The sequence below is a fragment of the Muntiacus reevesi genome, chromosome 8, assembly GCF_963930625.1.
Source record: "Muntiacus reevesi chromosome 8, mMunRee1.1, whole genome shotgun sequence".
Lineage (NCBI taxonomy): Eukaryota > Metazoa > Chordata > Mammalia > Artiodactyla > Cervidae > Muntiacus > Muntiacus reevesi.
Genome location: NC_089256.1, coordinates 77,964,304 through 78,108,482, shown reverse-complemented (window position 1 = coordinate 78,108,482; position 144,179 = coordinate 77,964,304). Strand labels below are relative to the sequence as shown.

The 144,179-nt window shown below is 35.7% G+C and overlaps 1 protein-coding gene and 1 pseudogene across 1 annotated transcript; one reads left to right on the top strand and one right to left on the bottom strand.

Moving 5' to 3' along the window:
* Positions 1-5,706: 5,706 nt before the first annotated feature.
* LOC136172969 (phosphomannomutase 2-like) lies at positions 5,707-6,373 on the top strand (annotated as a pseudogene).
* Positions 6,374-27,365: 20,992 nt separating this feature from the next.
* On the bottom strand, positions 27,366-97,435 carry BCHE (butyrylcholinesterase). Its single transcript, XM_065942699.1, has 4 exons — positions 97,323-97,435; positions 89,456-90,980; positions 38,168-38,334; positions 27,366-27,963 (listed from the first exon to the last, which is right to left on the bottom strand). The coding sequence occupies exons 1-4, from the start codon at positions 97,369-97,371 to the stop codon at positions 27,839-27,841; spliced, it is 1,866 nt and encodes a 621-aa protein (XP_065798771.1). The 5' UTR covers positions 97,372-97,435; the 3' UTR covers positions 27,366-27,838.
* Between the last annotated feature and the right edge of the window lie 46,744 nt (positions 97,436-144,179).

The following is a 144,179-nucleotide window of genomic DNA, read 5'->3' as shown; positions in this document are numbered from 1 at the left end:
TCTCTTCAAATGAGTCAGTTGTTCACATCAGGTGGCCAAAGTATTGGAGTTTCAGCTTCAACATCAGTCCTTCCAATGAATATTCAGGACTGATTTTCTTTAGGATGGACTGGTTGGAACTCCTTGCAGTCCAAGGGACTTTCAAAACTCTTCGCCAACATCACAGTTAAAAATGACCAATTTTTCGGCACTCAGCTTTCTTTACAGTCCAACTCTCATATCCATACATGACTACCGGAAAAACCATAGTTTGACAAGATGGACTTTGGTGGTAAAGTAATGTCTCTGCTATTTAACATGTTGTCTAGGTTTAACATGCTGTCATAAATTTTCTTCCAAGGAGCAAGTGTCTTAATTTCATGGCTACAGTCACCATCTGCAGTGGTTTTGGAGCCCCCAGAAATAAAGTCTGTCATTGTTTCCCTATCTATTTGCCATGACGTGATGTGACCAGATGCCGTGATCTTAATTTTCTGAATGTTGAGTTTTAAGCCAACTTTTTCACTCTCCTCTTTCACTTTCATCAAGAGGCTCTTTAGTTTTTCTTCACTTTCTGCATAAGAGTGGTGTCATCAGCATATCCGAGATTATTGATTTCTCCCATCAATCTTGATTACAGTTTGTGGTTCATCCAGCCTGGCATTTCACATGATGTACTCTGCATATGAGTTAAATAAGTTGGTGACAATATACAGCCTTGACTTACCCCTTTCCTTATTTGGAACCAGTCTGTTGTTCCATGTCCAGTTCTAACTGTTGCTTCTTGCCCTGCATACAGATTTCTCAGGAGTCAGGTCAGGTGGTCTGGTATTTCCACCTATTTAAGAATTTTCCACAGTTTATTGTGATCCACACTGTCAAAGGATTTGGCATAGCCATTAAAATAGAAATAGATCTTTTTCCGTAACTCTCTTGCTTTTTCAATGATCCAGTGGATATTGGCAATTTGATCTCTGGCTCCTCTACTTTTTCTAAATCCAACTTGAATGTCTGCAAGTTCACGGTTCACGGGCTGTTGAAGCCTCACTTAGAGAATTTTGAGCATTTCTTTACTAGCGTGTGAGATGAGTGCAATTGTGGGGTAGTGTGAACATTATTTGGCTTTGCCTTTCTTTGGGACTGGAATGAAAACTGACATTTTCCAATCCTGTGGCCACTGCTGATTTTTCCAAATTTGCTGGCATATTGAGTGCAACATTTTCACAACATCATCTTTTAGGATTTGATATAGTTCAACTGGAATTCCATCACCTCCACTAGCTTTGTTCACAGTGATGCTTCTTAAGGCCCACTTGGCATTGCGTTCCAGGATGTCTGGCTCTAGGTGAGTGATCACACCATCCTGATTATCTGGGTCCTAGAGACCATTTTCGTATAGTTCTTCTGTGTATTATTGCGACCTCTTCTTAATATCTTCTGTTTCTGTTAGGTCCGTACCATTTCTGTTCTTTATAATGCCTATCTTTGCATAAAATGTTCCCTTGGTATCTCTAATTTTCGAGATCTGTAGTCTTTCCCATTCTATTGTTTTCCTCTACTTTTTTGCATTTATCACTGTGGAAGGCTAAATGACTTGCTAAATGACATGTTAAAAAGAGTACATCATTAAATCGTAGATGTACATGGAATTTTCTCAGTTCTAGCTCCTCACAAATCTAAACTCGCAAAGAAAATATGAAGGCATTAAAGATACATTAATTTAAATAATAGAGTGAAGAAAGCAGCTATTGCCTTAGGGTGGACAAATATTGGTCAGTAACTCCTTATTAACTGTCTACATTATCATTTCTTTATTTTAGCACTTACTTCTTATCCTTTGGTCTGGTAATTACTTTCTACACTCTGGACCCTCATGTTATTTTCTGGCAAGCAAACTGATCTAGTAAAGATTCAACATAGTTCATTCACACTTAAAGCTTTTCACTAAATCTTTATTAATACTGAATTTTAAAGGTTATAAAACAATTATTCAGTGGTTTTCAAAATATGACTCTGATGTGCTTTTCCTTTATATTTATGCTGATTGAGTTTGTTGAACTCCTTTTATCTTTAGATTCACATAATTCAAATTAGAATATTTCATGATCATTATTTCTTCAAATATTTTTTCTTCCACCTTCAGGTCTGATTCCCTTTGTCCTTCATTCTATTACTATGTCTTCAAGTGCACTGATCTTTCTTTTGTGGCATCTAATCTGTTGTTCATATCATCCAGTGTACTGTTTATTTCAAATATGGTTTAGCACCTCTAAAAGTTTTACAGTCTTCTTTTTAAAAGTTTTTCTCTTTTTTGTTGTCTTCTAGTTCTCTCCTACTTATGTTCATAGTTTTGTTTTTATTCTGAGCATTTGGGATATATACATTAGCTATTTTAATACAATGTCATCTTTTCATTTCTACATCTCTTTCATTTGATTCATTTTCCTGCTGGTTATACATCATATTTTTCCTGCTTATTTGCATACCTAGTAATTTTGTATTGAATCTTAGAAATTATGATTTTTATGTTGGGTGAATAGATTTTATTTCTTTAGTGAGCTTGGAGTTTTCTCTAGCATGTAGGTAAGCTGCTTAAAGGAGATTTGATCCTTTGGGGATGGCTATTAATCCTTGTGAAGACAAGTTCAGAGAAATCTTTAGTCTATAGTTGATTTGACTCAACTTCTAAAGTTGTGAAATATCCCTAAGGTTTCATAAAGTATTTAACTTTGTATTTCTGCTTTTGATATTTTTGAGCTCTAGGATTTATTTAGACTGGTGTTACCCCAAGCACTTCATGGAATGCTTCCCTATTCATGTATAGAGAATTAATAAGGTAAGTATTCAAGAAGACCTCACTATAGTTCTCTGAACCTCTGTCTCTGTGCTGTCTTCTTCCCAGTATTTTTTCTGACACATTGATCCTTCTCTACGTCCTTCCACCTGACTTCTGGCTCTTCAGCCGGTTCAGCTTCCTCAGCTTTGTTTGGTTTCTCTTTGCCTGCACCGTAGCCCAGAAAGCTGACTTCAGAGAGTAACGTACAACAAGCATAAGTCTGACTTATTTGTCTTCTTTCTCTCAAGAATCACAGTCCGATTCTGGCTGTTTTCTAATGTCTGACACCTGTCGAGGTATATATAGTATTTTAGTTGTTTATAGCAGCAGAGTCATTCTAAGAGCAGTGCTCTATGGCCAGAAGTAGAAATACTCTTGAAGTCATTAATTTTTTTTTCTATTTCTTTCCCTGAAAGGGCCCAGAAAGAACAATGCATCATCAATACAAGTATATCCAGATCTTTGTTTTAAAATATTATTAGTAACTGAGATGAAACAAAACTCCTTATGGCTGATTTCCAATTTCCCATTGACTGATTCTAGAAGTGGTACAGGGAAAGGAAGAGATGAGCCTGGAAATTCTTGTTACACTAGAAAGTAAAAGCAAACTAAAAAAAAAAAAAAGAGAGAGAGAGAAAAAAAAAAGATGAATGTATATCAAAATTTTAAAAGTGTCTGAACAGCTCATATATCAAGCAATTCAAGAATTTCAGTGAAACACAGATGGGCCAATGTTTTAGGAGTAAAAGTCTTTTTCAAAATACGGAGCTATGTTTGTATAGGAAAAATTGAGTAAATGTAGATCCACCCTGCATATGTGCATGCTATGTCACTTCTCACATCCAACTCTTTGCAACCCTATGGACTGTAGCCTGCCAGGCTCCTCTCTTCATGGGGTTCTCCCGACAAGAATGCTGGAGGAGGTTATCATGCCCTCTTCCAGGGAATCTTCCAGACCCAGGGATCAAACACGTATCTCTTATTCTATTGCATTTGCTGGTGGGTTGTTTACCATTAGTGCTACCTGGGAAGCCCATAGATTCACCCTAATAAAGCCTAAAACAAGAACCTTCACAAGATAAAGAGATTCACCAAAAATGTAGCTGCCAGGTAGAAAAAATTCAATACTCTTCTGATGAAGGTAACAAAATCAAGATTTTCTTCAATATACCACAAATAGTGTTTTACATAGAGTTAAAACTTTTTTGACATATGAAGAGGCAGGAAAATTAAATTTATAATCAAAGTAGAAAGCAAGTGGATAGAAAAAGACACTCAGATGGTACATTTGTTTGAATTAGCAGCCAAATACATCAAAATTACTGTTGGAAATATGTTAAATAATTTATAGCCAAAAATGAATAGAATGTTAAAGAGGTAAGGAGTTTCAGAACAGATTGAAATCTCTCTTAAAAGTACCAGATATGAATCTTAGAACTAAAAATGCACAATATTTGAAATAAAATTATTGGAGAGAAATAATGACAATATAGAGAAAGAATATGTACTTGAAGGCCAGTAAATAGAAACTAATCTAATCTGAAGCACAGATATAAAAAGGAAAGCTTGAAAAAATAAACAGAGCCACAGAGACCTAGGTGGTGATAATAGCAAACAGTCTAAATACAAACCTCAACCTATGAACCTTCTTGAAGTTGTGAACATGGATCTTGTCCCAGCAAGGAACCAGAACCTGTGCTATCAGTGTCAGGCATAAGTGAAATCGCAGATTGCCCTCCATTCCCTATTGCTAGCAATCCTTCAGTTCCACCTTAGCACACCACCTCCCCCTCTTGCAGTCAGTAACTCTTCTTGCCCATTCACTGGATGCCAGCTCTTGCACTATACTACTGTGCTTTTCAAGGTACCATAGTGTAAGATTGAAAATGCTTTCTTAAAAAAAAAAAAAGCTTTCTTTATTTTTTTATGTTTATTTTTATGTGCATTATTTGTGTGAAAGGTATTATAAACCCTATTACAGTGCAATATTATAGCCAATAGTTGGGTACCTAGATTAATTTTGTTGGACTTAACCAACAAATTGGACTTAACAAATGTCCTCTTGGAACAGAACTGCTTGTATGCAGGGAACCTACTATACATGTAATTGGTGTCCCAAGAGGAGAAGCAAAATGGGAAAGAAAAAATATTAACCTCAAATAAAATTTTTAAGCTTTTAAAAACATCAGTCTACAGAGCCAAGAATAAAGAAATTCCAAGCAGGATAAATACAATAAAAACTGCACAAGGCCTCAGCCTGGTGAAACTACTACTAATGACATATAAAGAAAATATCTCAAAAGCATCCAGTAAGAAAGAAAGGAGGGAGGTAGAAAAAAGGGAGAAAGGGAGAGAACAGCAATGTATACAGTAGAAAATGAACAGGACAGCTAGTGGAAGAGAGACAGTAATGAAATGATATCTTTAATGTGCTTTAAAAAATAAAATTACATTTGCCAGGAATGCTATATACAGTGAAGATATTCTTCAAAAAAGAAGGTAAAATAAAGAAACTTTCAGGAAAACAAAACTCAAGAGATTCGGGAACTAACAGAGCAGAGTTGCAAGGGTCATCACAGGAAGTGGATCTAACTAAAGAAAATGAGATGAAAATAATTCTTGCCTTGTGTGCATTAATTAGATGTTCATTCCAGGGAGAAGAAAAGTTAAGGAAGCATACTGTAATCTCTAAAATAGCCACTAGAAAACTAATTGAAACAGTGAATAGCAAAATTCTGCATAGGAGGTAGAGTGAAATAGTAAAAACAATCCATTACTATATTTTCATTATTTTAAAAGAAAGTAAGGGAGAGAGATGGAAACTAGGGGCTTGAGGATTCCTGGCCCCATCTTCTTCCTCCTTGACCCTGCTGGCCTCTTGCCAGGAAACTATGAAAGAAATAAATGGCATTCTAAGCAAATTGAGGCAGAAGATCAAAATCTGAGTAATAGGTGGGTTGACTTTTGATAAAGTGCAGAAGCTGGAAAATGATGTGGTTAAAAAGATATGATTATGTGTTTCCAGGAAATAGCTTGGTGGCATACAAAGATAGGTAATTCTTGTACAAACAGAATATTCAAGGTCACCTGGGTGAGGCCCTAATCCAAGATTTAATCGATTGTCTGAGCTACATTGCAGAAATGAAACTCCTGAAGAAAAGGGATATTTTTTAATGAAATTCTAAATGAGATATGAATGTGTCCTCTATTGAAAGAAGCTGCAGCCCCAAAGAACACACAGAATTCTATACATACTACTAACAAAGAAAAGTTAAGACAAAAAACGTGTAGCAGATCTGGACAAAGAGTTTGCAAACAAAAACCTCATGTTTTCTGTTAGGAGGCCAGGTCAGCTTTCATGTCGTTCCTGACAGCTGGAACAAGAGATATTTCCTGGGACATGTGGAAAATCATGATTATAAGATTGTTTCTCTCTTTGGAGACATAACCATGGCAAGTAGGAAAGACCATGAGATACTCACAGATCTGAGAACCACAGGCCACACCAAGTCTGTGCCTGAGGACACATGCAAGGTCCTTAAAGAGTTCTTGTCCTGATGCTCCTTTTCCCCATGGGAAGAAAAGGGAGCTGACAGGGTCATTCAGTGGCTACACCTGAGGTTTCCTCATGCTTATGTGCCCCAGTCCAGGCCAGGCTCTCCACAGGGTCAGTCATCTCAAGAGTCCTGACAGTGGTATCCCCACTTAGCCAGGAGAACACTCTCTACCCGGAAACACATGATGCCCTCCATCTCCAAGGAGAGACAAGAGAAAAAAAGACTTGTCAAGAATGGAGCAAAGGAATAACCCCACCCATAGACTTTATCCCCCAATTCCATATTTTCAATCACAGTATACAAGGGTTTGGGAGAAACTTCCTATCCTTCTAGAGGGAGAAAGAAGTAATGTGCCTGAACCCTCCCTCTTCACAGGCCATACGACATACATAACAGATGTTTATGTTTGGACATTGTACATCAATAACAGAAAGGGGGCCTTCAGATGAGAAAGAAAGGACAGGACACGTAAAACAATCCAAGCCTTGGACAAAAGTGTAAAAACACTTTTTAAAATGGAACATCCTCCTGAGTGTCAGCTAGATGAGGCTTTGAAACTGAGACCACTCTCATCACAGGGGTAGTATTAAGCTCAAGACTGCCTGCAGTCTTTGTTTTTTGATCCTGCGCCCTGCCTGTGAGATATAGACCTCAGCATGGACTGCGGACAGAGGACCCAGGTGACCACTGACTGCAACTAGTCTGCACTCAGGTCTCCTAGAAGGTGGATCAGTTCTATATTCACCACACTTTGAATGGCCTGTCTGGTTCTCGGTAACCATGGAGATGGGAGGAAATCCAAACCAACAACCTCTGCTAGAGAACTGGCACCAGCAGAATGGTCCTTCCCTTGGATGTACATTCTGATCCCAGGTCTGGAGAAACTACCTTCGGGTGTTAAATTTCACCAAAAGTATCTTCTTATTGGACCTGGCTGGCTCCCCAAAATCATTATTCACCTCTGGTTTCTCAGATAGGAGTCTGGATAATCCACAGCAATAGGAACTGCAGTTTACCTCGCTGCAGATTTTTTAATGAAAGGTGTTCATCCAGGCCCTTGCTGTTGTTGTTGTTCAGTTACTAAGCCGTGTCTGACTCTTTGCAACTCTCTGAATTGCAACACACCAGGCATCCCTGTCCTTCGCTATCTCCTGGAGTTCATTGAGTTCACTGATGGTATCCAACCATCTCATCCTCTGTTGCCCCCTTCTCCTCTTGCCCTCAACCTTTCCCAGCATCGGGGTCTTTTCCAGTGAGTTGATTCTTCACATCAGGTGGCCAAAATGTTGGAACTTCAGCTTCAGCAGGCCCTCACTAGATCTTGCCTTAAGGGTTTAGAGCTGCTGTGATTGGGACCCTCTCTCTTCCCTTCCACATTCTACAAGTTTTTGTGAAACTGGAAGGCAGTACAAGGTCCCAGTCTAGAACACAGCTGAAGAGAACTGCCAAGGTCATTGTTCATAATCACTTTTCAGTATTTGGAACTCCTGAGACCCCCGACCATCTACTGAGGGCAGCCTCAGTCCTCAGAGCGGGCTCTCCTGGGGGTGACCTACCTGAATCCTGGTCTGGGGAAGCCTGTGCCCTGCAACTTCTGCCTCCCAGGCCCCAGCCAATCGCTTTATCATGGATTAAACTGGTTCCCTCCAAACCTTCTGGCCACTCAGTCTTCACTTAGCTTGGATTGGGTTGGGGAAAGAAAGAAGACACAGTGGCCTGTGAAGTCTGCCTGGCTCAACCACACTGTTAACTCTACATAGGATTGTTGTTTCTCAGTGATTCCTAGGCACAACCATCCAGGGGCAACTTTCCTTACAGAATTTGGTAAATGATACTGCGATGGCCCTTCAAAATGAAAAAAAAAGAAATGAAAAGCAGCAAACTAAAGGGATTTTTATTATTTCCTACAAACCAAAACAAACAAACAAAAAAAGGCAGTGATGGCTAAACAGTGGACAAAGGACAGATGACCAAAAATAGGACAAATAGTAAAAAGGTACAACTGAACCCCAAAATATCACTAATTATACTAAATATAAGTGGACTTAGTGCTCTTATTAAGAGTCAACGATTGTCAAATTGAACAAATAAGTAAAATTCTCTCTATATACAGTATGTGTGCCTATGTACTCAGTCACGTCTGACTGTTTATGGACTGTAGCCCGCCAGGTTCTTCTATCTGTGGAATTTTCCAGGCAAGAATACTGGAGTGGATTGCCATTTTCTTCTCCAGGGGGATCTTCCCAAACCAGGGATTGAAAGCAGGTCTCCTGCATTGGCAGGCAGATTTTTTACCACTGAGCCACCTGGGAAGACTTCATATGCAGTATACATGAGATGAATTTTTAACATAGGAAAGTTGAAAGTGAAAATATCAGAAAAGATATACTATGTAAGCACAGTAAAATAAAACTGACATGACCGTACTTATATCAGATAAAATAGATGTCAGGACACAGGGTATTTCCAGGTATAATGAATACTTATAATTGTAAGAGAATCAATTTGACAAAAGGATCTAAAAATTTTAAATTGCTTGCACCTAATAACAGAGCTCAACAAATCATAAGTAATAAATTTTGGAACTAAAGAGAGAAGTAGACAAATCCATCATTATTGTTGGGCATACAGTAGGATTTTATTTACATACACTAAACACTAATTTAATTTGAGGCAAATCTCAGTAATGGTTGATCTTGGTGAACGTTTGATTGTAAAGGGGCAAATTATATTTTCTCAGGGTGATGAGATACCTTTCTATCCTTGACTGGGATGGTGGTTTCACAGCAGTACACATTTGTCAAACTTCTCAAACTGTACACCTGTGCTTTTTACTGCATGCAAATTCTTTTTCAAAAAACCTCAAATCAGTGCCCAGTATTTTCCATAATACCCCTTTTCACTTACCACACTTAATATTGGATTTTCTACACATTTAAATGTATTATTTATCCTTTTGGAAATAATACATATATAGAGTCCTGCTTGGGTTATTTTGAGGGCTTCCCTGGTAGCTAAGCTGGTGAAGAATCCACCTGCAATGCAGGGGACCCTGGTTTGATTACTGGGTTGGGAAGATCCCCTGGAGAAGGGAATGGTTACCCAATTCAGTATTCTGGCCTGGAGAATTCCATGGACAGAGAAGCCTGGCAGGCTATAGTCCATGGGGTCACAAAGAGTTGGACACAACTGAGCTTTCACTCTCATTGGTGTTATTTATTTATATTTACAACTTTGCAGCACTTTTCCCAATTTGAATAATCAATAAATACAAAATGAGCAAATAAAAATGAACTCTGAATACTGAATCCAACATTGTAGACAGCTTTAAGCTTATTCTCTATTGTAGAGCAAGGGATGCCAAGTGATGCTAAATTTGGCACACTGCTTATTTTTGTATGGCCCTCAAGCTAGGAATGGGTTTTCCATTGTAACTGGATCAAAAGAAGAAAATATAAGTGAAAAAATGATATGAGATTCAAATGTCAGGAAGCAGAAATGAAGCTCTATTATAACAGGGAAAGGTAAAAAGATGAGAAAAGACAAACCATGTAAACCCTGAGTGTGATAAAGCTGATATGGTTTTACTAGCATCATGTAAAGGAGCCTGTGAGGGTACAGGGGTTTCCAAATATAACTGAGGCAAATTCATGAAGATGAAATAGAAATTTTTAACTGGGCTGATCTAGAACTCAGGAATCTGAATTGTCTTCCCTGATGGCTCAGCTGTAAAGAATCCGCCTGCTAATGCTGTGTGATCTCTGGGTTGGGACGATCCCCTGGAGAAGGGGATGGCAACTTGCTCCAGTATTCTTGCCTGGAAAATCCCATGGACAGAGGAGCCTGGAAGGCTACAGTCCTTGAGGTCACAAAGAGTTGTCCACAATATAGCGACTAAATATCAACAATGACAACAACAAGTCTGAAATTGTACCATACCCTCTGTAAAAAAAAAAACCTGCTGTAGAGTAATTGGAATGACAAAACAATTCTTAGTCATAAGCCATGCAAATAATAAGCTGTTTCACAAGATACAAAAAAACAGATGGGGGTCACACAGATTTAGTGAGAGGAGAGCAAGTGATTATGTAGGCTACAGAAGATACAATTTGGAAGGCTATGAGATAAGGAGATAACTGGTTTCTGCCTACACAGTTTCAGCAGCTTTGCAAAGATGAGATTTATAAATACTTTATAAATTAAAGAAATTAACTACAGCACCACTAAACTGAAAGTACCACCTACACTACTTGCACAGTTTTCTATTAATAGTGACTGAAGCATTAGCTGCCAAGGCCTTGGAATAAATTATTATGAAATTAAAGCTTGCAGAGATGAGTTATCGCCTCTCATATGCACATTACTTGTAGCAAGAAAATACCATATTTGGAGTCAATCTCGTGGAGTGTCCAAAAGCTACACTTAGTTACAATGACATAAGAGCTCAGACATACAGCCTTATTAATGTTTTATAGAAATGGGGTGGAGAAGATAAAACGGATAGCAATTTAAATGAAGATGAGATGGTTCTTTAATACTTCTCAATTCTTTTGCTCTCTCAGCTACTTCTAAAGGTACAAGAAGGAATTTCTTGTTTTAAAAGAAACTCATCATTCTACGGAGTCATTTATTAAGGAGGCAATAAATTCAGTATTAATTACATGTAAGTTTATAGTTAGAAACGTTGAGTTCCACATTTCATATAACTGCATGTGGGTGTAAAGGAGTTTCCTGATCAAAATTGTCTACCTATAGTTAATATGATAATTATAACTCTTACTGGCAAATAACAGCTTGTTGGGAACTGTTTAATCAAAAAGAAAAAATTATTTACAGAATAGAATATAAGGGTAACTTACAGGTCACAAGGGCCTCGTGTGTCCAAACCTCAGAAAAAGAACTGGAACCGTGAAAATGACTGTCATTAGAGCTTTCTCGTCATTAGTCACTTGGACGGTTTCCTGGTTCAGTCTTGCTCTCATTGCTGAAAACGGCTGCTACTAGCTTCCATTTTAGAATTCTTGTGGTGGAGAGGTGCCATCATGAAGACTAAACGTTTGTGTGCCTCATTAAAGAGCTGTTTGCTGTTAGCTGGTGTCAGTAAGTACTTCTCCTAGTCTAACCACAATGGGTCCTGCTACTGCATCCAGAGGAAGTGATCTCACTGTTCCAATATGACAAGTACTCACTAATCAAATCAGAAAATATGGTAATAGGGCTAAGGTGACAAAATATCATTTATCTAAAAAATTCCCTCTTCCATAAAAACAATGATTTTCATTTATTGCCCTCAACCCACCAATTTGGGAAGATATTGAGAAAATAACAAGAAGAAGAGCTTATTATGAGCCCACATCCTTTTAAAATTAGTAATTAGATGCATTTGTCAAAATTGAAAGTATACTAAGGGTTTATGAATTCAACTGTATATAAATATATACCTCAACAACAATAACAAAAAGCATTGTAAATAAATATTGAACTCTGGTTAATAATGTGCATGTTAAGGTTTTTGTGAGGCTGTACTGTGTCTGTAACTTTGCTTGAAATGCATCAAAAAATAATATATATGAATCGATGTTTACAGGGATGTGTTGATGAATATAGACAAACAGATATGTGATAAAGCAAATAGAGTGAAATGTTAATTTCTGCACTGATATAGTACATATATGCATTTTTACAGAAAAATTCTTTCAACTTTTTGTGTGTTTGAAAATTACCCCAATGAAACATTGGGAAAAAACTAAAAACCAAATGAAAGAGAATTTCCTCACATAAAGAATGCATTCTTAGTACTTCTATGCACTTTGAGAGTCTAGAAGAATCTCTATTCCTAGTATACTTCAGATAGTATTTTACATTGCTTTAAATTCATTTATCTTTCAATTCTAAGTTCACTGTGTACCTTTCTCACTGATTAAGATGGGTCACCTCAAACATTTCTTTAGAGTTTTTAATTTCATAATGAATAGCTATCCATGTTTAAATACAAAACAGCAAAATCTGAAAACATAAATTATCTATATCCTGACTACTCAGAGATATTTGATGTGTGTTCTTTAGAATTCACTTTAATAAATGCCCTTTGAAAAGTGAGAGTGAGTAAAGCAAATAGATGGGAAGCACATATTATCTTTGTCATCTAACAGATTTGGCCAAAAAACCCTGCTTCTTAAAATTCAAATTTATCATTTCCCACCTAAACCTTATCATGACAAATATTGTTTTTATCCTTCGGATTTCTCATTGACCTATCCCATGGGTATTTTATGTTCTATTGATTTTCTCAGCTAGTACAGTCTTCTACATGTACTTCATAATACAGTATTATCGGATTGTACTGTCTCAGTAGCTTAGGGACTGAGATGTTTATCAAGTACTGCGTAATAGGCACCACTATGAATTGTGCCACAAAATAATATAAAGGAAGTAAAACTTATTTTAGAGAATATTAAACAGGTTATTTTGTTGAATGGTTAAGACAGGTAACTACTCTGAGCCCCGGTTATAGAACTTTAACAGCTTCAAGAGAAGCAAAATTAGATGCTTGTAGCACTTCATCTAGTGCATATCACAAGCTCAGTGTATATAAGTGTGAATTGATATTAGTATGTAACTTTAAATTTGCATATTAGTTGCATATTCACAGACTAAAATATGCTAAAAATGTCTGTACTTAAAAGAGGTTTCAATATTTTTCCATAGATATTTTTTGCATTATTGATATTTTTATTAAGACTGTTTCCATAATGCAGCCCAACTTCAGCTTAGACAAGACCTACTGTCACAAGTCTGAATTTTTTGCGTCTCGGCCATTGTCATTTAAGATTTTGTCATTTAAGAATCTAAGATAATGAATCTAAAAGTTTTAGATTCTTTGGGAAGACATCCTTCTTTTATCTCTATACTGGACTGTGACTGTGATACTTCATCTGTGTGTTGTTGTTGTTCTCACTAAGTCGTGTCCCGCTGTTTGAGACCCCATGGACTATAGCGTGCCAGGCTCCTCTGTCCATGAGAATTCCCAGGCACGAATACTGGAGTGAGTTGCCATTTCCTCCCCTAGGAGATCTTCCTGATCCAGGGACGGAACACCCATCTCCTGCATTGGCAGGCTGATTCTTTGCCACGGAGCCACCCGCGAAGTCCTCATTTGTGTGTCTGCATTAGTCACTCAGTTGTATTTGACTGTTTTGTGACCCCGTGGACTGGGGCCTGCCAGGCTCCTCTGTCCATGGAACTCTCCAGGCAAGAATACTGGAGTGGGCTGCCATTCCCTTCCCCAGGGGCTCCTCCTGACCCAGGGAGTGAACACGGTCCCCTGCATTGCAGGTGGATTCGCCACCGTCTGCGCCAGCAGGTGTGCGATGTGAGGTACCTAACACATAAAGTAAAAGCTTTGTTCCTCAAATGATACAATATTATTTATTTTTGCCTTTTAAATTGAAGTTTTTCCATTTGCCACGAAATAGTCATTACTAATTGGAGAAGGAAATGGCAACCCACTCCAGTGTTCTTGCCTGGAGAATCCCAGGGACGGGGGAGCCTGGTGGGCTGCCGTCTATGGGGTCACAGAGCCGGACACGACTGATGCAACTTAGCAGCAGCAGCAGTAGCAGCCATTACCAATCTCTTCCAACCATTTGTATAATTCTCACTTTCCATCAGTGTTCACTATATTTTTTCAATCAAGAAGAATAAATGATGTATTAATTTTGCTGTCCTCCATATCTAATGGAATTTCCCTTCCAACTCGCCTCATATGAGTCAACTGACATGTGGCAAGTGACCATCCTCACAGATGGATTGGTAATGGCAATCACACAATTGCTGAGTTTTGCAACACAGGTGCTTGGATTGGCTCTGCTTGCCCGCCAGCAATCTACAGACTTTTGGCACTGCCCCCACAGTTGTAAAAAGCAGCAGAGGGAGAGCACATACTCATTCAGCTGGCACTCATCCTTTTCTGCACTGGGGCCCAAAGTTGAGCCAGACTCACTGCTTTCATTGTCTCTCAGCCCCTGAATCACTGTCAGATTCTTGACCCGAATCTGTGACTTGCAAGGAAACCATTTTGGGTTAATTACAAATGCACAAATTTAATATGAAAATAATGTGTTCTTTCATGTAATATTTACTATCAACGAAGGAGTGGGAACTGAGAAACTTGAAAATAGTATTTTTCTTCCTAGTACAGAATAGGATGTTTCTGCAATAAAAATAAAACTGTTTAAGATGAGGTTTTCTTTAATTAAAAAAAAAAGATTTTATATCTACTATTGGTTTCTAAGTTAAACCTTTGATGTTCCAAACATACGTACACATTTGAAGATGTATGTAGAGAGGCGGATTGCTATTTAGATAAGTGCTGTGCTTCGTTGGTCAGTCGTGTCTGACTATTTGAGATCTCATGGACTGTAGCCCACCGGGCCCCTCTGTCCATGGGGATTCTCCAGGCAAGAATACTGGAGTGGGGTTGCCATGCCCTCCTCCAGGGGATCTTCCCAACCCAGGGATTGAACTCAAGTCTCCCACATTGCGGGCAGGTGCTTTACAGTCTGAGCCACCACAGAAGTCCAAGAAGACTAAAGTTAGATATGTGGGTGGGTCTAAAATATTGTGAGCTATTTTTCAGCATAAAGTGGGTAAGAAAATTTGTCTGGAGTAAGAATTTATGCACTAGGCAAGTTTCCAGGAATCTCAATATGAATTAGAGATAGACTTACCATTGAGGAACTCATAGTAGAGTTAATGGAAATATCAATGTGATCCCTTCTCTTAAAAGGTACAAATAAAATGAAGTGATAGTGTTGGGGGGGAGGCAGTGTGCCTGATGAGGATCAATGAAAACAATAGAAAGAAATTGACATACACTTGAGATTTATAGGATGTGTAATACTTCATTAGAAAAGTATCTGGACATAGGTAGTTTGGACAAAGAAATACGGAAGAGTAGGTTTGTTTTGGAAAGTGGAATTTACATATGTTTGCTAGGGTCAACTAGAGGTGTGGTTGGAGAGATCGTTTTGGATCAGAAATGAAGCTCTGCTACAAGTATTTTCTCCTTTTCCTGTTATGGCTTCTTATATCCACCCATCATTTAAAAGTGGACATTTAATTTTCAAATACATGGAGTTTTTAAAATATGTTTGATGTTGATCTCTCATTTTGACATAAATTTTTCATTTAAATGCTTTCTTCTCTACAATCACCCTTTGTGTTTTTTCAGTCTTTTAATTTTATTGAGGCTTTAAAAAGCTAAATCAAGGATCTCTCTTGGTAAATGTCACATTGAGTTTGAAAATATGTGGGTTATTTTCAAATATCTTTGGATATTGATTTCTAATGTAATTCCACGGTGATAAGAGAACAGACTCTGCATGATTTTGGTACTTTTAAATCATGAAAAATTTGCACTTTGTCTTATATCCCTGGATATGTTTCAGGGTCTCCTAGTTTAAGGTCTATGGGAACTTAAATAGAATTTATATTCTACTGTTGTGTGAAAATTGTATAAAGCTTAATTATGTTGAATTGGTTCATAGTGCTTTTCAGGTCTACCATATCCTTCTACTTTTCTATTTATGTTATTAATTTTTGAGAGTTTGATATTGAAACTCCAATGAAAAATCTTAATTTATATACTTAAAAAAATATGTAATGTATAATGTAACTATATGTAAGTTTGTTCTGTAGTTTTCAAGTCTCCTGTAAATATGTTACCATACCTTCCCCTAATTTAAAAAATGAAAAAAAAATTTTTTAATGAAGATATAATAATTTTTCCTAAGGAGTATTGGATTTACTAAGCATAGGCAATGTGAATTTTGTGTCTTATTTGAAGGAACACTTGATTTACACCTTCAGCTAATGAACTTGTTCCACTTCCTGAGTTTCCTGATCTCAGCTGCCCCACCTCACTGCCCCACAACACACTGAGTTAATCAAAACAAAAATTTTGGAGTCACTCTCAAGTCTTTCTTTCCTTCACACCCCTTACTCAATCCATTAAAAAGCTCTGATGATTTCACCTTCAAAGCATATTCCACCTCCCCATATTCCAAATTCAAACCTTTCAAACCTTTATCTGCACTATTTTAATAGCTTCCTTATTGGTCTCCCTGCTTTTGCTTGGACCACCTATCCTAAGAATCTTTGCCACAGAGATGTCAGAGTGACCTTCCAATGTCTAAATTGGATCATGTCATTCCTTTGCATATTAACCTTCTAATAACTCTCCATTGAATTTATAATAAAATGCAAAATCCTAGAGCTCTTATGATTCAACTTTATTTCCTATGGCTCGTGCTATTTTTTTCTAAATTCTAGTCTTTTCCTCAAACACACAAAGCTTATTTTCAAGTTGGGGTCTTTGCACTAATACAGAATGCTTTTCCTCAGAAATCTATGTAATGTTCTCATTCTTGTTATTTTCACCTCAGATTTACAACATGGACTTGGGGGACCATTTGCGACCATATCCCAGGCATATGCTATCACTGTTCTTAAGTAAGATCTTCTGAGTTGTTGGAAATGTAAATAAAGAACTTGGAACAGAATGTAAATTAATGCACTGCTTTCTTTACTTGAGAAACTTTTGCTATGTAGCAAAAAAGAAGTCAACTATAGTATTTTACGTGTAAGCATCATAATTGCTTTTTTCAGAAACTACAAAAACCAGTATGGTGAACAGTCTAAGGAAAATTGCCTTTATCTTGATCAGAAAACAGACATGATATATGACAAAGAACCTAGCTGGGCATGGAATTATGACTTTCTGCCCTTTCTTAACCTCCTCTTCTATCTTAACAACAGACAAAGAGACAAAGGGAATGTGTATGGGTAACATGGAGATCCAAAGAAATTCTGTGTGGATGTAGTTGATACTCAAATCTAAGGGCTTATTCCCCTTTATCGTATAAGAATACAAAATGGCCTGGGTTTGGGGCAAGTCCTCATATCCATTTCATCTGTTCAAAAAACCCAGGCTATATTAATAGATATATTTTATACTGATTGAAGCAAACAGTAAGTACTCATTTTAATAGTTAATTGTGGAAATTAAGGATTGTAAATTGTATTTTCGTTTAAAGAGTTCCATTGACTTTTTTTTTCCTGTAAAAGAATCAATGCCTTGGTTGAGATCCCAGAGTTCCACACCACGGAGGGTGGGAGAGCCATTTTGGCCTGGAAATGTTAAGGGCAGGTGTTCCCAGTTATCGACAGACATTGAAGGACTTTAGGAAATCTCCTGCCAAATGTATAATTTTGAATAGCACTGCCTTCATGGATCTTCCAGGATGAACTGGCAGCAAAATACCACTCTCAGTAGTTGAAAGTATTCACGTTGGATGAAATTATTTAGCATCATCTATTGTATTGTAGAACAATGCTTGTCAAAAACAATAGTATGAGCATTCAGTTCTTATTGTTGTTGTTATATAATTTTTTCTTGCAAATAATTAAACAGGTTTGCCTGCCTTTTTACATGTTATTATTTGTTTTGAAAAGGTAATATATGTCCATGCTACAGAGTATAAAAGACACTCAAAGACAGAACATGAGCAATAACTTTTAGTCTGTCATTTCTATCACAGGCCATCTAGTTCCTTACCCAGAAGCATTCACTGCTATAGTTTTAAAACCTGTTTTCAGAGAGCATCTACATACATTAAAGCATAGGTACCAAACATAATCTTTTTAAGTAGAAATCATAGCACATCTTTAATACTACTCACATTATTTTCTTTCAAATTTGGTGGAAAAAAAAAATCATGGTGATCTTTCCATATCAGCTCATAATGAGTTAGTGACCTCACGCAGTAGCTACAGGGTATTCCCTCTTCTGAATAAACCAAATTAGTTTTGACACCTTCCTATTAGTGGACACTTATGTGTCTTTCTAGCAAAGAATTTTTTAAAAGTCTTGGAGAAGTCCTAAGATTTTGTACTACTCTAACATATTTTCCACCCTGAGAAATAGTGCCGTTTTTCAATTTACAGAAGAAAAGTTGTGTCTAACATGCTTTTTTCCCTGAGTTAAACCATCAATTCTTTTTTGATCTCCTACTTCAGTTTTCACTCTTAGCAAGCTGATTGTATTGTATTTCCTTTTACAATCTCTTCTATTCTCCTTTTACTCTTGCTTTTATTTTATCTTATTTTATTTATTTTTCAATCCTGTCATATCATCAATGTCTTCTCAAACAGGATCATTCTCTTTTATGATATTCTTAGTGTAAGCATCATACCTGAGAGTTTATTTTTTTTCTTCCTTCTGTTTTGTCCTTTGCTGACTCATGTATTGTATCTCTGTTACCTACCATTTCCTTCCTGAATTCTTTTATCTCTGCTTTGAATTATTGATTATATGTTTTTTTTATTTAATAGCAATATATTTGCTTGCAATTTTTATCTGCTCCACGAATTTCTTTCCTAATTAGATCATTATTTTCTTAGTACATTATTGACAAATATTATTATATTTAAAATACATTTGATATTTAATTATGGCATCTACAATCTCTTAGCTTAGTGATCCCCACTTGTGGGGAATTTACTATACCTGAGTCCTGAGTTGATTTATTCCAACTCTGAATTAGCAACACCATGCCTCTTGACTCTTAATTGAAAATATCTCAGTGAAAAATGAAACAAGACTTCAAATGCCGCTGCATATAATTATAGAGGGTATATCTGACCGTTTTTGAGCTTCTATTACAAGCAAATAAAATTATTGGTGGAAGTGCTACTCAAAAAAAACTGTAGCACTCTAATCCAGTAAAAATAATTTTATAGTTCTTGTGACTATTATTTGATACATTTTCAGTTGTCATTTATACAGAACAATTAATACCGAATATTGTGATCATCAGTTGATACCACTATAGCAGAGCTACTTGTTCTTGGGTAATATATCTCTTTGAGTTTCTAATGAAAGATTTCTTATATACCGATTTAGTTACAGATTTCAAGGATATAGCTTTTTTTTTTTCCTTCTTTTTCTAGCATATGAATTTCTGCACAGATGTCACTCATAATTCCAGCCTATACCCTTTTACGGGCTTCCCTGGTGGCTCAAATGGTAAAGAATCTCTGCCAGCAATTAGGGAGATCTAGGTTCATTCCCTGCTTTGAGAAGATCCCCTGGAGAAGGGAATGGCTGTCCTCTCCAGTATTCTTAGCTGGAGAATCCCATGCATAGAGGAGCCTGGTGAGCTACAGTTCATGGGGTCACAAAGAGTTGGACATGACTGAGCATGACTAACACACACTATACACCTTTACACTTTTAGGATCTTAAAAAACTTTAAAAATACAGGTCAGTAGGATTTAGACTCTTAACATTTTAATTAATCACATTTCTCATACTGACGACTAAGCCAAAGACCAAACGGACCTCTGAAGGTGAACTTTGGTGTTTCCCATTACCAAGCAAAGCTGAAAAAATGTGAAATAAAGCCAACAAGAAAAATGAAAAAATAGGACACTGCTAAGTTGCTGCCACATTTATCTTGGAGTAGAACCCAAGAAATATCCCTTCTGAGGCACGGCCCTCCACTAGAATTACCTCTTAGATGGTGTCAGATATTGGACTTCCTCACTGATAAATGAAAATAATATTAACTATAATGTCTCCTTTTCCGTGGCCTGTATCTGAAGGACTAGACCAGGAATCCCCACCTACTTCTGTCAAAATTCATTTCAATATTTATAGCACATAGTACTATATTAGACCTAAGGAAAGATGACTCATTTGAAAGGAATAACTTTATCTAAGTCTATTGTGCTTTTGAAATTCTACTAATGCAAACATAAAGGAAAATTTTAGAATATTTATGAATATATAAAATTATTTTTGAAAGATTAAAGGAATTTTTACACTTCTGAAATCATAACAATGAATGACGAGAGAATAAGTTTAAATAAGTAAAAATATATGAGATGCAAAAAATTATAACATTTAATAATAATAATTGTGGTAATAAAAATAATGGATCAGTTATAGAAGACAAACCTGGGAGGAGGAGCAAACACTTGGAAATTTTCCCAAATTATAGTATTTCTAAGGAAAAGAATAAAGTAAAAGTAAAATGAAGCTAAAGTGAGACAGATTCAGGTAATATGACTTGTGTATGGTAAGACTACAGGTGGTGAGAAGCAGCAGACAGAGGAGAAATAACAGATACACATGAGAACTTTCACCAAATTAAGATACATATTAACTTGCAGCTTGAAAATATCTTTGAAAATCTAGAGAAAGTTATGTTAGATAAATAATACTTAGGTTCATCTTGGTGAAATTTTATCTGATGTATTAGGTTCTTATGGCTACCATAATACACTAACACAAACTTGATGGTTTAAACTACGGAAATTAATTTTTTCACCGTTCTGGATGTTAGAAATTTGATATTGGTTTCATTGTGTCAAAACCAAGTAGTTGGCAGAGCCACACTTCCCTCCATAGGTATGAAGGAAGAATTTGTTCTTTCTCTTCTACTTCCGGTGGCGGCTGGCATTCATTCATTGGCTTGTGGCTGTGTCACTCAGGACTCTGCCTCTGCGGTCACATTGCCTTCTCTTCTGCGTGTCAAGTCTCCCTCGGCATCTCTCTTGTAAGAATACATGTGATTGCATTTATTGCTCACCTAGATAACACAATATCTGCCTCTCTCAAGGTCTTCAACTTAATCACTTCTACAAAATTATTTTATGAAATATAAGGCAACCTTTACAAATGCCAGGAATTAGGAAGTGGCTGTCATTTGGGGATGTCCATTATTTAGCCTATGAATTAGGTGTATGTTTGCATGCACATGCAAGTCTTGCAAAATATACAAACAGAAGATACAGATTATAAGCATTAAAATAAGAATCTAGTTGCTCATAGACTTTCATTTTGTAGAGAATTCTATGCAGTTGAGGAAAATATATTTAAGTGGTGATATTATAAATTCAACCAAATATTCATTTATTTTTGAGGACACCAAAAGCTTTTCTTATCTATAAAAAGGCTTGATTTACTTCTCCTGAAGAAAAAAATTTGTTGAACTACAGATGAATGGGAGATGAATCAAGGTTAGAAACTTAAGGATAGGGAAAGGTCTGATAATAAGCAGAGAACTTTATAAAATTGACAGGTTTGAACATCAAATTAAGTCTCAGTGCTGGAGTGCTGACTTGGCTCAGTTCATATTTGCACTCAATTTCTAGGTAATCTTGAGTTCCATTGCTTTATATACCATCTTTATGCTGGAAAGAACTTTATTCACATCTCTAACCTAGACATCTCCCCTCTACTATCCTTCAACAAAGTATTTTCTCTCTTTCTTTCTTAGATACCTCATAAGCATCTGAAAGCCAGCATGCCCTGAAATGAACTGTTGTTTCTCTATTTAGACCTGCAGGACCTACAGCTTTCCCTGTCTCAGAATATGATAAATTCATTCTACCAGTTAGTTAAGCAGAAAATCTTATATTTATTGTTTACTCCTCTCTGTCTTTTAGTGAATCCTGTTGGCTACTGCTTACAAATATTATAAATATAATACCTCTTACTTTTCAGTGGCTACTAACTAACTACACACCATTCTTTTCTCTTACCTGGATAATTAAACAGCTTCCTTTATGCCCACTCTAGCCTTTTTATAGTTTAGCCTGCAAAGAATTAGAGTGCTCCTTCTAAAAAAAAAAAAAAAAAAAAACCATGATCATGATTGTGTTAATCTGCTCAGTGCCCTGTGATGACTTGCCATCTGCCTTTCTCATCAGTTTCCACCTCATTTCCTATCACCCTCCCTTATTTATTTCTTCCAGCAGCTTAGACCTCTTGCTGCTGCTGCTGCTAAGTCACTTCAGTCGTGTCCGACTCTGTGCAACCCCAGAGACCACAGCCCACCAGGCTCCCCCGTCCCTGGGATTCTCCAGGCAAGGACACTGGAGTAGGTTGCCATTTCCTTCTCTAATGCATGAAAGTGAAAAGGGAAAGTGAAGGCGCTCAGTCATATCCGACTCGTAGCGACCTCATGGACTGTAGGCTACCTGGCTCCTCCATCCATGGGATTTTCCAGGCAAGAGTACTGGAGTGGGGTGCCATTGCCTTCTCCTGTTCCCTAAACACAGTAAGTGAGGAAATCTCCATAGGACCTTCTCATTTGTTCCCTCTGCCTGAACTTCAATGGGACAGTGTCCCCAAATATTCTATTTCTCCATTTCTTTAGATGTGATCCAAGACAGACTTACTTTACTGAAATTGACATGCATTAGAGAGATAATGTAATATGATAAATAAAATATTTTTCATTAAGACATTAGCATGTAATAGTTGGAATATTTCTTCTTCCAAGGGATAGTGACAGTCAAAAAGAGGTTGAAAAGATGATTGAAAGACATCCTAGAAAAAGTTTTTTCAGGCATTGAAAAATATGCATTAAAGAGTAGAATTCTGTACAGCAGTGTCAACCATTGATCAAGAACCATAGGTGCTCTGGAATTTAAGGCATTTTTTGTAGACTTCAATCTACTCTAAGTAAATTGCTGCCTCTCAGAACTGACTGTAACTCCAGGTGAGCTGAGAGGAAGGACATGGTATTCACTCTCTATCTTTGAAAGCTTCAATAATCTTATAAGAAAGAACTAGTGTTCTGTTCTTCTTCTCACTTAATATTTTGCACATGACTTCAAAGGAAAAACTCTGAGGGAGATTATTAAAATTTTATCTTTCATGGTTATGTGAAAATGTTAATTCACTTACCAAAGAGAATATTATACACACATTTGGTTTAAAATTGAAATGCCACAGCAGATGTTAGCATTTGAGTTTTTACTCACTTATTACCTTGCACAAAGATAGTAACTTCAAAATTAGCATATTACAATGTTGTAAAACAATGATAGCACATTTCAACTAAAGAAAATTGGTGGAATGTCTTTAAAGGCAGTGGAGGGAGGCAGAGTCCTCTTGGACTAAAAATGTTTTGTGCCTGAGGCTACAGACTAAAGATGCATTTCCATTGATGCACTGAAAAACAGAAACTAAACTAATTTTGCTCTTCCTGAAACTCCTGCCCTTCTGGAAAGTCTTTAGCAAAAACAAAATTATACACAGTGCCTTCAAAGGGGTCCTTGCAGTATGATTCTTGAAGTTTTTTATTCTTTATGATACCTTTTTTCTTAGAAAATATTATTTTCTCATCCCAAAGGCCTAACAGTATAATAATGAAATTTTGCATTAAAAATATATACACAGTCCTTTATATTACCTGTGATTCCTAGACCACAACACAAGAATCTGTATCTATTTTCTGCATTCATGGAAAAGAGGAAAAAAGATGAGAGGAAAGAAGAAAAAAGAAAGCCCACATGCAAAATGAGTGAATCCATTTGTCCTCAGCCATTCTATGAGAAGAATATAACCAAGAAAACTTAAATTTGATGTCAAGTAGAAAAAAGAATCTATCATGAAATATTATGAAATGCTAAAAACAAAAAATGCCAAAATATCAAGATTAACATGAGAATGAAAATTATCATATGTGACTAAGGTCTAAAAGATATCAGAAAAAATTTACTAAAAAATAGATAGTCAAAACCTCATAAATTCAAATTTTACTCCCTTCTTCATTAGGGAATCACCCTTTCTGAAGAATATCTGCTGCAAGAAAATACTTGTATTATCTGATATGGTCCAGTCCAGTTCCAGTTCAGTTGCTCAGTCATGTCCGACTCTTTGCGACCCCATGAATCGCAGCACGCCAGGTCTCCCTGTCCATCCCCAACTCCCGGAGTTTACTCAAACTCATGTCCATCGAGTTGGTGATCCCATCCAGCCATCTCATCCTCTGTTATCCCCTATATGGTAGTAGAATATTAATATAGATGTGCATGTGCCCTAGGCACTTTAAGAAGTGTTGAATTTTGGTTTAGGCTGTGAAAGTAAACTGCACTGAACAAAGTTTAACAGCCAACAAAGACTTCATTCAAAGTTATTGCAATTGGGGAATTAAGATTACTGGGAGAAATATCAATAACCTCAGATATGTAGATGGCTCCACCCTTATGGCTTAAAGTGAAGAAGAACTAAAGAGCCTCTTGATGAAGGTGAAAGAAGAGAGTGGAAAAGCTGGTTTAAAACTCAACGTTCAAAAAACAAAGATCATGACATCTTGTCCCATCACATCAGACAAACAGATGGGGAAAGAATGGATACAGTGACAGATTTTATTTTCTTGGACTTCAAAATCACTGTGGACAATGACTGCAGCCTTGAAATTAAAAGATGATAGTTCCTTGGAAGAAAAGCTATAACTAACCTAGACAGCATATTAAAAAGCAGAGACATCATTTTGTCAACAAAGGTCTATATAAGCAAAGTTATGGTTTTTCCAGTATTCATGTATGGATGTGAGAGTTGGACTATACAGAAAGCTGAGCACTGAAGAATTGATGCTTTTGAACTGTGGTGTTGGAGAAGACTCTTGAGAGTCCCTTGAACTGCAAGGAGATCCAACCTGTCCATCCTAAAGGAAATCAGTCCTGAATGTTCATTGGAAGGACTGGTGCTGAAGCTGAAGCTTCAACATTTTGGCTACCTGATGCGAAGAGATGAACCACTGGAAAAGACCCTGATGCTGGGAATGATTTAAGGTAAGAAAATGGGGCAACAGAGGATGAGATGGTTGGATGGCATCATCAATTCAAAGGATGTGAGCTTGAGCAAACTTCAGGAGATGGTAATGGACAAGGAAGTCTGGCATGCTGCAGTCCATGGTGTTGCAAAGACTCAGACATGACTGAGCAACTGAACAACAATAACAACAGTTGCAAATGGGGAGAGAGACTGAACTCAACTTCTCTGAAATAAAAGATGTGAAGGTTTTTACGTGTTGAGGTGAGCTAGTAGAAAAGTACTGGCAGACTTTGGGGGAGGGCTGACCAATGGGATATGTTGAGCACATAGAGTTATTCTTGAGTTTGCAATGTTTTCTTCTGGGATTAAGCCATCAGTGTTTGGTAATTGGCTCCCAAAGAAGTTAGGCTCCTATCTTCCCATCGAGACTGAGTGATGGAGGCACTATCTCTTTTAATGTTTAATTTCAAAGTAATAGTTCCCAGGTCCTTGAGAAAGACATTTCATGGGTAGTAAAACTGACAAGAGGCTGAGAGATTTATACACATTTCAAAGGGGCAGAGAAAGAATTTACAATGGCAACATTTCTGAAGCAAATTCTCTAAGAAACTGGAAGTCAGAGGCTCACAGCCAGGAGGAAATCTGTCTAAAACTTAGTCAAGTTGAGGGGAACAGTAAGGCTATCTTGGTCAAGGCAATGAATTTGAATTTATATTCCAGGTTGTATTAAGTATAATAGTAGCATTCCTCTGGCTTTTATCCCTCCCTTTGACTAAAATTGGGAGCAGTTATCGTTAATAGATGATAGATAGATAAAAGGTAGATTGATAGATCATTCTATCTCTCTTATTTTTAGATCATTCTCTTGATATAGTTACTTCAAGGATTTAAAAATGGTGTTTAACACTGTTAAATACATTTTTATAGTTTATTATCCAGAGGCTTCTTTGATAAATCCTCTCTGCTCCTGTTTTTTCTCCCCTAACCATTGAAGGAAATAAAAAATAATTAGAACAGAATGCCTAACTCAGAAAAACAAGGTAATATAGTAACTGCCTCAAGCAAAAGACTTCTGCAAATGCTTCTGAGGAGAAAAGCAAGTTGGTGTATTCACCTAGCTAGTTTAATAATCATTATGTAATTAATCCTAGTAGCATCTCTTTCTGAGGCTGGCAAGAATGATTGCTTGTCCATATTTTTGAGAGTTCACAAAATAGTCAATACTTTTAAGATGAAAAGTGCGATGGGAAACAGAAATTAAAAGTCTGATTAGTCATCTTGCATCTGAATTACTATTATTACTTAGTGTCAAATAAGCACATTCTGTTGGCGGTGTTAGTCACTCAGTCATGTCTTTAATCTATACTGAGTACTAGTTTTCAGTGCTTAGTTAGCATAATCAACAATACTGCCCTGGGCTTCCCTGGTAGATCCGTGGTAAAGAATCCACCTGCCAAGGCAGGAGACACGGGTCTGATTCGGGAATGTCTCTCGTGCCTAAGAGCAACTCAGCCTTTGCACGCTGACCTCTGAGCCCGTGCTCCGGAGCCTGGGAACCGCAACCACGGAGGCCATGTGCCAATTGCGAAGGGGTGCCCTGGGGCCTGCTTCCTCAGGAGCAGCCACCGCAGTGAGAAGCCTGTGCACTGCAAAGAACAGTAGCTCTCATTTGCCACACTAGAGGAAAGCCCACACTGCAACGAAGACCCAGCACAGCCTGAAAAATCCATAAAACTGTTTAAAAAAAGAAAAAAGAGGTGATGGCCATTTAAGACAAAGCAAAACAGCAAAACAAAACAAAAACAGTGCTGCTCTTTCCTGGGATTTAAAATCTCCTGACATCGTCCCTTTAATGGGAGACAGTGAATTTATTCATGGGATGTGTTCCCTTGTCATGAAAGTTAGTAAATGCAGATTTGTAACTTTTAAAATTATTAAAACAATGGAATTTTTCTGAAGAAAATATAATCATTTCTTTTTTGAAACTGAACAATTTCTTTACTAAAATCCTGATATATGTGGGTCCAGTCAAGGGATATTTCAAATAGTACATACTTTTTGCATTACAGGAAGAGTAATTTACATGTGGACATGTTTGGGGAGAGTTGAGGAGTGAGCATGTGAGAAAGAAAAAAGTTGAAAGATCAGGAATATAATTTGAGGACTATAAGCATACACATCTTTAAAAAATTCAAAATATAAGTAATTATATTCTTTTACATTTTGCCTTTTGGTTGCGACATTTTGTTTCTATCATTAGATGATTCCAAGTGATCAAGCCTCTTATTTTAAGATTCTCTTAAATAAATTTTCTTGCCTTCATATAAAAGAAAAACCAAAGCAGCCAATTACTTTGTTTGTTTTAATGTATCTTGTTGTTAACATTAAATGCATAAATTAGTTAAAAGGAAATAATATTGTAAATCACAGTATGTAATGTTTCAAGACCTCCCATCCATTTTTTAAAAATATATTTTATCAGTGGTAATAAAAATAAATTGGAGTTTGGAAACAGAACTCAGATACATTTGAGGGAAAAATTTTCTTAAAGTTATTCAGTAAAGAGAGAGTTTGAAGCTGCAGATTGTTTTAATATGCATATAATTAATTGTCATACTTTATAATGTGAAATTTAATTAAACTAGTTCTAGCCATTTGGGTTTTGAAATGCTAGGTACGATACTAAGTGAAAGAAGAGAGGAATTGATTTTATCCTTTTGGCATTTTTGTTTTATACATAATAGCTTTCTTACCAGGAGTGTAAGAGAGCCAATGATAGTTTTGCCTTGATCTACAGGAAAATGAACATCCTATAAAAGGTAAATCTATTAATTAGAGACCTGCACAGCTTTCTTTCTTGCTAGTGTAATCGTTAAATTGATTTTTCCAATCCATCATGTAATTGTTCCAGCGATGGAATCCTGCTTTCCATTCTCGTTCTGCTTCATCAATATTTCCTGTAAAACACGGAATGAGTTGTATTAATCTACATTTCAATCTCTGTTTATGTTAATTAAAAATAATTTTGATTTCAGATGTCATTTTCTCCTAGCACACTGCACAGTGATCTTTTAATTTATTATTTATTATAAACTTCTTTCACTACATGAAAAAACTGTAATAAATTTTTAAATATACTATATGAAAATGAAAATAATATATACATACAAGATGTATTCAACATAAAATGTTACACACATGAGCTTGTATATTATGTCAAATTATATTACATATTTTTGCTTTAGTTTCTGAGAAGATATATAAATATTATTTTCTAGAATCCCCTAAGCGTAGTAAAAATCTCATTTAATGCATCTATTTTGCATATATAATTATATAGCAGAGTATTATCATTTCTGATGAAAATGCTCATATATAAATATTTATTATTAATGCATTAGGAGAACTTTGTAATTGGCATTCTACATAGATTTTACATTCATTCTATATCAATATATTTTCATTACACACAAAGTCTGGTCATTGAAAAGAGTTTATTAAAAATAGTGTAAGATAGAAGTTTATTAACTGCTTTGAAAATTAGAATGATGACCAAGGAGTTTTTCAGCAGTTTGCAAAGTGTATGCATGTGTCAGGGGAGAGGACTGTTTCTGCCAGAAATAATATGAGACAATGAACCAAAAATGGTTTTGTAATACAAAAAACTTGAAACTTGATCTATTTGAAAAGTGTATTATATTAAAGAATAAAGATTGTAAACAATAGAAGCTCTTAAATTATAAGCTTTTAAAATCATATATTTAAGTTCCTAATATAAATAGATGTAATAAAGCAAGAAGATGATTTATTCAAATCTATAGGTATTTAATGTATTTGAGGTACTCTTATGTTTTACGTTTTTAGGAGATTTTGCCAAGAGATAGCACTGGTTACAGCAAACAACCTCTTCCAACAACAAATGGACTACAAATGGACATGTCTACAAATGGACATCACCAGACGGTCAATACCAAAATCAGATTCATTATTTTCTTTGCAGCCATAAATGGAGAGGCTCCACACAATCAACAAAAACAAGACTGTGAGCTGACTGGGGCTTAGACCATGAACTCCTTATTACCAAATTCAGACATAAATTGAAGAAAGTAGGGGAAACCACTAAACCATTCAGGTATGACTTAAATCAAATACCTTACGATTATACAGTGGAAGTGACAAATAGATTCAAGGGATTAGATCTGATAGACAGAGTGCCTGAAAAACTATGGATGGAGGTTCGTGACACTGTATAGGAGGCAGGGATCAAGACTACCCCCAAGAAAAAGAAATGCAAAAGGCAAAATGGTTGTCTGAGGAGGGTTTATAAATAGGTGAGAAAAGAAGAGAAGTGAAAAGCAAAAGAGAAAAGGAAAGGTATACCCGTTTGAATGCAGAGTTCCAAAGAATAGCAAGGAGAGACAAGGAAGCCTTCCTCAGTGATCAATGCAAAGAAACAGGAACACAACAGAATGGGAAAGACTAGAGATCTTTTCAAGAAAATGAGAGATACCAATAGAATATTTCATGCAAAGATGGGCACAAAAAAAAAGGACAGAAATTGTAGTTACCTAACAGAAGCAGAACATATTAAGAAAGGGTGGCAAGAATACACAGAAGAACTATGTAAAACAGATCTTCATAACTCAGATAACCATGATGGTATGATCACTAACCTAGAGCCAGACATCCTGGAATGTGAAGTCAAGTGGGCTTTAGGAAGCATCATTACAAGCAAAGCTAGTGAAGGTGATGGAATTCCAGTTGAACTATTTCAAATCCTAAAAGATGATGCTGTGCAAGGGCTACACTAAATATGTCAGCAAATTGGAAAACTCAGCAGTAGTCACAGGACTAGAAAGGTCAGGTTTCATTCCAATCCCAAAGTAGGCAATGCAAAAGAATGCTCTAACTACTGCACAATTGCACTCATCTCACACACTAGCAAAGTGATGCTCAAAGTTCTCCAAGTCAGGCTACAACTGTAAGTGAACTGAGATATTCCAGATTTTCTTGCTGAATATAGCAAAGGCAGAGAAACCAATATCAAATTGCCAACATCTGTCAGATCATTGAAAAAGCAAGAGAGTTCCAGAAAAAGATCAAATTGTGTTTTACTGACTACAATAAAGCCTTTGACTGTGTGGATCACAACAAACTGTGGAAAATTCTTAGAGATGGGAATATCAGAACACCTGACCTGCCTCCTGAGATATCTGTATGCATGCCAAGAAGCAACAGTTAGAACTGGACATGGAACAGCAGACTGGTTCCAAATAGGGAAAGGAGTACGTCAAGGCTGTATATTGTCACCCTGCTTATTTAACTTATATGCACATCATGAGAAATGCCAGGCTGGATGAAGCACTATCTGGAATCAAGACTGCCAGGAGAAATATCAATAATTTCAGATATGCAGATGACACTACCCTTATAGCAGAAAATGAACAGTGACTAAAGAGCCTCTTGATGAAAGTGAAAGAGGAGAATGAAGAAGTTGGCTTAAAATGCAACATTCAGAAAACTAAGATCATGGCATCTGGATCTATGGCAAATAGATGGAGAAACAATGCAAACAGTGACAGACTTTATTTTCTTGGGCTCCAAAATCACTGCAGATTGTGACTGTAGCCATGAAAGTAAAAGACACTTACTCCTTAGAAGAAAAACTGTGACCAACCTAGACAGCATGTTAAAAAGAGGAGACATTACTTTGCTGACAAAGGTCCATCCAGTCAAAGCTATGGTTTTTCCAGTAGTCATGTATGGATGTGAGAATTGGACTATACAGAAAGCTGAGCACAGAAGAATTGATGCATTTGAACTGTGGTGTTGGAGAAGACTCTTGAGAGTCCCTTGGAGAGCAAGGAGATCCAACCAGTCCATCCTAAAGGAGATTAGTCCTGGGTGTTCATTGCTGAAGCTTAAACTCCAATACTTTGGCCACTTGATACAAAGAATTGACTCACTGGAAAAGACCCTGATGCTGGGAAAGATTGAAGGCAGGAGGAGAAGGGGATGACAGAGGATGAGATGACTGGATGGCATCACCGACTCGATGGACATGAGTTTGAGCAAGCTCTAGCAGTTGGTGATTGACAGAGAAGCCTGGAGTGCTGCAGTTCATGGGTTCGCAAAGAGTCAGACATGACTGAGCGACTGAACTGAACTGAACTTAATAAAGCTAGAAGTTGGTTTATTTAAATCTATAAGTATTTTATATATTTGTAGTTCTCTCATTTTTAAGTCTTTAGAATGCTAAGCTACAGTCATTAAATTAAAAACAAGTTTAAGTTATTTCAACTATTGTGAAAATAGAAACTGACAATTTTTTTATATACTTTTCAGTTAGGAATTTTGAAATTAATTATAACTTTGAGAGGTGTTAGTTAGGAGAATGTTCATGTGATCTCATACTACAATATAATGTATATATAAAAATGTCTTCATATTATTAACAACGGAGCACATTCAGTGATTTGTTTTTTGTTAAATGACAGTGAAAACACTTAATGCCATTAAGAGATCCCCTGTAATTTAAGATATATTTAGGTTTGAAATGTTCACAGTGCTTGGACATTGGACAAATATTTGTGAGTTTATATTTGAGTTTATAGGAAAAAATTTCCTATTTCTATGTAAAATGCCTTTGTAAAGGTCAATGGCTATACTTTTTTTGTGAATAGAAGAACTTTTCTAAAGAGTCAAAAAACAGTAGATGTGGAAGAAAGATATTAAATATCCTATCAAATGATACACTCTTCTGTTCTTTTTTATGATAATTAAATGCTGTTTTAAATTTATTTACACAAAATAAGAACTCTAAAGTTTAGAAACAACAAAACTTTTGGTATAACAAATAAGTGACTGGTAATTTAGCATTTAGATGATGAATTTTAATATTTAGAGAAAAGGTCTTATATCTGATTTTCTTTTCTTTGGAATTATATAAAATCCACTGATTCATGTAAACATAAATTTATTTCTTTTTGGGTCATAATCAAATATCTATACGATTTACTTACTAAAAGTTTACTTTCTAATGTCAAAATGCTCTGTAAATCTGATTACATTTTCCCTTTAGAATTACTGAATATTGATTGAGACAATGCAGTACAAAACATTTAATTATTTTCTAACAGAATCTAAAGGAACTGGATACACTGTAATGAAGACAATTAAAAAAAAAAAAAAAAACCTTAGTCCTATGTCATAAATCATAACCAAAATTACAATTTTTTTCTCCTCCCCTACTTCTTTTTTCCTCCCAAACTAGAATACTGTTATACCTAAGTGGGATTTATCATCATCAGTGAGATGTAGTTCTATTTGTTTTGTAGTTAACAGGGTGCTGCACTGTGAAATAAAGAAAAGAACATCAACATAAACTTTGGAGTGACATGGGTTGAAATTCCAGCTTGACCAATTATGATATTAGTATAAAAATAATTAACTTTTCAAATTAATTTTCCAATTGTAAATGGAGTTGGTAATCCCTATTTTGCAGTGTTGCCATGAGGGATAATTGAGATGGTGTGTACATTTTGGAATTAAACTATATGCATCTATGGGGAGCTCTGGAAATGAACTTACTGCCTTTGTTACAAAAATTCATTCCTAACTTTGTTCTTTATTGAATCAGTGTAGACCTAGATTAATATCAGTAATTTAAAAACACACTGATACAACTTTTTCAGGACTTGCATGATCTTTGTTTTGCCCACATTGTGTTTCATTTGGGGGAAAGTCAGCAGTCTTTGCTACACAAAGAAGGATATAATTAAACTATTTTTTTTTTTTTTGTCTGGTCAGTGAAAAAAGGGTGAGCAATATTTTACCAGAACTAAGTCTAACTAGCCAAGTCTGAGGAGTTAGGACAGAACATACGAGAAGTTATTGTTATTGTCAATAAAGATGAAGGTAGAAGACATTAATTACATTGATACTGAATGGTACTAAACATTACAATAAAAAGTAACATTTCCTGTGCTTTGAGAGATCATAAAAATATCATCTGTCCCCTTTACTTGCTTATTTTCCTATTTTTCAACCAGTTATTAAAATTGCAAAGGGATTCATAATTTTTTATAAAGCAAATCATAAACTTACTAATTGCCCTGTTATAATTTGAGGTGTGTGATGAGATGGCGTGAACTACGATAAACTTGTCAGGAACATCTGCTGGAGAAGTGATAGGTTACCCACTCCAGTATTTTTGGACATCCCTTGTGGCTCAGCTGATAAAGAATCTGTCTGCAATGGGGGAGACCTGGGTTCGATCCGTGGGTTGGAAAGTCTATTCTGGCCTGGAGAGTTCCATGTGGATTGTATAGTCCGTGGAGTCGCTAAGAGTCAGACATACTGAGCAACTTTCACTTTCATGATAACTCAAACTGGGTTTTGTGAAGACTTCGTATGCTTTTACAGTGAAATAAATAAATCAGTTACTCTGATCCAAATAGCTCAAAGTCTTTTGTTTATTTGTTTGCTTTGTTTTGCTTTTAACAATGCATGGAAAAATCAAATATGAAAAACTGCTTGATATTTTTCCTTCAAACTACCTTTTCACTATACCATTTTTGTTTGCATTCTTGCTACCTAATTAGCAAATAGCAGAATATGAGATTCCAAAGTGACCAATCAGAATAATATGTCAGCTCTTAAATTTGCATTTGCCTTCTTTAGTTGTATCAAGCAGTATTTCATGATTTATTCAAAGGCCAAAGGAGGAACAATTGGATCTGATTTTTTTTTTTTTTTAATCTGAGAAGATGCATAGGTCAATTTTTTCCCTTTATATGAATTTACTTCCTCAATTTTAATGAAAAATATTGATATTTCGTCAACATTGAATGGGTCATTTCTCTACTTCCATTTCTTGTGATTATGAAACATTGTAGTTATATTCTTAGCAAAAAATCTGAATTTGTTAACAGTTGAAACAGTGTATTTTATTTCTTTCAAGTGCTTGCAATAAGAGCACAGGTGTGTGCTGAAATATAGTCTGAAGTTAAGAGTTAGAATTTGAGTGTTAAACAAATCTTAAGGATCATTTTTTTGAGCATATTTACTACTCAGATGGAAATAACTGCTCAGAAGGTACTTATGCTTATTGTACTTCCATTGTGAGTGAAATAAACATTTCTCCTTTTAAGAAGTCCTGTTCAGTATTTATTTTTTGAAATTTTCCTTTGTGAAGTTACCTTGCTTTTAAAAAAACCAAAATGTATTTCCATAAAATCTTCAACCCAGGTCATCTGAACCAAATTTTCAGAATATTGAAGAGTAAAATGTTGAAAGTTTTATGACTTGATAAATATAAGGTATGTTAATAACATATCTTCTTAATATTTAAATCCCTCTACATTATTTGTTTATAAAACCTAAAGACATGACATTTCAAACTAATTGTTTATTTAAGTGTAAATATTATTATTACTAATGAATACATTGTTGATATTATAACAATTATGTCATACATTTACTTTAAAATTTACTAAATATATTCCATAAAACTACTTTGGGGTAATTACCTGAAAAAATAGTGATAAATATAAAATATGTTTTCAAGACACATTGGGAGTATCCCAGAGTGAGATACGTGTTTCCATACAGCACAGTGTTCTCTACATTAGGAAGCTGTTCAGCCCTGGGTAGGAGAGAGCAGCATCTAGCCAAAAATAGAGGAGTTGGTTTATTCAACTGCTTTATAGAAGTTGGATATTTAGAGATAGAGATTTTGAAGTACATCTTCAAAAACTGTTGATATGGAAATTTTATTTTATCCACAAATACACTACAGTAGGGGCTTCCCAGGTGGTGCTAGTGGTAAAAAGCCCACCAGCCAACGGATGCTGGAGATTTAAGAGACACAGGTCTCATACGTATGTTGGGAAGATCCCCTGGAGGAGGACATGGTAACCCACTCCAGTATTCTTGCCTGGAGAATCCCATGGACAGAGGAGCTTGGCAAGATACAGTCCATAGGGTTGCAAAGAGTTAGACACAACTGAGACGACTTAGCATGCACACACACACACACACACACTGCAATAGACCACATGTGCTTCAACCAGAATGACTAAGTTGATTTTATAATAAATTAGTCATTTAAACATTTCCCATACTCTCAGCTTATTTTGCTTCAAATTATGATCCTCCCATTTCAAAATCTGAGGTTATTGATATTTCTCCTGTCAATCTTGACTCCAGCTTGTGCTTCTTCTAGCCCAGCATTTCTCATGATGTACTCTGCATATAAGTTAAATAGGCAAGGTGACAATATACAGCCTTGATGTACTCCTTTTCCTATTTGGAACCAGTCTGTTGTTCCATGCCCAGTTCTAACTGTTGCTTCCTGACCTGTATACAGGTTTCTCAAGAGGCAGGTCAGGTGGTCTGGTATTCCCATCTCTTTCAGAATTTTCCACAGTTTACTGTGATCCACACAGTCAAAGGCTTTGGCATAGTCAATAAAGCAGAAATAGATGTTTTTCTGGACTCTCTTGCTTTTTTGATGATCTAGCAGGTGCTGGCAATTTGATCTCTGGTTCCTCTGCCTTTTCTAAAACCATCTTGAACATCTGGGAGTTCACGGTTCACATATTGCTGAAGCCTGGCTTGGAGAATTTTGAGCATTACTTTACTAGCATGTGAGATGAGTGCAATTGTGCGATAGTTTGAGCATTCTTTGGCATTACCTTTCTTTGGGATTGGAATGAAAACTGACCTTTTCCAGTCCTGTGGCCACTGCTGAGTTTTCCAATTTGCTGACATATTGAGTGCAGCACTTTCACAGCATCATCTTTTAGAATTTGATATAGCTCAACTAGAATGCCATCGCCTCCACTAGCTTTGTTCATAGTGATGCTTCCTAAGGCCCACTTGACTTCATATTCCAGGATGTCTGGTTCTAGGTGAGTGGGAGTGACCACACCTTCATGATTATATGGGTTGTGAAGATCTTTTTTGTATAGTTCTGTTTATTCTTGCTACTTCTTAATATCTTCTGCTTCTGATAGGTCCATACCATTTCTGTCCTTTATTGAACCCATCTTTTCATGAAATGTTCCCTTGGTATCTCTAACTTTCTTGAACTAAAGAGCCTCTTGAAAGTGAAAGAAGAGAGTGAAAAAGTTGGCTTAAACCTCAACATTCAGAAAACTAAGATCATGGCATCTGGTCCCATTACTTCATGGGAAATAGATGGGGAAACAGTGGAAACCATGAATGACTTTATTTTTCTTGGCTCCAAAATCACTGCAGATGGTGATTGCAGCCATGAAATTAAAAGACACTTGCTCCTTGGAAGGAAAGCTATGACCAATCTAGACAGCATATTAAAAAACAGAGACATTACTTTGCCAACAAAGGTCTGTCTAGTTAAGGCTATGGTTTTTCCAGTAGTCATGTATGGATGTGAGAGTTTGACTATAAAGAAAGCTGAGCGCAGAAGAATTGATGCTTTTGAACTGTGGTGTTGGAGAAGACTCTTGAGAGTCCCTTGGACAGCAAGGAGATCCAACCAGTCCATCCTAAAGGAGATCAGTCCTGAGTGTTCATTGGAAGGACTGATGTTGAAGCTGAAACTCCAATACTCTGGCCACCTGATGTGGAGAGCTGACTCATCTGAAAAGACCCTGATGTTGAGAAAGACTGAGGGCAGGAGGAGAAGGGAACGACAGGGGATGAGATGGCTGGATGGCATCACTGACACAATGGATATATATTTGTGTGGACTCTGGGAGTTAGTGATGGACAGGGAGGCCTGGCATGCTACGGTTCATGGGGTCGCAAAGAGTTGGACACGACTGAGCAACTGAACTGAGCTGAACTGAACTGAGCTGAACATTTCAAAATACTGATATTTTAAGTAAAGATTGAGAATATATAGTCTGTTATATGTTAAATGGTACCTCTTCTAGTTTCATGGCATATTATGCATGTTACCTCATTGCTATTCACACTCAGAGGATACAAGGGCAGCACTGTAGCTCTGCCAAGGGATGCAGAAGCCCATCTCTGCTGTATATCATGTCCCAGAACATTTAGGAGTACACAGAGCTCTGGTCTATAAGTAATGTTTCCCAAACAGGTGGAGTCCATAATTATAATTTTGGTGGGTAAAGTAAATAAAAAAGCATATCAAAAAGTAAATCAAAAAGCATATTAAACAATCAAGTACAACTCTGAAGTGTCCTTATTTGCCTGAAACTAACCCTTAACCTCTCTAAAGAAGAAACTAAAACAACTACTATATAGTGATATCTAAAATATAGCTTGAAAATTGTGGAATATTATGAGAAACAGAAGGGTAAAGTCTAAAGGAACTGGTTAGCAGTATGCCCAGTGATTGAAAGTAAATTACTTTTATTTGAAAAATATAGCAAATAGACTTGAGGAGCTACATCAGTTATAAAGAGCTGGGCATTTAAAAAAAAGACAAAACAAAACAAACAAACAAAAAAACAGGCAATGAATCATATATGTATGTCATTTTTGTCAGAGAATATGCAATCACTCAAGTTGATTGTTCAAGTTTAGTTAAATATTTTCATACTAGTGAATTTTGAAATAATACAATGATCTGAACCATTTTCCTAATATTTCCTTATATAAATCTAAGTAATCACTTTCTGAAGCATAGCTAACTAAACTACTACTTGTTTATTATGTTATATAATGTATGTCTCTGGCCTTAAATATTTCCAAGCTCAGAATATTTAGAAATATTTGGATAATGTTTTTAAATATATAAATTTTAGAGATTTTTTCCCCCTTAAAAATCAATCAATTTATCACTAAATTTGTTTTTGCCTCTTTTGGATTATCAATTGTATTTAAATTTATATCAGTTCAATTTTTTAGTTCTATAAATTGTTTATTTTATATCTTTAATTTTTCAATTTGTATTAAATAATTCCATAAAAATTTGCTGAATAGCAAGATCACCCTATCTTAGTTCCACTATTAGGTTTCCTTTTCTTCTAGAGAAAATGTCTGGTTTTACTTTCCTTAAATAATGTACACAGTGGAATCAATTAATTGTAAAGTTGCAGATGAACATTATCATCCTGCCCTGGATAGTGTAACATTTTCCTCTTTTACATAGCCCACAACCAATTATTTGACCAAATATTAACAGAACACAAAAGTAACACATACCTGTAATTTCCAAAACTTTGGGAAAAAATAGTGTCCAGAATCGGCATTGTTGAGCACGTAGTTTGGTATTTACTTTTGGTGACTCGGTATTTAAGGTGAAATATTTTTGTTCATTGCTTTTGAAAACAGGCCATCTTGTACTATTGTTCTGGGTCCCATTCGGATTTCTAAAAAAATTGAGAGGCATTATAGTTCTATTGAAGTCACTGATAGATTTATATATAAATATATATATACATATATATATGTTCTCAGAAATCAATAAGAGCTTACAAAAAGTCAGAAAAATGTTGATTTGTTTGATAATCAAGCATAAAAGAACTAGTTGAATGTTTTCAGTACCTTGAAGCACTATGTTAGTTAAAATCGTAGGAATTAAAATTTAAAGAAGAAATTTTTACACATATTTTTGCTTAACATATAGGAAAAAAATATAGTCTATTTTAAAATACTAATATTTTCTTTACACTTGAACATAGATCTAAGTTTGGGGCTGATTGCTTATCTCCTTAGTGTGTAATAACTGTATTACTCTAGGTCTAACTTTTAAATTGTTCTTTCATTCATATAAATTTGTTCACTGCTTAAAAATCCTTCAATAATTCCCCTGTGAGATCAAATAAAGATTAGTGAACATGCCACCCACATTTCCAAGCTTACTTTCAGGTATTGTCTTTGCAGGCCAGCCAACAGGAATTGGGGATACTTTCTTAGTCATTTCTTTCTCTATTTCACCTCCTGTCTTTGCCTAGCTATTACTTCTGCCTGGAATTGCTTCATTTCATAACATCAGGTGTCAAAATCAATTCAGAACCTTCAGTTACTGTTTTCATGCTGATGCTTCCCATACCTTCAATTGTGATTTTTATATCAAGAGTGCTTGACTCAATTTTTCAGAAATTTATAATTTTTGGTTCACTTACACCTTATAGGATTCAATAATATATTATTGCCTAGGTCACACAAACAGAAACTCAAAGAATAAACATTCTGGAAGTGACTATCTGGATAGTTACTGGTGATTCTAAAGATTTACCTTTAATATATTTGTATGCTGCTTTTATGAGTCTGACACTGCTCTAGGCTTTAGAAATACAAATACATATGGGAACATAGTTTTCCTCAGAGAATTACAAGAAAGGACATCCATGAAAACAAAAATACAATAATATATGGTAACCTAAATCAAGCATAAACACGAATTTTCAGAAGAGGGAATTAGCTAAAGAAATGCAATTTTACCTGAAGTAAGGAGAAAAAAGTAAGAAATTGAACCAGAAAAAAAATTTTGGAAAACTAAAGAAAGGGAACAAAATTAAAATAGGTACAAAATTGTGTTCCTCCTAGTTCAAACAGCAATGGGAAAAAAAAAAAAAAGTAGTTTTCTTGGGCTGTAAGAGGAGATTATATTAGAATTATAGCTTTAGTATCTTAGTGGTATAGCAATAAGATCTGAAAATCTAGTAAAATGGTTTAGACTTGAGTTTGTAGACTTTTACGATTCTTGAGGGATTCTTGACCTGATGGCTTACTGTAAACATAATAGTTTAGAACTATTAACCTAGAGGTGGTATCTAGAATAACCAAGAAACCTAGAAAGTAGTCACTGAGACTTGTATAAAAAAAAAAAAAAATTAAAGTGATAGGCAAATGCAATTTATCCCTTTCTAACTTAAGCAAAACCATATAAGAAAATCTCCAGTTGAACTTTTCTAAAGTATACCTCACAAAATTATTCATCATTAATAACATACCTTCTATATATTATTGACAGAAACTTGGGAGAACTGATGGAACACACACTTTATTTTTCTTGCCAAAAGCCTGTGAACCCCTAGGATTTGGAAAGAGAAGCAGGCATTCATCAACATGGTTATCTGAGGCAGATTTTGCCATCAAGAACTTGTATTGAATAAGTACCATAAGTTCCTATTTTATCACAGATGCAGACATATTCAACCATGATTCAAGAGCTATAGAGATAAATAGCTTCGTGATGAACGGGTTGATTTTATGTAGGAAGTGGATGATTTAATAAGAATTATTAAAAACCAGAGCTATTCAAGCTAAACCAATATCATAACAGGATTGAACCCTCTTGCTTTAGGGTATTATTTGAAAGAGGTCAGGAAGAAAATTTCTCCAGATCACAGATGGCACTCTTGTCTAGGTGAATTATGTAGTCTTTTTCTTTTATTTTAGAGCTTTAGAAACTAACAAGTACAGCTGCTGGAGGCTGGATATTAAACCAGGAGAACCATTGGTCTGATTCGGTACAGCAATTCTTATGTTCCTAAATTGCCCACTTTCCTTCTAATTCCATTCTAATTAACTTATGGCACCATTTTAACTGCACATTCATTTCTGGCTTCTGCAAATGGTGACTTAAACAGAGTTGACTTGTACTTGAGTTCAAGAGCGAAGCACTAATGGCACTGCCAGTGTTCATTTAACAAACTTTGTCCTATGAAATAACTCATGACATTCCAAATTGTAGTTCCGAGATAATAAAACTCCTTTGCCTATGGATGCAGATATTGTTTTCAAAAAGTGATTGAAATAGCTATTGAAGTGATGAAGCATTTTATTTTATAATTTGAAAAAGCCTCCAAAGACTAAAACTTAACCAGAGACATAATTCTCTTCTTATTTGTATCAGTTAAAAACTTTGTAAAATGCAATATATTTTCCAGATACAAAATTCTGAAACACTGTGTTATGCATATTCAGTCCCTCAGCTGTGTCTGACCAGGTGACCCCGTGACCCATAGCACACCAGACTCCTCTGTCCAAGGAATTTTCCCAGCAAGAATAATGGAGTGGGTTGCCATTTCCTCCTCCATCTTCCCGACCCAGGGACTGAATCCACATCTCTTGCATCTCCTGCATTGTCAGGCAGATGTTTTTACTACTGAGTCACCTGGAAACCCTTTGAAACACTATATAATTTTAATTTCAAAATTATAGATTTAAACATCCTGACTTTGCTATTTAAAAAAAAAAATAATTTATATTCTGATTATAAAATAAATACCTCAAAGTGAAAATATGCAATACTTTCCATGAAATAAAGAAATCTCTTCTCTTTTTGTTATCAGGGTTTTTTCTTTTTTTCTAATTTGTGTTATACAAAAGTAGTCTAAAGATCATTCATTGCACTCTTCCTCTAATGTAGGATTGAAAAGTTTTAAGACATGGTTTATTTAGCCAAAAATGCAGAATATCATTTGAACAATTGTATTACAGAAAATTGTTTGCTTGTCATTGGTATTTGAACATTTTCTATTCATTTTATGAATAGAATCTTTAAAAAGAAATTAATTGACTCAGGGTGCCTGGTATGAAGGACTAGGAAATACTCAACTTCATGTATCGAATTTTCTTAGAAATACAAATTCCATTATTGCTTGACTAATCCTAACACAGGAATTAAGATTCCTTTAAAAATTCAGAGATGGTTATTTCTAACTAAGATATATGGTTACTTTTTAAGCGTTTTATTTTATACTGGAGTGTAGCCAATTAGCAATGTTGTGACAGTTTCGGGTGAACACTGAATGGACTCAGCCATACCTATCCACGTCTCCATTCTCCCTCAAACCCATCCAGGCTGCCACATAACACTGAGCAGAATTCCATGTGCTATACAGTTATTTTAAAGTGAATATATTTTAGTGTGCTTTACAATCTAGTAAAATGAAGTCATGATTAGTAGTTGTAAACTGAAAGGCCACCTGAAATACCCCACAATCATAAGCAGGCCACGAGGATATAGTATATAGTGGATAATTTCTTATATGCAAATATTCATGGATTTATACTCTGTCATGTCATGCTTAAATAAAACTGTATTTTAATTTAAAGAATAGAAGGGTTATAAAAGAGATTAAACCTATTCTTTCATTAAACAAATATCAATTGAGAGCATACTTTATCAAACTTGTTTGAATCACAGAAGATTCAACAACAAAAACAGAAAAAAATTCCTACCTCATACAATTTTCACTCTATGAGAAAGATAGACAATAATGACAATAATACAAGAAAATTATATAGTATGTTGAATAGTAATAGCTCCTAGAAATAATACAACTGAAAGTGGGGATGATAGGAAATGATGAGTATGTAAGTATGTGTGTGGGCAGAGGATAGGGAGTGTATAATAATGAATTTGATTGACTTTTGTCCAAATTTCCTTATGAGATAACCTCTAAGTCTTGGAACTTTGCACCATACCTGATAGTTTATACTAACAGGGTGATTCGTGTTGTGCATATGATGGCTTTTTGCTAATGCCATGACTCAGGGTGGGGCAGCACACACTGATAATCCTAGGGAAGGAACTGACTTCCCCTGAAAAAACTAACCAGTGATTAGAGGGTTGGGACTTTGAGCCAACTGATATCAGCCTGAGCTCCAGGAAGAGGAGAGGCCTAAAGATTGAATTGAACCACTTGGTCAATAATTGATTGTACCATTCCTATCTAACGCAACCCAAATAAAACTAAACCTCAAGGTCAGGTGAGCTTTTTGGGTTGGCAGTTCTCCATATGCCCCCGCCTTACCACAATTGATGCCATGAAGACAAAGCGTCTGTGAGGATGTTGAAGATTTCTGTTTGGAAGCTTGTTAGTTGTAGATTTTGCTCTCTGTATCTTTTCCTTTGGTTCTGAACTATATGCACTTGCTATATCGTGTGTGTGTTAGTCACTCAGCTGTGTCTAACTCTTTGTGACCCTGTGGATTGTAGCTCACCAGCCTCCTCTGTCCATGGAATTCTCCAGACAAGAATACTAGAGTGAGTTGCCATGCCTGCCCTTCTCTAGGGGATCTTCATAACCCATAACCCAGATCTTCATACCTTCATTGTGGTATTCCACAATGCAAGCAGATTTTCTTTACCATTTGAGCCACCAGGGAAGATCTTTGCTATATTAAAACTGTTCATTGTAATTTATGGAATTTTTCTAAGTCCTGTGAGTCATTCTAGTGAATTATCAAATCTGAGGGAATTCACGTGGACTCTGAACTCGCAAGTTAGATCTGAAATCTTGAGAGATGACAGTTTGAAGGGTTGTGCCTTAACCTAGATTTTGGAAGACTCTGGGTAGGGAAACTCTGCAATATTTGAAAAGAAAGAAACTTTCAAGTGAAGAGCTGACAGAGGATAAGAGTGAGCCATGCAATTTATTTGAGAGAAGAGTATTTTAACAAAAGCAGAAAGCAAAGGCCAGTGAGAAAGGTGTGTACCTGGAGTTTTCCAAGAATCCAAGTAGGAGGGTGTGACCCTAACGAAGCCAGTCAGGGAAGAAGGAGTAGAAGGTGATATTCTTTACTTACTTGTAGGACTTTATAATATTTTTACATCTGCTCTGAGCAAGAAAAGAAGCAATTGGAAGGTTTGCACAAATAAAGGACAGATCTCACATATTCTTTTTTTAAAAGATTATCTCTGAGAATTGACTGCAGAGAATACAAAGGTAAAAGCAGGGAGATCAGTTAGGAGACCACAGGAATAATGTGCATGAGAGATGGTGGTTGTGTGAACCACAGAAGTAGTGTCAGAAATTGAGAGAAGTGCTCAGAGCTTGCAAATATTTTGAAGGGAGAGTCCTTATAACTGGTCAATGAATTAGAAGTGGAGAGAAATGAGAACAGTCAAAGTTGAGTCCAAGAATTCTGGCCTGAGGAATTGGGAGGATTAACAGAGCTGCCATCATTCAGATAGGAAATGCCGTAAGAAGAGCATGTTGATGCCATTGCTCTTCAGTCGCCCAGCTGTGTCGGACTCTTTGTGACCCCTTGGACACCTGGCCTCCCTGTCCTTCACCAACTCCTGAAGCTTTCCCAAGTTCATGTTCATTGCATTGGTGATGCCGTCCAGCCATCTCATCCTCTGACACCCTCTTCTCCTTCTGCTCTGTCTTTCCCAGAACCAGGGACTTTTCCAGTGAGTCATCTGTTTGCATCAGATGGTCAGAATAACTGAGCTTAAGCTTCAGCCTCAGCATCAGCAGCAGTCCTTCCAGGGAATAGTCAGGGTTGATCTCCCTTAAGGTAGACTGGTTTGATCTCCTTGCTGACCAAGGGACTTCTAAGAGTCTTCTCCAGCACCACAGTCCAAAGGCATAAATTCCTTGGCATTATGCCTTCTTTATAGTCCAGCTCTCACAACCGTACATGACCAATGGGAAGACCATAGCCTTGACAATAGACCTTTGTCAGAAGATAATGTCTCTGCTTCTAAACAGGTTTGTCATCGCTTTCTGCCTAGAAGGAATCGTTTTCTGATTTCATGGCAGCAGTCACCGTCCACAGTGATTTTGGAGCCCGAGAAGAAATCTGTCACTACTTCCACCTTTTCCCCTTCTATTTACCATGCAGTAACGGGACTGGGATGTCATGATCTTGGTTTTTTAATATTTAGTCTTATGCCGGCTCTTTCACTCTTCTCCTTCGCCCTTATCAAGAGGGTCTTTAGTTCCTTTTCGCTTTCTGCCATTCGAGTGGTATCATCTACATATCTGAGATTGTTGATGTTTCTCATGCCTATCTTGATTCCAGCTTATAACTCATCCTGAAGAGCAAACTTGGAGATATAGCATGAGTTCAACTCTTCCCAGGTCTTTAGGAAGGATGTCAGATTTTTTCCCTTCCAATGCAGGGGGGAAAATGCAGCTTTTCCTTACTGTATATTTCTTTCCTGTGTGTCTCCTTTTCTATCACATAGAACACTTCACTACTGACCCTTTTCGACATTAACTGTGTGAACACTATTCTCACGACAATAAGCTAGTCTTTGACACCAGCTGAGGGTCCTACAATTCAATTCTGACACTACCTGGACAGAGCATTAGATCCAACAGAAAAGGACTCAGTCCCACAAGACTGCCCCACCCTTTCACAACAATAAGTAAGTCTTTGACACCAGCAGAGTGTCCTACATGTTGAGCTAAATAATGTGAAACTTTGCATCAAATAAATTTTCACTGTGGCTATAAGACACCATGCAACAGTTTTTATGTGTCCCTTACATGTACACTATTCTTTTTTTTTAACCATAGTTATTTAGCATTTAATAAAAACAATTGATAATATAGCATATAGCCTGTGCCTAAAGGATCCACATTTTAAAAGTGAGATGTTCAGATTTAGTACCTTTAGAAAAAAATCAGGAAGCAACTGAGCAAAATAGAACTCAAAAAATGAGACATTCATTGAGTATCATGATTAGTAGTGGGAGCAGTACTTCAAACATTTCACATGTTGCTTCTATTATACTGACAAATTTATATAAAGAACAGACAGAGTGATTTTCATATAGTAAACAAATTTACTCTTCATATTTAAGCATATAAAGAGGAATGTTTATTTCTACAGAATCAATTTTTTTTAAGTAAATATGGAGAAAAAGATAATAAACAGAAAAGGGTAAATACCATTTGTTTCTTGCAAAGTCATATTCTCCATATCACCTTGCATATAGTAAACTTCTTAGGATAAAAATAAAAATTAAATATATTTTGAAGTAGTTTTTGATTCCTTCCAGAAGAATTTCTGTGACTGTGCATTTGTAAAATTGATCAGGTTCCACTACTAATTGTGTTTAGTTAAGTGTTTGAAAATATGAACAATTTAAAAACTGATCCAAAGATAGTTCTCTTAAATTAAATAAATCAAAACACTTATTCTTAATTATATAACCAAATAAAATTAGTTTAATAACCTCTGAATTCTATTAAAACTGAGTATTAATTCATAAATGCATTTCAGTAATTCAATGATACTGATTCCATTTTAATTTATAAGGTTATAGCCTAGGCTAATTAGTTTTATAAAACTTCTTATCCTTAATCTCATGATTTTCTACAAGTATCCATGATGAAGCTTCAATGATTAATGAAATCATTTAAACAAAATTTCTTCAAAAATATACATGCAAATGTATACATCCTCATTAATCTGGCTCCTGATTACTGTATATTACATATGTGTCTGTGTGTGTGTGTGTGTGTGTATTACACAACTTAAATATTTAGGATGTGCATGTATGTATGCAAAGTTGCTTCAGTCATGTCCAACTCTTTGTGACCCTATGGACTGTAGCCAATCAGGTTCCTCTGTTCGTGGGATTCTCCAGGCAAGTTGCCATGTCCTTCTCCAGCGGATCTTCCTGACCCATGGACGGAACCCAGGTCTCGTGTCCTGCAGGCAGATTTTTTACTGCTGAGCCACTTGGAAAGCCCAAATATTAAGGAAACCAAAAACAATTGAGCAAATATCATTTACATAAAGATTAAAATATATTATAGTAGCATATTATTGCAATTCACTGCACCAGTGCCAAATTACATAATAACAACTATACATTGAGTTCTGAAATAAATCATATCTTATTTAGTTTTGTATGCTCTGTACCTAAAATAATCCTGAGCAAAATGCATATGCTCAATAAATGCTTGTTGAAATGAGAACTAAGTGAATAACCTTCATTACTTTGGATATAATTTGAATTAATTCAATATGAGCTATAAAGTATTTTTCACAGTACTACATGAAGAGAGAAATTCACTTTACTCTTTTGGGTTAAGATGAATAAAAATGTCTGGTAAACATTATTCTTTTAAGATTAAAAACCTAAAAACGCACATTGATTCTTCAAGTGCCTAAAGCAATAATACATTTCACTTCAAAGTCCTACATGAGCTCATGGAAGGTCTCAATGTGTATGAGTTATTCTTATGCCTGTTCACAGACTGAGTCTCAACTCTTTTCCAAGTCTTATTTCTTCCATCCAGATGCACTGTACATTATCAGAAAGGTTTTTATGACTGTACTGTTTTCTCCCTGGAGGTAATAAGTGCCAAAAAAAAAAAAAAAAAAAAAATGTTACTAAAGCAATATGGAGTTTAAAACAATTTACTTGTGCATAGAGAATTTTTTATAAGTGGATCATTTGCAATTTAGATTATATTTTAATGCAAATGCTTTAATTTAGTTCACTTTTGGTACTTGTTTCCCCCATCTCCTGACATTTTCATTGAAAACTGTGGAAATGAGATAAGTAATTATTGAAGAACCATTCCCTAGCTTCATGAGTTTAAGTTTCCTCCTTACTTTGACAGGTTTGTTTTTCATGGCAGGAATATGGGTACCCAGGGTGGCAGAATTGTACTAGCACGCTGTAAAAGGTTGCAATAATTCAGCAATTCTCTAAAAATTGTTTCTTCCATCTAAATATACTATGTAAGCAGGAACCATGATCAAGTTGGTTATTAAATTTTTATCTCATTATTCTTAACTAGTGGATTGGGATATATTCTCAGCTTCACAGAGAAACAGGAATACAGAATTTTGATGGAGAGAAAGAGAAGAGAAAAGAGAAGGCAAGAGAAAAGAAGGAACTACAGAGAAGAGTCCCATATAAATATATAAACTAAATAATCCTGTTACCAAATATGAGCAAAAGGCAAAACACACCAATGATCTAAACTTTCTGAGGAACGAAAAAAAGAGGAAGATTTATTTTCACTAAGCACTAATAAAAAGGAGCAAATTACATTTCAGTTAAATAAATGCCATTAAGAAGATGAGATATATTTAGCTGCACATCATCTTCTAACTTTAAAAATAATTAGTAACTGTAGTAACTGGAGGCATTCAGAATATGGGATGAGGTTTCAGCTCTAGCAATAAACAGAGGCCAATTATTATATAATATAGATAGATTGGTGTTATGAAAATGGATGCCTGGGAAGTAAGAAAAAACATTCAGTCTAAAAGATGAACATTTCATAAAAGGTGAGACTTCTTGACTGTCAGAACCTTGCCTGATCTTTTCATTTTTATTTTTTAGTAGCACTTAATAAAGAAATTGCCACAGGTTTTCAATCAGTGTTGTTGAACTCAGTCATATTTAAGGGGAGAATAAAGAGTTCAAAATATCTTAAAAACACACAAAGCATGCTTCTCCTCTTAATCCAAATCTGTGTGTTCCAACACATTGTCATCTTTGCTGAGACATCGTTTCTTTTTTTAATTTTTCCTCTAAATATATAACTAAAAGTCAGGTGCCCATTTTAAAGCACATTTTCTATTATTTTATAGGAACATTTAGATTGTAATTAGTATTTAAGAGAGGTTTTTATAGTTAACCCAGTCTCTTAAATCCTTGACTAAAAGTACTTGGATAGAATCATGCAAACAAATTGATTCCCAGAACACAGTTTGCATTTAGCAATTAGGTTGCACAGCACAGCTTCAGTTGTTCATCAGTTGAAAGGGCAAAAGGCTGCCAGACAAAAGATCTCTAAGATCCTCACTAGACGGTTGATATGATGGATGAACAAAGCTTTCATGGTTTGGAAGATTATTCTTTCTTCTTTCCTCTGCATTGTTTGGACAGAAGGGTTGGCTTAATTAGCTAGAGAGTTACAGAGAAACACCAGGCAATGTTTAACCTCCTCCAGTTCTCTGGAAAAATGAACTGCACTGAATACTAGATTGATTTAAAGAGAAGCAGAAATGTTTCCTCTCTCCCTTCCTCCTGCTTTCTTTCTTTTCTTTATTAGCTTTGCAAGTGCATCCGCATAATCTGCCTAATTTCTAATGTATTTGTACCTATATCTGTCTTCCAGTGACATCAGAGCAATGCTATCATTTGGATGCAATCAATCAACCCCAGAAGGGCTACAAGGCAATAGTCTGTATTAAGTTCAAATGCACCTTTACATAGTGGCAACAACAGAGCATTTCTTTTACTGAGTTCAGACTTAGTATTAATTATGGATAAGAAAAAAAACCCAGATTTGAAACACATTGGCTTCTCTTTTGAGTCTTCCAAATTTTGCCAGTTTTGTTCTTCATGTCGGTTTGCTCTAATCTGTGCCATAAAGTTCATGGCAGCAAGCCCACACTTTCAAGATTAAGCCTAGGAAATGCCAAGAAAAAGTCCTGGAAACTTAGTTTTGTAGTAGCATATGTGATTCTTAAAATAGGTTGATTTTAAGGGAACACTTGAACATTAGAAGGGACTTGGGAAATCAAATGCTCTAAGAAAATTACATAAAAACTTAATTGCAATTTTTTTTAATTTATGGGAGAGTTTGGGTATATAAAATACTTCTTGAATTCAAACATTTTTCATTGTATCACCATTCACTTGAGGTTCCTTTGTTTGAATAATCAACTTCATTAGGCTGGAAAACTCCATGAGAGTAGATAAACATGCCTGTTTTTTTCATTCCTATAGCCTAGCACAGTCTGTACTCAATAAAACTGCTTGCTGAAGATTTTTCCTACCAGAAGGCTTGCTTAAGTAAGTAAACCATTAGATTGACTGTACCAGAACCCAGTGTAATTTTGAATACAAAGCACAGAAGCACACACACACACACACAAAGATTCAGGCAATATGAATGATACATTGCAAACTAAAACTATACAAATATCCATGTATATTTGATTTTATTTATAGGACATTGATTCTAAGAAAAGTAGGATGAAGGAAAAAATTTGCCAAGTTAAGCTGCAGAGATAGCAATGACATTATTTTTAGAGAAATAAATATTTTAAGTAAGTTTACTGCAATACAAATATGTACAGAATAGACCCAAATCATGATTAATGAATTTTTCAAAGTGAACACCAAAGCATACTGAATTTCTAATTATTAATATGATTATATAAATAAAATGATCTTATTTAAGATCAATTTTGTATAATTCAACTAATTGGTAAAGTCCTTTGATCCAATTGATATTAAATCTATATGTTTGCTATTTATCATATAAAAAACAATGCTGTTGTTTTAATATTTCTTCTATCATATTAATTATTTGACTAATAGTAAATTAAAATAATCATTTTCATAATTTTCAGTTATTTTAAATTATTTTCAATTATTTATGATGTCCCATTCAAGCATGCATCCTAAAGTCACTTCAGTTGTATCTGACTCTTTGCAACACCATGAACTATAACCCAACAGCCTCCTCTGTCTATGGAATTCTCCAGGCAAGAATACTGGAGTGGGTAGCCATTCCCTTCTCCAGGGTATCTTCCTGACCCAGGGATCGAACCTGGGTCTCCCACATTGAAGGCAGATTCTTTACTTTCTGAGCCATAAGGAAAGCTCTTTATGATATCTTTATCTCAATTATTTCTCTTGAAAGTCTTGTATTTTATTGGCATGAAGTTGGACATATTTTATAATCAAAGATTTTCTATTCTTAAATTGTTTTGGCTCTCTTCTGGATACTTGTCCTAGCTTTTCTATTAATTAAGTAATTTTAACTTTTTTTACTCAGAGATAAATATTATAATCTTTAACTAAAGTTGAAATTTCCTTGAGGTAATGTTGTCTCATCTCCTATTCAGTGTTTCATTCTTCTAGCTTATTTGTTCATTTTACATCATGGGGTGTGTGTCAGATTCTGGACAAGTTCATTCCAAACCCTGACAACTTTATTCATTATTAACTCTAGCTGATAAAATATATTTCTATTAAAGCCCTCCCAGAATTCCAGGCACTGCAGCTATTTTTCACTTTTTCTCAAAGAGAAATAGTTTGCTGCTTTTTTTTCTATTTTTTTAAATACTAAGCTAAATTGATGTATCTATGAATTTTACCCAAAGGTTCCTTGCTTTATGTCTACAAAGAATATATCCAAACTCTTTTTATGACACATTTGACACATTTTTGTTTTACTTGAAGCCAGATGCATTCATCTCTTCACCAAACACCTCTTTTTGTCCTCCAGACTAAAGATAATCTCTCCCTTCATGAGACAAGGAGGTTTTCTTATCTGGAGATGTGTCACATGATAGCCAGTATTCTGTTGAATTTTCCTTAATCCACAATAAAATATCAAACTTATTTTTTTCGGGAAGTTGTTTGTCATTCAAATTGCCCAGTGTGCAGCAGGAACTCCATGGGCGATGGATATAGCAGTGACAGGACTGATAAAGTCCCTGATCACAGAGATTGATCAATTTAACGAGTGAAGATGGACTAGAAGTAAAGTAACATTATTAAAAAATTCAGATACTAAAATAAAATAAAAATTCAGGTACTTATATTTACTATGAAGAAAAGAAGAGCAGTATGGCCAAATGTCTTTAAAGAGCATGCAATAATTCAGAACTGGTTACTGAGCCATGGGAGGGAAAAGTGAGACGAACTGAGGAAGAGTAACGAAAGTGAACCTTCGTTTCAACACTGGTTCTTGACTACAGCCTTCTGGCTTATACCTAGAAAGAGAAACATGAGAAGCAGTGGACTGTGCAATTCTCATAATGCTAACTATAGCCCAGGCAATACCTTCTAGACTCTTCTTCAGTGACAGTGATGCATATGACTTCTCAATGACTTGAGAATTACAGTTAAGTTAGTCACAAGATGCTACTTCTTATGTACGAGACAGACGGACAATAACAAAAACTACAAAGATAATTATTTTACTAAGAAAGTATGATGTAATAATTTGCTAATTTAAGATAGGTTTCCTTGGACACTATTTCATGAGTTTTATGCAAAAATATTAAGATGATGAAAGATTAAAAATACCTTTCTTGTTAAATTGTATTCTATATTATGATTAGAGCTACAGATGTCTTTATCTTGTTATGATGAGATATACTGTCAACAATTTACAACTATAGAACTATGAAGCCTGAAATATAAATTATGAAATATTAAATATTATATAAATATGATTTTTGAAATTAGTTATTAAAATATCCTTAACCTGAAAGGTGAGATAAATGTTTATTCTCTTCAAAGAAAATAGTAGATTTTTAAGAAAATAAATATTTCTGCCAACAATATAATCTTATGTTTCAAAGGTGTTTTTTGTTTTTGTTTTGATACTAGTATTAAAGTGTTATTGCAGGTGTCATAATTTAGACAATTTTAATATCATAAAATGAGGCGGAAAAGTATTTGTTTAAAATGTTACTGGTTGTGTGATCATGAGCATGTGCGAATCATAAGTGGCTTCATTGTCTGACTCTTTGCAACCCTATGGACTGTAGCGCACCAGGCTCCTCTGTCCATGGGATTCTCCAGGCAAGAATGCTAGAATGGATGCCCATCCCCTCTTCTGGGGGGCTTCAGGACCCAGGGATCTAACCTGGGTCTCTTATGTCCCCTGCTTTGGCAGGCAGATTCTTTAGTAGTAGCGCCATCTGGGAAGCCCATGATCTTGAGCAATTTGCCTAAACTCTCCAATTGTTAGTTGATTCGTAATATAGGGATATTAATGCATTTTATGTAGAGTAGTTATAAATTAAATATGAAATATTTATACAGAATTTCACAGAAATGCTTGAAGCTGAATAAAATATTTAACAAATTGAATCTCAGATGATGAAGAGGAAGATGGCAGCCGTGGCGAAGGCAAATCCCACATTATCCTGTAACCACCGGAGCCATTCTGGCTGCTGTTTGCAACTTCTCACGGTAGGATCCACAAGTTATTGGACAAGATTTGCCAATAAAGATGTGAGATAGGTTTTATTCAAGAAACAGAGACAGAATTAATTACCTTGGCAACTCTGTGGTAAACATGGTTTTCAAAATTCAACTATGTGTTTGTCTAAAGGGCATGCTATTTCTGATGCATCATTGTTTGTTAGAGGCCTTAAAAAAAAAGGCCTTTAGAAAAACTTTTTGTGGAGGTAAAATAAGTTCATACTAAAGTATGTGTTTAGATTTTCAGCACCATTTATTTCAATATGTTCAGGATTGAAAGTAATTAAAATAAAAGTATTGCATCATTTAAACATATTTGTACTTTTAGATATTATCATCACAACTCTTTTTTGGAAAGTACATTCTTTCAGTCACTCACATACCAGTAATTTACATTATCTGTACAATGATGACTATTATCCATGAAATAGGTTTTAATTTAAATATATATTTATTTTTACTCTGTGTCTCTTTAGCTACTACCATCATTTTCTGTTATATTTTAATTTTTCCTTATTGATGGAGTTTGAAAAATAATTTAAGGTATTTCTGCTTCTTATACCATAAATCAGCGATTCTCAATGGAAAGGGAAATAAGAGTGGAAGGAAATGGTGGTAATTAGGAGACACATCCATCTGGGATCATGCAGACTTATTCGCAGGACTTTTTAAAATTGCATGTGCCTATCTAGAAGCTTTGATGAAAATGGACGTTCTATTCTATCTCGTTAAAAGCACTATCATTGTGACTCAATATTCTAAAGGCAAATAAGACCTTGCTACTCAAAGATTTGTAATAAGTAAAAAATCAAATTGCCATTCAGATTCTGGCTTTCCCAGGTATAGCCTTTTATAAGGTTCATAGTCCCAAGCTTAAATTTCCTTTCTGCCTCTAATCACTCCTTTAACAAATTTACCCACTCTCAGTTTGAATTGTTCTTGTATGTAGTGAACTCACCTGCCTCTCTCCACATTCTTCATCCACAGCACTTTGCTTGACCCTAATGATGAAATCTCAGCCACTGTGTATAAACCTATATTTAACATTCTACCTCTCCCTTCAACTCAGTGAGGTCACACTATGTTTAACCTCCACAAAAGTGCACACTTTTTGTTTTATCTAATTCAGTGGATGTCCTCAACCTGATCCTGTCACATTATAATCCAAGGGAACACATAATATTTGATTTGTAACTACAGGTTTTGTGACCAGAATCTACTACTAAAATGGGTTAAACTTACATGGAATTCTTCAACTTCTCAGAGACTAGTTATCTGTACATTTTCAATAAATTTTATCAAGGAGACTGCATTGATGAGTATAGACAGCAGGGAGGGAATTTTAACCAAGGTAGTCAAAGAACATGTCATATAGGCTCTTTTAGACAATGATAAGAAATTTGGATCTTATTCTATATAAAGTAAGAAGTCACTGGAGAGTTATCATCTAGGCAGTGATAAAATCTAGCTTACATCTTGGAAAGATAATTGAAACCACATTGAGGAGAATAAACTACAGAGAGACAGTGGTGGAACCAGGGAGGCTGGCTATTGTAGGAAACCCAGTCATACTCCTGACATAGATTAGGTTTTTAACTGAGTATTATCTGAGTTAGCTTTTGATATATTTTGAAGGTTGAGCTTGTAGAATTTGCTGATATGGAATGGAAAATGTAAGGATTCCTAGTGAGCAAAGGTTTTGGTTTTGAGTAATTTTTGTAAATATAGGAGATATTTACAGAGATATAAGCAAAATTCACAAGAGTGTATATATGATGTTTAGCATCATAGAAATAAGATAATCTTACTTAGGGAAACACATAGGGAAAGAAGAGGGAAGAGATTTAAAGCTCTGGAAAGCTATAAATATAGGGAAGATAAGAATCCACTTAATTATTCAATTATTCACTTATTGAGCAATTATTTATTGCTTATTATGTGCATAAGTATGTTCCACGTACTGGATTATATGGCTCTGAACAAAATAAATAAAACTCCTTTTTCTTCTGGAGCTTGTATTTTGGTGAGAGAAAGAAAGAGAGGGTATATAAGATCAACCAGTTAAATAATACAAACTCAGGGGACAAAAAAACTAAGAAGGAGATATTTAGTATGCAGAAAGTTGAAAATGTGGTAAGGCAACCAGGAAAGTCTCGATTGAGAAGGTGATTTTGGATTGAACTGAAGAAAATGAAAGCTATATTCACATGCTTCTCTAGAGAAGAAGACAAAGAGACACTGAAGGAAACTCCATGCAAATGTTCTGACAATAGCTAGCATGGGAGTTTGCCCAGGAGTTCAAAACAGAAGGGAAACCAGTGTGGCTGGTGCAGAATGGAGGTGGTAAAGGTAGAGGAGATGAAGTCGGAGAAGAGATTATTCAAGGGGCATATAAATCATTGTAAAAGACTTCATTTTACTCTGAGTAAGATGAACATAAATGAAGGACTTTGAACAAAAGACTTAACATGTCCTGACAAATTTAATAGCTTCTTTTGGCTGCTACGTTGAGAACAGATAGGAGTTAATAAACAAAAAATAGATACCAGACAGGAGGCTAGTGCAAAAATACATGTGGGAGATGATGTTGGTTTGAACCTAAGTAGTAGCAGTGGAAGTAGCCAAGACTGGTTAAACTCTGCCTATTTTCTAACTCATTCTATTTATTTGTTTGTTTTATGCTATAGTACAGACATGACATCCTTCACCTAATAAATTCAGGATGCATCTTCCTCTGCTCAAAAAAGACATTGTTTCTATTTATCAAAAACAATGTCATACCGAATAAATTTAACAATGATTTTTTAATCAACTAATGGCCAGACTGCTATTCCTCATAGCTCAGACATTAGAGCATCTGCCTGCAAAGAAGTGGATCTGGGTTCCATCCCTGGGTTGGGAAGATCCCCAGGAGAAGGAAATGACAACCCACTCCAGTGTTCTTGCCTGGGAAATCCCATAGACAGAAGAGACTGGTGGGCCACAGTCCAGGGGGTCACAAAGAGTTGGACACGACTGAGCGACTAACACACACAATGGCCAGACTATATTTAAGACTGTCTTAGATTAAAAGATACGTAATGGACATTAGCAATTGTAAACAGTGTGTACTCTTGATGAGAATTTGATTGGCTACATTTTTTTTTAAAAGATTTATTTATTTTTATTTTTTGACTGTGGTGGGTCCTTGTTGCTGTGCATAGGCTTTCTCTAGTTGGAGTGAGTGAGGGCTACTCTTCTTGAGGTGCGAGGTTTTCCCATTGCTGTGAATTCTCTTGTTGCATGGGCTCTAGAGTGAGGGTTCCGTAGTTGGGGCACACAGGTTTAGTTGCTCCACAGCATGTGGAATTTTCCCAGACCAGGGATCGAACTGGTGTCCTTTGCATTGCAAGGTGGATTCTTAATCCCTGGGCTACCAGGGAAATGCGTGATTGGTTAATTTTTTAAAGGTCAAGTTAACAGAATTTACTGAACTGGATGTGGGGAACGATGAGGGAGACAGCAACATAGTTCTTGAAGTTTGGGGCATAGGCAAGTAGAATGGAGTGGCTTTTAACTGAAATGGGAAAGCCTGGGAGGAAAATATTAAAAGAAAACTATGCCTATACCAAGTTTGTGATACTAGATATTTAAGTGGATATACACATTATGTCCAGGGGTTCAGGCAAAGATCTGGGCTGCAGATATAGCTTTGGAAGCCATCCACATGTAGATGGTGAGTATGAAACTGGGGTGGTATCATCTATGGGATAAATACATAGAGAAAAGACAACATGTCCAAGAGCTGAGTTTTGAAACACTAACATTTAGAGATGAGAGGAAAGCGAAAGTGTTAGTTGCTTGGCCGTGTTCTACTCTTTGAGACCCCATGAACGGTAGCCCACAAGGCTCCTCTGTCTATGGTATTTCCCAGGCAAGAATATTGGAGTGGGTTGTCATTCCCTTCTCCAAGGGATCTTCCCGACCCAAGGATTCAACACGGGTCTCTCTCATTGCAGGCAGACTCTTTAACTGTCTGAGCCACCAAGGAAGCCCCTACAGATGGGAGGATGGAATACCAAAGGAGACTAAAATAGCAGGTTTGGAAAGGTATGCCAAAAATCAGGCGACTGCTGGATTCCCAAGACCTAACTGAAGAAGGTGTTTCAAGGAAGAGAGAATTCAAAAGGAATCGAATATTGATGACAGGTTAAATAAGGAAATGGAGAAATGACTATATGATTTGACAGTGCGGAAGTAACTGCAAATTATCATAAGAGAAATTAAAATGAAGTAAATGGAATAGTGAAATAGTGTAAATATAGAATAAAAGGAGAAAAGTAAGCAATTGGTAGTGATCATTCCATTTAGAGGGTTTTGTGGTCAAAGAGAATAGGAAAGTGAGGAAATAGTTATTGAACAATACAAGTCCTTTCTTCCCCCCATCTTTTGACTGAGCTGCCTGGCATATGGGATCTTAGTTCCCCAAACAGAGATCAAAACCGCCTCCCCTACACTGAAAGGGCAGTCTTAACCACTGGATCACTAGGAAAGTTCCAGTGTGAGGTCTTTTTTAAAGCTTATACTATTACTTACTAGTAAACTGATGTGAATGATTCTGTAGAAAGGAAAAGATGATGATGAAGGAGAAAGAAAAAATAAATTTAAGAGCTAAGTTCTTTCACAGTCAAGCGTGGACTCTGCAGAATCCCACTCACACATAGAGAGGAGAGACAGAATATCCACTATGGAAGGAGGAAGGTGAAATACTTTGGTATGGATTTTGATAGGTTGATTGGTGAGCTGATTGAGTCTGGGTTTTTTATACTTCAATGTAAAATGAAAGTTTATAACTGAAAGTGTGTCTGAAGGAGGCATTTTTAAACTTTGAAGAGAAAGAAGATATAAATGTTATCTGGTAACACTTAACAGTGGGCAATATTAAAAACTTTGAGGTTAATTTATTAGCAAGGTGTGTGTGTGTGTACACATTTCCAGGCACTTTAAGATGTTTGATTACAACTATATGTGTGTCTTTGTGCATTTAGACTCTCAGTCAAGTCTGGCTCTTTGCGACCACATGGACTACAGCCCTCTAGATCCATCTGTCCATGAGATTTTCCCTGGCAAGAATACTGGAGTAGGTTGTCATTTCCTCCTCCAGGGGATCTTCCTGACCAAGGGATCAAACCGTGTCTCCTGCATTGCAGGCAGATTCTTTACCACTGAGCCAGCAGAGAAGCCCACAGTTATATATTTATACATAAAGTTTTGATTCTTGATAACGAGAAACATTGAGATAAAGGAGTCAAAACGTTGGATAGTTCATTAGTATGAACACTAAAATAATTTAAAGTGCTTATCTGATTTACGGTAGACAGAAGGAAAGTAAGTTAAATCCTAACAATCTCCAATGAATGAATAGGATTCACCAGAATTTAAGAGGATGATACAGTAAAAACGGGCAGTGGATAGCATAGTTCAATATAGTCTGACAGAATCTGCTTCAAGTAAATTGAAATATTGTGAGAGAGGAGGCAGAAGTAATGTTTTAAAAACTGGTAACCACTACTCAGGTGGATATAAATACAACTCTGTGGTACAAGAATAGTGAAATAAAAACAACCATCAGTTGAACAGACTGAAGGTGAAATAAAATCTTTAGAATCAGCCAGACATGACTCAAAGCTGGAGTTAAGGAAATATTCAAGAAGTTGAAACGGTAGTGAATTTTGAAATCCCAGAAAGAACAGTTGATGGGGTTTGAAGGTTTGGGAAAAGTAGTGATATGATTAGTATATTCGTCAGTATAGATTATTAAAGGAACAAAAATATATTTTCAAAGAGATTATTAAGCACAAGGTCACATTCCTTAGTGACATAATATGCTTTGTCATGTATTTTGAATATTTAACTTGATGCTTGCACAGTCCTATGTATATAGGCAGATGGGAGGGAGATATTTTTCTATCTTCATATGATTCTGGAAGATCTAAGATACAGCACAGATGACCCCAATGACCTAAATTATTAACTATAAAGGTCATATTTTTAGCCCCTGCTCAATAATTGTTCACATTTCTCTTTGAAAACTAATTTTCATTGCTTTTATAAACACCACAAATTTCTTATTTTTTCCTTCTAATTTTCTAGTCATTCCTCCTTACTCTGAATTGTAGGCATCTTTACCTTTTCTGGTGGTTCAGAGTTTAAAGCGTCTGCCTCCAATGCAGGAGATGTGGATTTGATCCCTGGGTTGGGAAGATTCCCTGGAGAAGGAAATGGCAACCCACACCAGTATTCTTGCCTGGAGAATCTCATGGTCGGAGGAGCCTGGTAGGCTACAGTCCACAGGGTCGCAAAGAGTCGGACATGACTGAATGACTTCACTTTCACTTTCCCTTTACCTTTTCTTCCTCCCTAACATTGGCGATTGTCAAGTATTTTTTTGGGCTCCAAAATCACTGCAGATGGTGATTGCAGCCATGAAATTAAAAGACACTTACTCCTTGGAAGGAAAGTTATGACCAACCCAGACAACATATTAAAAAGCAGAGACATTACTTTGCCAACAAAGGTCCATCTAGTCAAGGCTATGGTTTTTCCCGTGGTCATGTATGGATGTGAGAGTTGGACTAGGAAGAAAGCTGAGCACCAAAAAATTGATGCTTTTGAACTGTGATGTTGGAGAAGACTCTTGAGAGTCCCTTGGACTGCAAGGAGATCCAACCAGTCCATCCTGAAGGAGATCAGTCCTGGGTGTTCATTGGAAGAACTGATGCTGAAGCTGAATCTCCAGTACTTTGGCCACCTCATGCGAAGAGTTGACTCATTGGAAAAGACCCTGATGCTGGGAGGGATTGGGGGCAGGAGGAGGAGGTGATGACAAAGGATGAGATGGCTGGATGGCATCACCGACTCGATGGGCATGAGTTTGAGTCAACTCCAGGAGTTGCTGATGGACAGGGAGGCCTGGCATGCTGCAATTCACGGGGTCGCAAAGAGTCGGACACGACTGAGCGACTGAACTGAACTGAACTGAACACCTAATAGGCTTCTCATCCTACATAAAATATCTTAGTGATCACATCCAGTTTGATTAATTAAATTATCATTTATATCCAAGTGCCTACTTAACATATCCCCATAGATGTGTCCTGAGCACTACGAATGACTGAACTTACCAATCTAACCCTGTCCTCCACTTGCAAAAAATTCAGTAAAAGACCCTAGCTAGTCAAGTCAGAAAACCAGGTGGCAGTCCTTGGTTTCCTTTACTTCTGTCTCCATACCTAAGGAGTCACCAGACAATTTGACTGATGTCCACTGAAGCCCTCAAAGCCATCTTCTACCTAGTCTTTTCATTTCCAATGAAACCCTGCTAATTGAGACCATTAATATGCTGCCTCTGCTCTGAGTGATTGTGACATGTTTCCAAATTATTCTCCCTTTCACCTTTCTGGCTCATTAGGTCATTCTCTCCTCTGCAGACAAAATGATCTTACTAAAATTCAAAGTTGATAAGTGTTATTCCCGACTTAAACAAGCAAAATGTTTCTACATGGTAACCTTAGAATATAAACCATAACTGGTAGAATTTGCAAAAGTATAGCCTGATTCCTCCATACCTCTCTAGAGTCATATCTTTCTGCACCTCCTTTTGATAGCTTACTGTGAATGATGTCGGATTCGTGATCTCTGAAGAAGATTTAGCTTCGGGATCACGGACCAGGCTTGATCACTCAAGAGCTTTTGTGTAGCAGAGTTTTATTTAAGTAAGAAAACTGACAGAGAAGTTTCTGACAGAGACACCAGAAGGGGGACAGAGAGTGCCCTGCTTTTGCTAGTTATAGCAAGCTGTTTTGTGTCTGTTGGAAAGCTATTAATCAGATAAAAGAGACACCTCAAGGCTGAAGGAGTTTCACCAGGCCCCTCTCCCACAATATGCATTTTTGAGATAGGATGGCATGAGGTGTGTCATCCCCCAGCCATAAAACAATTGATATGAATACTGTTTTGTTGAGTTACTATCAGCCCAAGGTTTGAGAAAAAAAAAAGTTAGTCTTAGGTGGAACCATTCCGAAGAAAGGCAAATTCCAAAGCAAATACATGGTTTCATGACATAGCTTAAGAAAAACATTTCCATAGAGATTTTGTTTCCTCCTGCCACTTAAGGGAGAGACAAAAAACTGTCTGACACTTGCAGTCTATTTCCTCCATTTGGAGATGCCTGGCCTTCCTGCCTGTTACCCTCCCACTTTCTTACTTTATCTCACCCTATCACTTGTTTAGTCGCTCAGTCGTGTCTGACTCCTTGCGAGCCCATGGACTCGGTCGCCCACTAGACTCCTCTGTCCATGTGATTGCCCAGACAAGAGCACTGGAGTGGGCTGCCATGTCCTTCTCCAGGGTATCTTCCTCACCCAGGATCAAACCTGTGTCTCCTGCATGGCAGGTGATCCTTTACCACTGAACCACTAGGCAAGCCCTCTGCCACCTCTGGGTCTTTGCAAATACAAACTAACATTTCCAGGGATTTCCCTGGAAGCCCAGTGGTTAAGGGTCTGTGCTCCTAGTGCAAGGGGCACAAGTTCAATCCCTGGTTGGTGATAGTCCATACATCATACAGCGCAGCCTTAAAGGGAAAACAACAAACAAACAAAAACCACTAACCTTCCCAAAGGCTTGTCTGTCTCCTTCGGGACAGTTTCTAGGATTGGTCTGAGAAGTCTGTAGCTAAGCATGGTACAGTCCTTATGGTACGTTACTTATTTGCAGCTGTCTTCCAGCAGAAGGTGGTAATCTTCTGCTAGTAGGTCTCCTTTTTTTCTACACTATATTCCTACTGACTCCACAGTCTTTAGCCTATTGCCTGGTGTGTAACTGTTACTCAATAAATATTTGTTCAGTGTATGAGAGTATAGAATATTAAAAGAGACGTGAGATAAAATTTAACATAAAACATTTGATTTTTTTTTATAATCATCACCTAAGTTCATAACATTGGATACAACAAAATGGTATAATCATATCTTTAGCATAATGAGTATGTAATTTATTTTAATCTGCCTAAATAGTAGTCAAAGTGCAAGAAATATTGTTCTGATTATTTTAATGACCAAATTGGGTGCTTTCCATGGTTGTGTTGGTTGACTGTGAAAAATTCAGTTGTTAGGAAAAATAGCTTGATAGAATACTGTAATCTTTGGGGAACAACTATAAATAAAGAATGATCCTATGTCTCTGAATAGATATTATCAAAACTTTAAGCAACTATCATCTATAATATTTTCCTGAAGAAATCATTACTATTTTTTGGCTGGTGTTATGGATATAGAAACTCAAATAGCATATAATTTTCATTTTTACTTATTTTTTGAGGTAAATACTACAGTGGAACTAAAATGTTTCATTAGTTTCCTCACAGTAATTTATTAAAAATTTCCAGCAATTGTTTTTTTTACAAATAAAATCAGAACAAAAATCCTATGGATTAAAGTAAATTATAGTTGAATTACAGTGTTTGTCTACTTTTCTGACATCATATAAGACCTTAAAAAATTTTTTTTTGTTCTAATTTCTCATGATAAAGGCCACCTTTAAAGCAAAGTAATATTTTTTAGAAGCTTATTTGCCCAATAAGCTTCCTTAGGAAATAGAGTTAAAATTCTCCCTGAATGGAACATTATAATATTTTCATAAAATAGCTACAATTGTTTTCAATAACCAATTATCACTGCAGAAGACACTGAGATATTCATTTTAAAAATGACTTTGATCAAAATGAAATTTGATTAGATTTTAAAAAATATGTTACTACAGAAAATGTTTTATGATTTAAGGTTTTTTTTGAGTCATATTTCATTAAGAAAAACTGACTACCAAGTAGTATAGTCCTGCCTATTTTAAACAACATTAAGTATTCTGACACCAACAATTGGAAAAGGAATGATAGATATGTCAGGTGCCCTTTAAGAATTCATAAACACTGATGAAAAATCGATATCAAGAAAATTTTTGGACTGTCAAATATATACCTAATCTTTCTATTCTAGTTACATACAGTATAAGGAAACAATGAAAGACATTTGTAATTTTTAAAGTAATTTTTGGTATGTTGAATTTCTAATATACCAGTGATATTTTGTGAACAAATGCTATGTAATCAATCCATTATGGCAAGATTGTCATTAGGAAATATTTTCTATTTTAAACAAATACCATTCTTTCTTATTTTATAAACATAATAAATATTTAATTTTAAAGACTATGACTATATTGTAGTTTATTTCTGCTACAACTCAAGAAGGTCATTTTCAAATCACTGGAGTGGGTTGCATTTCCTTCTCCATGAAAATACGCTACTCTTAGATTATAAAAATATAGTTATATAAGTGAAATTAGTTAGAGGGGAATTTATTTAATACATAATTATCTTAAGGTATCACTGATAAACTTATGCTAAATATGAGCAATGGATTTAAACAGTTATTCATTTGCAATTGTATAGATACATACAAAATGGCAAGTGACATATTTTAATACACCTTGAATGTTAAAAAAATCTTTAAAATCTACTCATTCATCCTGATTTATTATTGAAGAAGTGAAAGTGTTAATCACTCAGTCCAACTCTTTGCAACTCCATGGAGTTTAGCCCACCAGGCTCCTCTTGTCCATGGAAGCAAGAATACTGGAGCGGGTTACTATTCCCTTCTGGAAGGAATCTTCCCAACCCAGGGGTCAAAACTGGGTCTCCTGCATTGCAGATAGATTTATTACTGCCTAAGCCACCAGAGAAGACCAAATTCTTATTATATAACAATAAAATAAAAGTACCATATATTTAAGTTGTTATGCCACACAAGAGACCTACAAACATTCAAATTTGATGATAGTTTGATGTCTTGACATAAAAGTTGAAAACTTCTCATAAAATTTTTAAATTGAAACCACATGGAAATTGGGTTAAGGAATTTTTAACCTGAACTTCAATATTTTAATTGATTGACAGTTTTATCCATCCAACCTCCAAAATAGTACACATATATATAAAGGATAAACATTTTTATAATACAGAAAAATGAAATTTCATAACAGTTTTGTCTTCTAAAAGCTAAATACTAAATAATATTATGGACACCCATTTATCATAATAACAGATGATTTCACATCAACTTGAGAAATACTTGTGAATTATCTATTCTTTAAATATTAAAGGTAAAAGTAGTCTTTAGCTTTCTTAGTGATGAAATAATAAATAATACATGTAAAGTCAAGAGGAATAAATAACTGTAATTCACTTCTCCATAATTGATGATAATTTTCATTTTTTCCTACATTTTACTTTCTTAATTTAACCACAGATAAGATTATAGTCAAGATTTTTCTGCAGTATACATGTATGTTTTGTAGATATAAATGGCATTTTGGAAGAATATTCATAGCAGTCTAAGTGCTTTTACACTAATTGTAGAAATTGAGATTTATTTTGGAGACAAAAATAATGAGTTTTAGGTAGGCTGTATTCTTGCTAACTAAATTTTTAAAAACATATATCCATTAATGGATGTATGGATAAAGAAGTATATATACATATGTGTGTGTATACATACACACACACACACACACACACACACACACACACACACACATGGGCTCCACTGGTGACTCAGTAGGTAGAAGAATCTGCCTGCAATGCAGGAGACGCAGGTTCGATCCCTGGGTCAGCAAGATCCCCTGGAGAAGGAAATAGCAACCCACTCCAGTATTCTTGCCTGGGAAATCTCATTGACAGAGGAGTCTGGTAGGCTACTTTGCTATGGGGTTATGAGTCAAGCATGGTTTAGCAATTAAACCACCACCATCACATATATGCATACACACACACACACACACACACACACACACACACCCCTACACACACACATATATATACACAATAGGATTTCAGTCAGTCATAACATAAGAGAAAATCTTACCATATGCAATGATATGGATGGACCTTAAAGGCATTATACAAAATAAAATAAGTTAGAGAAAGAAAAATACTGTAACAGGTCACTTATACTTGGAATCCAAAAACAAAAACATACCAAACTCAGATACAAAGAGATCAGATTTGTGGTTATCAGAGACAGAGAATGGGGAGGAAGAATTGGAACAATGTGGTTAAAAGGAACAAATTTCTAGTTATAAGATATATTAGTAAAACATTATGACTGCTGTATATTATAGATAGGAAAGTTAACAGAATAGATCCCAAGAGTCCTCATTACAATGAGATATTTTCTTTTCTTTTTATTGTATCTATATGAGATGATGGAAGTTGACTAAACCTATTGTGGTAAAAATTTCACAAAATATATAAATAACACCATCACGCTGTACACCTTAAACTTATACAGCAATATATGCCAATTTTCCTCAATAAAACTGGGGAAAAAGAATTAAGATTTTTATCTACTGTTATACTCAATATGAGCTACAGATAACATTTTTTTATGTTCAATTTGTGATTTTCTAGGAGCAAGTTCAAATTCATAGGCAAAATGTTTATGAAATTTTTCCATATTGTTTCTACTAGGAGGATTATGTTCTTGCCAAATATCTTTGCAGTTCTTTGTTCAGTCACTAAGTCATATCCAACTCTTTGCAACCCCATAGACTGCAATATGCCAGGCTTCCAAGTCCTTCACTATCTCCCAGAGTTTGTGCAAACTCATGCCTATTGAGTTGGTGATGCTATCAAACAATCTTATCCTCTATCACCCACTTCTAATCCTGCCCTCAATCTTTCCCAGTATCAGAGTCTTTTCCAATAAGTCAACTCTTCACATCAGGTGTCCAAAGTACTGGAGATTCAGCTTCATAATCAATCCTTTCAATGAATATTCAGGGTTAATTTCCTTTAGGATAGACTGATTTGATCTCCTTGAAGTCCAAGAGATTCTCAAGAGTCTTCTCTAGCCCCACAATTCAAAAGCATCAATTCTTCAGTGCTCAGCCTTCTTTATGGTCCAACTGTCACATCTGTACCTGACTACTGGAAAAGTCATATCCAAATATCTTGATATACATTATACAGTTATTCCTGGAAGAGTGTGGATTTTCCAGGATATATACTTCTTCACGTGTGTGCTAATGTTGTATTTTAAGGGATTCGCTGAATATTTGCATAGCTTTATCACTTCATAACGTTTGTTTCCATCTTGTCCTTGGGGTATTATTTTGTTACCAGTTTACGGCTTAGAAGCTAGGCCATGATAGTGGGACAAACAGGACTAGTCACAACGCCATTGGGAATAAGGATGCATTATGTTCATCAGCTCTGCTTTGGTGGCCATTTGGAGAATCAAGTTTCTCCACTTGAAATTAATAGCAAATTATTAGACATTGGCTTTCTTAGCAGATTTTGATGTAAGCTGTTATCTCTTTCAAGTGTTTTGTTCTTCATTACAACATTAAATGAAGAACTTCTCTTATGCTTTCATCTCAAAGGGCAACCTGTGGCAAGATCAACAAATAAGACTGAGGGAAACGTTTGGACAAGCAGAAACATCTGGTTCATGATTAATATTAAACCTCTGACTAAAACACCAGTTGAATTAACTGCATTTTTTGTTTTACATTTTACTTGAGAGTTATAAGTCAAATTGACTGAAATTTATTTCACAGCATTGATAAAAATAAGCTGTAGTACTGGAAAAGGTCAGTTTTCATCCCAATCCCAAAGAAAGGCAATGTCAAAGAATGTTCAAACTACTGCACAATTGTACTCATCTCACGTGCTAGTAAAGTACTTGTGTGCTAATGCACACTCAAAATTCTCCAAGCCAGGCTTCAACAGTATGTGAACCATGGATTTCCAGATGATCAAGTTGGATTTAGAAAAGGCAGAGGAACCAGAGATCAAACTGCCAACATCTGCTGGATCATCGAAAAAACAAGAGAGTTCCAGAAAAATATCTACTTCTGCTTTATGACTATGCCAAAGACTTTGACTGTGTGAATCACAACAAACTGTGGGAAATTCTTCAAGAGATGGGAATACCAGGCCACCTGACCTGCCTCTTGAGAAACCTGTATGCAGGTCAGGAAGAAACAGTTAGAACTGGACATGGAACAACAGACTGGTTCCAAATAGGGAAAGGAGTATGTCAAGGCTGTATGTTGTCATGCTACTTATTTAACTTATATGCAGAGTACATCATGAGAAACACTGGGCTGGATGAAGCACAAGCTGGAATCAAGATTTCTGGGAGAAATATAAATAACCTCAGATATGCAGATGACACCACCCTTATGGCAGAAAGGAAAGAAGAACTAGACAACCTCTTGATGAAAGTGAAAGAGGAGAGTGAAAAAGGTGGCTTAACACTCAACATTCAGAAAACTAAGATCATGGCATCTGGTCCCATCACTTCAGAGCAAATAAATGGAGAAACAATGGGAACAGTGACAGACTTTATTTTGGAGGTCTCCAAAATCACTGCAGATGGTGACTGCAGCCATGAAATTAAAAGACACTTTCTTTTTGGAAAAAAGCTATGACCAACCTAGATAGCATATTAAAAAACAGAGACATTATTTTGCCAACAAAGATCCATCTAATCAAAGCTACAGTGTTTTCAGTAGTCATGTATGGATATGAGAGTTGGACTATAAAGAAAGTTCAGTGCCAAAGAATTGATGGTTTTGAACTGTGGTGTTGGAGAAGACTCTTGAGAGTACCTTGGACTGCAAGGATATCCAACCAGTCCATCCTAAAGGAAATTAGTCCTGAATATTCATTGGAAGGACTGATGCTGAAGCTGAAACTCCAATACTTTGGCCAAATGATGCAAAGAACTGACTCATTTGAAAAGACCCTGATGCTAGGAAAGATTGAAGGTGGGAGGAGAAGGGGATGGCAGAGGATGAGATGGTTGGATGATATCACCGACTCAATGGACATAAGTTTGAGTAAACTCTGGGAGATGTGATGGACAGGGAGGCCAGGTGTGCTGCAGTCCATGGGGCTGCAAAGAGTTGGACACAGTTGAGTGACTGAACTGAACACAATTGATAGCCAAAGTAGATATAATAAAGATTTAATTTTTAAAATCATCCGTGAATGGTGCTACTGGTAAAGAACCTGCCTGCCATTGTAGGAAACACAGGTTTGGTCCCTGGGTTGGGAAGATGCCCTGGAGGACGGCACGGCAACCCACTCCAGTATTGTTGCCTAGAGAATTCCATGGACAGAAGAGCCTAGTGGGCTACAGTTCATGAGGTCACAAAGAGTTAGACATGACTTAGTGACTGAATAATAACAAAATCCTGGCTGTGGGGAACTGGAGAGATGGCATTTTAAGAAAGACTCAATCCAATGTTGCTGGCTTTTAAGATAGAGTGAGGCCCACAAGCCAAGAAATGTGTGTGGCTTCTGGAATCTGGAAAAGGCAAGAAACAGATTCTTCCTTAGGGCCTCCAGAAGGGATGCAGCCTTGAAAATACTTTGAACTTAAGCCCAGTGTGGGCCAATATAGCTTCCCAAGTGGCATTAGTGGTAAAGAACTTGCCTCCCAGTGCAGTAGACATGAGAGACACAGGTTCAATCCTTGGGTCAAGAAGATCCCCTGGAGTAAGAAAACGGCAACACACCCCAGTATTCATGCCTGGAGAATCCCACAGACAGAAGAGCCTGGTGGGCTACCATCTATGGGGTTGCAAAGAGCTGGGCAGGACTGAAGCGACTTAGCACACACATGAAAACAGCAGCAATGTTGAATTTAATTAGTATAATTAGTTTAATATAGCCACTGAGAAATGAAACAATCTGGCTCAAAGACTCAAACTGCTAAAGAATCTAAAGAGGAGGGATTTAGATCTCTCCATTTAAGAGGCAGTTACAAACATCACCCCCCTTATGGGGGGGTGGGGGGCAGGCACAGTTATTGAGGCATGAGCCTGCTTTGTTCCCCTCTCTGCAGACTGAGAATTAAAGCCATCTTTCTATTTCCTCCATACTCTGTCTCCATAATAGCTATTCGACTTCAGTGGGCAGAGAAAGCCAAGCTTTTGGCCAGCAACAACACCTGCCTATATATTCAGGAACAAATGCCCCACGTGTGTGTAAATAGAAGAGTGTAAATGTGGAGAGGGAATTCATGAATAAAGGATAAATTGAAAAGCAATAACATCATTTTAAAAACAAGAGGGGTTTAAAATAAAATGGAAAGATAATGGTAATGTTCTGGGGATAAACAAATTATCTGCATCTACCAAGAAACACAAAACTCAACTGACAAAAGAAATCATTTTGATTTGCTCTTCAAAAATTCTCTGTTTGGATTATTCTTTTCAGTATTAAAAATTTAATTTCTAAATTTGAAATATAGGCAATTTAATCTGATAATTCAGGTTTCTTATTCCCTCAACAATATAGTAGGATACATGAATAACCATTGGGACCTTCCCAGTGCATGGAATTTCAGCCTAAACACAGAATTGTAAGTACTGAACACTATAGGCAGTAGGGATAAAAAAATAATAGTAAACATAGTAAAATATAGAGTGGTAAGTTGACCATGTGACTAGGTGGGAAAAAAAAGGCTTTGGTTTCAGAAATAATTTTGTCAGAAGCCCACTTCATACCATATCTAGCATTTGATTTTGCCCAGTTTAATTCACCCTCTCTCTTCATCTAACTAGGAGAGAAAATGCATTCTAAATGAATTTGTTATGACAATTAAATTAAATGTGTTAATATATGTGAACACATTAGCCCAAAGATAGAACCTGGAGAAATTTAAGTTTCCAATTTTTTCTTTCTTTCTTTTCTCTTATTCTCACCTATCATTCTCTAGAGATTTTTTTTATTGAAGCTCAGTTTAAGAGTTCAAAATACCTGCAAGGTGGATCCCAAAGATTCTATGAATAGAGACTTTCAAGAACAGATAAAGGATCACCTCATTCTATCAGGAATACACAGTAATTTATATAAGTAAATATTTTTAGTCTTTATACACTCTTAAAATTTTGGTACTAACTCTGGAATACACAATTTTATCAATAAATAGTTTAAAGAGACAAAAATATACTTAATATCCTTGTTAAAAGATTTCTTAGACTTTAAACAACATGGGTTTGAATTGCACAGCTCCACTTATAGGAATAATTTTTCCTAATAATAAATACTATAGTGCTATAAGATCCTCCATTATTTGAACCCAAGATGTAGAGCCATGTATACAGAGAATACCTATAAATTATACTGAATTTTCAATTTCAAGGAAGTTGAGTCCCAGTAAGCCCAGCATTGTTCAGCGTCAACTATACACCCAGGTAGCCAATCTCCAAACATCAAGTCAGTTCTGGGCTCCACACTTATTTCCTTGATCCTTGATTTTTATAAGTAAGTTCATATATGTAGCCCCAGTCAGTCATGTTCTGTCCCCTCCTTACTGCTTCTAGAGTCTATAAACCTAGCTCCTATCCAAACATCCCTTGGAAAGAAGGCTCCACTGTTTGTAAGGCACTGTACTCCCCCAGTCTATATATTATTACTCCTTGAATCTATATATAGTCTATATATTATTTCCCCTTGAACACCAAACTCATTACTAAATTGTTTTATTTTTGTCATTTGACAAAAATGAATATAAACAGGTTTTAAGAAAAAGTTATGTAAATGTTTCCACCTAAGAAAGGGCAACTGCAAAGATGAGGGTTCAATTTCAAATTTAGAAGTTAACTTTTCTCATTTTAAAATTGCTTAGTCATCACATATAAATAGGGCTTCCCAGGTAGCTCAGTGGTAAAGAATCCACCTGCCAATGCAGGAGACACAGGCTCAATCCCTGGGTTCGGAGAAACCCATGGAGGAGGAAATGGCAACCCACTCCAGTATGCTTGCCTGGAAAATCCCATGGACCAAGTAACCTGGTGGGCTACTGTCCATGGTGTCACAAAGAGTCAGACACAACTGAGTGACTGAGCATGCAGGCACATATAAATAATGATCTCCATTGTACTAATGGTAGAAAAAGAATGTAATTAGAGAAAAGTATAAACCATCCAGTGTGGCTTTATAATTTAGGTAGAGATCAAAAAATCTACTTAAATTATACATAGTAGAAGCCCGGATAACTAATAGAATATCTCTACTCCCAAGTTGATGGAGGAGATAAGATTTGGACTTCTACATCCTTGAATTTCAATTATTTTTATAATTATTAGATTTCTTTAACTTCCACAATGATTACTTTGTAAGAAAATCTCTTATAAGGTCTGAGTAGTTTATTTTCTAATAACACAAATTTATGAGTAGATAGAGCACTGTAAATAATTTCTGGAGGTAATAAAAATGAAATCTGAGACTGCAGTCTAGTGTTATAAATAGAATTAGTTTGAAGAATCTACAAATAACATTTTCTAGTTTATGCCATTTCCCCCTCATTCTTTATTACAGGCTTCATTAATGCTATTCAAAAGTCTTTACAAATGTATTTTATGAAACATTCATTTCCCAGAGGTTATCTTTTCTTAAAGTAGAAAAGAAAACAAAAATCCAAAAATAAACAATGAAATAAACACAAGTAAATGCATATTCAGAACTTTAGAGATTTAGGTTAAGGGAAAAGAAAATCTTACTTCTATTATAAAGTTAATATTTAGACCAACTTTTTCCTTTATGATGTTGATCTTTCCTTTCCTCAGCTCACTTATAATGGAAACCCTAAACATGCAGATTGAGCCCTCCCTAACCCCAGAGCCAACCTGGAGAAATACAGCCAGGACAGAAATGCAGTGAGTCCCTTCAGAGCTCAGCTTCTCTAATCCTGCTGGTCTGATCCAGTAGTGAGAATGAATTCTCACAACAGAATCTAGTGTCTGGTTTTTTATTTTGTTCATCTTCTTACCAACCTGTGGGCCTGATAGCAAGTAAATTGCCCTGGGGGGCACCTTCCTGCTTCCCCCCATTTCTTGGTTATAGGAACTAGGCTTCATTCAGCCTCCTTAGCCTTCCCTGGGTTCTAATGAGCAGGTTGAAATAGTTGCTAACTACCTAAGGGAAGAGATGTGGTAACAAAGGAGGAACAGTCAAAAGAAACAATATGGCAGCTTTGGGGCAGGGTTCTGGTTCCCCCTCAAGGGACACATAGCAATATCTTTGAGCTGTTTTGCAGATGCTGAAATCCCCCTAGGTGGGAGAAGTTAAAGTATGTTGCCCACCAGGATGTAGACCCCAGACCTGTCCGAACCAGGAAGCTGATGATGCTAACTCCCACTCGCCTCACCACCAATCAACCAGAAGAATGTCCACAAACTGATAATACTCTCTTTGAACCATTACTATAAAACTTCTCACTACCCCTCCAGGTTAAGATACACAGTTTTGAGGGCTAGAGCCTATTGTGTCCCCCTTGCCTGGCAAAGCAATAAAGCTATTTTTTTTCCACTTGACCCAAAACTCTTGTTTCTGAGAATCAGTTTGGTGTCAGGATACAGAGGCTAGATTTGGCTTCAGAACTTTCACTGAATTTCTGACACCTCTCTCAGCTTTACAAAATTTTGCTCCTTGGGGTTACTTTGCATTCTCTGTAAACTATCTGACTTCTTATTAGGATTACCAGATTCAGCACAAACTAAACAAAACAGAACACCAAATTAATTATGAATTTTAGCTAAACAAGTAATCACTTTATTTTAGTATAAGTATGCCCCATGCGGATTTATGAGAAATCTTATATTAAAAAACAATATTTCTTGTTTAGCTGACCAAAACAATATATACTAATTTAACTGGGTATCCTGTTTCTTATCCATTAATCCTATTTGCACTATGTGTCTAGAAATACGTTAGATATTTTATTTATAGTTTCTTAGATTTCCATGACAGCCAGGAGACAGTTATCAGCACTCCCATATTAAAGATAAGGAAACTAAGGGCAGAAAAGATTCAGTTATTTTCTCTTTCCTTTTCCCACTGATCCATAAAAATTCTAATACAAAAGAAGCAAAGTGTGGAAAAGATGGACCTGGGTTCTTCCATCAGACCACAGGGCTCAAACTAGAGCTCTCGTTTTTACTAATACCTATGGAATTTTGAGCAGCTTAAGTTCTTTAAATACTCTCAGTATCCTTGTCACCACCTGTTGATGATGACCATACATTCTTAGAAAAGCTGTCTGTCCTAATGAAAGTGAAGTCCCATGCAGAGAACAGACATGTGTCAGTGAAACAATTTGGTGTCATTTCCAGGGTTCTGGACAGCTCCAGCACCACAGTCCTTTATGTCTCAATGCAGAGAATTCAGTAAGAGTAAAGTAGTAGGTAAGAAGTGATTTATTAGAATAGGATGTTTGCGAGGCTTATAAGTAAGAGGGCAAGAAATGCCATATTGCAGAACTTAGAGGCAAAAGTTTTAATATCAACAGAAAAGTAAGGTGGGGGGAAAAGAACTTATTTGTCTTTCTTAAGTAGATGTGACGTTTCCATCATCAGTTACTCCTCCAGGATGAGCAGGGGAGTTTTCCTGTTTCTGCATGGTCAAGCTAAGTTTATAAATCATGTTTTGTATTTTTTTAATGTGTTTTAGGGATTATTAACTTACTGAGTTCACTGAGGTCATTTTAGGAATCAGCAAACTAAAATGGACTGAAATGGGTGAATTTAACTGAATGACCATTATATCTACTATTGTGGGCAAGAATCCCTTAGAAGAAATGGAGTTGCCATCATAGTAAATAAAATAGTCCAAAATGCAGTACTTTGATGCAATCTCAAAAACAACAAAATGATCACCATTCATTTCCAAGGCAAACCATTCAATAACACAGCAATTCAAGTCTATGCCCCAGTAAGTAATGCTGAAGAAGCTGAAGTTGAATGGTTCTATGAAGATCAACAAGACCTTTTAGAACTAACACCCAAAAAAGATGTCCTTTTCATTATAGGGGACTGGAATGCAAAAGTAGGAAGTCAAGAAACACCTGGAGTAACAGGCAAATTTGGCCTTGGAGTACGGAATGAAGCAGAGGTTAATATAGTTCTGACAAGAGAACGCACTGGTCATAGCAAACACCCTCTTCCAACAACACAATAGAAGACACTACACATGAACATAACAATATGCTCCACACCGAAATCAGACTGATTATATTCTTTGCAGCCAAAGATGGAGAAACGCTACACAGTTAGCAAAAACAAGACTGCGAGTTGACTATGGCTCAGATCATGAACTCCTTACTGCCAAATTCAGAGTTAAATAGAAGAAAGTAGGGAAAACCACTAGACCATTCAAGTATGACCTAAATCAAATCCCTTAGGATTATACAGTGGAAGTGAGAAATAGATTCAAGGGATTAGATTTGATAGACAGAGTGCCTGAAGAACTATGGACAGAGGTTTGTGACATTGTACAGGAGGCAGGGATTGAGATCATCCCCAAGAAAAAGAAATGAAAAAGGCAAAATGGTTGTCTGAGGAGGCCTTACAAATAGCTAAGAAAAGAAGAGAGGCAAAAGGCAAAGGAGAAAAGGAAAGATATACCCATTTGAATGCAAAGTTCCAGAAAATATCAAGGATAAGAAAGGGTTCCTCAGTGATCAATGCAGAGAACTAGAGGAAAACAATAGAAAAGGAAAGACTAGAGTTCTCTTCAAGAAAGTAGAGATATCAAGGGAAAATTTAATGCAAAGATGGGCACAGTAAAGGACAGAAATGGTATGGACCTAATAGAAGCAGAAGATATTAAGAAGGTGTGGCAAAAATACACAGAGGACCCATACAAAAAAGATCTTCATGACCCAGATAACCACGATGGTGTGATCACTCACCTAGAGCCAGACATCCTGGAGTGCGAAGTCTAGTGGGCCTTAGGAAGCATCGCTATAAACAAAGCTAGTGAGATGATGGAATTCCAGTTGAACTATTTCAAATTCTAAAATATGATGCTGTGAAAGTGCTGCACTCAACATGCCAGCAAATTTGGAAAACTCAGCAGTGGCCACAGGACTAGCAAAGGTCAGTTTTCATTCCAATCCCAAAGAAAGGCAATGCCAAAGAATGCTCAAATTACTGCATAATTGCACTCATCTCACATGCTAATGAAGCAATGCTCAAAATTTTCCAAGTCAGGCTTCAACAGTATATGAACTATGAACTTCCAGATGTTCAAGCTGGATTTAGATATGGCAGAAGAATCAGAGCTCAAATTGCCAAAATCTGTTGGATCAACAAAAAAACAAGAGAGTTCCAGAAAAACATCTACTTCTGCTTTTTGACTATGCCAAAGACTTTGACTGTGTGAATCACAACAAACTGTGGAAAATTCTTCAAGAGATGGGAATAACAGACCACTTCACATGCCTCTGGAGAAATCTGTGTGCAGGTCAAGAAGGAACAGTTAGAACTGGACATGGAACAACAGATTGGTTCCAAATAGGGAAAGGAGTATGTCAAAGCTGTATATTGTCACCCTGCTTATTTAACTTATATGCAGAGTACATCATGAGAAACACTGGGCTGGAAGAAGCATAAGCTGGAATCAAGATTGCTGGGAGACATATCAATACCTCAGATATGCAGATGACACCACCCTTATGGCAGAAAGGAAAGAAGAAGTAAAGAGTTTCTTGCTGAAAGTGAAAGAGGAGAGTGAAAAAGGTGGCTTAAAACCAAACATTCAGAAAACTAAGATCATGGCATCTGGTCCCATCACTTCATGGCATATAGATGGAGAAACAACGAAAACAGTGACAGACTTTATTTTGGAGGTCTCCAAAATCACTGCAGATGGTGACTGCAGCCATAAAATTAAAAGACATTTGCTCCTTGGAAGAAAAGTTATCACCAATCTAGACAGCATATTAAAAAGCAGAGACATTACTTTGCCAACAAAAGTCTGTCTAATCAAAGCTACGGTTTTTCTAGTAGTCATGTATAGATGTGAGAGTTGGACTATAAAGAAAGCTGAGTGCCACAGAATTGATTCTTTTGAACTGTGGTGTTGGAGAAGACTCTTGAGAGTCCCTTGGACTGCAAGGAGTTCCAACCAGTCCATCCTAAAGGAGATCAGTCCTGAATATTTATTGGAAGGACTGATGCTGAAACTGAAACTCCAATACTTTGGCCACCTGATGCAAAGAACTGACTCATTTGAAAAGACACTGATGCTGGGAAGATTGAAGGTGGGAGGAGAAGGGGATGACAGAGATGGTTGGATGGCATCACTGACTCAATGGACATGAGTTTGGTTAAACTCCAGTGGTTGGTGGACAGGGAGGCCTTGCGTGCTGCACACCTTGTGGTCTCAAAGCGTTGGACATGACTGAGTGACTGAACTGAACTGACCTGAGTTCACTGGGCAGAATGTGGGTCTCATGCCACCTTGTTTTATTGTTTGGGGGCATGTCTTATGCTTCTGTTGAATGGTTTTGTTTTTAAGCATGCTTGCTTGGTTTTGTGGTTGAGCAAACCCACTTTCTTAAGTAATCATTAACTTTCAGGGGTCTCCCATATATTTTCTATTTACAATACCCCAGTGGTATTAACTATTTAATCACTTACTTTGTCCCTTCTCTCTGTCCTTATCATTAGCAGTTAATACATTCTTCATTAATGCTATTATTGTCATGAATATTACAATAGACTTAAATTTGTTAATCCAAATACTACTTGGTCAGTACCTTCTTAAGAATATCCAGACTACAACAGTAGGCTAAATGATTACTATGTATAGGTCATGTGTGAGGCATATTCCTTAAGGGGTCACTTATTTTTATTGTAACCACATTAATTTTAACAAAGAAATTTTCCTAATAGATATTGTATAATCCTTCCCTGAATGTTAAAGGACACATTAATGGAAGCATTACACAATTTTTTTTTTTTTTTTTTTTTTTTTGCCTAAAGGCTAATATTTTGTCACTACTTACAGGCAATTACATACCAGAGGTTATAGGCTCCCCACCCCAACAGCTGTTGGTCTGACTTAGTCTGTGACCTCCTAGTTTTGTTGTAAAGTTGCTTGCTTCCTGCCTTAGTTCTCAGAAATCTGCTGCTTTTGATTTGTCTCTTATCTTAAAAGATGAAGAAATAATTCTTCCAGAATTTAGAGCACATTACAAATCCATAGGTTCTAAAAGAATGAAATACAATCTTTTCTGTGGAATAAATATCAAAGAAGTGTTTCATGACAGCCTTTTTCTGGATGTTCGGAATATTTGGGTTGTGGTTTAATTTTCCCTTTGCTTCCCATCTCTCGAATCCCTTAATTTGTGTTCTGCAAAATCCAAGTTACTGACAGCCTGATTTCTAACCAAAGGATGCACGTTTTATTTAACTGCATTGTTTTCTCAAAAGAAAATAAATAAAAGAGTAAAATTAGGCAGATGGTTATGATGCTGACATAAAACAAAATTAGTCACATTAATCACTATACTATTGCCATCAGCACACAGACATGTTGCAGTATCTATCACAAAAAAGCAAAAACAATCAAAAACCCTCCTGTTCTCTCTTATTCTCATATCCCCAGATTCAATTCCCCTTAAGAGTAAAGCTCTTAAAAAGATGATTCGAATTGCAATTTCTAATCTTTTTCCTCTCATTGTTTTTTGGCTTTCCACTAAGATTTTAGTTTCTATGTTTTCATCAAAACATCAGGTATCTTTGTCACTCACCAATAACCTCCATAATTCCAAACTCACAAATCTATGTATACAGTTTCATATCCCTTATACGTATACTATATTTGATGCAGATATCTACACCCTCCTTGAAATTCTTTCTTTATTGGTCTTGGGAGATACCTTGTTCTCCTAGTTATCCATCTGACTCACTGGCTACTCATTCCCTATGCTGGTTACTTTTTTCCTCCAAATCTCTGATGAGCTCAGATAGCTGCCTCCATAAATCATATAATTCTGTGGCTCTAAATACCATTTTTATGCTATTATATACAAAGTTTAGATCTCTAACTTCTACCACTCCCTTGAATTTCAGACTTCAGTGTCAGAATAGCTTTTTTTTTTTTTTTTTGCTCCAGGTATCTACAGAATAGGCATCTTAAATTTAAAATGTTTAAATCAGCACTTTTGATCACACGGTCTCAACCGCTATCCTACACAGTCATCCCTATCTCACAAAACAGCATCTCTGTTCTTTTAATGACTCAGGTCAAAAACCTTGGTTCATCCTCTTCTCCACTTGTTCTCTCATACGCACACCCAGTCAGTAAATCCTATCAGATCTTCTTTCAAAATATGTCCTGAGAGTCCTTTCCAGTCATACTTAATTCAAGACATCACCTGGATTGTTATAATAGGAGTCTCCTAGCTCCTCTCCCCACTTCACTCTTATTTACCTACTAGTCAGAGAGACGCTTATAAAGCCTGAGTCAAATTATGCCACTCAATTGCCCCAAGTGTCCCATGGCTTATCATTTCATTCAGAGTAGATTCCAGAAAACCCATCTAAGCTCCAAATCTTATATGTCTGACCCTCTGTACTTCTCAGACTTTGCCTTGCACCACTTACCTTCACACACACTTGCTTCTGGCTTTTCCTATGTTAGCACGTGTGTGTGTTCAGTCACTCAGTTGTGTTTGACTCTTTGTGACCGCAGGAAGCCCGCCAGGCTCCTTTGTCTGTGGAATTTTCTAGGCAAGAATATGGAGTGGGTTGCCATTTCCTGCTCTAGGGGATCTTCCCAACCCGGAGACTGAACCTGGGTCTCTGGCATCTCCTGCATTGGGCCAGCAGATTCATTACTGTGCCACCTGGGAACTGCAGCATCCTAAATATTTCAGTCTCAGGGCATGTCCTTGTTGCTTTTTCTCTGGAGAAAACTTATTCCCAAGATACTGACATCACATTTTTCTCCTGGAAGTCCACATGATTAACTCTGTCATTTCACTCTAGTATAACTTTGTGAGAGACTTTTCGTGGCAATCCTATAAATATCATCACATTCCACTCACTTCAGACTCTAGGTCCCTCATTATGTTTAATATTTTTTCAGAACCCTGGTCACTATAAAATTTTATTACGTATTTGTTAGTTGTCTTTTTCCTTCTATTAAATTGTATAGCCCCTGAAGGTAGAAACTTTCTCTGAGATGTTTTGTTTTGTTTTCCCTCCAATATTTTGCTTCTCCTTTCTTTCTTTCCTTGGGTATATTTTGATGACTACTGTATTCATATCACCTAAGTAATACTTGATTCATATAAACTTTCAGATATGTTAATATTTGTTGAATGACTAAGTGGAAGAATGAATAAACCAATCAACATAATGACCCATCTAAACAAACAATAGTGACTTGTGATTAGTAGATCTATAAAAGATGTAAACTTTTATTATAAGGAGTTTCATAAAATGTGTAAATTTTCCTATTTCCATAAATATCAAACCAGCAAAAGCATGTTTGGCATTATGGTTTTTAAAAAAAATATGAAATTCTAACACTTTTGATATAATTGGATTATTGTTTTATAATGTATAACTAGTATTTTTAAATCTACTCATAAGACAGATATTATTATGTATCAGTCCATAAAGAATGATACATAAAAAGTAATTAAATTTAATTTGCATAAGATAAAGATTCAATTGCTTTTACATAACAGAGGTCTGTGGAAAAGTTAATATTAACATTTCATGTATAAAACATTCTACAGACTATCCCATCAGGTTAATTGTATTTATCATGCTAATGTGAAGGTGTCCAAGAGAGACATTAACACACAGAAAATTTAAGAGAGTGGAGTTATGCTTGTTAACTCTGATCTTGAATGTTATTGACTTGGGAGAAAAATTGCAGCAAGAATAATTTCTTGGAACTTATCAATCTAACCAAACACATTTTAATAATTTCTGATTTTGGAACAGTCAGAAAAATATAATATTTTAAACAGCAAAATATTTAAAGCCACATTTTGGATTTTTTTGAAATTATTTTGTATCTGTCACATCCTTTGAAGTACTGCATTTATATGTACATTCCTGAAATATGACTTTGATTTTTAAAAAATGATTAATTCTAATTTCAGATTGAATTTAAGATTTACAGGCAGACTGAATGTTATAGTTTTTCCAAATAAACAAAAATTTTGGGCTAACTCAGAGGAAAAATCACATTAATCTAAGTAAATTGATCCTATAATATAAATATGATCTTCCATGTTTTAATGAGCTCCCTTAATACCACAGTACTTCAAAACACTTAAACATTTTTGTAGATGTAGTAGCTCTTTGGGGAATCTGGTTTCTCCTTTTCATTCCACTGTCACTGATGGTAAAATATGACTGCACTTTGAAACGGTTTGCAAGTCACCTTATGTACATTTTAAGTTGTTATGTAATATAATTCTTCCTTTTCAAATAGAAAAGGCAAAAATGGGCTTCCCGTGTGGTTGGTAAAGAATCCGCCTGCAATTTGGGAGACAAGGGTTCGATCCCTGGGTTGGGACGATCCCCTGGAGAAGGGAAAGGATATCCACTCCAGTATTCTGGCCTGGAGAACTCCATGGATTCTATAGTCCATGGACTCTATAGTCAACGGAGTCACAAAGAGTCAGACAGGACTGAGCAACCTTCACCTAATGCATATATATATATATATGTATATACATTTCACCTACATATATAATATATTTGTTTAACTAAGGTATTTTTAGGAATATTGCAGACAACATTTATTGTTTTCTTCCCAACTAAATCCTCAACTAATTCCTAAGGGAGAGGAAAGTATTTGAAGTGATACAACATTGATGCATTCATGATAACAATAAAATAAATCCCAGAGGATCTGAACCCTGACCTCTTTGTAAAGTCATCAAAATGTTTCAGTTAAGTTAATTATGATAAGACCACGAATAATTATAGAATCAGAGGGCAAGGACTTTTTCTTTCACTCTGGAAACCACATGAACTATTATCTGTCAAAAAGTCTAATTACAAGGCTGATAATAACTGGACGAGATGGTCAGATGAGTCGTTCACAAACTTAAACTTGTCTCTGTATGTCATGATGTCTAATTTTAGTTTCTTCTCTGTCCTTACCTCCCTAACATTATCCAGGCAAGTATCAGCATGCTAACATGTTAAAATTATAAGTTTGTAACCAAATGCATTTCATAAGCATATTTAATGACTGCTTTCAATAATTCATGGTAAAGGCAGTCTGGTGAATGGATAATAGAAGGAAATGAAAGTTAATAGTCTTGAGTCATAGTTAATCTTTGTTCTGTCACCTATTAGCTCCAATTCACTATTCTTCTATGGACCACACTCTTCTCATCAGAAACTGTTAGATAGTGTCATCATTTCAGCAAATTTTCATTCTAATAATAGCATACATATATTTCATACCTTGTCAGTTTAATCTTACTGTCCACTTAACAACTCTCTTCAACTGCTACCCTTTTTTAGTATATTTAAGAAATCTCTTCTTAAGAGGTATATTGTAATTAAGTCCTAGAATATTTATTTCAAGTTGAAAAATATAATAAAAATAAACTCATGTAATTTTAAAATTAATTTCTAGGTGACAGGATATGAATTCTATCAAATGAGAACAGATACATGCTAAGTACCTATACAGAGAGTTAGAATAAAGGGGCACCAGTTCTCCACTAACATTTTCTTTTTAACTTTTCTTCAGTTTTTCTACTACCTTTTAAAAATATAAAATGATTCCAGGAGATGAAAAAGAAAACATACAAAGAAAACAGATTTGTTTGAAAAATAACTGGAATTGAAATGCTATTTCAATCATTTTATTTCTTGTGTCATATACACGTAAATACAAGAAAAATATACCTATTAAACACTGCTGCTAACTCACTTCAGTCGTGTTCGGCTCTGTGTGACCCCATAGACGGCAGCCCACCAGGCTCCCCCGTCCCTGGGATTCTCCAGGCAAGAACACTGGAGTGGGTTGCCATTTCCTTCTCCAATATTAAACACTAAATATTATTAAATCAAGTTTACAGAAATATTAGAAAATAAGCATATTCCTACCAGTATAATGAAGTTATGGAAGTACATGTGTAATACCCATCTTATATATATCTGGAATATAACTATAAAGTTCATTATTTTATAAATCTGGCAAATCTGCAAATTTCTGATGGTTGTAATTATAATTTAGTACACAGAAGCAAGCCTAATTTAAATTCCTACAATTATTCAAAATAATCTTGTGCACTAAGAAATTATGACTCAGCATTCATTTAATCTCACCTACTTTCCAGGACAAATGTCATGACTGTTTATATTTATTTTATACAGATCAGTAAACCAAGGGACTGAAAGTTAGTAATATATTTTTGCTCCTATGTAAAAAGTTGTTCCTCAGACTCCAAAGGAATGAATAGTAAATAAGACACATGAGGATATCAGCAGGTATACTGCTGTGAGCTTACTAAAAATACTTTGCTAAGTAACTTGGTTTCATGACATCAAAATAGGACAAAAAGTATTTGTGTCATACTATTTATTTCTGGCAAAAAAAAGAAAAAGTATTAGGAGACATTAACCAATTTAGAGGATCCTGAATAAACGAATTCTCACCAAAGAAACAGAAGAAAGTTAATTGCCTCAATTTTGTAGTTTACCTTTGTTTGCTTGAAAACTTGATTAATGCTGAGCCAGGAAGTTAAACAATTGTACATTTTGGGGAGGAAGCCAAGTTTAAACTTAGATAAGAATAGATTGAAGTAGTTTATGCTTGGTAGGGGAAAAACAGAATTTTTCTAATGAAATAGAGGAATGCAGTTTCCTGTCAATGATAAGGTTTATTTCAACATGTCAATAAGGGAGGTATATTTATAGCCTCATTTTTTTCAGATAGGAAAACACAGTAAGGGATGTTAAGTAACTTGACTGAGATTATATACAAAGGATCCCTAGGAAGATTAACACTGGACACACAGGGCTATCACTCATGATGGAGAAGGCTATGCAACTGCACTGTGAATAGCTCTACTTGAGGCTGTGCCCTGGAGGAATTCTGAATATAGCACCCAGCGAGAACACAGTAAACAAATGATGCTCTGCAGCAACAGGAGGCAATTGGAGGGGTTCAAGAATAACGATTCTCTATCTGACGTTATACTACTAATTGTATTTTGGCTTGTTTCCTCTTTTAGCTGTTCTGGTCTGTTTGACAAATCAAGTTTGATTTCACTAATTTCCTGTATCACTGAGGTAGTGCTGAAGATACATCATTAAGTGCTGGTTAATCTAATCTATTGGTCATCAAGGTAGTGACTAGATGAATAACTGATGGATATATATATGTTATATTGATATTTTAATATCTATTATAGGATACTGGGTGTGATGCACATGTGGACATGCCTGCTATTTGGATCTAGATTTAAATTCAATTTTAGAAATGGGATTGAGGGAAAAGCAAAAGCAAGGGAAATGCATATAGGTAGTAATTCCAATTAGATAAGGCTTAAGTTATATTGTATATGTTTTATAAGGAATTTCAAACCCTGCAACTAAAGATGGCAAATTCAAATACTATGCAATGCTTTCACAGGATAATGTTTTCTTTATTTTTGGAAAGAAATCAAATTTTACAAGTTTTTTTTTTTTTAACCTACATCTTGGAAATTGACAAGTGTTTTTAAAGTAACTGAAAAAATGAATTTCATGGAACTGAATGAAATACATAAAGGTTAAGATTCTGTTAAAATACAAATGGGGTTGGGCTTTCATTGTCATCCATGATGGAATCATTGAAATTGGATTAACTGTCCCACCATAAACAAGTATATACTGAACCAAAAGCAAAAAAACAAAACAATAAAATGATGAGTTTCAGGAACTGGTTAACAGGCAACACAAGTCTATGTTATTTGAGAGAAGAGAATTTCAAGGTGAGGCCATATTTACTGTGGCTGCTCACATGAAGATAATTGGCTAGCCAAGATGCAGGGAGCTTGAACCTAAGCAGAGTACAGTAGCTTCACTGAGGCTAAAAAACAGAAATAAGAATTCTGGGTTATTGAAGTAGCTAGAATCTGTGGGACAGGTCTCCCTGCACATCTTTGGCTGAGGCCTTGGCTGCATATATTTAGAGCGAGAACATGAGAGGCTGGGAATAGAGAGAAGATACTGCCTGGCTGACAGCAGAAGAGATGGGACAGCTGGGGAGTGAATAACTAGTATAATGTTGTCAACACTTTGCTTTCATCTCATTAATATGCAGGCCAGCTGGGTGGAAGGCCATAACTTCAGAGTCAGGAGACCCAGTCTATCTCTACCATGGTGTGTATGTGTACTCATCTTGTCCGGCTCTTTGTGACCCCATAGACTGTAGCCTGCCAGGCTTCTCTGTCCATGGGATTCTCCAGGCAACAATACTGAAATGGGTTGCCATTTTTTATTCCAGGGGTCTTCCCAACCCAGGAAGACTGAACTTGCGTCTCTTGCGTGTCCTGCATCGGCAGGCGTTTTCTTTACCACTGCACCACATGGGACGCACTATCTCCACTCTAATACACACAAAACAAGTAACTGCAACATCCTCAGTGAAAACAGACATTAGTTTAAGTTCTGCCAACTTCAAGAGTCTATAAAATATTTTGGACCTTTCATGGAGTCACTCAAAATATAAAACCAAGTCTATACATACTTCAGACAAATTGAAGTATATACACATCCCTTAATTGAACTGTCTGGTAAAATTAAAAACAAACAACTATCATTCACTGGAAGCATATATTTTTCAGAGAAGGCTAAAATAATATAGAATTTCTGCTGTATAATCCACAAAGTCTAGTACAAATGTGAAAATTTCTAGACATGCAAAGAAATAGGAAAACAGTACATGAACCCATCAACCAGATATTGAATGAGCAACTTACAGCAGCTATTTTAAATATGTTCAGGAACTTAAAGAATAGTATCTTTAAAAATAAAACAGGGAGGAACTCAGCAAAGTAGTGAAACTACTGAAAAAATTCAATCTGAAAACTAAAATAAGTGAAATAAAAAATTCATTGGTTAACTTCAATCACAGATTGGAGATGATAGAAAAAGTCTTTGAGCTTGTAGAGAAAATTTTAAAATGTATCCAATTTGCAAATCTGAAGAAAAGGCAACAGAAGCTTAGTGACCTGCAGGACAAAATTTAATAGTCTAGTGCATGTATAATTGGAGTTCTAGAAGGAGATGAGAGTGAGAATGGGCAGAAATCATATTTGACGGAATACTGACACAAATTTTCTCAAATGTGATATTAAAAATTACTGAGAAAAAGCTTAGCAAACATCAGACAAAAACAAAACAAGACAAAAATCCCTAGACAAATCATTCTTGGAAATACCATGGATAAACAATTGAAACCAAAGATAAAGAGAAAATTTTGAAGTCAACCAGAGGAAAAAAATTTTTACATTGTATAGAGAGGACAATCATACAAATAAAGGTTCACTTTACATCAGAACTGAAGAGATAAGAAGACAATGGAACATATCTTTAAACTTATGAAAGAAAAAGAAAAAAAGATTAAACCAGAAATATATCTTTAAAAAAATCATTCAATTGAAGGAAAATAAAGGTATCTTCAGATTAAAAAAAATGCTGAGAGAATTTGTAACTATTCAAACTGCCAGTGAGAAATTCTAAAGGACGTTTTTTAGCACAAAGGAAGACAACTCCAGATGACAATTAGAATCCATAGGAAGAGTCAAGAACACTGAAGTGAACTGCCATTTCATTCTCCAGATCTTCCCAACCCAGTGATAGAATACAGGTCTCCTATATTGCAGGTAAATTCTTTACCATCTGAGCCACCAGGGAAAGCCCACTAAATATACTAGTAAACATGAAAGACTATGTTTTTTATTTTATGAATTTACATTAATACAACTTGATTGTAAAAACAAATACAATTTTAAGAGATATTTTATATTATACATTGCATAAGCATAGGACAATATAAAAAATGAGGAGAATACATGAAACTTTATTGTTAATTTCTTGTAGTTGTGAAGCAGTTAAGAGTGAAATGGAAAATAGGAAGCATGAATTGTTTAGAAAGTGGGAAATGTCAGCAAAGTAGGTCAGTATTAACTCTAAGTACATAGTTAAAAGTGAAACAATTTTAGTGTTAAAACAAGCACTAGGGAAAAAATAAAAGACAAACTAAACATCCATAAAAAAAATACAATAGAATAAACATTAGATTAAAGAACAAAGAGTTGCAAAGGAGCAATAAGAAGGATGGATTAAAAATAGCAAAATGGTAGATTTAAACAAAACACATTGATAATTATACTAAATGCCAAATGGGTTAATCATGCTAAATCTAAGAAAGTTTTTTTTTTTTTTTTAAGTAGATGAGTTAGAGTAAGAGGATGGAACAAAATATATTGTGCAACCAGAGCATGAGAAACTTATGCTCAGTATCTCTCTTAATATTAGGCAAAGTCAATTTCAGGATGGAGACATTTCAAAATGATAAAAGTCAACTAATCAGGAATACATAATCCTAAATGTGCACAGAATTAATAGCATAAATTTAAAATAGTAAAAGGAAAATTAGTAGAATTAAGTTGAGAAATAAACAGAATCACAATTACAGTCAAAGATGCTAATACCCTTCTCTCCGTATTTAAAATAAGTAGACAAAAATATTAAAGACCTGAGAAACCATGGACTAATTACTTTACAGAACACATCATACCAAGTAAGAACACGCATTCTTTTTAAGAATACAATACAACAATCACCCATATGAATCATATTCTGGGTCATAAAATAATCCTTAATATATTTCAAACAGGAAAATCTTGAGTAGAATTTCTAACTAGAACTGAATTAAATTAGAAAGCCACAACAAACTAGAAATTATCCACATAGCTGGAAGTTAAATAAAAGACTACTAAACAACCCATTGGGAAAATAAAATATCACAAAGAAAAGTTCAAAATTATTTTGAACTTAGTCCTAATAAGAAATATAACACATACTAAACATTATTTAAGGAGAAAACAGCATTAAAACATTTCATGTACTTGAAAATTGACTTTCCTGAATGATAATTACAACTCTTACCTCTACTTTTTACTTTCTTTATGTGTGATTTTGGGGTTATATGGGAGTAAAAATCTGCAGTGTCCCAATCTAGGCATTACTGGCATTTAGAATGAATAATTTGTTGCTGGGGGACTATCCTGAGCATTGTAAGAAGTTTGGCAGCATCCCTGGCCTCTATATAGCTAGTAGCCTCCCCTCCCCCCCAGTTCCAGCAGTGATACTCAAAAATAACTCCAGATATTGTTAAATGTCCTTGGTATGGGGAGTGGAGGCAAACCAAGGGGGAGCATCTCCCTGGGAAGGGAACATCAAACATCACGTTTGTGGGCAAATGAATGTGAGTGGATTTCCAAACCTGACACTTAAACCAACTTTGTTACGACGGAGTTTATTTAATCATTCTAAGCGTCTATATTTATTACATAGGTATACTTTGAAAAAATACAGTGCACACCAGGAGATTAACATTATGTTTGCCATCAAGTCAAATCTCAATGCATGTGACATATTATTATCTCTGTCCAACTGTGCAAGCATGGACTATAAAGAAACTCACTGGTTGAAATGGTATCTTGCTGAATGGTGTATCTGTGGCTGAACTACATTAAAAAAGTTTACTTTAATCTTTATGGTTTGTTCATGTGAATTTACTATTATAATAAAAATCTGTCAACATTCATTTATTACCTATTAAAATATGCTAATCATAGAAGAAAATTAGGATTAAACAATCTTTTATTCCATTAAGTATCAAATATTCTCTTCTTTGACCTTAAATATGACCATTTTGCCATAAATATGACCATTACTTCATCTGGTTCTCAGTGTTCTCCATTGTGAAATAAGAAAATATACATTTCTTGATCATTTAAACATGCAAGATATAAGCCTTTTAAAAATTATAAGCATCAATAATTTGAAGAAATATTGATGTTTCCCTTAAATTCCCTTAATAGTCCCCTTAAATTATTTATAATCTCTAGAATTGTCAGACAGAATTAAAAACATATTCAAGTGATTTAATGTGGATTAAAGCCTTGAGCGAGAGAACAGAATGAAATATACATAATTCTAAAGCAGCTCTAGAAATAAGATGTTCCTTGTTAAGCAGAAATTTAGGTTGATGTTGAGAAGGTGTGATATATTGTACAGCTACAGATAATAGCCTACATATCTTTAAAAAAAAGTTTCACTTGTTCTTACTGAATCCAAATATTTGTTAAGTGGGACATATACCAATCTCAGTACTTCCATGAGTGTCCAATAAAACCATAACTTCTCTTTCAAGAAGTTACTTCTTAGTCTAGTTTAGGAGACTCAGAATACAATGAAAGATATCATTTAGATACATGACTGTCAATGGTTTCTCTGAGAGTGTAAAACAGGTCTGAAACAATTACAACTCATAGAATTAAAGATACTCTGTATGAAACATGTAATGAGCCAAAACTTAACGAAATATTAGGACTTGTGTCATTAAAAAGGAGAGAGGTAAATTTTCTAAACAGGGCACACTGCAAGAACAGGCTCTAAAGCGTAGTTAAACTTGAACTCTTTGAAATTCATGAGATAACTCCTCTACCAAGGAAATAGGTACTGGGGAGAATGGGTTGTAGCAAGGTTACAGAAGCATCTTAATGCCCGATGGAAGAGTTTTAGCCTTATATACAGTGAATAAGTGTCAAAACATTTTGAGAGGAATTATACCATACAGGTACTTTGTAGAAAGATACCTACAAATAACATGAAGCAGCAACACAATGAATTCCAAATGGAGGATGGAAAAGAAAACCAGAAAGAAAATCATTCCCAAAATGCTTTTTGATTATAAAGATAGGGTGACAGATTGGATTAATGCATCAATCAGTTTGTGAGTTTCTGTAAGCATTTTTCAAAAAAAGAGATGCTCCAATTTTTATTTTTTTGGTTATTCTCACTGATACAAACTGTTTCAGTGTATAAAATTCAATTAGAGGTTACACACTATTACAAAATCTTTATTTTTTATACACATGAAGTATTAAAAAATAGAAAATATATTGATATTAAAAGAGCTTTTTTCTCTGACTATTGAAGATATAATATCAGAATATTTATAACATATGAGGGAAAATATGTTCTTTTGTAGCATCTCTTATTATGTAATGTTACCCTTGTGACTACTCAAGTGGAAAACAGCTTAGCTAAACAAGATGAGCCTTGCAGCTCTTGTTCAACAAAGGTTACCTAAAACCTCTGAACAAACATATTAAGGAATAAAAAATGTTGATAAAATGTCAAATTCTCTATTTTGAGTAATGTGAGGGCCAACCCTAACACCATCCTGCCCTTTAATTTTCCTGTGATGGCATGTCTTTCTTTGTGTATCAGGTAACAGTATATCACTGCTTAAGACCATGAGCAAAACAGAGATATCCCTGCTCCCTCTTAAACCTGTGAAAGCTGTGAACTTTTAGGCTGAAAAATACTTGACAAGGTGGATATCTTCTTCACAAGGTGGACATCTAGTTCCATACAAACTTTGGCGAACATTGTTAAAGTACTTTATGGTGTTTTGGAAATGAAATCAGAAAATATTGTTCATAAAAGTTCTTCAATTATTTCTTTTAAGCACTCCGATGCAAGGAAGTGAAATGTGCTACATAATGAAAAGCAAAACCAGCTTAAGGTGTGAAGAGAATAAATAATCAAAATGTTTCCATACCTTGAACGAAGTCTACACTGGGGACCATGAAAAGCTAAGCAAAACAAAACAAACAAGAATAATTACAAAAATTGGCACTTACCCATATTTTGCAAAATTTGCCCAGCGTTTCATAATGGATCTACTAAAAATTTCCTCAGCTTTTGTGTAATTAACTCTTCTTTCCAGTGGTAAACCAAAGACAAATTCGATCTCATAACCATGCATCACTCCCATCCATTCTGGCCAAGGGAGTTTGGAGGATCGGTGCTCGAAATAGTAGAAAAAGGCATTGTTTCCCATATCTGAGAACTTTTTGGTGAACTCCAAAGCAGGACATATGATATTATAATCCCCAACAACATCATCCAAGGCCTCACGGTAGTTTTCAGCTCTCTGATCATCTAACCAGTCCATGTAGTGGAAAAGGATCGATTCCTTTCCAAGCTCACTCACTCCTGGAAAAAATATTTTTAAACCTTCTTGAAATTCTTTTCTAGTTATAATACTGTTGTTATCCTTGCTGAAGCCAGGAGCACCATATACTAAAAATGCTGTCCCTTCATCTTTATTAACACCCACCAAGATCTGGGTTTTTTTGAACTGTCCAAGTTGGAGCAGTGTGTCTGGCATGTCAGTGAGAAAATCACCATCCACAGTGGGACCAAAATTTACTGATAAGAGCGTACCAGAAGGGACAACAAACACTTCATGAAGAAGAATCTGCTGGGGATCTTGATGTCGAAGACATTTGATTATCTCAGTGTCATTTTCTCTAGAACAACCAATAAATTTAGCTAAAGTCAAGGTTCTGTTCCTAGCTTCATGAAGAGATGTCACTGCCCAAGGAGCATTAGAGGATCCACTTTGCAGAATAGCTCTGGTAAACAGTGGGTGGCTTTTAGGAGACAGTAAATGCAGGCTAACGGAAGCTGCTCCTGCGCTTTCTCCAAAGAGAGTTACACTTTTAGGATTTCCACCAAAGGCTGCTATATTTTCTTGAACCCACTGAAGAGCTAACTGTTGATCAAATAGACCCACATTCCCTGGTGCTTCAGGATTTCCTGGTAAAGCTAAGAATCCAAGGGCACCTACTCTATAGTTCATTGAAACCACAATAACTCTTTCAACCCGTGCCAGAAACTTGCCATCATAAACATGCAAAGATGATGTTCCAGTCTGAAAACTACCACCGTAGATCCATATCATTACAGTAGCATTTTTTGGTTTAGGTGTTGGAATCCACACATTCAGATATAAACAGTCTTCACTGAGGTCAGTGTTTGGGTTCCACATCTCTGATCCAAGGAAGCCTGGGAAACTTTGATCTGTGTTCTGATAACAAGAATTTGCATATTTTGTGGCATTCCAAATATCAGGCCACTTGGTCAAGGACTGTGGCTTTTTGAATCGTAGTCTACCAAGAGGTGGCTGTGCATACGGGATTCCAAGAAAGGCTGTTACTGTGCCACCAAGTACTGGCAAGCGCATCCCCCTGACTTTTCCATTCTTGGTGGTAATTATGATGTCTTCTTCAGTGTGTGACTTCTCAAAGAGGACCCAGAGCAGAAGGAACCGCAAGATAAATCTGATGTATATGACTGTACTCCGGCTCTGCATATTGGTTTCTGCAAGAGAGGTAAGTAGGAAGTTTTAACAGCTTCATGCATCTAATGTTACATTTTACTGATGATAATTAACTAAAATTTAGCAGTTCTTATTAATTCTATAAATTATGAAAACTATCTGTTACTGCTACAAAGAATAGAAAATGGTTGGGCATATTTCAGTTATCAATTTAGGAAAGAAATGAGTGAAATGGAAATGGAAAAAGAAATGATTTCAATTTGAAGAGATTCATTTACAAACCTCTGTAAGAAAGAGAATTAGTACTTTAAGGAGAAAATTTGTCCAAGGCATGAGTGTGTGTGTGTGTGTGTGTGTGTGTGTGTGTGTGTGTGTGTGTGTGTGTGTGTGTGTGTATGACTTTACCAGGCATTAAGTGGCAGTCTATTTATGATAGATATAGTAGATTAAATTTCTACCATGGTTAGAGGAAGAAATGCAAGCTCACTTATTCTCTAGAATATATACAATTCTGACTCTTGATGAGCTATGAAGTAGGTTAAGAAACTCTAAGGATCTTCAGACTTCTGTTACTGTCTTTTTCCATTTCCACAGTCCCATCTGTGATCCTTTTTGCCTTAGTGGTTTTTTCCTCTGTACAAGCATAAGCATAGTGTAAGGTCAGAAGAGAAGTTGGACAAGCAATTCATAAAATGTTAAGTAACAAAAAAACACAGTAGCTGCCATTTATCCTACAAATTGTGAAAACAAACAATCTACTACCATTATAAAGGTCTATCAGAAAAATTAGACAGAGAAGACAGAAAAATTAGACTGGATATATACCAGTCCTTTGAAACTGAATAACCATGAAGGGTTTTTCTATCTAAATTATGTTGTCAATGAAGAGACTGACTGATAATGTAATGTGTGGATGAAGAAATCAATTTAGAAGAAATTTTACACTCAGAGATGACTCAACACATGTATTAATCTGTTAATTTATTAAAGCATATGCAACTAGGGAGGTTAAATGTGTTAGCATGGTCAGATTTGCTTATATTCTGGTAGTGGACAGTGAAATCAGAGGATTAAAATTGAGCAATTACTGGGAAAAGCAGGGGAAGCAAAAGTAATCTTTGATACCTACCAAATCATCACTATTTGACATTTCATGAAATAATATTTATTTAATAATATGAAAAGAACATTTGGGGAAATCAAAGTTTTATTAAAAATTCATAATGCACAGTTGAGTTTCTTTTCAATAAAGACATTTAAATCACATTCTGAAACTCTAAGTGACAAAGGATAGAAAAATGTAATGCAGATATCGTCTGAAAGAACTAATATCCTTATACAACTGAGAAAAAAAAGAAAATCTGATTAAAATTGTCAAATACAAACACTGATTCTCATCCATAAAACAATAGCAAAGTTCCACACATGTACAAACTATTTTCTTCATTATGTTTTGAGAGTATAAAAATAAATCCAAACTATGTGTCCAAGAAACTAATTCTGTGAGCACTGAGAATTTGTATTAGATTTTTTATCCTTTTTCTTAAATTTTAGATTGTCTTAGAAGGCAGTGATTTAGGCACTTCCTATTAAGATAACTGTCTTAGATCTATGATCCTCACAGTTAGTGAGCCTCATTCACCACTGCTCACAGGACAGCCAGTAACCAACAGGTAATTTTTGATCCCCACTAATCCATTGTGTACACTATTTTGTTCAGTGTACAGTACTTATAGATGTATATCCATTTCTACCTCTATCTCTGTTTCTTTGTCTATGATTATGGCTACGTCTATACTTAAATATATATTTATCTCTAATTCTATTTATATCTGCATGTTTATGCATATATACACATATACATTTATACATAATGATTGCTATAAAAAAGCCATGAGATTTTTTTATGCTGTCAATTTTGAAATTAATGACTGTGTTATTACCAATAAAATATACTATTGAAGTATATAATATTTTAACACTATATACATATACTATTATGAAATTTAGATATTATAGTCAAATTAAATATTTTTTTTCTAAAAATAATAAATATAATGTCATGGTAATATACTCTTGCGTGGAAAATCCCATGGACAGAGGAACCTGATAGGCTACAGTCCATGGGGTCGCTAAGAGTTGGACATGACTGAGCGACTTCACTTTCACTTTTCACTTTCATGCATTGGAGAAGGAAATGGCAACCCACTCCAGCGTTCTTGCCTGGAGAATCCCAGGGATAGGGGAGCCTGGTGGGCTGCCGTCTATGGGGTCGCACAGAGTCGGACACGACTGAAGCAACTTAGCAGCAGCAGCATGTTAATATAAAGATTACTGTAAACTTGACACTTGAGGCTTCCCTGATGGCTCAGTGGTAAAGAATTTGCCTGCCAATCCAGGAGCCCTGGTTCGATCCCTGGGTCAGGAAGATCCCTCGTAGAAGGAAATGGCAATCTACTCCAGTATTCTCACCTGTGAAATCCCATGGACAGAAGAACCTGGGAGGCTACAGTCCACTGGGTCACAAAGAGTTGGACATAGCGACTAAATAGCAGCATCAGTAGCAAAGTTGACGTTAACAAAATTTTATATTTCAGAGAGTTAGTAGTTTTAGAGATACTGCTACCACATACTACAGTTTTATTTTTCCACCTTCTGATAAATCCTAAGACATTTCTTCTAAATAATTAGAGGTAGGCATTTGGCCTAGTTCAATCAATCTCTCCTGAGTCTAATAAAGATTGTATTCTTTTTGTTTCATTTTATATAAACCATATAACAGATCCTGATAATTTTTGGTTTCTGACAGTTTCAAACTTTCATTCTATTGGTTTTTAATTTTATTCCATAGTGAATATAAAATTACTACCAACATATTTTGTTTTTGTAGGTAATTAATAAATATAATTATTTTCATTGCATGTACTATGAAAGGCTGCTATAGCATCTAAAAGGTTGTAATAACATTCTATGTCACTTAATTTATTTATATAAGTATTTGTATGCTTTTATTTATATTTTGTGCTAAGTAGAACTTAATGTTATATAATACGATTTATATGAATAATCTTTCTTTTACAACAGTGATATCTATGAGTCATCACCTTGGTATTAGTAATATAAGTACTTACACCTTGCAATTATAAATAATGTAATTAGTAACATTCAATCAATCATATAAGCCTGTGTTTATAGCAAGAATGGCAATATAATTCTAATTCACCTTGGTGTTAACCTGATGGAGTACATTTTAAACACTATATTATTAAATCTAGGTTTTAACATGAAAATATGCTTCTATTTGCATACTCACTATTAGTGTAAACTAATATGTTTATATTTATTTGCGTGCATGCTAAGTCACTTCAGTCATGTCCAACTCTTTGTGACCCTATGGACTGTAGCCTACCAGGTTCCTCAGTCCATAGGGTTCTCCAGGCAAGAATACTAGAGTGGGTTGCCATGCCCTCCTCCAGGGGATCTTCCCAACCCAGGGATTGAACTCTGGGTCTCCTGTGGCTCCTGCATTGCAGGAGGATTCTTTACTGCTGAGCCAGTGAAGTACATTATTTAAGTAAGAATAACTTTTTTTTTCATAATGTAGTATTCTCTAGTCTAACATGTTACACTGCAGTTTTACCATTAAGAGATGCTTAGGTTTTTAATATACATTATCACATGATTAAGCAATCAAAAGGTAGACAAAGGAGAGTAAATAAATGTTATTGCTCTGTATCTCTAAGTGTTTATTAATAATTAAAGTATTCAATAAAATTTCATTTATTTCATCCTCTAAATTCTGTGACAAATTGACTACTGGCACATTAAACAATTTAAATTCTGAGAACACATACCATGTTTAGCACAAAGAATGGGGTAAATTTTCATACCAAGGTCAATTTAGAAATACTCAGGTTAGATCAACTAATTTATTGTAATAATCTTTAATACTTGATTAAAGGCAGAAGTTTTGTTTGGAATTGCAACAGAAAATTGATGGGAGTGGGAAGGGAGACAAACCTGGAAAATAATGAATACTACAGTGTTCCAAGTTTATCAAATGCTCCAGAATATCAAAATCTACTGGCAATTTGGGGAAATTATTCTAAACTTAAAAAAAAAAAAAACTTTCAAAATTAAAAATGTATTTTCTTCTTTTTGCATTTTTAATTCAATTTTGAAAGTAGTATCAAAGCTCCTTGACTAGTTTTAAAAATATACTATGCTATAAGATATGGGTATAATAAAATTATTGATATAAAAAGCTGTTTATTTGCCATATATTTGTCATAATTGGATATCAACCAAATTTTCAAAATAATTGGGCAGTCAAGCACTTATTAAAGGATGGTCAAGTAAAACCTGTTAATAGTTTTCGCTGAATGCAGTCTTCCTGTCTTTTTAAAAAAGTTTTAGTATTATGTATACTTCTATATAAAAATAAAGACTGTTAAAATGGTAGGAAAAGAACCATCTAGATAATATGATCTAGAACAAGGGTCACTAAAATGCAGATAGTCCAATTAAAACAACTGAGCCTTTATATCAAACCTAAAAAGCTTGTTTTGTTGTAGGCTAAGTGAAGCGGGGAATTGAGGAAGTCTGTTTATAAACTATACCACTGTCTTTCAGCAATCTTTCAGATACCCAATAGACACTAAAAGGATGTATAGATAGAAGACACTATATTAGGTATGAAACACAGATCTATAACTTTCCTCAATTAGGAAAAAGATTCACAAATTTTTTATTGTGTGAATAATTTGAATATTTAATATTAGATATCTTGGGTCTTCTTGCAAAGTTCAATCTGTTCTTAGGCTGACATCTATTCATTTATAATTTTCCATTTGGAACAGTTCAATTTTGATAAGAATGAGCAGATTTTGGCATGAAAGCATTAAAATGAAGACAACATATAATTTAAGCATGCATTATTCATTGTTACCAAGAAATAAATCAAAGCAGAAATTAAATTTGTAAATAAGATGTCATTTGCTTATATTTTAAAAGGTGAAATATGGAGTATATCCCTATACTTTCTTTTTTTAGCTTTCTTTTTTATTTTTTTAAATCCTGAAAATATGCTAACACATTTACAGGAGACTTGGAAATTACAGAACAAAGTTATGTATAGTTCCACTATATATTACAAATTTTTGTTTCAAATAAATATATTAAGATTTTTAGTTGGAGTTTCACCAAATGTTTTCTTATAATTAAAAAACTAAGGACAATAATGTCTGGGAGAACAAAACAGAACTTTGCAAATTCAATTAGAAATTTAATTTGCATCCAAAAGACCACTCTATTTCAAACACACAGAGAATTCTAAAGGTTGTCATTTAAAGTAAAAATCATTCTTTAAAACCTCATGCTTATCCTTAATAACCACATAAATGACATATAATTATATTTATCATAGCTATGAGATATATTATGGAAGGCATTATACAGACTAGTAACTCCTAACCGAGTTTATTATTATGCAATGTAGTCATAAAAAGTTAGAAAGGATAACTTAATTTTTTTTAATTACAAATAGAAATCATAAATAGTGAAATAATTCTGTTCACATTTCAGTTCACTTTTAATCATTCATATGGTTTTATAAAACCTCAATGCTTAATCCTCTGGTTAAACAAGAATTGATATCAAAATAAAGATAGATTTACAAAATTATAGGATGAGCAGAAAGTATTTACTATTATTTCTGTAATAATAAAAATAACAGCATATGTAAAATACTTTTCTATAAATACACATATTAAAAAAAGAGAATAAACAGGGGAAACTAGACAAAAGTTTGTAAATCAAATCAAGAAATAGATCTTTCCTTTTATACAGAACAAACTTAGACCTTTCCTTTGCAAATTGATGTTGTTAAAGTTTCAGATGGCAAAATGTTAAGTACTCTGTAAAACCAGACAATAAGGGAACTATTCATTTCAAACCACTTTAAAAAAAGAAAAAAATAAATAAAGAGAGTAAGATTGGTCAAGAAACACTTTTGTTACTCTTTTAAGGAGACATTCACCAAACAGAGCATTTAAGGGTAAAACACAGCATAAAATGTTTTCCCTTAGAGGGTGCATTAGGAACATACAATACAGTGATCCCATTAAGTGCTACGGTCCTTTATGCAAAGTTGAACAAATTCACTGTTTCCTTAGCAGTTAAATGGACTCAGTCTGTGTTCCCTGAATAATCAGAAGATTTGATGCATGTGGCTGCTCCCTTCATCTGTCCCATTTGCAGTGACTGCCTCCCACAGAGCACCAAAGAGTCACAATAAACACGTGAAGGGATCACGTTCCTCCCACAGAATGAGCTTCAGGGTAACTTCCATCTCTACAGAAAGGCGTAAATTCAGAGCAACTTACCCGACTCACTGCACCAAAGATGAGAAAGTTTGCAAGGAGTGGAAATCATATAGTACTTCAGGGAAATGCAGTATGCAGCTGCTGCTCCAGCCTGTAAATTGGACGGCACTGACATTACAATCAACAGTTTCTGACAAAGCTCGCGAGACTTGGCAGCGGCAACTCGATCTAGAAGCAGCCAATCTTTACTTTCTGACATCTGTTCAGAGGCTAATTGTATGAATGCTATAGTGATTCATTTACAAAAGGGTTGCCGGAGTCGTGTTTTATGATTGCAGGCACTCATCTAGAGTGAAGAAAAAGAAAGCTACAGAGCAGATGCTGAAATTGAACAGAAAATACACAGGGTTTTTCTTTTTTTTAATCGTTTGTTTGTTTTCATTTTGTTTTTAAACACCACCAGAACTTTTAAGGTTTTATTCTCCTTTATGGCATCTACATTTTTCTCATGCTGATTTTGATTTAAATATATATATGTCGCTTTAAAGAAATGCTGTTGAAATTGCTGCCTTCAATCTGTGTCAAGCATGTGGCTATGTTATTATTGTTGTTTAGTCCTTCAGCTGCGTCCTACTCACTTTTACCACCCCATGGACTGTGGGCTGCCAGGCCAGTCTGTCTGTGGGATTCTCCAGGCAAGAGTTCTGGAGTTGGTTGCCATTTCCTTCTTCACATATAGTTATAAAGGAGTGTAAAAAATTAAGTAGGAAACTAATTATTCTGTAGATAAAACTATGAAGATCAAAAGACCAGTTTTATCAATGAATGAATGTGATATGTATGTCCTTCCAACCCCTACACCCCAACATCCATGTAAATCATACAGATCTCAGCTTTGATAATTTCCTAATTGGGGACCCTGCAGGCAGTCAAGTGTTATAAGAAGTCACAAATTTTCTGCTTGAGACAGAGAAAATAAAATACAACGAACATTCATCATATACTTTATAGAAAAACACATCTGTCAGCTGAAACTGTGTGAACTCTCAAGGATGTATATGCATCTTTCAACCTTATCTTCCCTGACTTAGCTTTTCGGGCAAATGAAAAAACACATAAAAAAATTTTTTATGAACCATTTAATGCCTCACTTCTCAATGCAGTTATATTCTTTATCTCCCACAAAAGATCACTTTCACTTTTTAATCTCTCGCTATGGGGCTTGTCATGGACTAACCAGTAGGCATGTAATTGTGGATAAGTCTATTTTTTGTTTTTAAAACATAATGCTTAAGAATTCAAATATGCAAATATAAGAACTGTCATTTTTATTAATACTGTCTTGTGTCAGTCATTATAATTGACAGCTTACATAACTTGTTTTACTTTATTTCAACAAATATATGAGTTAAATATTACTAATTGCATTTTCAGATGAGGACAGTAAGGCTCTTAAAGATCAGGAACTTGGCTATATACATATTTTACCACTAGTAGGAGCTGGCATTAGAATTTTAACCTAGATTTTTCTGATGTCATCCCATGTCAACTGTTTCCAAGATACTAACCACTTTGGTCTTTTAAAATAATCTTTTCTGGGAAATTTGCTCCTTAGAAGGTATTTATTAGACAATGAATTTCACAGTCACAATGATTTATATTGTATTTAGAATATAGTTTGTGTAATGACAATCTAGTAACACAAAAGTTACAGAGTAAATGGTTTATCTAAAGGAATAAAGCTTTTTTTCAAAAACAGTACACTGACAATAACACAGTGAATAGTAATGTGATGGCATTTCTGTTTAAAATATAGTCATTCTAGTAATCCATGTGGAACAAAGTTCATTAGTTTAATATATGTGCCTTTTTTTCATTGAAATGCCAAATATCTTCTCTCCAACACAGCTGCACTGCATTGTTCTGGGTTAGGATGTGGTTGATCTTATTCTCCTGCAATTATTGAGTGATGTTTTTGATGTTAGCAAATACAGGAGAACATTCTGCATATAATATCTACACACCGCAATGAAAATATATCAGATATTAGTATATTTCATTTTCATCTTTAAACAGGAAAGTAAGCAATGCAATCCTTTATCCTTTTATCTTTAACACATGTTTAAACTGGCTGACTAGCAATATCAACTGATAACAAAATCTGGCAATTTTTTCTCTTTTTATTTCATTCACCCTCACCGTTCCTCAGACATGCCATCCTATTTAATGCATTATTTCAGTGCATTTCTTTTTCCTGTCTTATTGGAGGTTTTCTTCATTTGTGGCTCAACATAAAGCAGCTACTTTACTTCTGTGGTGCCAATATTTTTTCACATTTACCAGCAAGAGGACTTGGTCACACAAAATGAATTTTGTTTCAAGGTTATTTGGCAAGGGTTGTTCTATTACCTGACAGAACCCTTGAGGGTTCATGATCATACTGTTGAATGTTGAGTCTGCCTCCTAAGTAATGCTGCTCAAATACCACAAGAGCGTTGAAATGGTGTTAATACCACTCAGGTTTTGCAACCATGTACGCTGAAGGTCTGGCAAGGCAACCATTATGGTCTTGACTGAACATTTTCAGTTAGTCTATCACACAGACTTTTTAGTTTTAAGGTTTTATTGTTACCTAATTTCCACTGATCTGGTTGTTTTCTAGATAGCAGCTCTGAAGGAGATTTGAGACAGTGTGGGAAATAATAATACCACAGTATACATTAGTCTTCATTAGGGTTACTCATGCTATGAAAATACACTAATCTTTCATTAATACTTCCTTTTTTACAAGAACAATGCCTTCTCTAAAAAAATATGGGTTACCAAAAAATATCCAACGTTTTATGTATCACAGAGATGGAAAAGGTCATTTGATGTATTCCATTCTACTTTTAAAAAAAATCTACGTACATAGTTATAATCAGACATATATAAAATAATACTCAATTAGGTTATTAAAAATTTCCTTATTTTAAAATTTATTTCATAATATTAATTTTTATTAAAATGTTTTAATGACCTAGTGATACATTATCAATAATTGTACTACAATTTGTTGCATCATTTGTTTCTTATATGATGATAAAATAAAGTTCTAAGGACTTTGAATATATTAACTCATTCAAAACTCAAAACCACCTTTTAAGTAAGTACTATTATTGTCCCTATTTTTTGGTTGAAGAAATTTAGTCAGAAAGCGTTTTAGTAACTTACCAAACGTCATAGAGGTAATGAAAGTATTTTCTAATATTTTAAATGTAAACACTCACAATTGGCATTTTTGCAACTTTTGTTTATTTTCTTAATCTATTTTCCCAGAAGTGGAATAAGTGAACATAACTAGTAGAATGCAGTTAGGTGTTTTTTTTTTTTTTTTTTAATTTTATTTTTGGAATTTTCTGAGGTCCTCAATAGACTGTTGGATAAGCATAGGCTTCCAACAATTCTGGGAAAAGGAGAAATATTCTTGATAGAAGTAAATCTGAACAAGTCTCTGGAGTTAGGAGACTAGACATTCATCTCTGGATGTGGCAAGGTGAGGTATTTAAAAGTAAATTTCCTGACAGCTTTTAAAAGTGTCCAGTCCTACAAGCAAAAGAATTCTTTAAGAGTTTGGTGACACCTAATATTGGAAGTGCCTGCAGGCAGTTCCTGTTTTATCCTGCATGATAAAGCAAAGATCTCTTGGAATTAAGGGAGGGTGAATAATGGGAAGTCTGAACTAGCTCTATGCTATTTAGACCAGAATACAGGTAGTTTGTGTAAAATGTTATGGAAAGAGGCTTATAAACCCCAACAGTTTGGTTACAGTCCAGAAGGCTAGATAATTAAGATCAATAATAAGCCTCAGCTTCTGAGGAAATACCAAGCCCAAATTCATGGAATTTGCCAACAAAAAGGATCAAAGTAAAGAAATAAGCTCTAAAACTAAATTACATAGGTCTTGAGCAAAGAAAGGAGAAATTAATTTTTTAAACATGAAAAGAGAGAGAAAAGCAGTATCTTTCTTGGCTTATAATCTTATCTATTGAATAGGCCTCAGTTTAGTCTTACCAAGCCCTTGATTAATCTTGGTTCTATGCTCAGACAAAAAACTTCTACATTAGCATGCCACAGAATCAATCTTGGTACTCTTTAAAAATCCTGAGTTCAGATATTTAAACTAGCCTCCTAAGTAAGACAGAGTCAGGAAGTTCAAAGACCACACGCAGTGGCAGAGGCCTGGGTCCTGCCTCCTGGGGAAATTATCTTCTCATACTGATGGTTTATCTTTTTCTATCTACTCATATGTAATTACACCTTTTACTTTAGCTAATTTGGAAAAGCATCAAATGTAATATTGTAGAGTCTACTTTCAAATGACTAATTCTATCAAATAAATACTCTTCACCTTCATTGCCTGTGTATTGTTTTTACAATGTACTATAATTTACCTAACTCATTTTTTTTTTTTTGTTCTTGTAAAGGTAGATTTCTTTAAACTTATCATGGGAATAGTAACATAAAAATACAATTGTAGATATTTTTATACATTTCTTATTTTTCATGGAATAATTAATCAGAATTTTCAAAAGGTACATGGACTTGTATGGCTAAGACACATATCATCAGCTATGTCTACAACATATTATCAATTTATATTTTCAATATAAATTGGCAATCTAATGTGTCTGCTTTATGCTTAAAAGACAACTGATTATTATGTATTTTCCTGTTTCTCCATTTCACTTGATAAACTACGACTTTAACTATTTTGCTGTTACTGTGATCAACCATGTGATTATTAGTTTCCTGAAATATAGTATTTTAATTTAGACATAATTTCAAAACACTGTGAAGAACTCTCATATACATTTACCCAGATCCACATGCATGTGTACTAAGTCGCTTCAGTCACCTCCGACACCCTGCGATTTTATGAACGGTAGCCTGTCAGGCTCCTCCGCCCAGGGGATTCTACAGGCAAGAATACTGGAGTGAATTGCCATGCCCTCCTCCAGGGGATCTTCCTGACTGCGGGATCTAATCCTTGTCTCTTACATCTGCTGAATTGGCAAGCAGGTTCTTTACCACTAAAGCCATGTGGGAAGTCTCCAGCTACTATTTGGACATATTTTCAATATCATGCTCACTTTCTTCACGTGAAATATATATGTATGTGCAAATATTGACTATTATTTTTCCTAAGTTATTTCAGTGTTATTTGCAGGCATAACGATCCTTTATCTTTGAATACTCCTTTAAGATATATGGAAATTCACCTGCTGCAGATACAAGTGAATTCAATCAGCAGTATGATAAATATAATACAAAACTAAATAGCCCTGCTATTGAGGGATGAATCCAATTTAGAGAAGGACAACTAATATATGTAGAAGGAATAATATGTTAGAAACAAAGATTAAACAAACTTTCGTGAAATTTGGTCAGCCAAGAGTTAACAACTGGTATTAAAATTATTAGGTATATGATTGATGGAGAACTACATATTTAATATTCCTTAGAAATCACATATATTACATTTAGAATTTCATGACCTAAGCAGAGGGGCAAATTTAAGGAATATTGGGAACACAATAGGATCTAGTCCATCTACAATTTTTTAAATTGAATTGCATTTTTTATCATTAAGCTTGAAGATCTGACAAACTTTGTAGGAAAAAAAGAAAATAAATTAGCAAAATTAATTATATCATAATAAATAATCCAGGAACTCCTGAAAGTGGGACATTCTATCCTGGTTATTTCAACAAAATAATAAAGAAATTTCTGTGCAACACTGGACCACACATAAGGGACATTATCAGATGCAGAGAGTGTAGTTCAGGCTAGGAATGGGTTTGAATATCAGAAAGAATATTTGGGGGGTCAATTTTGGATATCTAAATAATTCTGGCTATTAGATTAAATGGGAATAACTGTGGTAAAAGGTCTTGATTAAAAGTAGGTAGTAGGATACTATGAAAAAATCAATTCCATTGGGGTGTGTGTACACCCAAATATACACAGAGAGAAAGATTTGGAAGGGTAAGCATTAGAATATTAATGGTGGTTATTACTGCCTAGTGAATGTATAGAATATTTCTACACATTTCATTGCTCTATTTTCCAGTTTTCAATAATGCAAATGTACTGTTCCTATCATCATCATGTATATATATAAATAAAAGTCAAATTTAAATAAATAGCAGTCAAAATGTTCACTTTGCACCTCATTTTCAGTTGATCTAACAAGAGAATTTATTTTGTGCTAATTGTTTTAGAGTATTGGGAAGAGGCAAAGCCAGCTGTATGATACTGAAATATTGAAAAGATATAAACTTTATGAAAAACAAGTTAAGGGCAATTTAAAAAAAGATAAGTTGTAGTCTGAAGAAGCTGGAGCAAAGAGATTTATGTTTGGGTGGGTTAAATAAGATGAGAGGCAGACAAAAGGTAAAGAAAAGGGAGTGATTTGGAGAGTCACCCTAAAGAGTAGAAAGGTGGGGGAGTTATGCACATAGGAAAGACTTTTAGGAAGGTAGATATTTGTGAAGTGTAAATCCCTCCTGAGAATCCTCAAATTGTTAGTAGGGACTAACATTGATTTTTTTTAACGATACTGGAGCAAATGTATGTGTGTATAGAATAACAGAAACACTGGCTACAAGATTATGCAGAGCTGGACTTTAGACAGGAAAAAAGAGAGATTTATATATTATATAAAATAGTTATGCTGTGGTATTTGTGAAGTTGGAAATTGTGATACTTTGCTCTCTTTCTCTATTTCTATAGCTTGAAAAGCTTCCTAATTTGCATGTAACATGCTTAAATAAAAATAAGCTTTTAATTAAACCATTTTGGTCATTTCTAGTAGCACATTTTGGAGCCATCTGAGACCTCTGCAACAAGAGTTAAAAAAAGAGAAATGAAAAAAAAGAGGAAAAAAAAAAAAAGAAATGAGTGTCATCTTCCCCAGAATGGTCTTGCCTTCATCTCCAAGGTAATCTCTCCTCAGTCTTGTATTTTTTCTGAAAATCTTCTGTCTTCTATGATACCTCCTTTTCTGCTTTTTCTTTGAAACTTATTTCTCTAAGATGACTTTGCAAATGCCAAAATTCATTTTGTCTTTACAGAGAAATAGAATCAAAAGCCAGAAGGCAGAATCTCTGGACGGCTAAGATCCTTTCTGTCTTCCAACTGCTGACATTCACCTCTGTTTTTCAACGAATGTAGTGCCAGTTGTCTGACTAATTAGCAAAGCACTGAATTGCCAGTGCATTGCTACAGTTACTAAATATAATTAGGCAACTAGTAATAAATCTTGCTACATCAGTACAATCTGTATCTTAATATTGCTTTTCGGTCTGTTCATATTTGGTGATTACATTCACAGAATGATTTTATCATACAAAGGAATTTTATTCAGAGTATATGCCAAAGTATAGAGAATGTTGTTTTGCTGGCCAGTAGAAAGCTTATATTAAAATAATTTGTTTGAATCAGTTCTAATGAGATGGATGAAACTGGAGCCCATTATACAGAGTGAAGTAAGCCAGAAAGATAAAGACCATTACAGTATACTAACACATATATACAGAATTTAGAAAGATGGTAACGATAACCCTATATGCAGGGCAGAAGAAGAGACACAGAAGTACAGAACAGACTTTTGAACTCTGTGGGAGAAGGTGAGGGTGGGATGTTTCGAAAGAACAGCATGTATATTATCTGTGGTGAAACAGATCACCAGCCCAGGTGGGAGGCATGAGACAAGTGCTCGGGCCTGGTGGGCTGGGAAGACCCAGAGGAATCGGATGGAGAGGGAGGTGGGATGGGGGACCGGGATGGGGAATTCGTGTAACTCTATGGCTGATTCATATCAATGTATGACAAAACCCACTGAAAAATAAAAAAAATAAATAAATATATAAAATAATTTGTTGCCTCCAAGTAGTGGTTCTAACTTTGACATCCTCCTTAAATCCATCAGACAGCACTTTAGTCCTCTGTATAATTTTTCTAACGTCAAATTTCTGACTCTGTTTAAGCAATCAACATGACACAAGTCGAAACATGACTTGAAAGGACAACCTGTTTGTAGCCCTTACAGGGTATTCTTTTACAAATATATACACACATCTAAATTATTATTATCCAGTAATTGTTAAAATTATGTATGTATAATCTTTTATACCAGAGGATGAGATGGTTGGATGGCATCACCAACTCAATGGACATGAGTCTGGGTAGGCTCCAGGAGTTGGTGATGGACAGGGAAACCTGGTGTGATGCAGCCCATGGGGTCACAAAGAGTTGGACATGACTGAGCGACTGAATTGAACTGATAAGCTTTTATAAGTCATATAGGTGGATACAGTAAAGACAGTAAGAACTTTCAAGAGAGACTATATATTGTTGTCTTGTGTATTTCATTAAATTTGGGGAAAAATCACAAAGAAATGTATGGAAAATCACATAATAAATTATATCATTGCATAACTTTATTTTATGGTTTATAAATACAAATAACCAGAAAACATTTTGATTTCTGTTTTACTCATTCTTTGTTTCCCAAAGCACAATAGCATTGTATCACCAACAGTGATCAGAGTCTGGATCTTCTTACTTGGTCTTAGAGAAATAGGAAATGCCCCAATGTCTGGTATCATAGCCTATCTATGGAGGATTTTAGATAACAATACCAAACTATAAAAGCAAACGTAAGTACATTTATGGGCAGTCACAAAGTTATGAAGAAGGTTGACTGTATTCCAAGAATCTATTACTTTTTGAAGTGACAATGTGTATAGAATGATGGATGATTAGCCCTCTTCCTATTTCTCTTTCTTTTGAAATAGTCATTTTAAAGTGACTATTATACTCAGCCATTACTTCAGTTAAATTCATCTGAATAGGCCAAGGTAGCAAGTGGTCAGAGCAAAAACAGAGGGGGTGCTTTTAGAGTAAATACCTTACTCTTGTTCTTTCAGTGTTAATTTTCCTGTGTCACTCTCTTCCTGTATTTGTTTCTAAAATGGATAGTCATTTGTAAATGTTTGTATTGGCAGTACTTTGTAAATTCCTTGGCATGTAGTATTATTATTATATACTTTATAAAAATTTGAAAGTTGTTTGAATGTATAACTAAATGCATAAATGTACAAAATATGTAAACTGTTTCTTCTCAAAAACATTTTAAATGTACAGTGTGCATATTACTCTAAAAGTTTCATTGTTACAATCAGAAAGTACACTGCTTTAAAAAGAAGATATGTTTCGTACATTTGGGAATAACTTTTGGTCATTCATCAATTATTGATGGTTACCTCCTGCAGGGATTTGCCAGTACCTTTCCCCATGGTATATTCTCAACCAGTTGTTTTCCAGGCAGATATAGTCAATGAAGCGATTTATTTGAAAGTTAGGCATATATCTTTTGTCTAAGGAATAGAAAATCTGGAATGTCACATTCAGGGAGATGTAACTTGAACTAATCACACACATTCTCACATCGGATTATGCTGATTGTGGTAACCAAGAAACACAATAATAGAGACTTCCTGGACTGTACATCATGAGTATAGTTCATATGTTTTAGTGATTTTAATTGAAATCAACACCCTACTATTCTTACATCAATAAAATTGTGTACAATTTCACTACATCCAAGTTTAACAGCAGCCAATTATCTGTGATATTTTGAAAGTAAACTGTTAGCAGTACTTTGAGAACATTTTAGTAAGAACCTTTTTTTTTTCTTGAATTTTACAATATTTAATAGGGCAGCTTTCTTAAATCGCAGACTTGTACTTTACCTGGGACACTCTTGGTATCAGCTTGCTTTCTTTGCATAATTATTAACAGTGCTGCCTTTTATGCTCAGAAATTTGAAGACAAGATACAGAGGGCTCCACTGAGAAATGAAAGTGAGTCCATAAGAAATGTTGCACATGTATCTAAGTGAGAAAGAACAAATATGAGCTCAGAGTTTTCAGTAATGTCGTTTTATGTAATGACATAGCTAGTAATGACAGATATATTCCATCCAAGTAAAGAACAGTATCCTTTTTTTTATGAGGTCACTCTATAAATAAAGCAAGATCTTCAAAGTCTCATTGGAGTGATTTCTTTTCATCCTATTTTCTCCCATGCATTGCCAAGGCATTTCTTCACCATTAGGATAAGACTGGTATGTGAAGGATTTATTGACTGTGTAGTCGGGATGGTGACATTGTGATGAACACAAACCCTGCTTCTTGCCACTCACACTTCACTTTACAGTGTTGCTGCTGTGTTTAGCAACAGAATGCCAGATGGCACGGAGACATCAATTGATTAGCGCTCAAGAACAATGTCACCTACCAGAACAGGCTACAGACAAATTGACAAAGACAGTGCTGTTTGCAGGCCTGAATGAAGAAGCACTTTAAATAGATTTATGGCTACATTTTAAAACTGTGTGCAATTTGGAAGCTTGTCTTTGTAGGATAAGGCTACAATCTTTATTATATAACCATGCATGTTTTGCCAGGGTCTTTTCTTTGCTGCTTTATCCTTTGTACTGGTCTACACATCTAGAAAGATAATATATAACATATTAAGGCTCTCTGCTGTCTGCCATTGCAAATCCAAAATTATCCAAGCTCTCTTTTTAAAATGCATCCTTAGCCACCTTTTTGTGCTAATCAGTGAACATTTTAAACTAGGGCCAGAGAGAATGGCCAATAGAACTGCCTGAAGAACTCTGGAATTCACAAGCTGTCAGCATGAGTTATCTGTTCACAAAGAATGTCTTTTATGAGTAAGTTTGTTTTTATAGAAGGCATTTATTATCTCATTTGGTATAATTTTATGTAGCATATCTTGAACTGTTTGCACTCAAACCTTGGCTACATGCTGCACTGGCCTTGGAAGTAAATGCCACTATTTGAAAAACACACAGCCAGGTTACTCAGCTTAGTTTTTGTAAATAAGTTGTACTGATTTTTCAAAAATTTTCCTGGGAAACTTCTTGACTGCTGTAGCCTTCCTCTCAAATTTATCTGAAGAGATGCTAGTCGGATAGTGAAAATTCTACTTCAACAAATGCAGTTTATTGCTGCTTTTATATACACGTGGATTGCCTGTAACTGTTAGTTCAGATAGTCTGCATTTACTTAAGTGCCAGTATAACGTCTCTTTGGACACAAAATTGACCTACTTATCTAAGATGTTGCAAAAGTGCCTCCCTTGCTGTGAAAGGCAGTTTTACTTGGAAGATTTGAGATTTCTGGAAAGGAGAAGCCCATGGATTCTGACTCCTTCTGTGTTTGGTTATGTGTTTTCTGTTTAGTCGTCCAGTCCGGTCTGACTCCTTGCGGCCCCATGGACTATTGTCCCCAGGCTCCTCTGTCCATGGGATTCTCCAGGCAAGAATACTGGAGTGGGTTGCTGTGCCTTCTTCCAGGGGATCTTCCCAACCCAGGGATCAAATCCAGGTCTCCCTAATTGCAGGCAGATTCTTTAGCATCTGAGCCACCAGGGAAGCCCAAGAATACTGGAGTGGGTAGCTGATCCTTTCTCCAGGGGAACTTCCTAACCCAGAAATCGAACCTGGGTCTCCAGCAAAGAAGACAGATATGTGTTTTAACTCTGACAATATAACTTGACTATCTATAGCTGACCTCATTGCCTCTTGGAGCACACATACCTGCTGATGGTAGAGGTAGAGGAGTGGCCTCTGCATTTGTTTATTAGATTTGATTTCTTCTGGTTGACAATAGCTCCTTTCACTTAAACATCCTATCAATATAAAGTTTGAGCACATTATCGGGGCTACTTTGTGCTTCAAATAGTCTTACCATGACTTTCCATGATCTCTTGGTTCAAAGTGAAGTTTTCTAATCTCTGAGGGAGGCCTCATCCATAAGCATCTTCTTGTCCTCACTAAACACAGCCTTGGCAGTCACTCCTAAACTGATACCCTCAGGAACACCTGGTCCATCCTGGTTTTAGACTATCAGCATGGTCCTCATTCATTATGACTGACTCAGATCACAAGATTCCTGGATTCTTCTGCTCCCTTATTCCAACTTGGGGTCCCTTGCAGCTCTCAGATCCTCAGCCTGGCCACACGCTCTAGGAGTGAAGAAGATCCTCTGTAGCTCATGCCTGCTTCAGGCAAGCTCTCAGTTAGATCCCTGTGCACCCTCTCCAGCTCTTCTTCTGAGTAGAAATGTCTATGAATGTCCAACTGCTACTTCTCCCCTTCCATGATGATAATGTGCCGCAGGGAGCAAGTCTTTTCTTTCAGTTTGCCCTTGCAAACTCTTGCCCTGTCTTGCAATTATTTTCTCTTCCCCCATCCTGAGTGGTGGTGGAGTGGCTTTTGTCCCTTTTCAGAGCCCTGCGTGTGTGCTCAGTTACCTCCGTCATGTACGACTCTTTGCGACCCAATGGACTGTAACCTGCCAGGCTCCTCAGTCCATGAAATTCTCCCAGGCAAGAATACTGAAGTGGCTTGCATGCTCTCCTCTAGGGGTTCTTTCCAACCCAGGGATTGAATCTCATCTCCTATGTCTCCTGCAAGGCAGATGGATTCTTTACCGCTGAGCCAATGGGGAAGTCCTATTGAAGCCTTAATCAATATCTTACCAAGTCTTCTATTCTTTATCTTTATGTTCCAGTCACTACTTACATGTTTATATCTTTTCTAAGTCACAGTAAAACTGTTCTTATGTCATTTATATACTATATTTACCCTGCACTTGGCTTTGGCAAAAAACTGTGCTCAAACTTCTCCTTTTATCTTGATATTTGAAAAGAAGCTTCTAAAATGTGGGGGAAAAGTAATACCAAAGTCAATTATGTTCCTTAGATTAAAAGATTATTTAATTTGAAACTCAAAATTGATCAATAAATATTTAGGCTATATTTGAACTTCCTCTGATACAATGTATGCCATTATTTTAATGGGTGTGGAAGCCAGTAAATAGCTGAGATTATCAGAAATAAAGCTCCATTACTTTCATCTGGAAAATATCACCTTAATTTCATTCTATCCAAGTACACCACTGTTTCCTGCAAAAGACACTTACTCTTAGGCAAGGATGCCATTTTATCCTAGAGTTGAAAGCCAAATATTCTCAAACTTGATTTTTCTGTGACTTGCCATCTCTCCAGAAATTGAGTACTAGAGGACACTACGTCTTAATGTTTGCATGCTAGAATGCAGTCATGTCTCACTCTTTGTGACCCTGTGGCCAGGCTCTTCTGTCTGTGGGGATTCTCCAAGCAAGAATACTGGAGTGGATTGCTATGCCCTCTTCCCAGGGATCTTCCCAACCTAGGGCTAGAACCTGAGTCTCTTAGGTCTTCTGCATTGGCGGTGGGATGGGACTGAGAGGTTAACACGTCACTTCTTCAGCACCACCTAGGAGCCTCTTAACCCAGAAAGTGCTCAGTAGATCAGTTGTGTCCAACTCTTTGCAACCCCATGAACTATAGCCTGTCAGGCTCCTCTGTCCAAGGGATTTTCCAGGTAAGAATACTAGAGTGGGTTGCCATTTCCTTCCTCAACCTATAATAGTGATTCTCAAAATACTTGTGCATCAAAATCACCAGAGGAGCTTGTTAAATCTCTGCACCCAGAGTTTTCAATTCAGAAGGTCTGCAGTGGGTCCAAGAATGTCGGGGCCCTCCATTGGTAGCTTTGCCACTAGCATAGGCAAGGCTTTCTTTGAGCAGTTGTGCATCATTCTCCAGTGGAATCACAGCTGCATCTAATTCAAGAGGGATGCAGGCATTCTCACCTCCTAAATAACAGAAGAGGGAGATGTACATATTAGGGCATCCTGGTCAGTTTAGGTTTTCATATTTATATGGAAAATGGCAATATTTCCAGCTATTGGTTACCATCTGAGCCACCAGGGAAGCCCTAATTTATGGCAGAACATCTTAAAGTTAAGACAATTTGAATTGTTTATACACTTAAAAATTATTGAAGGTTCAAATAGCTTTTTAATGAGCTATATATATATATTAATATTTACAGTGTTAGAACTTAGAGCAGAATTTTTAAAATTTTTTAAAGTTTACTTAAAATAGTAATCTGTGGTTGTGGTTTAGTCACTAAGTCATTTCAGACTCTTGTGACCCCATGCACTGTAGCCCACCAGGCTTCTCTGTCCATACGATTTTCCAAGCAAGAATACTAGAATGGGTTGCCATTTCCTTCTTCAGGGGATCTTCCTGACCCAAGGATCGAAACTGGGTCTCCTGAATTGCAGGCATATTCTTTGCCAACTGAGCTACCAGAGAAGCCCCAAATAGTAATCTACTACATGTTAAGTTAAAAACATTTTTAAGCAAAATAACTTGACTTTTGAAATCACAAAACAATTTTAGTCAGAAGAGGGACATTAACATAAAAAAAATGATTTAATGTTTGTCAATTACAGGCAGTTGGATTCTCACAACCACTTGCACATTCAATCCATTGTGATATCACATGTCATGCAGCCTCTGGAAAACTCCACTGTATGCTTGTGAGATAATGAGTGTGAAAAATATAAATGCGGTATCTGTGTTATGAAGATAGTGTTCACTTTACTGATCTCCTAAAGGATTTCATAGAAATTCAGTGATCCCTAATCCACATTTTGAAAACTGTTGACTTGGATGTTTCTTGATAGCTTCCTTGTTTTGTTATAGCTGTTACGGCACCTCAACATTAAAAAATAAATAAATAAAAGTAAAGAGTGCACAGAGAAAAATTAAGAAAATACAGGGGAAAACTGATCTTTCTCTTTTTTGTTGTTGTTTAGTCACTTCAGTCATGTCTCACTCTTTTGTGACCCCATGCATGGACTGTAGCTCACCAGGCTCCTCTCTCCATGGGATTTTCCAGTTAAGGCAAGCGATTTATCTGCCTTCCTTGGGAATCATTGCTCAACATTTCAAATCACTAGTTCCATATTAATACCATCTTGAAGCCCTTTGCAACTCAAGTTGATTAGCTTTGTGCCTTTGAAGAAAAGATTTTTCCTGAATGGTCCATTATATCTGCTGCTCAGTAGCCTGCATTTGGAGAATTAACATAGCAGTATGACTCCTATATCTAGATATCAGGATTTTTTTTTTTTTTACTTTAAACAATATTATCTTTATATAATAAGATGAAGATTTTCTTCTGACAGTTTGGAGAGATTTGTGGTTGAATCTCAAAATCTTACTGAGATCTGGAAACCTAGTTTTGCAAACACCGTTAAGCCCAGATTATTTTCAACTCTTTTTATTAAAGTGTATTAACTCAATATTTCCCATCCAAATTTTTCTTAGAAATATTTTACCTTAAGTAAATATAAATAAATTTATTTCCTAGGGAATACATCACCCTTAAAGCAAAGCAGCATCCCTAAACTTTACTAAAGGAAACCTCACCGTGTAAATGTCTTTACAACAGAAAGCTTTGTCATTCTCTGAATGTGCAAGTGGTATGTGATCATGAATGTCTCATTATAAGCATCTGTGCAAAGTTTCCAGATTCATACCATAAGTTCTACGTATTGGATAATTTATCATAGTACCATCTGTTTAAAAAACATATTTGCCAACATGGATGGATTATCAAGAAAATAAATTATTTTGTGTCTTTATGTAAATGCTTTTGATGATATATGTATGTGAAGTCTGCATAGATCATTAGCTTTTAAAGGCAAGATAACATTGCAAAGATGGACTAACCGTTGAAAGTAAATATAATTTTAAGTAAAACAATAGCTCAACTAAAATGTTAGCAAAGTATCAGGTGTTTCAGTCAGTTCACACAAAAAATAACAAAGTGGTCATTTGGAAGGGCAAATCTGTGCTTCTAGATTTTTTTCCCTCCACCAATTTTGCTAGTAAAATATGGACTTAAAACCTATTTCCTTGTAAACAGACTGTATTTACATGGTTATTACTTACTACATAATTACAACTATTTCCTCTTAGCACTTACTAAAGATTATATCATAAGTGATCAACAATGGAAATAGAATGCAGTTCTTTCAAGCTCTTATATCTCTGAGAAAATGACCTTAAATTGTAACTCACAGAAATTCTGGCTACAAAGGAATTTAAAGTCAGTTGATCCAGCTCCTTTATTTTGTGCCTGGAAAAATTATTATTCAGAATGGATAAGTATTAGTGGGTAAGAGAGAGTTGTTACATCAAGGTTTTCCAGAGACATAGGACCATTAGAAGATATACACATATATGGAGAAATAAATGGGAGGGGGGGCGATTTATTATAAGAACTGAGCTTGTGCGATTTTGGAGATGCAAATCTCCTACTCTTTTGTATTCAGGTGGCTTTATTTCTTCCATCCCTTTTCTGATTTTCAACTGATGCTTATTCTCCAAAACAAAACTTAACCATCTCTGGCTCTTCTAATTATTTTCTGGCAGTTCCTTCCTTGATTCTCACAGCAGGAAAAAAAAAAAAAAAAAAAAAAAGTGTATTTCAATCTTGTCTATATCCTGTGGCATAGTTTGCAAGTTTAAGTGAATCAATATTTATTTTCTACAACAAATATTCTAACTGGAATTCTAACTGAAACTATGAAAGAAAACTTTTCAATCCTTTAGGACAATCCTTGAAAATTTCACTAATTGAAAGAAATGAAATTCAATTTTCTGATGAGAATAAGTATAGATTTCACTATGACAATTTGTCAATATTTCCTTTCTTTATTAAAAAAAGTTATGTCTGCTCAGTGTTACATTTTAAGATGCAATGTAAAAAATTCTTTTAAAGTTTTCTCACTTTAATAGTTGAAGGATGTAGCTACTGATTTCAATATTAATTTTTATCAAGAATCAATAAAATGCATTTGGGCTATATAACATTTTTCCTCCAGTTATGAAATGTTTGATAAAAGATATTAATATGACTTATTTACCTCTATATCAGTAGTACATGTCATCTAATAGAGGTATTACCCAATAGTTGTTATTTTAAAATCATGACTATGTGACTCATATTATGGAAACTTGATTTTGGATTTCTACCTAGGATTATAATCATAATTGCACATTATTCTTCTATGCCTTTAACATAATTTGCAAACATTTATTTACTATTAACACATTTTTAATGCTTCAAAAAATTCAGGAATCTTATGCTGTTTTTATTTCTTCCCGTTAGAAACAGTTCTGATTAAAATATCTTACACTAGAGAATGTTGTAAATTGGAAGTGGTCAAAAAAGAAATGGCAAGAGTGAACATCGATATTTTAGGAATCAGTGAGCTAAAATGGACTGGAATGGGTGAATTTAACTCAGATGACCATTATATCTACTATTGTGGGCAAGAAACCCTTAGAAGAAATGGAGTAGCCATCATAGCCAACAAGAGGGTCCAAAATGCAGTACTTGGAAGCAATCTCAAAAATCACAGAATGATCTCTGTTCATTTCCAAGGCAAACAATTTGATATCACAGTAATCCAAGTCTATGTCCCGAACCGTGATGCTAAAGAGACTGAAGTTGAACGGTTCTATGAAGACCCACAAGACCTTCTAGAGCTAACACCCAAAAGAGATGTCCTTTTCATTATAGGGGACTGGAATGCAAAAGTAAGAAGTTAAGAAACGCCTGAAGTAACAGGCAAATTTGGTCTTGGAGTACAAAACGAAGAAGGTCAAGGCTAACAGAGTTTTGCCAAGAGAATGCAGTAGTTATAGCAAACACCCTCTTCCAACAACACAAAAGAATACTCTACACACGGGCATCACCAGATGGTCAACACCGAAATCAGATTGATTATATCCTTTGCAGCCAAAGATGAAGAAGCTCTATACAGTCAGCAAAAACAAGACTGGGAGCTGATGGCTTAGATCATGAACTCCTTATTGCAAAATTCAGACTTAAATTGAACAAAGTAGGGAAAACCAATAGATGATTCAAGTATGACCAAAATCAAATCCCTTATGATTATACAGTGGAAGTGACAAGTAAATTCAAGGGATTAGACATGATAGACAAAGTGCCTGAAGAACTATGGACAGAGGTGCATGACATTGTACAAGAGGATGTGATCGAGACCATCCTCAAGAAAAAGAAATGCAAAATGGCAAAATGATTGTCTGATGAGATTTTACAAATACTGTGAAAAGAAAAGATGTTTAAGGCAAAGGAAAAAGGAAAGATATTCCCATTTGAATGCAGAGTTCCAAAGAATAACAAGGAGAGATAACAAAGCCTTCATCAGTGATCCATGTAAAGAAATAGAGGACAACAATAGAATGGGAATGACTAGAGTTCTCTTCAAGAAAATTAGACATACCAAGGGAATATTTCATACAAAGATGGGCTCAATAAAGAGAGAAATGGTATGGACCTAAAAGAGGCAGAAGATATTAAGAAGAAGTGGCAAGAATACACAGAATTATACAAAAAAAAAAAAAAAAAAAAAAAACCTTCATGACCCAGATAACCATGATGGTGTGACCACTCACCTAGAGCCAGATATTCTGGAATGCAAAGTCAAGTGGACCTGAGGAATAATCACTATAAACAAAGCTAGTGGAGGTGATGGAAATCCAGTTAAGCTATTTCAGGTTCTAAAAGATGATGCTGTGAAAGTGCTGCACTCAATATGTCAGCAAAATTAAAAACTCAGCAGTAGCCATAGGATTGGAAAAGGTCAGTTTTCATTCCAGTCCCAGAAAAGGCTATCCCAAATAATGTTCAAACTACCACACAGTTGCACTCATCTCAAATGCTAGTGAAGTAACGATCAAAACTCTCTAGCCAGGCTTTGACAGTACATGAACTGTGAACTTTATATGTTCAAGCTGGATTTAGAAAAGGCAGAGGAACTAGAGATCAATTTGCTACCATCTGATGAATCATCAAAAAAAAAAAAAAAAAAAAAAAAAAACCAAGAGAGTTCCAGAAAATATTCTACTTTTCTTTATTGACTACGCCAAAGCCTTTGACTGTGTGAATCACAACAAACTGTGGATTATTCATAAAGAGGTGAGAATACCAGACCACTTGACCTGCCTCCTGAGAAATCTCTTTACAATTCAATAAACTACAGTTAATACTGGGCATGGAAAAATAGACTGGTTCCAAATAGGGAAAGGAGTATGTCAAGGCTGTATAATGTCTCCTTGCTTCTTTAACTTATATGCAGAGTACATCATGAGAAATGCTGGGCTGCAAGAAGCACAAGTTGGAATCAAGATTACCTGGAGAAATATAAATAACCTCAGATATGCACATAACACCATGCTTATGGCAGAAAGCGCAGAAGAACTAAAGAGGCTCTTGATGAAGAGGAGAGCAAAAAGTTGACTTAAAATTCAATATTCAGAAAACTAAGATCATGGTATCCAGTCCCATCAGTTCATGGCAAATAGATGGGTAAACAATGGAAACAGTGACAGACTTTATTTTGCGGACCTCTAAAATCACTGCAGATGGTGACTGCAGCCATGAAAGTAAAACACACTTGCTTCTTGGAGGAGAGTTATGACAAACCTAGATAGCATATTAAAAAGCAGAGATATTACTTTGCCAACAAACGTCCATCTAGTCAAAGCTATGGCTTTCCCAGTAGTCAGGTATGGATGTGAGTTGGACTATAAAGAAAGCTGAGTGCAGACGAATTGATGCTTTTGAACTGTCGTGTTGGAGAAGACTCCTGAGAGTCCCTTGGACTGCAAGGAGATCCAACCAGTCCATCTTAAAGGGAATTAGTCCTGAATATTCATTGGAAGGACTGATGCTGAAGCTGAAACTCCAATACTTTGGCCCCCTGATGCAAAGAACTGACTCATTGGAAAAGACACTGTTGTTGGGAAAGACTGAAGGTGGAAGGAGAAGGGGATGACAGAGGATGAGATGGTTGGATGGCATCACTGACTTGATGGCTGTGAGTTTGAGTTAACTCGTTGGTGATGAACAGGGAATCCTGGCATGTGCAGTCCATGGGGCCACAAAGAGTCAGACACGACTGAGTGGCTGAACTGAACTGAGAAAATGTATTACATAAATAAACTCATTACCAAATTTTTTTAAAAATATATATAGCATAGAAATAACAACACATCTTGGTAGGAGTGAATGCAATAAGTTTATATTGACTGTAAACTGCTATATTTGACATTTCATTAGTGTTTAGTCATTTAGTCGTGTCTGACTCTTTTGCCATTCCATGGACTGCAGCAAGCCAGGCTCCTCTGTTCCATGGGTTTATCCCAGCAAGAATGCTGGAGTGGGTTGTTATTTTCTCCTCCAGAGGATCTTCCACACCCAGGGGTTAAAACTGAGTCTCCTGTGCCTCCTGCACTGGAAAGTATATTCTTTTCCACTTGAGTCACTTAGCATGCTATAAAAACGAGTGGATATATGTGTGTGTGTGTGTTTGTGTGTGTATATATCAGTTCAGTTCAGTTCAGTCACTAAGTCATGTCTGACTCTTTGCGACCCCATGAATCACAGCATGCTAGGCCTCCCTGTCCATCAAAAACTTCCAGAGTCTACCCAAACCCATTTCCATTGAGTCAGTGACGCCATCCAACCATTTCAGCCTCTGTCGTCCCATTCTCCTCCTGCCCCCAATCCTTCCCAGCATTAGGGTCTTTTCCAAAGTGTCACCTCTTGGCATGAGGTGGACAAAAGACTGGAGTTTCAGCTTCAACATCAGTCCTTCCAATGAACACCCAGGACTGATCTTTAGGATGGACTGGTTGGATCTTCTTCCAGTCATAGGGACTCTCAAGAGTCTTCTCCAACACCACAGTTCAAAAGCATCAATTCTTCAGAGCTCAGTTTTCTTCACCATTCAACTCTCACATCCATACATGACTAATGGAAAAACCCTAGCCTTGACTAGATGGATCTTTGTTGGCAAAGTAATGTCTCTGCTTTTAAATATGCTATCTAGGTTGGTCATAACTTTCCTTCCAAGAAGTAAGCATCTTTTAATTTCATGGCTGCAGTCACCATCTGCACTGATTTTGGAGCTCCAAAAAATAAAGTCTCACACTGTTTCCCCTGTTTCCCCATCTATTTGCCATGAAGTGATGGAACCAGATGTCATAATCTTAGTTTTCTGAGTGTTGAGCTTTAAGCCAACATTATCACCCTTTCTCCTTCACTTACATCAAGAGGCTTTTTAGTTCTTCTTCACTTTCTGCCATAAGGATGGTGTCGTCTGCATATCTGAGATTATTGCTATTTCTCCTGGCGATCTTGATTCCAGCTTGTGCTTCATCCAGCCCAGCGTTTCTCATGTTATACTCTGCATATAAGTTAAATATGCAGGGTGACAATATACAGCCTTGAAGTATATATGTATATATATATATATATATATATATATATATATATATGTGTGTGTGTGTGTGTGTGTGTGTGTGTGTGTGTGTGTGTGTGTGTGTATCTGGTTTATATATATATATATCTGGTTCACTTTGCTGTACAACAGAAAATAGCACCATGTTGTATATCAACCATACTTCAATAAAAATTAAAAATACTGGGGTCTTTCAGTACATCCTAAAGGAAATCAGTCCTAATATTCATTGAAAGGACTGATGCTGAAGCTGAAACTCCAATACTTTGGCCACCTGATGCAAAGAACTGACTCATTTGAAAGACCCTGATGCTGGAAAAGATTGAAGGTGGGAGGAGAAGGGGATAACAGAAGATGAGATGGTTGGATGATATCACTGACTCAATGGACAAGAACTTGAGTAAGCTCTGGGAGTTGGTGATGGACAGGGAAGCCTGGTGTGCTGCAGTCCATGGGGTCACAAACAGTCAAACTCAACTCAGCAACTGAACTGAATTGAAAGCTACAGTAAAGGTTAGTTGGGGCTCTTATGTGGTAACTTAATTGAGAAACAATCTGCTTTCAAGTCCACTTGGACTTTTGGCAGAATTTATTTCTTTGTAGCTGAAGGATCAAGTGCCCCAGATTCTGATTGACTTGAAATCCAGGGTCATTCTCGGCTCTTAGAGGCTGCCTAAGTTCCTGGAGGCTGTTGCACCTTGTCTAGGGGTTAGCTGTCCCAGCATGACACTATACTTCACTGTGATAAAACCTGCAAAGAATCTCTAGAGCAAGTCTGCCAGCAAGATGGAGATTTATTCAATGTAAGAGAGCCAAAGGAGTGACATTCATCACCTTGCCAAATTCTATTGATTAGAAACCAGTCACTGGTCCTATCCACAAACATAGGAGGGTCCTACACAAAAGTGTTAACCTCCATTTTCTGGGATCACTGCACAGCAGCAGAGGAACCTTAGAGTCTATCAGCCCTAATCAGTTCAGTTCAGTCACTCAGTCGTGTCCAACTCTCCGTGACCCCATGAACCGCAGAATGCCAGGCCTCCCTGTCCATCACCAACTCCCGGAGTCCACTCAAACCCATGTCCATTGATTAAGTGACGCCATCCAACCATCCCATCCTCTGTTGTCCCCTTCTCCTCCAGCCCTCAATCTTTCCCAGCATCAGAGTCTTTTCAAATGGGTCAGTTCTTTGCATCAGGTGGCCAAAAGATTGGAGTTTCAACTTCAGCATCAGTCCTTCAAATGAACACCCAGGACTGATCTCCTTTAAGATGGATTGGTTGGATCTCCTTGCTGTCCAAGGGACTCTCAAGAGTCTTCTCCAACACAACAGTTCAAAAGCATCAATTCTTCAGCACTCAGCTTTCTTTATAGACCCACTCTCACATCCATACATAACCACTGGAAAAACCACAGACTTGACTAGATGGAACTTTGTTGGCAGAGTAAAGTCTCTGTTTTTTAATATGCTGTCTAGGTTGGTTATAACTTTCTTTCCAAGGAATAAGCGTCTTTAAATTTCACGACAGCAATCACCATCTGCAGTGATTTTGGAATCCAGAAAAATAACTCCTAGACAGGTTTTATCAGTCCCAGATGAAAACTGCAGAAACAAAATTTTCTCTCCGGTCACCACTAGCAAAATGATGATGCTAAGACTTAAAAATAAATCTTTCTTATTTTCAGAATTAAAGCCTCAATATGATGAAATGTTTATATCTTTTTTCTTTTCTTTCTTTCTTTCTTTTTTTTTTTTGGCTCTGTGTCCCCCTCAGTATTCACCATGGCCCTTGTTGGAAGATGATGCATTTTAGATGTCTGCACTTCACACTCTCTTCTGAAATTTAACATGCACAGAGGCCAGGCAGGAGAAATAGGACCCTAACATGTAGTCTAGAAAGAGACAGCCCAAGGCAAGCAGAAAATAAAATAACTCAATGAAGACTAGAGGAAAATGGACTGAAGAACAAAGGAAATAATATGATTGAAATGAAGAAAAATGAAAAAAATAAACATTAAAAAAACCCTCTCTTTCTTACACTTTGCATGTTTTATCTGGAATTTTATAAATTGCAGACATAGCTATACATAAAAATTGTAGGTGACAAATTACTATCCTGAGTGCTGCATATTTTAATAATGTAAAAGTGAAGCAGGCAGCTATTTCCTCTCCTTTGGGCAGGATGACAGAAGTAATCCTGAATGGAGAGTTAGCAAGAATATAATACAGAGACTCGGATGGAAAGGCAAGAAGTTCAACAAAGCCCAAAGCACTCATCAACATGAAGGGACCAGAATCTGAGGTAGAGGCTTAAAGTATAAAGCGAGGGACCAGAGAGACAGGATCAGAGAGACAGCTAAGCAGGAAGACCTTCGGAATGTTATTCTGGGAAAACACCTAACAACTAGGTTGCACTTAAGGATAATTCCTTGCTGCTCATCTAGCTGGATGCCTGTGTCAGGTGGATAGCAGACTGTGGCAGAAGGAGGTATATATCTTGCAACATCAGAAAATCTTGAATGCTCTTTGCTTTAGTCATCTTCTGTAAGGCTATTCCTTTGTTCATGATCTACAGCAGAGACTAAAAGAGACAAAAATACCCTCTCTCATAGACTTTATATTCCAGTCAGGGGAATCAAACTCTAACATAATAAACATTCATATTATACAGTGGCAAGTGAAAAGGACCTTAGAAAACAAAAAGCAAGCAAGGGGTCCAGAAGAGTTAATTATTGAATAGTCATAGCTAAGACAAGGTAACATTTTAAAAGCACTTGAAGGAAGTAAAAGTATAAGGTAAACAGTATGATTCTGCTTTATTGACTATGCCAAAACCTTTGACTGTGTGAATTACAATAAACTGTGGAAAATTCTGAAGGAGATGGGAATACCAGACCACCTGACCTGCCTCTCGAGAAACCAATATGCAGGTCAGGAAGCAACAGTTAGAACTGGACATGGAAAAGCAGTCTGGTTCCAAATAGAAAAAGGAGTACGTCAAGGCTGTATCTTGTCACCCTGCTTATTTAACTTATATGCAGAGTACATCATGAGAAACGCTGGGCTGGATGAAACACAAGCTGGAATCAAGATTGCCAGGAGAAATATCAATAACCTCAGATATGCAGATGGCACCACCCTTATGGCAGAAAGAGAAAAAGAATTAAAGAGCCTCTTGATGAAAGTGAAAGAGGAGAGTGAAAAAGTTGGCTTAAAGCTTAGCATTCAGAAACCTAAGATCATGGCATCCAGTCCCATCACTTCATGGGAAATAGATGGGGAGACAGTGGGAACAGTGTCAGACTTTATATTTTGGGCTCCAAAATCACTGCAGATGGTGATTGCAGCCATGAAATTAAAAGACACTTACTCCTTGGAAGGAAAGTATGACCAACCTAGACAGCGTATTAAAAAGCAGAGACATTACTTTGTCAACAAATGTCCCTCTGGTCAAAGCTATGGTTTTTCCAGTAGTCATGTATGGATATGAGAGTTGGACGGTGAAGAAAGCTGAGCATCAAAGAATTGATGCTTTTTAACTGTGGTGTTGGAGAAGACTCTTGAGAGTCCCTTGGACTGGAAGAAGATCCAACCAGTCCATCCTAAAGGAGATCAGTCCTGGGTGTCATTGGAAGGACTGATGTTGAAGCTGAAACTCCAATACTTTGGCCACTAGATGCGAAGAGCTGACTCATTGTAAAAGACCCTGATTCTGGGAACGATTGAGGGCAGGAGGAGAAGGGGACGACAGAGGATGACATGGTTGGATGGCATCACTGACTCAATGGACATGGGTTTGGGTAGACTCCAGCAGTTGGTGATGGACAGGGAAGTCTGGCGTGCTGCAGTTCATGGGGTTGCAAAGAGTCAGACACGACTGAGAGACTCATATAGAACTGTGTAAGACTTTAACGGGGTCTGCGCTTTACCCTGAGTGAAATGAGAAGCCATTGGCAAGTATAGGCGGACTCCAGAAAACCCTGAGGTTTCATTAGCCCCATGTTATACCTGCCAAGGAGGCTTTCCTGTCCTCACCTGTGGCTGATTTTTATCTCTATTTTTCCCTATCTCCAAGTACTAATAATCCTATCAGACTTACCAAAGTCTCCTGATCTTGTATTTACCCTTATTTTCAGCAGAAGTAGCCACTTGTGTTATTTTAACATGGTTTGGGAAATAATATATAGGGGTTGACAAATACCCTTTTAACAAAACAATACCTGATGGATGTGTTTTATAATTTTATTTTTCATTTTGATGTTTTGGTATAATAACATTAACAAAATCTGTCTACATCTGCAAAGAATACTTTTGATGAATTTATGAACCACCAAATTCCGATAAGAGTGGTCTGTGTTACACTGGATCCAGGGCTGAGGCCTATGATGCCTGCAGTTCATGTTCTGATTTCTCATATTTCCTGTATATGTCTTCAGACTCTGTTAAATAGATAATGACCTTCCTTCACACTTCTGATTTTAATATTCCCTAAACACCTCTTTCCTCTTCCTTCACCCCTTGCTTTTACTCTCAGAAGGGTAGCCAATTATTTGGTTGCTGAGTAAAAGCCATTGTTATGCATTTTTTCCCATCTAACTGAGCTAATCTACCAAAAGATCTAAACAATGGGATTTTGTCTCTTCCTCCATTTCCATTTCAATCTAGTGTAAGATGGAAAACGAATGAGTTTTTTCTCTACAGACTTAAACCCTTCCCCAGTTGAGCTCTTGCAGGCTTGGCTGAGAGTCACTCCATTGGACTCTTATTTAAGCTGTGTCCACCAAGGTAGTCATGGAAGGCCGACATTTTGGCCTACTTTGTCTTTTCCTCAATTTGTTAGGGACATTGAGAGTGGTGAGAGGTATTTCAAATCCTAGATATTCTTCATACATAAAATTCTACATTGATATCAAACTCAGCATATTTGTTTTCAACTTTGTATTTTAATTTTACTTGTAAATCTCATTCTTCCAGTGGTAATGGGTTGCAACTTGGTGAATAAAATTGCCACACATTCCAGTCTTAAAGGCTTAGTTCCATTTGACTGAGCTAGAAGAATAGGTATATAATTTTTGTCTCTCTGTTAAAAACAACAAAATATGACCAGTGTAAAATTATCTATCTCATACTACTAGCAAAATACTGAACATAGATCATTCTATTTTTTACTGAGGAAAATTTATGTGTAGGGAGCTTATGCACAGATATCATAAATGTAATTAATTGTGTCCAACACACATGTCCACGTAAGGCAACACCTTAATTGAGACAGAGGACACTTTCATCACTTTAGGAAGTTTCAGATCACTTTCACAGAGTATGATTCTTAAGAGAATGGAGGCAAAAGTGGGGAAAGATCCAATTTAGAAATAACAGAATATCCAGGGATAAACATGGTTCAAAAAGCATCATTTTCCACAAATCCCAAGGCAGGGGGTAGAAGTAACGCTTCAGGAAATAAGCCCTCAGAACACTTAAAGTGTTTCTCAATCAATATCCCTTTGTTGAAGCATTAATCTTAAACACAGCTTCACCTGTTGTTGACTAGAAGGTAGACAGCTTCCTCAGGACCTTTAGCCTTACTCTTAACCAAACTGGTGGCAGATACAGTTTAGCCAGGTGATCAAGGTGTCTCCTCATATTACCAGCTGTCTCTCAGGTGTGGCATCATGAGTGAGTAAAAACCCATCTATGTGGGTCCTCTCTGTGGAAGAGCCTCCACTATCCTTGGAAGGCATGCGATGTTTGCTTTTTTTCTAATAACTGAGATACATTATGTAAATTAAAGACATACAACTTGATTATTTGATACAAGTATATACTGTGAAATGATTACCACAAAATTAGCTAACACATTCCATCATCTCACATAATCACCATGTTTATGTGTGTGTTACTGTTTAGTGCTAAGTTGTGTCTGACTCTTTCACGGCCCAGTGGACTGTAGCCTCCAGGTGTCCCTGTCTGTAGGATTTCCCAGGCAAGAATGATGGAGTAGGTTGCCATTTCCTTCTCCAGGGGATCTTCCTGACCCGGAGATTGGACTGGAGTCTCCTGCATTTCTTGCATTGGTAGCTGGATTCTTTACCACTGGGAAGCCCTATGTATGTATGGTGAGAACAGTTAAGTTCTATTTTCTTAGCAACTTGCAAGTATATCATACAGTATGGTTAATTACAGTCACCATACTGTACCTTAAATCCTGGAATTTATTCATCTTAGAACTGGAAATTTAGAGTTTTTGAACAGCATCACCCCATTTTTTTCATCCCTAACCCCTGGCAACTATTATTTTACTCTCATAGAAAGAGAGTTTGTTTCCCTCAGTTTAGTTCACCTCAGTCACTCAGTCGTATCTGACTCTGCGACCTCATGGACTGCAGTATGCCAGGATTCCCTGGTCTATCACCAATACCTGGAGCTTACTCAAGCTCATGTCCATTTATTCAATGATGCCATCCAACGATTTCATCCTCTGTCATCCCCTTCTGCTCCCACCTTCAATCTTTCCCACAACAGAGTCTTTTCCAATTAGTCAGGTCTTCATTACAGGTGACCAAAGTATCAGAGCTTAAACTTCAGCATCAGAACTTCCAATGAATATTCAGGACCAATTTCCTTTAGGATGGATTGTTTGGATCTCTTTGCTGTCCAAGGAACTCTCAAGAGTCTTCTCCAATACCACAGTTCAAAAGCATCAATTCTTCGACCCTCAGCTTTCTTTATAGTCTAGCTCTCATATCCATATATGACTACTGGAAAAACCGTAGCTTTGACTAGATGGACTTTTGTTGGCAAAGTAATGTCTCTGCTTTTTAATATGCTATTTAGGCTGGTCATAACTTTTCTTCCAAGGAGCAAGCGTATTTTAATCTCATTTTGCAGTCACCACCTGCGTTGATTTTGGAGCCCCCAAAATTAAAGTCTGTCACTGTTTCCATTGTTTCCCCATCTATTTGCCATGACATGATGGGGCCAGATGCCATGATCTTAGTTTTCTGAATGTTGGGTTTGAAGCCAATTTTTCCACTCTCCTCTTCAAGTTTCATCAAGAGCTTCTTTAGTTCTTTTGCGTTTCTGAGGTTATTTATAAATATCTGAGGTTATTTATATTTCTCCCGGTAATCTTGAGTCTAGCTTGTGCTTCATCCAGCCCAGCATTTCTCATGATGTACTCTGCATATAAGTTAAATAAGCAGGGCAAAAATATACAGCCTTGATGTACTCCTTTCCCGATTTGGACCCAGTCTGTTGTTCCATGTCCAGTTCTAACTGTAGCTTATTGAGTTGCATAGAGATTTCTCAGGAGGCAGGTCAAGTGGTCTGGTATTGTCACCTCTTTATGAATAATCCACAGTTTGTTGTGATTCACACAGTCAAAGGTTTTGGCATACTCAGTAAAGCAGAAATAAATGCTTTTCTGGAAATCTCTTGTTTTATTGATGATCCAGTGGATGTTGGCAGTTTGATCTCTGGTTCCTCTGCCTTTTCTAAATCCAGCTTGAACATATGAAGTTCACAGTTCACGTACTGTCGAAGCCTGGCTTGGAGAATTTTGAGCATTACTTTCCTAGCATGTGAGATGAGTGTGATTGTGTGGTAGTTTGAGCATTCTTTGGCATTGCCTTTCTTTGGGACTGGAATGAAAACTGGCCTTTTCCAGTTCTGTGGCCACTGTTGAGTTTTCCAAATTTGCTGATTTGTTGAGTGCAGCACTTTCATGGAATCATCTTTTAGGATTTGAAATAGTTCAACTGGAATTCCATCACCTCCACTAGCTTTGTTCATAGTGATGGTTCCTAAGGCCCACTTGCCTTTGCATTCCAGGATGTCTGACTCTAAGTTAGTGGTCACGCTGTGATTATCTGCCTCGTGAAGATCTTTTTTGGGTAATTCTTCTGTGTATTCTTGCCACCTCTTCTTAATATTTTCTGCTTGTTAGGTCCATATCATTTCTGTCCTTTATTGTGCCCTTCTTTGCATGAAATATTCCCTTGGTATCTCTACTTTTCAGGAAGAGATCTCTAGTCTTTCTCATTCTATTGTTTTCCTCCATTTCTTTGCTTTGCTCACTGAGGAAGGCTTTCTTATCTCTCTTTGCTATTCTTTGGGAGTCCACTTTCAAATGGGTATATCTTTCCTTTTATCCTTTGCATTTCTCTTCTCTTCTTTTCACAGCTATTTGTAAAGTCTCATCAGACAACCATTTTGCCTTTTTGCATTTGTTTTTCTTGGGGATGGTCTTGATCACTGCTTTCTCTATAATGTTACAAACTTCCATCCCTAATTCTTCAGGCACTCTGTCTATCAGATCTAATCCTTAGTGTTTCCTTAGACACCATATATAAGTGATATCACATAGCATTTGTCTTTTCCTGTCTTGTCACTTAATCTAATGTTTAAATGCTTGCTTTTATCATAAGAAACAAAATAAAAATTTATTCCTTAAAATTAACAAATTACTCTTTCTAGACATCAGCTGGATTTTCCCAGCTAGGTATAATTTGATATTTTAATTTTTGCCCACCTAAAATGACTAGCAACTTCATTTTTGGAAAAAAAAAGTAAGAAAGATTTTAAAAGATTCAAATTACTTTAGTAAAATGTCTCTAAATATCTTATGACTTTGCAAACCAATCAACCCAACCAAAATAAAAGTTAAACGACAAGAAATTAAATAAAATGGCATTTAAATTATATTTTATCAAAGGAAATAGTAAAGGGAACTTCCTCTAAGTTTTTAATACAGAATGCTACCCTGTGTCTGTGAGATGATGATGATGAAGGTGATTACAGAGCTTAAAGGCTCTCTCCTAGTGTCAGCCTCTGAGCTATCGTGTCACCTCACAACATCTTCATCACAGTTCCAAGAAACAGGCATCACTATTATCCCTCATTTGCAGGCAAGTAAATGGAGACTTAGCTGATTAAATGAGCAATGTCAGAGGTGGCCTAACTGAAAAGTGACAAATCCAAGGGTCAAAATTAAATGGTCTGACTCTGAAAACCTTGAACTCAACTCCCGTGGCAATGCTTCTCCAAGTATGAGCTACGAAACATTTACATCAGTGTCAGTGGAAAATTCCAGGTCTTTGACTTCACACAAACGCTTCTAAGTTTATGTCTAATGATAATAATTAAAACTGACCAAGCTCACAGTAATTCTTAAAACAATTTCAGTGCATGTCTTCTAACAGTCAGTACATCTGCAAAGACAAAGGATAAATACAAGAATACACTTTAATAAATAAATACAAGATAAATACACTTTATCTATAAAATCAAGCCTTGGAATGAGGTAGAAACTGTTTTTGTCTACTTTTATTGTCTATGAAAATTGCCTAAATATCACAACATCAAAAAGGATGATTTTTTTCTTTTTTGCTAAACAGGAAATAATTTTAATGTATTATATGCAAATGGTTCTCAAATATTTGGCTGTCCCTTCATATACCTAAGTAGTCAAATGTGCTCTTGTCACTAAGAGTGGGGACTAAAGTGTCTGAAAAAGAGGAATGAATAGAGTGTGTGTGAAAAAACAAAGCAAAGCACTTTTGGTAGGGGAGTATGATTTCTCCAGATCATTCTGTTATAGCTCCTATTATTTTATTTTTTTACTTTCTGTCGAATATAGTTGACATACAATATTGGTTTTAGGTGGACAATTTAGTGGCTCAACATTTACACACATTAGGAAATAATCACCATAATAAGTCTGGCAACTGTCTCATAAAAACTCTTACAATACTGTTGATTATAATCTTATGCTGTATGTTACATCCTTGTGACTTAATTTTATGACTGGAAGCTATAACCTCTAGTTTACTTGAGAATTCTTGATGCCATTTTTGTAAACCACTTCTACAGCAAATCTCAATAATGTGTTATTCTGAATATTGGTAAAAAAATCATGGAATAAAATACTGGCAATATTCACAAAATATTTGTAGATCAAACATCACATATTATAGTAACTGAACCACAAAACTTTCAGAAACTAGCCAAAGGAAAATTCTTTTAATCTTGTTTTATTAAAGGGGGAATTAAAAATTGCTATTCAATGAGAGGAGACACATATTCTTTTCACACAACATTCTGATTAATATATTTTATTTTATAGTTGATATTTATGAGCAAAAGGGATTTATAGTATATTGCCCATGTTGGCATACAATGTTCTTTTTGATATGTGCTGTGCTTAGTCGCTCAGTCATGTCTGGCTCTTTAGTTTTCAGAAAATGATTCAATTATTTCTGAGACTACTTTACATTCCATTGCTCTAAGTTCTAAATATTTTGATGCTGAAAAATCAATGATCAGATCTAGTTTAGACTGACAGATGTCTCCAAATTAGAATGTCAGATATTTGAGCTATTCATTCTGAATAAAATCACAATGCCAAATGTTACTACAAAGTGTATAGGAAATTGTCTTATCAATTAAGATGAAATCAGTAATGATCCATATGTTAAAGAAACATAATTATGAAGGAAGACTGAGCCATTACTTAGGAAGTTGAGCTTTATATGTTCATCAGTACATTATTGATATAATGACTGTTCTTTTTTATCTAAAGAAAATAGTGATATAGAAGAAAAAAAAACCTATTTTTTCTTACCAAATTTCAAACATGTTTTGAATTTGCAAAAGAGAATTTATTGCAAATGGATACACTGTACATGTCTCTATAATCATAGCTCTACATATCCACAGGAGTGCAAGATTGTCACAATAGAGTGTCAGAAACCATCATTTCTTTTGTAATTTTTATACAGCTTATTGCCTCTTGAAATTTTGTCTGTATTGCAGCTCTCTGCAAGCATCTTTTATCAATCCTACTGAACTATAAGCTCTTTGAAGGTAGAGTCATGGTGTTCTTCTTTGTGTCCCCACTTGTAGCATGGAGACTTGACAACGGTAGATTTGAGTAAAAAAATTGTGCTTCCCTGTGTCTGGTCTTCCCATGAAAACCTAAGTAAAGAGGTTATGAAAACAGGTATTCCATTTCCTTGATATAAGTCATGGGAGGGCAAGGCCCTGTGGTTTCTATAAGCCTTTGTCACAGAACTAGGCTATTATAGTTGTCATAAACAGTCATCTCAATGACAGAAAGATATTTTAAAGCATTTTTCCATGTGGATATAACTGCAATAAGATTTTCCAAATTTCTTCTTTCCAATGCATTGTCACAATAATTTAACATAATTATTAATTAAGAGAAGGAGAAGAAACTTGAGAAGGAAATATAAGTCCCCATCAGCCCTCCACATGCCTTGCTGAGTAAACATTCCAGAACTACAGCAAACAGGATTCATTCTTAGGTTACCAAGTAGGAAGGAAGCATTGCAATTTAGAGTAGAAGGAGGAAGAGGTGGAGTCCAGGAATATTAGACCTCATTCTGTGTACCCCATCAGGGCAGTGCTAAACTTCTGCTATAACACAGAGTTCTAAATACATTGTGTGAAAGTGTATTGTTAACATAAGATTGTGGGTCATGTGTTTTGCTGTGAAGTCAGCTCTCTTTCTAGAACATTTTCAAAGAAAGCCTGAATGGAATTTTTTAAAATTAAGGATCTCATAGCGGAGGTTTTATGATACAGTACTAATGTTGATGTTGAGGTTATGTGGAACGGGAAGTGAAAGGAAGTTCATGTAGTAAAGTTTCTGATATTGCACCTGACCCTGCTTCTCCGTGTCTGGAATCAGGTTACGAAGCCAAAGTCATGAAATCTGGGGAGGATTCAAATCCCTAAATCTAGGTCAGAGACAAAAAATATAGACTACAAAGATGGACTCAGTAAATCACCAAAATTAACTACAAACCTTCAAATGGTATTAAACTTTGTTAGTTCACTTATCAAACCCAAATAAAACTAAGACTTTATATATTAGTGATTGCAAATTATACTTCTATGAAAATAATTGATAACACAAATAATATCTTCTTATATTAATTAAAATTGTGAATTAAATTATATATTACATTTGTGTTGGTATTAATATTTTGATTTATTAAACCCCAACAGCTAGACCATTTAGTGATATGGGATTTTTCTTTTCTTTTTTTCACTCAAAAGAAGCTCTCAACGAAACTAATTTTTAATTCCAATTTACAGAATATTTTTGCATTTAACCACTCTTCCCTGGTGGCTCAGATGATAAACAATTTGACTTAAATGCAAGAGATCTGGATTTGATCCCTGGATCAGGAAGATCCTCTGGAGAAGGGAATGGCTACACAATCCAGTATTTTTGCCTGGAGAATTCCATGGACTCCAGCCTGGCAGCTATCATTCATGGGGTGGTAAAAAGCTGAACACGACTGAGGAACTAACATTTTCACTGTCAAACATAACAGAGTGTGACCCTTAACAGCTGTTCAAAAATGTGAACCTAAGATACTTATATAACATAAATTATAATGTTAAAATAAATTTTATTAACTTTTGGGTACAAAGATGTAAACAGAGTTTGATATAATTTATAAATATGTTCAATGAAACAACAAAGAACAATTCTATTTTAAGATAATGTTTCCAGAGAGAAAAGCATGGATTATTTATTTTATTAAGAGAAAAATTTAGAGGATTTTCTAATGCTGATTCTTAAGTGGGCATTCACCTCATTTATACTGCAGTTTTCTCTATCAATTAGCATATACATATGTTCTTTCTGAATACAAGAGAGTCATACTATGGAATTGCTAAATAAAATAACCATTGTTAAAGTTTCTCCTACATCTTAACTATGATTCATCTTATTTTTCCTTCCCAGTTAGTGCAGTCAACACTTTAATACTTTCTGCCTTTTACTGTGATACTGTGATCCTCATATGCCCCCTTTTCCTATCAATATTAGTACCTAAATATAATCATCAATATAGCATATAAAAGCCAGACTTGAAGATATATCTTATTCCCTCATATTTCCTACATAACTTATGCTGGGTTCAAGAGACTATATAATTGTTAACACTGCTGCTGCTAAGTCACTTCAGTCGTGTCCGACTCTGTGCGACCCCATAGACGGCAGCCCACCAGGCTCCCCCATCCCTGGGATTCTCCAGGCAAGAACACTGGAGTGGGTTGCCATTTCTTTCTCCAATGCATGAGAGTGAAAAGTGAAAGTGAAGTCGCTCAGTCGTGTCTGACTCTTAGCGACCCCATGGACTGCAGCCCACCAGGCTCCTCCATCCATGGGATTTTCCAGGCAAGAGTACTGGAGTGGGGTGCCAGTGCCTTCTCCATTGTTAACACTAATCAAGTGAATTCCCAATAGTTGGCAAATGTGAGGACAAGTGTGAGAGAGAAAATATTCTCATGCCTTGAATATTGTCATTATCTGAAAAAATCCTCAGTTTTCAAAGAACTCAGAAATAAAATAGCCACCTATAAAAAGAAATTGAATTTAACTTTCTCTTTATCCAGATATAGAGCCTTAAATAAACAAAACCTCCTAATTCTCTTAATCTTGGATTAATCAGCAGGGTTACATTAGGGAAAAGTCACTGTGACTCAAGTGGTGAATTAGGCAATTTTCCCAATAAAGGTTGAGTCATGGTTTGGACTATTTTAAAGTATTTTTATTGTAGATGTATTTATTCACCATGAGTTACAGCAATATACCCCAAAAAACCTAGAGTGAAAAAAATGTATTCAGGCTTTTAGTCACACTGAAAAACATCTCTTTAAAATTTAAATGATAGAATCATCTTGCATTAGGTATCTCCTTTCCAAATGACTGATATGGCTGTTAACATAAATCTGGATGTTGGATACAAAATTATCTTCTAGAGTCAAGTTTGTGCATGCATGCTCAGTCACTCAGTGGTATTCAACTATTTATGACCCCATGGACTATAGACCACCAGGCTTCTCTGTCCTTGGGATTCTCCAGGCAAGAATACTGGAGCGGGTTGCCATTTCCTCCTCCAAGGGATCTTCAACATCCAGGGATCAAACTCTCATCTCCTGCATCGCTGGTGGATTCTTTATCCACTGAGTCACCTAGGAAGCCCCAGAATTAAGTGGCAGACTTAATATATGAGATCAAAGCAGAAGTATAATGAATCATCTTAAAGGGGACGGTTGTGTCAAAGTCTGGTTGACCAGATTAAGCTCTTTAAATAAAGAATGAAGTGGAAGGTGGTTACTAAATGAAGAACAGAATATGCCAAAGAAAATTAATTGATTAATATGCATATTCTACATGTTGATTAATACACATATTAATACACAAAGGCTGTGCTAATTTCTGAGACTACAGCAATAAATCCCAATTTTAACCTTCCAAGGTCATAAAATTGAATGAATAAATAAGTATATGGTAAACAAATGTATTCATGAAATAAGAATATACATATAAATATATATATAATATATAACACTATATTCCTGTATGTAGGTATGTATGTATGTAGATACCAGAAGGCAAAGTGAGTGAGAATAACAGTGTTCTACTTTAGTCTGAGATGTTAGGAAACTGCTCTTGGGAGTTAATATTCATGCTAATGTGTGAAGGATGAGCAAAAGTTGGCCAAAGGAAGTGGGGGGACCAGATACATGTAAATATTTACTATTATGATTCTTAATAAATTCTAATTAAATACTAGCAGCTATTCATATTATTATTAAAATTGATTAATCAATCATTTGAACAGTCAATGCTATTTACAAAAACTTTTACTTTCGTTGTTCTATTCCTAGTTGTATCCATAGGTTATTACAATACTATTAGAATTTAAGCAATGCATTTTTTATAAGGTATATAGTTTAAAAAGTGATTAATTTTGTTTTGATTTGGATTAATCTTGACAAAGTACACAAGCAATTTTATTGAAACTCAAGATTTAGACTCTAGGTGGTTGAAAATTTTGCTAATTTGCTAAAATAATCACTCCTTAAGGAAAAGTGCCCAGTAAGCTGTAGGCACAGACTCAGTGCACGATGCCTATATGTGTAGGGGATGAGTGACCAGGGAGCATGGGCATCAACACTGAAGCTGAAGGGAGTAATCAAGAGGATGTTCCAACAAGTCTATGGTCCTTCTTTATTACTTATTATCAATTTCTCACTTTGAGTCCTTATCCGTGTATCTGGTACCTGAAAAAAAGGAACAAAGGAACTTGGAGAAAAACTTGCTCCAGAATGACTCGCCATATCTTATTTTCAGAATGCTTTTTGCTCTCTAGCTTTGCTTTTTCATGGCCTATTTATTCTTATTGCTTAAATGATAGCTAGAAGGAAGTTCATGATGGGACCAATCACATTAAAAAAAAATAGTGTTTCGTGTGCAGTAGGGAGAGCACTAGTGATTTCACTTCCTGCCCTGCTTACCCCCTACTTGAAGATATATTATGGAAATTAGTGCCTCATCCAGTTCACTTTAAAGCTGATGAAATATTTCCAGTCTCTATGCATTAAAAAAAGAGTCATCTAATATATTCTAATTAATTTATTTGTGAAATGACAGCATAATACTGAAAAAAATGAAATATTCATAACAAGGTAACTAAATCCCTTTCGGGAAGAATTTCCTGCCAAGAAAGAAGTGAATGGTATGGATAATATTATAAAATGCAGCTTTCAATACTGGTATTTCAGTTCTACAAGAGTAAAGTCACATTCTTGATAAACAATAATAGAAAAACATAATTACTGAAGACTTCCATAATAAGGCAGTCATAATTTGAGTGCTTTATGTGAAATAATGCTACTTTTCTGGGGAAGGAAATGTGATTTGGTAGACAAAAATCTACATTTTGTTATACATAAATTTAAAGCATGTCTATTGTAAAGCAGACTAGTTTTCTCCAGCGTGTTCTCTAAAATTTACCACGGCAAAGAATAAATCTTAATTTATCCTGGAGCCTGCTTCTCTTTTATTAATAAAACATATTTAAACATATAAATTAAACTAGAATTGAATGCTATATTCTTTGTCTAGGCAAATCTTCTCAGTTATTTGCTAGTGAAACTGAAAGTAGTAGATAATGGACTTCATAGAAAATGAATTAAGAACATAGAATAAAAATGTCATATTTATATCAATGTTATCATGTAGCTTTCTACAGTGTTTCACATGTTGGATTAGTTTAAAAGAAATATGACAATAAGACAAAACGGAAACTTAATTAGGGATAGATTCTTATTTTCTACAAGAAAAGCTCATAAAGTGCATATCTTTACATAACATGGACACTTTAAAACTAAAATTCTTAGTGAAACATTAACTGGTTAGATATTTTAACAAGGAAGTCAATGAGAATACACATATTTGGTCAACGTGAAACATTAAAATTATAGAACATCCTGTCATTTATATACATATATAAATGCACATCTTTGCATATGTAAAAAGAAATTTATTTATTAAATTTTATTTTAATAAGAACCATATTAAAAGTGAGAAAATAATGCTTCTCCCTGCCTGGCCACAATATTTATTGCTGGTACAGTAAATTATTAAGTTTGGAATGAATTCTTCATTGGACAGTAGCCATGTTAGGCATTTTAGAACATGAGAATTTCTTACTTAATCCAGAAGAAAGCTCTGGAGTCATACAATAACAACATAAGCATGAATATTTTTTGTGGAGGCCATAGACAGAACTGTCACTTAAATAATATGTGTTTTCATTCCACAAGTGTCTATTTTTAAATTTTGCTTTGTTCTTAGTGCCAGTAGATTTGCAATCTTTCCAGATCACAACTTTCCAAATAGGCAACACTGATTACGTTGTATCTGGCTAGCCATTTGTTAATAGGTGAGAGGCCTGAGGGAAATAGGCCTTGTTATCATGATTTATAACTATGGAAGTGTCATGTTTGGATTGCATTTTCTAAGATAGCTTTATAATTGTATGTGCTCCTTCTAGGCTTCTCAAAATGTTATTACTTATCCTGTTAAATAAATAGACAAAGGGAAAGCCCAAAAGGACATGAGTGTTCTTGGACAGGTTCCTTCTAAAGAGTGTTCACTTGGGTTTTTGAATTGTAATTTAAATGTTAACATTATACTGCTAACAGACCTTTGTAAAAACCTACAAACACTTAAGACATTGCAACCTGTATATGGTTCCTTCCACGGGCCATTGTTTCCAAATTGTATTTGAAATTCACTAGCTTTTGTAGATAGCACACTTAGATGGGTAATATATGATCAAACAAATTATTGTCCCAAGTTTAGGACTACCATCTATTGCATCAGGAAATAAAGCAAGAAAATGTTTTGCTTTGTTTTGTTTCAAATAAATGAATCTGGAAAGCAAATGTTTTTGCTAGTTATGCTGGGTAAATAAGAGTACATTTCCTGAGTTACATGTGATGTTCATAGGGATCCATCTATACTTGCTCGGTTTTGATGCCACATAAAATAGGAATTAGAAAGCTAGTGTTTTTTAAATTTGCTTTTCTGCATAATGAAAACAGTACTTTAAAGCATACCTGAGATGAAATAGCTTAAAAATTTCATCTTCTGGGGGAGGTACCCTTAGAAATAAAAACTGTCAAATCAGTAGGTGAGTGCTCTTATTTCCTTGCCCTTTCATCACACCATCATGGAAAAATAGCAGTTTTTAGGTGGGATTCAGCCAACCTCCTGATTCACAACTGTGCCCTCTTTTATAGCTCCTGTCTCAGAAGGGAGCAGACTAGCACTCATTGGTATTCTCAGTGCTTTTTGTCAATTTTACATTTGATATCTCATTGTAAGCTCACATGCTCAACCTTTACAAGTAGTTCAATGTTTCCCCATTATTCTTTATTTGTGAGTTTTTAAAATGTTTTCTTAATATTTTTATACAATTACAAGGTTGTGAGTGAAAGTTGCCCACTCGTGTCCACCTCTTTGTGACCCCATGGTCACAAAAAATTCCATGAAGAATTCCAGGCCAGAACACTGGAGTGGGTAGCCATTCCCTTCTCTGTGGGATATTCCCAGCCCAGGGATCCAACCTAGGTTTCCTGAACTGCAGGCAGATTCTTTACCAGCTGAGCCTCCAGGGAAGCCCGAGAATACTAGAGTGAGTAGCCTGTCCCATCTCCAATGGATCTTCCCAACTCAGGTTTTGAACTGGGGTCTCCTGCATTGCAGGCAGATTCTTTACCAGCTGAGCTACCAGGGAAGCCCATTTTTAAAAGTTAATTTCCATTTGTAGTCATTACAAGATATTGTCTACATTCCTCATGATATACAATATATTCTTGAGCATATCTTATACCCAATAGTTTATACCTCCCACTCCCCCAACCCTATATTGCCCCCAAACTGGTAACCACTAGTTTGTTCTCTTTGTGAGCCTGTTTTTTTTTTTTTTAATGTATTCACTAGTTTGTTTTAATTTTCAGATTTCATATATCAGTGATATCATACAGTATTTGTCTTTCTCTGATGTATTTCACTTAGTGTAATGCCCTCTAAGTCCATCATGTTGCTGCAAGTGACAAAAAATTTTGTTCTTTTTTATGAATGATTAGTATTCTATTGAATATATTTAACCACATCTTCTTTATTCACTCCTCTGTGGATGGACAGTTTTCCATATCTTGGCAATTGTAAATAATGCTGCTATGAACACTGGTATGTATATATCTTTTCTAATTATTGTTTTTATTTTGTTTTTGGATATATATTCAGAAGTAGAATTTTGTTGCGTCATATGGTAGTTCTGTTTTTAGCTTTTTGAGAAACTCAGAATTATTCTTAAACTGGCAGTAACTGCATCTGACCCATCCTTTTCAGCAGTGGACCTTGCTATGAGATTGACTTCCTTGTACTCACCTATCCTTTTTTTTATATTTTCTGCCTGTTATAGCGGAAAGGTGTGGTCCACCTATTCTTACCTCTGTGTATAAACTCCCGTCTTCTCTATCGTCACATAAAAGACCTTGTGTAACAAACGCTGACGTACGTGTTGGCTGGCCCAAGGATGTCTTTGACAGAAGACAAGCGGTTCTTTGTTGTTGTTGTTTAGTTGCTAAGTAGTGTCTGGCATGGTTCTTTACATTTAATATAAGAAATAAACTTTCATTATGTAAGAAATGATGATTTTATTGTGGATTTTTATGGGAATTGAAGAATAGCTCTATGTCAAGTTTTGGGTAGAATTTCACTCAAAGACCCAATTTAAAATGTTTATTGTTTGTTCCTTGGTCTCTTTAGTTGTTGCCAGCACTGTGTTCTTTTTCCTTCATTTTCACAAATAGAGCTCAGCAGTACTGGTCTTACATTTCACACTTCCATATATTTCCTTATTGGGTGTCAATTTATATCTCCCCCTTTTTATTTCATGTGGGTAAATTGAGCTGTCAGATTTCTCTTAAATGCATACTTGCTTCATCTCTTAAAACTCTACTCACCTATCTGAAAAACCATTCTATTGACCATAACAACTTGTACTCAAAAAGACCCTCCACTTACCAAAACCCCCTCCTTAGAAAGACATCCAAAAGATTGTTCAGCTACAAAATAATTCCTTTTCAGATCTGTACTAAAGTTTCCCCCCACATTGGTTCTATCCTAGTGACATTTAAGCATACTTAAACTGCTTTCATTTTAAAGTATAAAATAAGCAATAAAACATAGAATCCAAGCATGAAGCCAATCCAAGTCTCAATTATCATCTGTAAACAGGTAATTTCCTAATCCTATCCTATCCATATGCCTAATGGACATCTCATAAACCTCAAGTTCAGAATGAGGATGTATCAATTTTATCTCACAATTTTTTTCTCTTCTCCAGGTTTACCTATCTTATTAAGTAACCTAAAATTACTCAACCTTGAAAATGTCTTTGATTTTTCCTTTTGGTCCACACTACATTTGTCAATCAATAAATCCAGTTGATTGATTCTACCTCTTCAAGATAGAATTAAAGCATATACTGATATCTCAGCATCCTGCCACTAGCATAGATCACTGCATCTTGGTCCTTACTATTGCAAAATTCTGTTGGTTTCCATGCTTTCTCTTGTACTGCTAAATCTTTATTTTCAAATAAAAATCCAACTGTGTCAGTTCTGCTTAAAATTTTTAAATGAATTACTATTGCTCTTGAAATAGAACCTGAAACAATTATCAGAATTTTTAAGTATCTCCACATGTAGCCTTAACTTCCCAGACACATTTTATCATACTCTGCATCCAGGTATAATGGACTTTTTTTTTTTAACAGTGCTTCAAATATGCCACATTCTAAATCCAGGGTTTTTCATATACTATATTCTCTGTTTAGATTGAGCTGGCCCTTTCAGTTCTGTCGTTTAACTTCAGTAATCTACTTTTTCTTATAACCTGAGCATAATGTCGCTTTATCAGAAAATCTTCCCTAAATTCATAAACTTATATGCTCTTATATCACAATGTTCCTCTATGTACACCACACATACATTTATTCTGCCTAGATAATCTGCTCCATGAAGACAGTCACCCTCTCTAACCTATTCTAGCTGCATTTCAGTGCTTAGGATAAGTTTTAATCAATTCAAGCTTTATAGAATTAATTATACAGCTAGTCATAAAGCCTAAGGGCTTCCCTGCTGGTTCAATGGTTAAGAATCTACTTGCTAATGCAGGAGACAAAGGTTCAATTCTTGGACTGGGAAGATCCCCTGGAGAAGGGAATGGCAACACACTCCAGGATTCTTGCTTGTTCTTGGCTGGAAAATCTCATGGACAGAGGAGCCTGGCAAGCTATATTCCATGGGGTCAGACATGACTCAGCAACTAAACACACACACTCACACACATACACACACAAAGCCTGCATATATAGCTATCATTTGTGTTTTGTTATTTACAGATCAAATTCCTCCAGTGGTGTACTAAAAATATACAGTTATTGAAAATGAAAATCAGAGACACAAATCATCTAAGGGAACCCAGGGACTGAGGGGAATTAGTGTTAATGCACTGTGTTTGCAGCAGTTTTACACAGTGTGTTGTATTATGCGTTGATAATAAGAGATAACACATTGAATATGCCATGCAGTGTCATTGGCCACATCTTGTAGTAGTGATCAATGTTTTGTTCTCTATACTGACTTATGTTTTCTCCCCACAACCATTCTGCAGAATAGACATTCTGAGCTTAAAAGTGTATGCTTGCTTATAGTCTTCACCTTAAAAAACACTGGTTCAACTGCTTTTTTTCCCACCCTAATAAACTTTCAGGACTAAGCACCAGAATGAGTGGTCTCCTTGGATCAATAGATCAGTGAGCCATAAAGACAGAAAGGTAAGGATCTGACAATTTGCTTCTTGGATAAAAAAGGAGCACAAGAGGGAGTTCTGGTTTCTAGGTGTCATCTAGGAAAAAAGTGTTAAGAAGTATACAGAGAGAAATGCCTTCCTAGAGATCATACCTATGTTTCCTCTTTTTTATTTCTTTTCCAATCATACTGAGGAATGGATTTTCCTTTTAGCCACGGCTTCATGTGAAGTATTTATTTATTAAATATAGGCTTTTTTTTTTAAGTTTGTAACTTATTCTGAAGTTTGTATGAAAGAAAGCAGAGAAAAGAGCAGTAGTCACTTTGGAGACTGCATGAGCCACAATAGCTGCTCATTCCAAGATATCAGCAGTCGTCATAGAAAAGGCACCTATAATTACAGTTGAGAGCTTAGTTTAAGCAATCAGGAGGGAAGTAGTGGCACTATTCTATAACCCCTTAGGAGTGTTTTATTTTAACATTTGGCTACATTATAAATAATGCTTGCATCATTTAATAGCAATGCTAGTCATTATTTACAGGCATAAATGCAGATAATTAAAGATATTTGGGTGTTGGAGCCTGTCTTAAAGGAGAGTTACAAATGACTCAGAGAGGTCCTGAGAGGTCCTGACTCATGCTTTGCTCCTGGGTCTCACCTGGGTAACCATCTGCTAAATTTACACCAGAGATCCTAATATCCTAGAGTTGAGGAGGTCAAAATGATAGAAGTGATACACATAAAGGCACCAGGGAACATGATGATGATGAGGAGTGGGTGGCAGGTGGCCAAATGTTCAAATTATTTTATGGCTAACATTCTCCAAGTTATCAATTGATTGAATCATTCTTATGACACTCAAACTGTGAAGTGTATCCTCACCTCAGGTCCCTGGTGGATCTGAGAAGAGTTGGTTCCTGCTGTTATTATGTCCAGAAAAAGGGCTCATGCAGACAATGCTACACATGATGAGAACATGCTCCACCTTTTAAGACCTAACGTCCAAGGACTTCAGGCAACTCACAGATACTGAAGCACTGAGGTCATTTTCATCTACATTCTATGGATAGAACGTGCCAGAAAGTTAAAATGCAACAAGAAAAATGACACTATCTCCACTCTTCACCCAGGTTTCTACTAAATGAACAATCCCCAAAATCCCCAATTCAGAGAAATTTTATTTCCAATATACCCTGAAGAGAGAGGCTGCAGAAGGCTTTATTATGTCTCAGTTTGTGCTCGGGGCATAAAATAAGGCTGTGAGGTGTTTAACCCTTTAGGGGAAAACTGTGCATTTTGATACACGCGTATTTCCTAAATTCCATGGCTCTGTGCCTTCTAACCATGGAAATGCATTTTAAAATGCAAAAAAAAAAAAAAAAAAAAAGCATGGTTGTAGATAAAGCAAGGTAGCCTGAACAGACTCATTAATAAATTGTCAGAATGTTTCCTGAATTTAGAATTCCCTGGGATGTTTATGAGGAAAATTCTGGTTTTCAGCACAGAATTTAGAGAAGATATAAGTAAGTATGGCTAACAAAATTTTTAAAATGCCTTTTTTTTTCCTCAAAGGATTTTATCACTTTAGCAAGATGCTCAAAGGCAGTGTATCTCAATCTTCTTCTTGGCATAGGATACATAGAAAATAATAGCATTGGTATGGGAACACGATCTTGAACTCAAAGTTACTCAGAGTATCAGAATCAGTGTGAATTCCTACCATTCATTTTTCCAGATATCCATAGCCTTTTGGTTGTAAGAGTCACTAAAGATTCTAAAAGGATTTTTGTGTTTGAATGTATAGTGATCTCTTTTTTTTCCCAAGTTAATGAAATAACACCTGACTTAGGCTGAATTATGGATTATGTTTTGGTAAAAATGAACCTGGTTTCAATTTTAAGGTCAGTTTAACAAAAGTATGGTTCAAAAAAGTACCTAAGTATGTAAGTTTTGGTTTCCGTTAAAGAAAACAAGGTTGTGATTTTTTTACTCCAACCTGGAAAATCTATTCATTCAGTACCAAAAAGTTTTTCACAGCTGCATGCCTGTGATCTATGGTTCTGGTATCATTTCAAGGTTCTGGCCTAAAGAAAAATGAAATTTTTAAGCAACCTCTATTCCCTGGTGACTCAGATGGTAAACAATCTGCCTACCATGTGGGAGACCCAGGTTTGATCCCTGGGTTAAGACTATCCCCTGAAGAAAGGAATGGCAACCCACTCCAGTATTCTTACCTGGAGAATTCCACGAACAGAGAAGCCTGGCAGGCTACCGTCCATGGAGTTTCAAAGAGTCGAACTTAACTGAGAGACTTTCACTTTTACTTTCATTTTGGTGACTGTAAAATGCTGAAGATTCATTTTTCTGTAATGCCAAAAAATATTTTGCAAATTTTATTGAGCTCTTTCTTGTTCAACAGTTCTGAGAGTGTTTTTTTTTCCTATCTATGATAACAGCGAAACTTCTACCAATATTTGAATCAAACACTTGAGTTCTCCACATAGAAGAGCCTTCAGTATTCTTGGTGCACTAAACTTCATATTCTCTTCCTATTTCTTCATCAAAGTGCTAATCTAAAGCTCTTGCTCCAATGAAATTGATACTATTCATAGCATGAGTCAACTACATTTGTTTGTCTCCAAATAACCAAAATGAAATGAAAACCAGTAGAATGGAGTTTGGAGGTTAGCGAATCCAAAGATAATTTAAATAATCAAATTGCAAGGACAGAAATGTAGCTGGACAGAAATCTCGGTCACTACTAATAATAAGAATTAAAAAACCCACAAGGACTCTTCAGTTCTTATTTTTTTCTTTTTTAATTTTTGTTTGTTTATTTGGCTGTGCTGGGTCCTAGTTGCGGCATACAGCATCTTTAGTTTCGACGTGTGGGATAGAGCTCCCTGACCAAGAATTGAACCTGGGCCCCCTGCATTGGGAGCATGGCGTCTTAGCCACAGGACCGCCAGTGAAATCCCACTCTCTAGTTCTAGTCTCTGCTTTCTCAGTATATTGGTCATGTTCTTTCCCCTTAATTTTATTTTTCTATGTTCCAGGAAACATAAATGTTGATATTGCTAAGATTTTAAATATTACAACTTCTACAGAGAAACAATTTATCTAGAATCTCAGTTTCCAAAGACTCATTTTCAAAGACTCATAATGCAGCCTCCTTCAGATTATTCTATACTACATAGTGTGTCAAATGTTTAAGGTCAAGAACGTAGAAGCTTCCAGAATAGCAATATGAATAGGATATTGCACCAACAGAATTACAGGGACAACTGGGAAAATGTTTACATTGATATAACCCACAGTGTTTTGAAATAAGTTTTAATACTAATGGATGCTATAGAGAAAAGAATACTATTAGTACACAGTGCTTTAAAATCAGACAAACTACTTGTTTTAAAATCAGACAAACTAAACTTTTCAAGAGTTTCATCAGTGTTTAGAACCATCTATTTTTATTCTGTTCAGTGCTTCATATGACAATGTTTCCACTATGTGGAAATTGTAGACAGCCTTCAAAATTTTCAAAGAGTCTTAGCTTAAAAATAACAATTTTTTCTGATGTCAGTAGGAATGTAACTCTAAATTGGGAACTAGAGACTCAAGTAAACATTACTAGTTTAATCCTATAAAGGGAAAATGTCATATCTCTCAATATTACCAAGATGTATATAAAATAATTAAAGAAGTTTTGATAATTCTTTGGTAGATTGCATCATGAAAAAGAAGATGTTTTTGTTTTGTAGGGTAGAAATTATCAAGCAAATTTGAGTTTAGATGAACAGCAAATTACCATGCATCCATCAAACAGATTTAAAAATTATTGATATATGTCCAATCTTACTCCGTCCATATCTCTTTGACTCATCTCCATAATAGATCATGTGTGTGCGTGTGTGCATGTGTGTGTGTGTGTGTGTGTGTGTATGTGTGTGTTTAGTTTCTCAGTCGTGTCTGATTCTTAGCAGCACCATGGACTGCAGCTGGCCAGGCTTCTCTGTCCTCGGGATTATCCCAGCACAGTACTGAAATGGGCTACCATTTCCTCCTCCAGGGGATCTTCCCAACCCTGAGATTGAACCCAAGTTTTCTTCTGCATCTCTGCATTGCAGCTGAGTTTTTTACAGCTGAGGCACAGGGGAGGCCCGCTCCCCCACAATAGATTATTCTAAAGTAAATACTAGACATAAACTAAGTTTTCCTGTAATACTGAAATGGGTATATCTTCAAAGAGATTGAAAATTTAACTTAGTTTTCTTTTGTGTGGTTGCTTGAATCAGATTCCTAAGAGTTTTATAAGTTGCATTAGACTGATACCTCTGTGTGTGTTAGCTGCTCAGTCATGTCTGACTCTTTGTGACCCCACGGACTGTAACCCGCCA

Excerpts from the sequence above, each read along its gene's own strand:
- BCHE (XM_065942699.1), bottom strand. The coding sequence starts at position 97,371 with ATGATTTCCACTCCTTGCAAACTTTCTCATCTTTGGTGCAGTGAGTCG. Across the intron at positions 90,981-97,322 it reads TCTTTGGTGCAGTGAGTCGG|AAACCAATATGCAGAGCCGG; the intron begins GTAAGTTGCTCT and ends CCTCTCTTGCAG. Across the intron at positions 27,964-38,167 it reads CAAAGTTTTGGAAATTACAG|GAAATATTGATGAAGCAGAA; the intron begins GTATGTGTTACT and ends CGTGTTTTACAG.